The sequence below is a fragment of the Pleuronectes platessa genome, chromosome 14, assembly GCF_947347685.1.
Source record: "Pleuronectes platessa chromosome 14, fPlePla1.1, whole genome shotgun sequence".
NCBI classification, from domain to species: Eukaryota; Metazoa; Chordata; class Actinopteri; order Pleuronectiformes; family Pleuronectidae; genus Pleuronectes; species Pleuronectes platessa.
In genome coordinates this window covers 10214667-10333269 of record NC_070639.1, presented here as the reverse complement: position 1 = coordinate 10333269, position 118603 = coordinate 10214667, and the positions used below count along the sequence as shown (strand labels likewise).

General features: G+C 42.4%; 3 protein-coding genes across 4 annotated transcripts; 2 read left to right on the top strand and 1 right to left on the bottom strand.

Annotated features, from left to right (window-relative positions):
• Window positions 1-5319: 5319 nt before the first annotated feature.
• Window positions 5320-82118, bottom strand: LOC128456106 (NALCN channel auxiliary factor 1). The gene is made up of 3 exons (XM_053440160.1): window positions 81384-82118; window positions 9433-9604; window positions 5320-6268 (listed from the first exon to the last, which is right to left on the bottom strand). The coding sequence occupies exons 1-3, from the start codon at window positions 82116-82118 to the stop codon at window positions 5967-5969; spliced, it is 1209 nt and encodes a 402-aa protein (XP_053296135.1). The 3' UTR covers window positions 5320-5966.
• Window positions 82119-98524: 16406 nt separating this feature from the next.
• Window positions 98525-102457, top strand: abhd13 (abhydrolase domain containing 13). Its single transcript, XM_053439401.1, has 2 exons — window positions 98525-98713; window positions 99958-102457. The coding sequence occupies exon 2, from the start codon at window positions 99992-99994 to the stop codon at window positions 101045-101047; it is 1056 nt and encodes a 351-aa protein (XP_053295376.1). The 5' UTR covers window positions 98525-98713; window positions 99958-99991; the 3' UTR covers window positions 101048-102457.
• A 1855-nt stretch (window positions 102458-104312) lies between these two features.
• On the top strand, window positions 104313-107701 carry tnfsf13b (TNF superfamily member 13b). Of its 2 annotated transcripts, none has more exons than XM_053439402.1 (6): window positions 104313-104957; window positions 105038-105164; window positions 105720-105776; window positions 106494-106618; window positions 106891-107041; window positions 107252-107701. In XM_053439402.1, exons 1-6 carry the CDS (start codon window positions 104736-104738, stop codon window positions 107362-107364), a joined length of 795 nt encoding a protein of 264 aa, XP_053295377.1. In that variant the 5' UTR covers window positions 104313-104735; the 3' UTR covers window positions 107365-107701. The 2 variants fall into 2 exon arrangements, with proteins under 2 accessions (XP_053295377.1, XP_053295378.1); XM_053439403.1 differs by having other exon boundaries at window positions 104317-104957; window positions 105059-105164.
• Window positions 107702-118603: the final 10902 nt, after the last annotated feature.

Below are 118603 nucleotides of genomic sequence, written 5' to 3'. Positions count from 1 at the left end.
TGTAAACTATGTACTGTCAGATTAAGATTAAGATTAATTTACATTTATTTATCCCAAACACATGCAGAGACATGCACAGGCACACCCATGCAAGTAGGGCAATTTAATCTCTGCTTTTAACCCATCTGGTGAAGGACACACAGAGCAGTGAGCAGATGTTGGGGGAGTAAGGTGCCTTGCTCAGGGGCACTAGACAGGGTAGGGAGAATCCTCTTTGATTTTTGGACAGATCAATCCATGTTTGTCCATCAGAGCTCAGCTTTCCTGATTCCTTTGTATTTGTTGTTGTAAAAGGCTAAAGTAGCCTACATTGTTATACAAAAAAATACTATTAAACTACTATAAATATCATATTTACAAAACAGAACATCTCAACAAATCGAATATTGAATCTATGATCACATGATCAGTTTCAGTATTTTGTTTTAAAAATGAACCGTAGTCGTATAACCGGATTTATCTTAGCTTGCGTTTGGAGACTTAAGTTTAAATGAGGTTGTTTAAACTTTATTAATACCATTGCTGATTATGACATCATTGTCATCATCCACCAGCTTCATTAGGGATCGTCTGAGCTGCTGACAGAAACGGCTCCTCTGATGAGAATGTGATTACACTTCATGTCATCATTAGGGTTTGGAAAGTGGAAAAAGCCTCCTCAGACATTTATTTGTTTTAACCACTGCTTTGAGACATCCTCTGTCTTTTAGAATTCCAGTTCCACGGAGCCACTTCTGAGAGGAACATATTTTCACTCTTGTTTTCAACAGGGTTTTTGCATCTGGTGAATCCTCAAATCAAATATTGTCACATTACGCAAGAAGACGCCAGAAGAACAGATTATATGTCTGTATTTATTTTCATCAGAACACAATTTTAATCATTGTAGCTGTAGTTTTCATACTTTTCGAAAAGATCATGACTCGAGAGACTGTTTTATAAATCATTTCATCAAAGTTTGTTTGTAAAAAAATTAAAGAAGTTACTTGAACTAAAGCATCTATAATATTACAATATACTGGTAGTATAATAGTAATCATAAAATTCATAATCGCAATGATACTTCTATATGCCTTTAAACCTTTTTCATTTCTATAATCATAAATCTTCCGCGTTCACACACACAGAACCACCACCTTCCACAATAAGAATTGCGAAGCTGAGGACAAGTCTATTGGTTAATTCTCATCACATTCTCTTTTAACATCAATGATTTTTAGACACTCAAAAAAAAAGAAAAGGAAAAAAAAGAATTAGAGAAGAAGAGGAAAGTAACAGCATGACGTCAACTCAAAGTACACAAGAAAACCTGGGACGGAAAAAGACGTACATTTTTCAGCATACTAGGGAACGTATTTACAACCAAAAACGGAATGGGCTTCTGCATAGATCCACAGGATAGAGAACGGAACTATCATGAAAACAGAGAGGCTGAGAAGGAGTGGAGTGGGGGGGATATTCGTGAACATACAATTCGGTGGCGGGTAAAAAGGGGGTGGGGGCAAGAGGCATACATAGTCTATATGTGCAGGGGGTGAAACACAAAACGTTTTTGTCGGTCGGTGAGTTATGGAATAAGACAGGCCATACCCTATGACTGCTACGGACCATTAACGGGGATCTAGACTGAATCTAGCGTAAAGGAGCTTCTGCAAATTTCTCTGTATTATGCAGATAAAAAAAAAATCAACAAACCAAATAAATAAAAGTAGTCACAGCAAGAGTAACAGTTGCGTGCATTACCAACAAAAGTCAAGTAGAGATTTACATTAGTCGAAATCTCTTTGTATTATTGTTTGGAAGAAACCTTGCACACAAAGATGTCGGTCCTTGGTGCAAACCTAGTCTGGAGGGGGGGGGGCATGAGGGACGACACACATGCATGGCACTCGCACCCATGCAGCTGCAGAGAGGATGCACCGCTGCATGTAAAGCAGACATGGCCTCTGCATGACTTTGAATGCAGGTGACCTGTATGAATGCATGTCCAGCAGTGGGCGTGTGATGGTGGTTAGACCGCGGCCCGACCGCCGACATGACAGGCAGAATGAAATCACACCTATGTCTTTGAGAAATCCCTAATGTGCAACGTGGTGAGAGTTGCATGGCACGTTCCCTGCGACACTGACAGACCCTGTTGTCATCCTCACGCCCGTCAACATGCAGCGTGTCATATCAGATAGGAGCCATTTCTCTTTTACTCAGTACAAGGTTTGCTTTGGCACCAGTTTCGCATGATAGCTCACTTCATTCACTCTTTGCACTGGCTGTGACATCTTTCAGGCTGGGTAAACAAATTCGACAATTTTAGGGGAAAATAAAAAAAATGTAGTCAAGTGTGTTTTGGGTTTCGGGGCGGTGACACAGTTATTACATATTGTTCAGTACGATGGTTTCAGACTACACTTCCTGCAGCTTCAGGGCTGCGGTGAATAATGGGTCGACTCGTGTAGCAGATCCCTGGGGGGGGGGGGGGGGGGGGGGTCGGGTCTAAAGACAGTGGAGGTTTGCCACACCTGTCCTGCAGGCACCAAGGTCACTGCAACACTAATGAGCTTTCCTGGGAACACGCGGCAATTGGCCGCAGTCACGGTGCACACATCTCTGCACGCACGGAAAGTACAGTACAGAAACTTTCACTCACAGGTCATTCAGAGCTCAGCTTTCCTGATTCCCTTTGTGTCTGACAGTCATTGTGTGGTAGGTCTTCAGCAGCAGTAGCAATATATAAAAAAGAATACAAATATCTCCATCTACCGGTGGCCAATGACATAGCAGCATTTTTCACTGTCACCGAATGCGGTCATCCAAGATGGACATGGGCGTGCGGTGCTGAATGACAATGAGCGGTGAATGCAAGCAGGTGTTGGAGAGTGGGGCGGGGTCTCAACGGCCTATAGGTGTCAGGGAAAAGCCAAGTTAAACTATCTATACAGAAATGAATTTTTTAAATCCCGGAGAAGCTGCGTAGCAAAAAATTCTTGACATCAGATATTGGATTGGACATCTCGGTTTAGTTTAACATCTGCTCTGATTCAAAAACCTGTTCGTCAAAAGAGAGACACACAAAAGAAAACAAAAAAAAAAAGTCAGCCCTTAAGGTCACACCATTTCTTTCTGTTCACAAGCTGGTCAACGTCTGGAAAGCTAAAAACACAAGGATCAGCTGACAACTGATGATTATCAGGTTTTGTCATTAGTGCTGAGACAAGGACCCGCTCCTGTCCCCTGTACGTGTTTCTGTTCATGCTCTCCAGTATAACAGCCAATGGAATGACTCCGAACTGTCAATAAAACAGAATTGCGTGCCGTGTGTTTAGCCTTTTGTCGGCTAACAATCTGGAGCGTGTCTGACTATGTGGATGATAATGTACTGTTTATCTTGATAAGCCCTTTTTACTTCATGAGAAATTACTTGGATGTGTTGGAGGAGAAAGGTACCAGACAGTGGGCATGCTACAGGAGCTGATTCGGGATCAGGTGCAGTGCTTTGTATGGGGAGTGGGGCTGAGGACAATCGTCAGAAAGAGGCCTTGCAGACAGCCAACACATGCAGGTCATGAGAAGAGGTTAGACATTTTTAATTTAAAAGAAACAAACAGGGACATGTTGTCTCCATGTTGGTGAGATGTCAACCGTCACTCTATATGTTTTCTATGACCAAGGTGAGGGATTTAAAATGTCATATCTATTGGTGGGTTAGGTTTTTCTTCGTTATGCTACTGCAGGTAGGAGGCTACCTTTCTTAAGGACATGTTGACATATTGTTTTTGTCATAGCTGCAGTGGAATTGCAGTTCACCAATTATGAAAGTACTTTAAAGGTAACATCCAGTCAGCAGGTTTCTTGACAACAAAAAGGCCTGAGATTGATCTTTTAGTTCAGTGGTAAAGAAAAGATTATGTTTCGGTTTTCAAGAAATGGTGATAGGATTTAGTCCTTTATTACAAATGTTGCTGTCATAGTGATCTTTTTAATCTGCAGCCGGAAAAGAGCCAAAGCTCTTGAGGTCAAGAGGATAGAGGACATTTTTCACAGCCGTATCTTTTATTATGACTGGATAGTACCTTTAAATTTTACTAAAGTATCAATGACTGAATCAACTGTGACAAATATATTGATCCAGTGCGGAAATTCCAATGTCAGTTAACTTGTTGCTGAAAAGTGACCAGAGTCTGAATGAGGTTTTGGTTAAATGAATGAAATAACATCTTTGGTTAAGACAAGTTTAAGACTGTTTCATGGTTTGTTTTGTGAGATAGAAAATCATCCCATATGTGCTTTTTCATTACAGTCATGTGAATGAGGTGGACAACTCATGCTGTATCATGCTTTGGCATCCAAGCGGCATGCACCTGTCTCAATGCTCCAGATGGAAGTCAACATTATTTGAAATGTTTTAAAGGTTTTCTTTGAATTTATGATCATAAAGCCCTGATATACTGTTCGCCTGAAGCTGAAAGGATCAGAGATTTAGCTGTTAACTACCTCCGCCAAGAAGCCTATGTTTTTGCCCTGGTCCATTTTAGTTTTTGTGTGTTAGTGAGAAGGATTGTGCAAAAGCTACCTAAGATATTTCCCACATAACTTGTAGTGGGAGGAGGGGACAGGGGCCAAGGAAGAACCCATTTGATTTGGGCAAGGATCGGAACAAAAAGCCAGAATTTCCAGGAAATAATTCATGGAATTTGGTGAAAAAATTAATCTGGCTTATTTAGGGAACTGATGTCAATGTACAATTGGGGACTGTTGGGCCTTGGCGGATGATTGAGCTTCGGTTCTATTGTTATAACATTTAACTCTGTAGTCTAAGGGGGCATTTATAATAATTTACTGGGTGTAAAATCTAAAATTGCGTGCACCCAAAATGTCCCTTATTGCAAATATTTGGTGTACTCAACCTTACTTTATCTTCCAAATAGGTTATGCTATCCTGGGGTTTCTATAAATTGTCAGAGATCATTTAGGTCCACACAGTTAGTTTTCCTTTGATATTGAGATTCCTGTTGATGTCATAGATATGTCGGTTTCCTGCAGTGTTTCAAGGTTGAGCCAGGTGTATGCATTTTATTGATGCCAATTACAGCAATGGTTTGATTCCGATGTCAATGGGTGAATATTATCTCACAAAACAAACTGAGCGGGAAACCATAAACCTGTGTTAAACACATCAGAGCTTTCACCATGGACACCAGAACCACATTCAAAACCCAGCTCAGATACGAATGGGATTGTGGCCTACAAACCAGCACAGCACCTGGAGAGGAGGGATGGGGGGGGGACGGGGGGGGACGGGGGGGCTCCATAAAGACCTCATCGCTGCACCAGTCTGTTAGGTAGATGTTTAGGGTAGTTGTCAGCAACACACACTCATTCTCGCTCTCATCCACGCACATACATACATGTGTAAAGACATGCATACAGGCTCACACCCGCCCACACATACTCGCAGTCTTTAAGCACAAACCCTTTCTCTCTCACACACACACACACACACACACACAGTTGCAGCTAATGATTTTTTTTTTTTGTACACATTATTATTCAGAGAACACATTTTCTTCCTGTATGAGAGACTCGGAAACAAAACAGAAAGGATGAACATTAGAAAGAGAATATGATTGTGTTATTCCATAGTCAGCCAGTGCAACAGAAACCAAGAATTGGAACACAGTGTAAAAAAGCGTAGTAAGAGAAACTCAGCCGTGAGGAAGCCGACCTTCCCTCTCAACAAAGGCTGTGGCATTGTCCCCTTTCCCTAGCAAAGGGACTGGTTGACTCCCTTTGTTTGTCTGTTTGTTTACTTATTTATTCGTTTTGATTGATTTGTGTGTGTCTTTCGTCTCAAAGCGCTGCAGAGCGTCCACAGGCACACAGCTCCCGTGGCTGTACTTTTCCACATCCTCCGGTTGCCATGGTGAGGGAATCCCCAGCCCCGACAACCTCACCTCCTCCTGGCAGCTCCATCACTCCTCATTGGCAGGGCTCTCCTCCAGAGGCGTGATGGCAGGGAGGCCCAGTCCTGTTGCATTGTGGGATGCCGTGAGGCTGGCAACAGTGTGTAGGAGTACAAGGACCAGCAGGCAGAGTTTGAGCCGGCTGTTACACAGTCTGCAGGCTGCTGAGGAGCTGAGGGAGGTGCGGTGCTGGCATGGCGGGTGAGTTCTTTTCAGGGTCCCCCGGGTTCGGTTGTCCACTTTCAAGTCCCACCGCACATCGCAGCACTCTGCATCTGGGTCCACACCTGACGGATAGTCCTCCAACAGCCCTGCAGTTGTTTTTTTTTGGGTGGGGGTTGATGGAGATAGAAACAATTAGCTCACAGCTCACATGTTGTCATTTTTCTATTGCCTGTATTTGCTTCCTGTCACAAAGACGTAATGCTTCTCATCTGGCCGCCCCAACAAGATCACTGGAGACCAAAACATGTAAAGCACAATATAAACAGAATTCAGTGAGGATGTATTAATCCCAGATTGAAATGACAAAAGAGGTGAATGTGCTAATTCAACCTCTATCATTTGTTTCACACAGCTGCTTTTGCACATCTGATGCATGTAAGTCTTGTTTCACAATCCATTAATATTGAGATAGAGAAGTATGTTCAATACTAGTTAGCTTTTCGCTAGTTGAAATATTATTTTCTAGCTAGCTAACTATGGCTAGATCAACAAAATAAAACCCAGAATACAACAGTATATACTAAATAGACTGATAGATGTGCATTTGAAAGTATTCCTTTGCTTTTGATTTTCATTATGTAGAGTGTTAATATTGCTGGTCACAATCATTCCAGATTTATGGCTGCAATGGTCATAAAGATGCTGCATGAGGATGAGGATGAGGAAGATGTTGAAAAGATGATGAGATAACGAGATGTTGTTAAACCCCCGATGCTGAGAACCTAGACATTGTTCCACAGGACAACCCAGTCTTGGAATCCAGCTCTCCTAAATGAAGAAGGCTCCTTGATGACATAGAAAACTCATCTGATGAGTCGTATGAAGAGGAAACTCAGACCCAGTCCAATAGATTGAGTAAAAAAGGGTCTTACTGGAACAAGCATCCATCCACTTAGGGAAGAACAGGAAGCCACTCTGAAGTAATGAATGACTGAATTTAACACTAGTGCTACATCCTGTACCACCTCACTTCTCTATTCTGTTGCAGTGTCCAGGCAGAATCACTGTAATTAACTGTGTATTGTACAACCAGGCCTTTATCTGCACTACAGGAGTGTTTTTAATGCACAGAGCCTACCAGAGATGTTATTTTCTGTTTGAAGAACAAATGGAAACAAAAAGTACATTGTAAAGACCCATTCAAAATGCAACCAAAGCATTAAGTGGCAAAATGTAGTGTATTTGCTCTCTTGAGTGAGATCACAAACAGCAGACTGACACTTTCCACTGTCATCATAATAACTTGGTCATGGACTGTGTGCAAAAGACGTTAGTGCCCACTCTGACTTACAAGAGGGATTGTGTAATTAATGCAGCTTTCTGAAAAAAACCTGCATCTCGAATTCCCGTATTAGCATCATGAATGGCAAAATATTCACATGCATAAATACATCCCATCTTATTCGCTAACTGTGCATATTTGATCAGTCCTGCTGAGTGCAACAGTATCTTCACACAGCAAACTCTTTTTTTTTAATTGATCATCATGATTATAAATGTTAAGGTTTAAGATGGTCCGTGTTTTTCTTATAATCAAAAAACCTGATGGAAAGCCCAAAACCAATGAAAGAATCCTGCTGACGTTTTAAATACAGTTTCCAGATGTTAATATATTTTATTCCTCTTCCATTTATGTCCGATTGTCCTGAAACACACATCACAGAGTGGCACCATCGCTGTGTGTCATTGTCCGTCATTACAATGGACAAGGGCACTGTTGTTTCTTTTAAGTCAGTCTCTGCTACATGGTCATAGAGACCCTATAACTGCTGCACCAAATGTGTATTGATCCACAGCTGAAAATAGTCCCCGGTTATCTTCTCCTGTTTGAGTAACATTATTCAAGCGTAACTGAAAGGAGAGCTTTTTCTCCGAATTTATATTTACAACTGTAATAATATATAAACTAATTATAATAATAATTACAGTATATTTCCATCAAAGATTCCTCTGTATTGTACAAGGCAGGTTGGGGGAAGTCTGAATGTAGGATTTTCATGAATACATGTCAATTTCATGTGATTAAGTAACAAACTAGGGACTTTCACTTATTCAATGTGACAAACAGGAGATGAAAAATCGAAAAGAAGATTGTGTTTTTTGGTGCAACAGAGGTGAGAGAAAAAGTTGTGCCTCTATTTATAGCACATCCAAACGAAGAGGAGCTTCTTCATTTAATAAAGAAGACCAATAAAGTCAGTAGTACTGCATGATGACACTGAATCCATTAACTCATGCATGTCAGCGTTTAACTTGTAACCTGCATGTTAATATGTGCACTGACAAGCACTTTGTTGGTTTTGGTTTTTTAATGTAACTTGTCAATTGAACTGAAATATTTGATATCATCACTCTCGTTCTTCCATTTTATTAACAGTCAGTGAACTTAAGAAAGCAACCTTAACATTGTAATTTTACTTTCACATCTCATTCTGTTATTATAGTGACCATGGTACTCTACTCGACCACTAGAGGGCAGCATCGGCATGTTATGTGAAATATGAGCTTGTTGTGTTAATCACATTCTGGGAATAAAAAACAACAACACATTAGATCATATATTCTGTGGGACTCACCTCTTGTGTGTGTGTGTGTGTGTGTGTGTGGAGACGAATGTGTGGTTGTACCAATGCAAAACTCTTTTGTGACTCAGTGTGTGTCCCACTTGTTGTAAGCACTAACACTGTATTGTCATAAACTACACTGGCCCACTGAGAGCTATAAACTGTTCACTACAGACTTCCTGTCACCGTCTCCCACCGTGCAGCTCACTCCTGAGTAATTGGCAACAATTAGCCCAGTTGTCCTGGTGTGTTACCCTGTTAGGCTGCTAAATAAACAGAACATCCTGTAACTGTAAAGTAACAAGTGTTTGCACTCTGGTCGAGCTGCAGTTATGTGTCCCACTGAAGGGTCATTGAGCGAGACCCTGTGCTCCCTAGCTACATGCTCACTAGGAGTAAAGGAAGTCACTCCGGCAAAGGGCCCGATCACTAGTACACAGGGTGGGTCAGAGGTGGTGCAGAGGTGAGCAGCGCTTGTTACTTGTAGCTCTAAATCCCAGGATTTAGGGAAGTAATTCTCTTTTATCCCTCAAATAGTCAACAAAGCACTTCAGCTCTGCTCCTCAGTGCCCAGTGGTTGAGAGCTAAAGTTGCACAGAGCAGCTGCGTGACCTGCACACATGCAAAAACAGTAAAACACGATACAGAATGAAGGAGAAAGGCAGATATGCAGGGTATTCTTGTACCTGTGCATATAAAACTGGGGCTGCCTCCATGAATGAGATCATCATTGTCGGGCAGGACGAAGGGGCACCGCTGCTGCACCTCCAGGCAGTACTGACCACAGGGGATTCGCTTGCTGCAGTGCATCTGGGTGGTCTGGAAGTACTGAGAACACAGCCAGGGCTTGTACACCATCTACGGTGGGAGACAAGAGGGGTGAGTGCAGAAGAGAGAGACAGGAGGAGGAGGGGGAGGAGGGTACAGAGAGAGAATATTGATGAGTAAGAGGGGGTTGTTTCGGACGACACACACACACACACACACATATGCACACTCTCCAATGCACGTGCATCATCCGTGACCTCAACAGTTATTGATCCGCAGGACTGAGCAGAGAACCCGGTCATCACGACATGTACTGTTAAATATAGGTTGCGGAGTATTCGCCCTTTGTCAAGTGTTAGTCCCAACCTCCTACTCTGAACAACTGGGTATTATGGGATCGGTGGAATGCATGACCATCAACAAAAACCAGTATGAGTAAGACTTAAAGCACCAGAGGACCTGCAACTTGTTTCCTTCACAAAGAATCGTATAGACCAAAAAATTTTTCAACATTGATACAATGGATGGACTCCCTTCAGAAAACAGTTACTGATAATGTATAGTACTCATATTTCCTGTAGCTGTTTAGACTGTTTGCACCAGTTCTGTTTGTAAACAAGAGTAAAATGGTCGAAGAAAACATCATCAGTTATGGTCTAGAGCATCAGACAACAGTTGTCTCCATGGTGATGGCAGTCGGGGATGCCGGGGGACTTTTTATCAATACTTTTCAAATGTATGCGATTGAGTTGCATACAGAGACTTTTACTGGCTTAATGTGACAAACAGGAAAAGAACAAATGAAAAGAAGATTGTGTTTCTGTGCCAGAGAGGTGAGAGAAAATGTTATCTCTCTATTTATAGCACATCCAAAGGAAAAGAGGAGTCATCTTCATCTAATGAAGAAGACCAATAAAATCAGAAGTGCTGCATGATGACACTGAATCCATTAACTCGTGCATGTCAGCATTTAACTTGTAACACGCATGTTAAGTACACACACATGCACTGAATGGCCAATGTGTTGACGTATGGGAAACTGTTACACTACGAATCTAAAACACAACAGGATGATCTATCACCAGCGAACTCTTTACAAAATCAGCTGATTAAGTAATTAGTGTTGCACTCCTTTCTGTAAACAGCAGAAAAACCTTGTAAAATTATTTTCACTTCACCAACTTAATAAAACAAACGGGTAAATAAATCAACCAGTGTGCGCAGTCATTTGTTGATTTGTTTCTCACCCATTTTCTCAACTCTGCAAGTGCACAAGTGGGGACAAATGATTTACTTAGCACCTTATTTCCCCGCTCCCATGTGAGGAGGCGCTCGCCTCATTGTGTGGTATTATCACCTGCAGCAATTAGCTGCCATTTCCTGTGAACCACTCCAGTGACTGTGTGGCAAGCTAGCACCTGCTGTGATCGCATGCCTGGAAACAGTGCGGCACCCCCCACCATCACATCACTCCCCCACGTATAACATGTTGGTAAATAGGCTGCTTGTGTGTGTGTGTTTGCCAGAAAGAAAGATCAAAATAAATACAAATAAGATCACTGAACAGATAAAAAACAAATATAAGCGCACGATATAACATTTATTGAAATATGCCAGAAATATACAAATCCAAAAAGACTACGGATCCACATTATAAATACAAAGCTTAATTATAGGGGTTAAATGTTGCAATCCAGCATGATTTAGGAAAAACTGTGAACAAGAAAAGAGGCGGCGAAATGAATAAATACAACTCTCAAGTTTAACATAGCAGAGCAAATAATAACAATAATAATTGTAATGTTCATGTTATGCATATCTTGTAATATTTTTACAAAAGTAAACTTTTAATAATTTTCATATTTTCACTCTTTTGTTATTTAGTTTTCTTATTATTTTTTTTTGCCCTTGACTCTACTCTGTGACATGGCATCAGTATATGTTTCATATACGCAACCATGTGATTAAAATAAGTACAAAAAATGTATGCAGATAATATAGAATTTGAATTATATAGAATTTGGTGCAAATAACATTAAAACATTGAACCATTGTCATGAACAGTAACTGTTGTCACAAACTCAAATAGCCTTTGTGATTATAATGGTCTGCGTAACAGCAGCATCATAAATGTAATGTATTGTTGTTTCCAGATATAGATTCAAAGTAATATGTTAATTTCCATACGCATGACTGAACATGTGCACATACTGAGGCTGTGCACACATTCATAATGTACAGTAAGTTGCTGCACTGAATAATTAGATTCACAGCCGAAGATAAGGTTGTTTCCTGATGCCAAAACACACACACACACACACACACACACACACACACACACACACACACACACACACACACACACACACACACATTGCCCTTCTTTCTAATCTGTTATCACTATGTAAATGTCAGAGATAATGTGGTCATGTGACCCTCCTGTCACATCCTCCTGGGTGTGTGCATATGATTGTCCAGGTATGTGACGCTCCAGTTTCATGACGTGCTCCTCCCTGTGTTTACTCGACTGCTCGTCATGAAGCTGCACTTGGGGATAAAGACAAACTGAGTTAAAAGCAGTTTTTTCTTTCATTTGCCAAAATATCAACACATGACAACAATATTATTCCACATCAGTGTCGAGGGGCGTCAATGCTGGCATTCATCAGATGTTTCTCATGCTCAGAGAGTCCCTGAGGAAGTTAAGCTCTAACGAGTCATTTGCTAAAAGGCTCAAGTCAAACAGGTCCCTTAAATTCAATCAAGCAGAACCAGTCCCCTTAATATGCCTATTTTTCACGTCAAAATTATTCCCTCGGAAATCTATGAAATGTCAAATTCTGCAATATCTTTAAAAATAATCCTGGATCCGTCTACTGATGTGGATCCACACCAGCATTTGCTGCTGTGTCTCAATTTGGGAGCATTATCCTTCTGAAGACGCAATTGTACCAACTACATCAAAGTGGCTTGACTAGGCTGTCCCAATGGGACAAATGTGTCCCTCAACCGAAGCGAACTGAGGCAAAAACTTCTGAAGGCGTAAACAGAAGAATGTATTTTTAAATGTAACAGCTAATGGAACGAAGAACATTTCAGTGCGTAGCTTCGTATCTAAGCTAAAGCTGTGAGGGCGGGACAAGCTGGTGATGCCAAAGGAAGACCAGGCGTCTCATCTGGGTTCGGCCGACGTGGCTGTTGGAGAATGCAGGTGACATCGGCTGCATAGGACTAGGTCCTCCAAAGGATGCGGCTGCTGAATTGAGACACAGCTGAAGACAGGGGTGAAAACATCGACTCCTCAGCAGGGGTAAAAACCAAAAGCAGAATAATCAATAACATCACAACTGAAGAGATTATCTTTTAACGCCATCTACAACAAATACTCAGATTTGACTTGAGCCTAGAAGAAAAGTGACCGCCCTTTCCCAATCTGTTTACACAAACTAAGACATAAGTTATAGGTGAACCCAGGACCGTGGAACTACAACAAAAAAGGTCACCGTACAACATCTGTCTGAAGCGCAACAGATGTGGAGAAAAGGACACAGCTCCTCTCGGCCCTTTGCCTCACATTTGTGTCCTTTAGCTCTCAGCAGCAGTTAGTGAAGCCCACCGCTGCTGCAGCACGGATCTCCACTGCCTCAGCCATCAGTCTACTGTAGAACCATGACTAGTAATTCATCACCCGGCTGTCAAATCTCAGAGAAGGAGAACAAGGCAGCGAGTCAGAGAGAATGGGAGAGGAGTGTCATGATGGAGATAGTGAGATGCACTCTTTCTTCCATTTATATAACTTTCTCCTATCTGGTGCGTTCTTTCAACAGCTCGGGGAGAGAGTAAAATACTGGCCTCTCCTCAATCACTGACTCAGAGTGTTAGAGGTCGGCCAGCCGGCTCTCAAATGTCTCTTCTCCTTCTTTCTGTCACCGTTCAATTCATTTAACATCTCTTATTTGCTTCTGCTGCTTTTCTGTACCTCCTGTCACAGGGTTATCTCACACATTGAGGCTTGGACATGGAGGGTCCCAATAGAGGCCTCATGGTTTTGTAGGCTCATTCCGCTCTGTCAGCAAAGTAGAAGACCCATGGAAAACAAATGTAAATGAGGTTTTGACTTTGAATGAACAGCAGCACAGGAATGCATCAGACAACAAACAAATGTTTCACAAACATATTTCAATATAAACCTCCCCCAACCAATGAAATGGCTTTCGTTTTACAATTCCTAATATTCTGTGTTTAGCTTTTGCTTGTATAATGGCTCATAATCATAGGATTAGCAGATTCCTGATTACTCCTGCCCACATGTTGAAGTGTCCTTGAGAAAGAAAACTGAATCCCGAATTGCTTTGTGTGTTTGAACATGGGGAACATTTTGCATTTGGAAAAAATAATGAATGCATATAAATGTAAATGCATGCAAATGAGTGGATATAATATAAAAAAGACTGTCCTCATTAAAAAAAAGAACAAATGCAAATAGTTCGCTGTTCATTCGGTTTCTTACGTGGCCACGATCCCCATTTCCCAAAGCAAATGCTTCAGCTCAGTTGAAAATTGCAAAGCAACAATTTATATAAGGTCAACGTGAAGAGGAGAACGGATATGAACGGGTGGGGGGGCGATGGAAATTTGGGCAAAAACACTGGATGACAAGAATAGTATTTTCAGACCGTGTACTAAAGACATTAAGGGTCTTGAAGACACTGAAGCTTCAAACTAACCTGAAAATCAATCTGTCGGCTCTCAGGTGTCACACAGTGTTCATGCATATTGTCATAGCAAACATCAGAGGTGACCTCAGAGAGCACATACAGTCACTGAGACCCATGAGTCACTCGATCCAGATCCGGAACAGATGGCAGTCCCCTACACATGCCTGATTAGTTCAATCAAAATTGATGAATCATTATCTGAGAAACAATGACAATGTAAAAAAAATTGGTTCCTCCCAACACATACCACATCTTTTCACCAAGCGTGGTGGTACTCCATCCAGTAGTTTGTGTGTTAGGCTGCTAACTGACACACAAAGTAACAAACAAACAAACTTCACCTCATTGCTTATCAGTCGTGAAAGTTCCCTATTTGCTGCCAACACTTGAGTGGTCAAAGCAAGATGAAGCATTTTTAACTTCTTTCGATATTCAGCCAATACATTCTACCCTAAAGACCCTTCTTAATATATCCACTCAGTATTTTGTCTTCCTCGCCTTCTGGTGATGCACACACTTGAGACCCGGCTGTCCCCTGGATTGGATTATTTCATTACAATTAGGCTATTAAGGTTGTAATTGATGAACAGCCTTACTCTGCCCTGTGGTATTGGTCTTAAGTAGCCCCGGATGGCCCTTCCTTGTCAGTGAGTCGTCTTTAACGCTTAATCTGGACTTGTGGTTGTGGTTAGACTGTTGACAGAAACCCTCCAACTCGCTGCAACTCCTACCTCCTTAAATACGTTCAGGTAGAGCTGCACACATAAATACATACACAGTTTCATGAGCCACCTTGTCAATTAGCTCACACAGATATTCAAGGCTCTGCTGCATTCAGGCCATCCTCTTTTCTGCTCCGCTTATTTTAACGATCTCCGGCTTAAAACAGCAGACCAGGAAAAGTGTACAGCACAATAGCCCGGTATTAACCTACTTTCAAGTTGTGTCAGACCGGGGCAATGGGATTAAAATAACACAAGGCAACAATGACATCTGAGTGAATTCTAATTAAGACTCATCGTGTTTTTTAAGGAAAACACTCAGATTTTTCTTTCTACATGTATTCTGAACTCTTTATGATCCAAGCTTTTGCTTCATGTACAAACGGGCTGATGTGTGTGGAGCTGTAAGAAGTGTTTTACAATCAACATGCAAGAAAAGAGAAATGCAAAATGCACCAGTTTTCTTAAAAGCATGTAATAATAATTACAAGTGGTTATGATTTCGTATATTGGGAAGTTTCCCTGGCTACACAACCATTTTCATGCACAAATGCTGACTAAAGCATTTCTATTCTATAGAAAAAATGTGCCCTTTGCACTCTATACTGTCCGCTGGAGAAAAATGTAATTAACTCTACATTGTCCACAAAAGCCCAGATTATCATTCTGCCTGCTCTCCACAGTCCATTCAAGCAGTGACACTTAGGCACTCTGGGATGTGAGGGGTCAAATAGAGGGTCTGCTTTACCAGGAGCCGGTATGTAAACTTCCCCTTAATCTGCAGCAGCAGCAGCAGCAGCAATGCCCCATGGGAGTTCCACTACAAGGGGTTAATGCAAAGCAAAGGTTACACCTAAACATAATCAGAAAAACGACAAACACATTCCCCTATGCAAACAAACAAGCATGCGCAGCCAAACACGTCGGTGAGTCAATGAGTATGATCAAGCGTGACCTCAAACAGAAAAGAAAAAAACAAACCCTGCAAAGAACGTGAACCTGTAATCAATGCTGTTTCATTGCAGATAACTGTCATATTAACTTAAGCCAATAACATTTAATTGGCCTTGATGGGTAAGCATGTATGTGCCGTTGTGTGAGCTGTGCTGTGAATTAATGCATGTGAGTACATTCAGCATAGCCAGGGAGCCGCACCTGGCAAGCATGCAAAACGGTGTCGGCTGCAGCTATAGAGAAAATGTAACATAACTAATGATCTAAACAGCAGCGCAGACGTGAAATAAACAGGCAGGTTGAGCCAAGACGGTTATGAGAGGAGCCAATGAGAACATAACAGCAAACAAAAGGACGAGCAGACCGAAGCCGCAGCACAATACATTGATTGGAAGTGAAGTGAAGCAGAAGGCACTCATGCAAACTCCCTGAGAGCCACCTATTCAATTACATTAATGTTACATTTGAATGACTGTGTAGACACATAAGACCTGGTGTATTCACAATGAGCCACCTGCTGTTTGTGGTCAATTCATGACAAACGCACACACACAGACACACGTTTGAACCCCGTCATCCAAGTGCCGTCTGAAATCTTTTAATACAAGTTGCTGATTTAGCAAAACAAATACAGAGCTTGTGTTTTTACCACACGCCCAAGGACAGATGAGTGTAAATATGTCACAGTGAGGTAATTAAAAGGTGAACATAAACATCCAAACAAATAGGGAGTGCAATAGAGCGGGACACGTGTTGAAAACAAGTTGATCTGTGACCACGGAGGGAACAAAGTGCACCAGACCATTTGCCGGGGGCCATCATTTGGTGTCACGCGATTCTCAGTTACAAGGGGGGAAATAATACAACACGCACTATGAGCACTGAATCGCAGAATAGCTGCGGCACGGGATGAAAAATGTATGAATGAATCATACGGTCATGGCAGTGGGTGAATTAATAATGAACAAATGAATTTCATCCATGCTGGCGGTGCTAACTCCCTCAAAGAGTGTGTCAGGTGGTGCTTTGTGCCGGCTTCTACGAGACGAACAGTTTCAGGTCGTCCTGTTCAAATCGTTTATAGGAACGGGCCGCAGACGTGAAAGGAAACCTCATCATACAGTACAATGAACAAGACAAAGAGGCTGTGCAGCCACACAACTGTTCTGGGAAGCACTTGGACACATCACTTTGAGCCTGAATGGCAACATTGGTGTGGTACACAGCTGTACGTAAAGATTGTTGACATGAGAGCTTCCAAAAAGTGAAGCCTCCTCCATGTTAATGGGTAGGACATGGTCCAATCTAAAAAGTCAAGCACATTATTTCTTAGAGGTGGTTTCTGCCATTTACGGTAGTGCTTATCACGCTGTTGTTCACATTTCCTGATAAGTTTGGATGTAAAAGTTATTTGATGCTATAAAGATGGGGTGAAACGTCTTGATTGACAGCTGAGATTGACTATTGATCGATAGAGAGCGTGTAATTGGGCCTTGATACTGCAGCTCTATCCCATGATCACTACTGCACAGACTCCGAATGCACAAAATTCCACCATTTGCATCCAGGATATTATAACTTAATTACTAAATAGTGGAGGAAGGGGAGTCGTACCACACATCCTTATAAAAAGTCTTGTTGTGGTATTATATTGATGTCCACCATCTTAGATTAAAGTATCCTCTGGGCCCCATGAATTTCTGAACAAACGATGAGCTATCCAGTGGTTTAATGATATTTGGAGATATTTCAGTCTGGACAAAACAAGACACAGACCAGCATTGCCATAAATGGGGCCAAACTGCTAGTGCGGCTTAAATATGAAAGGAAACGCACATTGCTACACGACTGAATGGTCCACGGCCCTCAACTGTTCTACACACCAGTTCTGTACTCCAGACAGACGGCTCTGCTTTCAGACTGAGAAGAGAGGACAAAAATGAATATCTCTATAGGAGAACACAGAGAGATGGAGGCAGTGGTGGAGCGAGGTGCGACAGTGAGGGATTACGGACGTGAGGATTGAGATGGATGAAGAAGGGATGGGACATTTCGTACATGGAGCACATCCACACACACAAAACATTTGCCCCATAACTCACTTTGTTGATTAATCAAGGTTATCTGGATGTAATTCATCGGCCCTGTCACGCTGACACTTACACTGGTAATTAATTTGGCAAAGATAATTATCAGCAAGATGAGCCTACTGAGCGAGCGTGATGAATCAACACCGACTGCTGCCAAGCCGCTGTTAGCTCCACCAGGCCGTGGTTGTGTGCATGTGCGTGTACCTGCAGCTCGGTTATCAACTCGGTTCCCCCGGCCCTGGCAATGCAAGCCTGTTCAATAATGCAAGCAATCCCTGCAACAGACAACTATCCCCCTATAAACAGCAAAATCCCATTCTCTTTACACCGCTGCTATCTGTCCTGCTGCTAGCCATGCCAACCCCCCTGATCCCCCCCCCTCACCCATCGCTGCCCCCCCCCCCCCCCCCACCTTGGCTCCCTCTGCAGTGTGTACTGCAGCGGTTGGGTGAAAAATGGCCTGGAAGTCGGGGCCGGAGCAGGGTTGCCAGCAGGGACGTAACAGATACACACGCTCACCTTCAGACAGGCACTGTGCTTGTTCTCTTTCTAGCCTCCCTGTGCTATCACTCTGGCTTGCTCTCTTTCTGTCACTCTCCCAGTTAAATGCACACAGGCATGCAGAGCGAGAGGCATGCAGAGCGAGAGTGATTGAGAGGAAAAGTTAGAGACAGACAAGGAGGGGAGGCTGGTGTCAGCAGGTCTTTATAAACAGGATTTATAACTTATGGTTGACACTGACCAAATGAGGCCAACCATGCCCGAACTCTTAAAGGAGCTAGAATAGAACTCATGGCCTAAATTGCCCTTTAAGTTTTTAAGTTGAATACCTTTTTTACTTTTTATCAGTCAAATGCACGCAGCGTGTGTCTTTTTTGACAAATAGACAAATATACTATAGGAGGAGAGTTCTAAGGGAGTCACTGAAGTTTATCTCTTCATTTGTTTGGAGAAGGGGAGGGAATAGTGATCAAAGCTTTTTCCAAAGCAGCAGAGAGAATTATTTTATTTATAATAAGCTTATGCAAAGTTAGCGATGAAAAAAAGATGACCAAAATCTTTCTTTACATTTAATCAAAAACACAATTCTTCCTTAACCAAAGTGTGCCTGTTGCATGAATCAAGCCTTAACCAGGACACTGGTGCAGTTCATAAATGTGGTGCTTCAACACTTGAGACACCATTTTGTGAGTGCTGCGGTAAACATTGTACAAGAGGGAGAACACTGCCCACCCCATAGCTTCAGCATCAGCTGTGGAAAAGCCCTGAGTACACCACACAGTTTCATCGTCAGCTGATCAAGAGCAGAGCCCCCCCGCCTCGGATATAAGATTTCCAAATGTATTCACTTCAATTTACTCCGTTAATCTATGTTCAGTGAGACAGAAGCCGGTGTTAGATACATTTTGTTGTGTGTTTGAGATAATAAGAGATAATTTATTCTGATCCTGACTATGAGAATAAAAAACTGCCTGCTCTGTGATGAAGGGACTTGTGTAGTGTAGAAACAGTATATATATAAAAAAGGGTTCATTTAAAAGGCAAAGCTACATTCAGTGTTCCTCATCAAAACCCACTTTTACTGATGTTTTCTTCCTAAAATTGTTGATTGTGATATAGCTTGGGTTGGGATAAAGCATTTTAAAGGCTATTGTAGAACGTACGGCACTACAAACACACAAAATTGGTCATAATGAGATGAGAGATGCTTTATGCATTGAAGCTAATTTGTAGTTTTAAGGGGATAACAATGAGGTGCCGTCAACAAGGAGCCTGGAACATGAGATATTAATACAAACACACACATGCAGACACATGTACGCACAGTCTCCTGGCACCCAGCAGACAATCAGCACAGGCCACTGATTCATTATCAGATTAGGAGTCACCACAACTGAGGTGGTATTGATAATGGAGATCTTGTCCGGGCCGGTCAAGCCACAGTCTAGTGTGAACTACAGCTAGTAACACACACACACAAACACACACACAGTGCTGAGGCCAACTCCACATTAGGCTTGACTCTGAACCTTATCAAATCTGACACTAAAATACCAATTTATGAGGTAATTCTGTAGAAGCAAACGTAATCTGTTAAAACACTTCTGCTATTCTTTTATATATTTCTAAAGTTTGTAGTGTTCAGGGTTAGGGTTAGTTGACATTGTGTAGGGGGGTGCCCCTGGTAGTCTGTGGTGTCGTAGAGTGTATTAACCTGCGTTCACTATAAATATTAGACCAACGTAAAATCGGACACTGTCCAACTACCTTATTTCCTTAGTATTATCTACTAAATATGTTTCAATTTCCTGTGTAAGTAAAACTGAGGTTAAACTGTGCAAATGTGGAGATACATTAGAAACCTCATGTCCTCAGACTTGGTTGGAAGTGACAGGAATTATAAATTAAACGCTGTGTGAAAAGGGATGTCTCTCCCCCTTTCTCACTAGGCCCTGTCTACTTGCATTAAACATTTGGTCATTTGATTATTATTTGAATATTGACCATCTATTAGATTATGTAGATATTCCTATCTGAGTTGTGTGTTGTATTCTTTTATAGCAAATAGGTAATGACAGTTTATCTTGTAATGTTTGTGATGTTGCTCTGTTTGATCGGTGTTTTGCCAGCTATGTGGGGTCAGATCAGCAGGTCGATCAGGAAGAGGGACAACGGGTCTGCAGGATCAGGTCTCTGAGAAAGGAGGGAGTGGGCAGACTCAAGGTGACAGAGAATGGATGAAGTGGGCTGCGTTGGATAACATTTAGTCAGGACGTTGCATTTATCTGCTGTATTTTTGCAGAGAAATTGAATTGTGAGGTCAACAGTAGCCCAGAGTCCCAACTTGGTCTGGTGTTCATCATGTTGAGTGTGTTTTCTACTTGTCTTTCTGTTTAGATCACCCTATACTTACCAGCGCAGGTGGTAGGTTCCAGGCAGGTGGAGCTATAAAGGTAAATGTCAGTCAGTAGCCAAGGGGAGGGAGATGTGTTGGCAGCATGCTGTTAGTTTGGTTCCGGGTTTTCTTTCTCTAGTATGATTGAGTTTAGCTGGATTTTCCAGGGAACATTTTTTCTTTATGTTGTAGTGCCTTTGTGTTAATAAAATGAAATTAGTTTGCACCCATTCCGGCTTTTTTTTTTCAAGTTTTCAGTACCAAATAACAACCTCCACCCCTATCTGGGGTTTTGGTCGTACACTCTGACTCAATAAAAGCTAAAATGAGTAGCAAATCAAATGGTGAATTAGATAATTCTCAGATTAAATGTAATTATTACGTAAAGTTTTTTTATGAAATTGTGATTTAATCACTTAAGGTTATACAGTATTTTAATAACATATATTTGTTTCAGTTCAAGTTAACTTGTCGCTGATTCTGACACGGCTTTTAACAGCATGTCACTTGATTCAGTGTCAGTTAAAATGTGTGTCAATCAAGCGAACATCTTACCACCCATTAATGTGATGTATCCATGCATTTGACAGAGAAGATAATGAAAATGTCACGTCAGTGATGGTGCACATACAGATTTACTTATGAACATGCACAGCCCTTAGATGGTGATGGATCCTGAATGAGACAATGGAATCAATGAAACATCTCAGTAAAAGCTTCATCGTCTCAGTTGCAACCGCTACGGACAAACCTGTGAAGTGTAACCCACTGAACATATGTGCATTGTATAGTTTATCAGATCTAATGTGTTTCTTTTTTTATAGTTTTCAGGAAAGACATCTGAATGAAATATTATGGAAGTGCTTTTGGGGTGGGTTAATAACGTCACCTTAAAAGCAGCTTCTAATTAAAGGTGATATGATTGCAAAAATTGAATTTGATAGCTATCAATTCTTGCCATCATACAGGATCATAGAGTAGGCTGTGAAGCACAGAATGTACACTACTGTTACAGTTTTCAATAGGTGAGACTGAAACAGACACCGTTCATTAAATAGTCAAAAATTGTTATTGCCCATCATCCAGTAAAATATGTTTGTGTTTACATTCATTACTGAGTAATTCCAGGGGGATGAGAGGGGTGGATGCCCCCCCTCATCCCCCTGGAAAGAAAAAGCCCCTCTTAATAATCTGCCAATTCTGCCATCTTCTAAATGATAGAGAGTGCTACGTGTGGTGAATCTGCTGATAGACAATTTGTATGTCCAAGTGAGCATCCAAAAAATAATGCTGCTAACTAAATCATGGGATCTGCAATGTGACCATCAGCAGAACTGGGTGAATTCCTACCCGTGTTGATGTCCGGTGGCCATCCATAAAGATTTTACCATCTTCAGCAGCCATGCAAGATTTTGCATAAACTCTGTAGATACTGCTGTCTAAGGGCACATTTACACACAAAACTTCACACCCCCATGGCAGTAGCTCCTCTTTCAAATGCGCCCCCCCCCCCCCACCCCAGCCGGTAAAACTCGTGCCAACTGAGAGGATATGAGCCAGGCTTTGCTTCTTGATTAACGCGATGAATAGAGCAGTACATGAGCAAAACATGGAAAGGGAGTGAAATAGGTGCTGACATGTTAACAAGATTTCCTGACATTCTGAAAATATTTCTAGCAAATGAATGTGCTAGGAGAGTTTGTTTTAGACGGGAGAACAAGTCAAGATGGGACGATTTGAACCAGCTTTTTTTTTTTATCAGCTTTCCTTCCCTTCATGTTCTCTCTGATGTTGTCTCTTTATCAGAAAGTGGGCCAGGATTGGCAAGTGCTTGAAATGCAGGGGGGGGGGGGGGGGGGGGAATTGGAAAGCAATGGCAGAATCTGATGGGGTCACATCGTCTGGACCAAACCTGAGACGCAGTCGCTTTGCTGCTCCCAATTAGACTAAAAACTACAGGCAGAAAGTCTGAGTCTGGCTTAGTCGACAAGGCCATATTCCACCCCTACAGTATGTGCTTCTGTCAGAGAAAGAAAAGGAAGTGGGGGAGCAAATGCAAACATCAGAAGAGGAGGAAGGAGAGACTGAAGATAAATTGGTCAGCCCTCCCCCACCTCTCTCCCTCCCCCCGCCTCTCTCTCAGGACTGCTGTGCGAGACTGCAGATGGATTCTGATGTTCTCATTTATGTCTTAATGATTGGGTTAGTATGCAGCTTGTGCTCTGCAATGCTGCGCTTAGACAGAAAGCAAGATCACAGAGGCACACAAGCACACATGGGTGCTCACACACACACACACACACACACACACACACTGCTCGATGAAGGAATTAACACAGAGATCTAATGCATGCGGTGGCACAAGCAAATATGGCGTCCAAAAGACTGAGACCACTAGTGAAGATACTTATATTTGGCGTTCATTTAAAATTTTAATATTAATACAAATAATAAATAAATGTCCATGATATAAAGGATACCAAGCGTATGATTGGCTTTCTCAGTCTTCACCTGCCCCCATCAGTGTTTGGTGGGGTTGAGGTCAGGTCACTGTGAAGAGGAAAGGCCTCCAGAGTCAGGACTCTTTGGTCTTTTGAAGTCTTGCAAATCTTTGGGGTTTGTTAGGAACTAGAGATGCACTTATCAACTCGGAAATTATCCTAATCCACATGTATGTTTGACTCATCTTTCCGAAGGAATTGTTTTCTCCAATTGTGCGACCACCACCGGCAGGAACAATCCAAAAATCAAATGGCATTCACTGTGCCAGGATTTAGGCGACTCCACCTTGCCCAGAAGACGCACCCGACTGCGCTGAATGAGCGCTCGCTCGCAGCGTTTGTTGCAGGAATGTACGATATTCTCATTGCAAGGTGCTGCAGCCATGGGGATGAGCCTATTTCACCCACCCAGACCCATCTGCTGTTAATCAGTAATGTACATTTTTACAACCCCACCCACCTGACCTACTGATCAGCAAGGCTAGGGGTATAAGTGCAATCCGCGCATTACTATTGGTTACAGTATCCTGCTGCAGTATGATTCCCTCTACACAGAAATGCCAACCAGAGGGTGTATCAAGCTAGAGAATGGAGCAGAACTTCTCCTTGGCCAGGGTGATGTCCTACTCCAGAGTAAACAAAACACCCCAAGACTTGAATATTCCCAACACGATGCTTAGCTGTCGGTTTGATGCAATGAGGAATCATTCTCTCTCCTGCTCGGCTCCTTACATAGACCCGTCTGCTGCTAAACTCGGATTTATCAGTAAACAGCCCTGTGCTGTTATCTCATAGCCCACCCCATGCGTTTGGCCTTGTTTCCCCTCCTGAGAAGTGGATCAGAAACTGCTCCTCATCCTCTGAGACGACATCAACACAGTCCTCTGTTTGACAGTACCCTTGCTGATTGCAGTCTTGCATCCTTTATTTTGCAAATTCTGTATTCGTGGTGAAGTTGCTTTTTCTATCACTCAGGGAACTAGGCTTGACATATCGATCGTCTGATGGTGCGGTCACTTTTGGTCTGCCCGATCGTGCTTTAGAATAAACTGATTCAGTTTTCTGCAAAGCGTTTTAGACTTCCATGCACTGCCCCCTCAGAAACCTTTAGTCTGGCCGTGATTTGAGATAGAGAAAAACCCTCTTTGCTCAGAATAACAATTTGAATCCTGACACTTTCACTTAGTTCTGATGCCATTTATACCAACAATAACAGTGCTTCTTAGTGAGCAATGATCTGCTGGAAACTTGAGACACAGCCCTATTTAAACACCCTTTGGTGCAGGTTGAATTGCTTGAACAAGCCTCTGTTGGTGTGAATGCATTTATCAGGGCTACAACTCAAGGAAATCTGACATTTGGGCTTGAATTTGACTGCTGACCTAGAACTGCTGCAGAATATTAGATATATCTTGTTAATTTAACTTCACATTACTTCAAATGTAAAAATGGAATGTTTCTAAATCCTCAAATATTAACTTGGAACTAATCAAAAAGCTTACGTTTTTCGTTGTTTCTGGTTTTAAACCTTTGGACTCCACTTTCCAAACGTAATATTGTATTATATTTTGCCTGCTTCAAATACAGTTGATGGCGTCGGTTGTGAATCAGGTAATATGTTGCAGTACATTATTCTGTAATTTACCATAGCTGCAGAAAAACTACAAGCATGCTATACGATAGGCTTTACAGTGCCCTTGTTTGCTAAAGGCAAATGAGGTAAGAGAGAGGGAAGCAGGAACAGGGACGGAAGTTGTAGTGACATATCATATCATCATGGGTGGTTAATGCCAGGATGAGTATCCTTTCAGTAAACAACCGTATCATTTGAATATTTCATTGAGACCAATTACTCGCTCGTTTACTTATTAATCTGATTGCTGCTCCCGGAATAAGCTACAGCCCGGTCTCATGGAGATGAGGAAAAGTTGGTGCTAGCAGGGGACGGCGGAATCGAGCAGCTACCACACTGCTGCTATATAGGCCTACTGCAGGGAGATGTATCAGGTTTACACTGATTTATAATGATTGCTTGGAGAATATTATCTTGATTAAGTTAAGCATTCAAAATATGCACCCAAAGACGTACTGCGTATCTATGATGTATAAATGTGTCTACCTTGGTAAACACTTCTGCTCACAGCCGTTAAAAGCTAAACTTTCAAAATCACACAAATGAATTGATTGTAAGTGAAAACCCTCCTTCAGGCAGTGATTCTTCAATCACCACTAAGTAAGGGCAGCAAGTTCTTATATCAAACTAGTGTTTATACAAGGCTGTAGGAAAAGAGAGATTGCTTTGCAGACTCAATTTCTAGATCGTGGGAGGAAGTACCGACATGTCGTCCATTTTTATTTACAGTCTATTGGTGCAAGAGTCAACAAGCAAAGAGGTAACAAGCAGTTTGCAGGACATTATGTTATTTCCCAAAAATACTTGCAGATGAGTGCTGATTAATTGCTTTTGCTAGGTAATTAATCAATAAAAAAAAAAAAAAAAACTACATTGGATTTGAAACGTATATGTGATTAAATTCATTAGATGATTTTTGTGAATGAATACCATATGTTCCAACCAGGCGATGACGGGTCCATTAATCTAAGCCATATATCCCATTACAAGGGGCTGTGTCGGAACACAGTTGTGTACCTTTTCCCTGCTGGCTTATTACAACTCAAGGGCCCACTCAAACCACCTTGCCTGTCACCTCTTATCATCGATCTACGCTGCGGTACAAAGTGTAACAGAATACATTGAATACTCACATTAAGTGCTCCCGACAGAAAATACTAGAGATACCTGCTGAGGCTGGCAGAGACAGGTATGCTAACGTGTGTTCTTTCAACGCTTCCTTCCTCACATCCAATATTTATCCTAACAGGAACATGGCTGTAATTCCACTGGGAAAATGATGATGACAAAATGGACCGTCTAATATAGCGTCATTGGGTGGAGGAGAGCTCGCCTCGGGGCCCGGCTCAGCACTGCTTAGGGGAGTTGATATATGAGAGGATGAGAGGAGAGCAGGAGGGAGGAGAGCAGTTTAGTGGCAGCGGCAGTTTCCCATAATAGTAACACTGCAATACCTGAAACACAGATGATCACTATGCTGTGTGTTTAGCACAGATGCACAGGTGTCGCAGAGTTAAACACAAATGGGGTGGGTGGAGCGTGTGTGTGTGTGTCCCTGGGTCAGGCTCGTTATAATCCAGCGATTTTCCTCTCTGTTGCCTCCATTGTGAGGAGGAGTGAACACAGGAACTCTAGGTGCACCCTGCTCCACTTCCAAACCCGCTCTATGTAACAGAGGCCGATACCACACTTCAGCCTCATCATGTACTGTATATGTGTCCTCTTCAGCACTAATCACTGTCACCCACTCACAGAGGCCAAGCTTAATGAGGAACATGCTCACCAAATGTCTGCTGTGATTAAAGTACAATGCCCCTTTCTGTGCACAGCAATAATAGATAACCCATATCTCGCCTCAATAATGGTTAGCCTATATCTCCCTGCAGTTCTTGGTGTGCTCAGCTGGACGTTAGAGCTCAGGGCCTTTTCACAAATCTTTTCAGGAAGAGGGGTTGGCACCAAGCTGCTAAAGGATCCAAAGACCAGTGAGATGATAATTTCAGAAAGAATAGATCTGGTGATTTTCTATATATTGAGTATCACAAACAAATAGCATGAAAAGACCAGAACTAAACATCTGTTAGATTCTAATCTCATTCGCCTTTACTGAAACCAAAAAGGTCTTCATAAATACTGACATATCATCTTCACAAGAATGTGACGGACATAATGTGACAGTGACCTTGACCATTAACCCTCCCATCAGTTCATTGGCCCAAGTAAACATTTACAACATGCAAACCCTGTATGGTCTGTGTAGCAATGGTGGGAGATCATTTTGAATTCACCTTTTGGTATATATTGATAGATATATATCAATATCCCACAGTACAAAGACATGCAGCTTGAAGTTAGGTTAACTGGGGACTTAATTGATCGGAGGTGTAAACGATTGTTTGTCTCTGTGTGTTGGCCCTGCTTGACCTGTCCAGGGCGTATCAACCCCGCGGCCTACAAAGGATAAATGGATGTACAAAGGGACACAGACGTTTTGGAAGGACAGATGGAAAACAGAAGGAAAACCCTGCTGGTAAGAAACAGTACTTATTTGCCAATGAAGCGGTGTGAATTGCTGCTCCCGGAATAAGCTACAGCCCGGTCTCATGGAGATGAGGAAAAGTTGGTGCTAGCAGGGGACGGCGGAATCGAGCAGCTACCACACTGCTGCTATATAGGCCTACTGCAGGGAGATGTATCAGGTTTACACTGATTTATAATGATTGCTTGGAGAATATTATCTTGATTAAGTTAAGCATTCAAAATATGCACCCAAAGACGTACTGCGTATCTATGATGTATAAATGTGTCTACCTTGGTAAACACTTCTGCTCACAGCCGTTAAAAGCTAAACTTTCAAAATCACACAAATGAATTGATTGTAAGTGAAAACCCTCCTTCAGGCAGTGATTCTTCAATCACCACTAAGTAAGGGCAGCAAGTTCTTATATCAAACTAGTGTTTATACAAGGCTGTAGGAAAAGAGAGATTGCTTTGCAGACTCAATTTCTAGATCGTGGGAGGAAGTACCGACATGTCGTCCATTTTTATTTACAGTCTATTGGTGCAAGAGTCAACAAGCAAAGAGGTAACAAGCAGTTTGCAGGACATTATGTTATTTCCCAAAAATACTTGCAGATGAGTGCTGATTAATTGCTTTTGCTAGGTAATTAATCAATAAAAAAAAAAAAAAAAACTACATTGGATTTGAAACGTATATGTGATTAAATTCATTAGATGATTTTTGTGAATGAATACCATATGTTCCAACCAGGCGATGACGGGTCCATTAATCTAAGCCATATATCCCATTACAAGGGGCTGTGTCGGAACACAGTTGTGTACCTTTTCCCTGCTGGCTTATTACAACTCAAGGGCCCACTCAAACCACCTTGCCTGTCACCTCTTATCATCGATCTACGCTGCGGTACAAAGTGTAACAGAATACATTGAATACTCACATTAAGTGCTCCCGACAGAAAATACTAGAGATACCTGCTGAGGCTGGCAGAGACAGGTATGCTAACGTGTGTTCTTTCAACGCTTCCTTCCTCACATCCAATATTTATCCTAACAGGAACATGGCTGTAATTCCACTGGGAAAATGATGATGACAAAATGGACCGTCTAATATAGCGTCATTGGGTGGAGGAGAGCTCGCCTCGGGGCCCGGCTCAGCACTGCTTAGGGGAGTTGATATATGAGAGGATGAGAGGAGAGCAGGAGGGAGGAGAGCAGTTTAGTGGCAGCGGCAGTTTCCCATAATAGTAACACTGCAATACCTGAAACACAGATGATCACTATGCTGTGTGTTTAGCACAGATGCACAGGTGTCGCAGAGTTAAACACAAATGGGGTGGGTGGAGCGTGTGTGTGTGTGTCCCTGGGTCAGGCTCGTTATAATCCAGCGATTTTCCTCTCTGTTGCCTCCATTGTGAGGAGGAGTGAACACAGGAACTCTAGGTGCACCCTGCTCCACTTCCAAACCCGCTCTATGTAACAGAGGCCGATACCACACTTCAGCCTCATCATGTACTGTATATGTGTCCTCTTCAGCACTAATCACTGTCACCCACTCACAGAGGCCAAGCTTAATGAGGAACATGCTCACCAAATGTCTGCTGTGATTAAAGTACAATGCCCCTTTCTGTGCACAGCAATAATAGATAACCCATATCTCGCCTCAATAATGGTTAGCCTATATCTCCCTGCAGTTCTTGGTGTGCTCAGCTGGACGTTAGAGCTCAGGGCCTTTTCACAAATCTTTTCAGGAAGAGGGGTTGGCACCAAGCTGCTAAAGGATCCAAAGACCAGTGAGATGATAATTTCAGAAAGAATAGATCTGGTGATTTTCTATATATTGAGTATCACAAACAAATAGCATGAAAAGACCAGAACTAAACATCTGTTAGATTCTAATCTCATTCGCCTTTACTGAAACCAAAAAGGTCTTCATAAATACTGACATATCATCTTCACAAGAATGTGACGGACATAATGTGACAGTGACCTTGACCATTAACCCTCCCATCAGTTCATTGGCCCAAGTAAACATTTACAACATGCAAACCCTGTATGGTCTGTGTAGCAATGGTGGGAGATCATTTTGAATTCACCTTTTGGTATATATTGATAGATATATATCAATATCCCACAGTACAAAGACATGCAGCTTGAAGTTAGGTTAACTGGGGACTTAATTGATCGGAGGTGTAAACGATTGTTTGTCTCTGTGTGTTGGCCCTGCTTGACCTGTCCAGGGCGTATCAACCCCGCGGCCTACAAAGGATAAATGGATGTACAAAGGGACACAGACGTTTTGGAAGGACAGATGGAAAACAGAAGGAAAACCCTGCTGGTAAGAAACAGTACTTATTTGCCAATGAAGCTACAATTATAAAAGGGTCTGATTCCGTTGACCTCCGAGTGTTAAATTCAAGCTACAAACGTCTTTTATCTTTCTCTGACCTCTTTACTATTTCATCTTCTTGATGTTCTCCTCTGTTTCCTCTGCTTACTCACTCCCATAATCTGCAGCTCTACTCCACAAACACAGGCAGGCATAAATATGATAGATTCCTAGTGGCAGAGTGTTATGTGAGTGCAGGGACATGGTTTGCTGAGCCACGACAATGTGTTTTATGAAATTGAAAATTTGGAATATAGTTCTGCATAGTCACAATCCTCAGAGACTCTGTTCTATTCCATTATGTAAATGAGCCTGGGAGAGTTACTCCTGGGAATTTGTGAAGGCAGAGCAGACATTTACGAAAAAAAGAAAAAAAACATAACATATGTTGCATCCTCCACTGAACTGACTGCAGTGGTTGGAGCTGTCGCTGTCAGAGTAACCATGACAGTATGAATGAACGGTTACCAGCAGCATGCACGTGACAAAGCTGCACATGTTGTTCTTGGCACAAAGAGTATGCTGACCTTCTCCAGGTCATTCTCTGGAAGATGTAATGATCCCACCAGGCCTTGCCCTTGGTGAGCTTACTGACAACAGCCAATCACAGATAATATACTCGGGCCTTTAAACATCACTGCACTGTACACACTCTGAAGCCCACTCTGCTCTACCTCTCCTGGCGTCTATGCACACTTCTAGGATCTCACATTCCCAACATTTGCATTTAAATCGAAAACACGGTAAATAATTCCTTAATTCCCTGAGTGTCCACAGTCCCAGATGACCCCACTCCACAGTGTCCTCCCACACACATCTACAAGAACAGAACAATTTTTTTCCTGGATACCACTGCGTGCTCGACACCTCCTCTTCCTCCCCCACGTACTTTGCACAAAAGGGAGCACATGCATGAACACAAACAGACTGAACACACACACACACACACAAACAAAGCCATATCAGCACCAGAGGAGGATGAGGACTTTTGTTGTCATTAAGGGGACACACAATGACTCCTGCACTGCTGTCAGGCTTTTTCTTTCTTAGTGATGAATCTATTATGAGGCCAGTAGCTGTGAACTGAGGACACCCTGCATCTTACTATACATTGAGGAGTCTCTGTCGATCTCTCTTTCTGTCCGTCACTCCTTCGACTTTTGACTGCAGACTCGGTGGTTGTGATGCTGTGGCCCGGAGGGAGTGCAGTGTTGACCCACTCCAATTCATTTTAATTGCTGTTTCAATGGTAATCATTGTATTGAGACACAATGCATTGTTAATTAAATCAGTGACGTCACAGAATGTTGCTTTGTGAGACTATTTATGCAGCAACGTACTAAAAAACTGATCCAAATGAAGAAATGGCGGAAGAAAAAGAAGCTTCAGCCGCTCTCAGGCTTGCTTGTAGTCTTCGCCCTACGATTATATAATGTTTAAACTAAAAGGATGTTCAATTTGCTGGTAGAAATACCCTCATGATTTTTTGTGTTAACGAAATTAACAACGGGAACTGGTTCATTCATTTCCTCCACTCTAGTCCTTAATTCATAAAAAGTGAATACAATCGCTGAGTTTATCAGTTGCACCCGTTTACAAACCAATCCATGTCAAATATAGGTAGACGTAGGCCACCTGGGTGATGACGACAGGACGTACGCAGTGCGTAGAAAACTCCTAAATTGCAACAATTATGATCAAGATTCCTTTATTGTCCCACACTCATGGACACACAAGCACTACATGCAATGGGGAAATTGACCCTAAGCTTTTAACCCATCCGTGTGAACACAACACACACAGTATACACACGGAGCAGCGGAGCTATGGAAAGCGACCGGGGAACAGATGTTATGGGAGTAAGGTGGAGTAAGGTGGTCCATGCTCCAGACCAGGTATGTTTGCAAGTCCGTGGCCTTGAACCAGCGACCTTCCAGTCTGATGTCAGTCTTTTCTAACCAATAGTCCACCGCCGATCCAATATGAAACTTAAACTAACTAAATCATATGTAAACGATGTAACAAAGACATGGACCGTGGTCCAGACCATAGTCCTGACTTATGTTTGAAAACACAATGCTTTCATATGACACGTGACATGGTACTTCTATTGCTCACTTGGACGACAAAACACATTTGGGGTGTTAGAAAACACGTGCACCCACTGCCTCAGGTCCAGCGTGGCCTTAAATGTTCCAGTTCAAGCTGTTGCATAACATAACGAAAATGCCAGGATGCATATTGCCTAAGCAACCGCTGCTCCAACTTTGTGGCATCAGTGTCAGTTGTATGTGACTGCACTCACCCTCCAGCCCCCTCCCCACACTGTGTGCCTGCCGGGCAGCTCTGACCTGCAGTCACGCTGAGCAGCACGAACACCAGCAGGCTTGACTTTACTTATCATTTAACTACACAAATACACCACTTCTCATCCGCCGAATCATTGTGATTGTCACCACAGAAAACTACATGTGTCGTCTGCCAGCTGGTCTACCAGCTTATAACCATGTCTTAGAGAGTCTCTGTCATTTAAATAAGGTCCCCTGACTCCCCGCTCACCTAAATGTCATCAGCATGCAAATGTAGTAGCCACTAACCTCCCACAAGTGGCTTCTGCCTCTAAGCCTTGAAGGAAAAGGTCCCTGCCTTAATATGCTAAGTAAAGATGAGCGCCCCAGTGCTCTCCTGGCCTGTATCACTTATTAATAAAACAGTTAGGAGGTCCACACTCTGGGGGTTCTGATCAATGCTCAATCGCTTAATTTAGTTCTGTGTGTGTGTGTGTGTGTGTGTGTGTGTGTGTGTGTGTGTGTGTGCATGAATGCCTGTTCATTTGTTGACTCCTTATATGAACTTGATAGCGCTTGACCTACTATTAAGTAGGAGAGATGCAAACTGAGCAGGTATTTACATATTGTATGTTCTTTATACTATGCAAAGCCGTGTAAATCCTAGGATTTGTAATGTAATAATCTTCAAATATTTAACTATCACATATGCATTTAAGAATTTGGGACATGTACATAACATTTATTTATTTATTAAATATTTAATAGCAAGATTCTAGGGTTGTGTGTTTTACTCATACACGAACAAATTTCCTAAATATTTAAACAATTAATTATCAGCTCATTATAATCTATTCCTGGCAGAAATGATACAACAAACTTAACGGTTGAATAAGTAAATTATGAAAAATTTAAAGCAACAATTGATACTTTCTAATAATCTTGTTTTTACAGACCTCTAGTGGTACACTGCAGGATGTGTACGTACACTGTGACAATAAATCAGACCCCTGAGTGTTCCTGTGTTTGGCCAGAGGGGGCAGTGATGTCAAGTAACTCTAAATATTTAAAATTTTCGTCTCTGATCAAACTTTTCTGAGGGTGGAACTTACATGGCTGAACTTACGACCTCCGTATTTCTCAAGTTCTGTCTTTGGCTGTAGCCTCAATTCCAGTCATGGAACCATGTCATTACATGCTCTTGCTGGGTTTGCTCACTCTTTATACACTGTCACACTTTCTATAACACACACAGTGACTAAAAGTTCCTTTAAAAAAAAAAAGGAAATTTAGAAATATGGCACAATAAATTGTCACAAAAAAATTATATATATTGATATTCAAGATGACACGTTAATATTATCTTATATTGAATACATCATATTTCATCCCCCCCTCTTTTAAAAGGGTTTTATCAAGTAACCTCTCTAAGTATCAACCCACCATGATGTCAACCTTTAACTGCAATTTTGTCTAGCGCCATCTTGGTTTTTAGACACCAGAAGTAACCATATTTGGAGAGAGCCTGACTGAGAGTTTGATTACACTGAGTGCCAGCCTGCTCCTGAGGCCTGAACTCATTGGATGGTACTGGCTGTCAATCACATGGCATCCAAGCCCCATTGCAAATCAGTCTTTAGCTTCTCTTTTACTCCATATGGAAACATCACGTTAGGTCTTACCACTAAGAATTGAGACTGTACACAAACAACCAATGGAGTTCCCCCCTGCTGTGGTCAGCTATGGAAAGGGGAACAGCAATTCGAGGGGAACACAGTTGCAGGCACTTTTGCTTGGTTTCACTTTCTGAACCTTGAATCCATTTTCATACACAGTCTAAGTTGCTCTCCTGTTCTGTCTGTCTTTTCATTCTCTTGTATTACTATTCTTTGAAAACAAAGTCAAGGTTCAACTTTTTCTTACTTGAAAAGTAACTCCATTCACACCTGGACAAAAACAAAGCATAACACTTTGAAAAGTTGGACAAAAAGCATTATCAATGTATCTCTAAAAATATCCTTTATTGATGCTGTTTTAGTTGCGGACAGACAGTTAGAATAGTGGAAGCTGAACTTTCTGTCTCTTCGTCACAGAACCAGCCAAACAAGAATGTAGCTAACAAAGGAAGTGCCTCTGAAGGGATGTCAAAGCCACTCAAAAACAAATGAATACACACACTGTCACTGGTTGAGATTACGAACTTGGATAAGTGGTTTGGAAGTACGATGTGGAGAAGAGGACGTGGATGCAGCACGGTCAAGATAAATAAACCAATAAGTGTTTTAAGCTGACAAAGGACCAAACAGCTGCAGTACAAGGAATAACTCAGGTGAAATCTGCCGATTCATTTTCTCAGTGTGAGCTGCCTCTGGAGCTGTTGTTGCTTTTGTTAGCTACAGTAGCAGGTTATCACTCCCTCAGCACACATCAACAAACCAACATCACAGGCCAGCGTGATACGAGCGAGCTCCATCGCTTCCAGCTCCTCAAGGTGAGCAAATGTGGGTTTTGTGTGCAAACTAGTTTTGTTTCTCTTTTTACACGTTTTTCGTGAGTTGATCATTTCGTGGTTAAAAAATATAGTTATGACATTATTTAGCTTTTACCTGCTCCTGTGTTGTAGCAGGAATATATTTATAAGTTTATACCTGAATAGTTAATTAGTTCTGGCCAGTTATTTAATCAGGTGTTGTTTTGTGTCTTTGTTGACAATGTGTCATTGTTCAACACAGCAACACAGACTATAACTGCAGCATGGTTTTGTATTTACAATTGTTGGTAAAACATTTGCTAACTTCTCCAGCCCCTGAGGTCAAAGATCCTGAGATTACATTCAGATCTTGTTAGGTAACAATGTCCTTTTTGACATATTTTTGCTTCCTGAAAGAAGATGTTTCCCACTTCATTGAGGATTTTAGATCATTTTCCACATGTCAGACTTTTAAAAGGGTACATACATGTATAGAAAAGAAAAAAATCACATTCAAACCATTTTTTGGAGGTTGCATTTGAAGAGCAAAGGCATCACAGCGGTGCAACAAGGCTATACCCCATCTCGAAGTATCCTTCAAATACGTTAGAACAATGCATCCTTCCATCCCCGAGCAATAAAGGCTCCAATGGTTGATCCTTCTGAGGCCAACCTAACGACGCTAACACTTTTAAAGATATCCGGATTCAGCTCAACCAAACAACAAACGGTACACATAACAAACCAACCTAAAATACAGCATTAACACATTCTTGTCGTGTCCAACGACAGCTCTGTTGCTAGGCGACAACAGTAAAGGAGGGACAAGCTGCTGACGCAAATCACGGAAATCCTCCGTAGACCAGACCATCTCTTTTAGTTCGGCTTTCCCAGTCAACACGTCCTTCAAAACCTGAAGGAGGTAGCCCACTTCATTCTGAGTACAAGTCTATATCCACCTTAATGCCACGCAGCAAGCAGGTATCAGGTGTAATATTTACCGAACAGAGACGTCCTGCTCTTTGGATGCTAATCCTGTCCAGTCTCATAACAAGTGGAAAGATTGTCATGGTACCATTTCCTGGTGAGAGGAGGAGACAGCGCTCCAGTGGCCGCTGGCTGCCTCTTGGCGTCCAATCAGAGGAAAGTGGACTTTAACTGAGGCCTGAGCTAATTTGACCAGTTTCAGGTGTTTTGAGTTGAATAGGGACGTTTTTGAACCATGAATCATCAGTTTAAATCTTACTGAAGTTGGTAATTATCAGATTTTTCCTCTAGTGCCATCAACAGTTCAACAGTTTTCACTTTTGCTGACACCACTTGAATAGATTGCCTTGAAATTTGGTGCAGATATCCACCGTGTCAGGTGACTCCAACTTTTTCTATCATCACCCTGATGTTGATATTTATGGTTTGATGTCTCAACAATGGAATTCGCTTCACATAGTCCCCTCCCCCGAAGGATGAAATGCAAACAGTTTTGGGGGATTTTGTGATCCTTTTACGTGTAATGCATTCATCAGGTCAAAACTCCCGTCCTTATGTGCTCATTGCATTGGTTTGTTTGGTTTTTCAGAAAAACTACTCGCATTCCCATCAGCCTCAGCTTTGCTTCCTATTTGATTTGATGTTAGAATTTAGCTCAGAGTTCTCACAGTGGAAGCCGCCTCGCTCGGTATTGACGGCAAGCTTTGCATTCAGTTTTGTTTGGAGGGTAGAGTGATATCATCATTAACTGATGGCGGGAGAAATCCGTAAAATGCTCACATAAACAGGGTAATTAAATCAATCTTTTTAACATTGTCTGCATCACTGTTTGGGTGCGTGTTTGCATGTGGGCCAGTGCCTGTTTTGATGGCTGCGTCATCTTGCTGTGCTCCAAAGCTGAGAGTCAGTGAGGATAATAAGTCTGATGCTCGGTAAAGTGAAAGAGAAATAGAGAGGGAGAGAAAGAGAGAGAGAGATGGGGGATTTAGCTCTCACAGAACGTACAATGGAGCAAGCAATGAGACAAGAATGTCAATATACCCTGTGAGCGAAGCCTGAAATATGAAAACATGCTGCCAAGTAGAGACACAGTGGGACAGTCTCCGCCTTGAGGTGGTCCGTGTGTGTGTGTGTGTGTGTGATGCAGTCACGCAGCAGTGTATCCACTCTGTGTGTAAGTGCACAGCTACCAGCACCGACGGCACTTCCCTGACACACAGATCAAGTGCACATGCACAAGACGGAGTGACATCAAACGCCGTCCCGCTTCTTCGCAAGGTCAACTCACAATTTCCCTGCCACCACAAACGAAATAGATTCCGACTGTGAGACGGCAGTCGCTGAAAACAACAACAGTTTATATTGATAAACACACATACGCCAAAACACGCATGCAGGAGCGCCTGTGTGATGACTGAGTGAGGGAGACAGATGGTGACTCATACCCCACTTTAGATTGCCAACACTACATTTCCCATGAGGCCACTCGTAACGCCTGCTGTCAAAGGCAATGTTCTTCCTGTTTTTCTGTGATTGGAGTGCGGCCTCGTGGGAGAAGGTCAGATGTCAACGCAGGAGAGGGTGACCACAAGCAATACATCACAGAGAAAGACCTGGAATGGCATCAGTTAGCTACGGCTAATGTTGTCCGCGAGTTATTTTCAAAAATGATTTTCTTTTTCAGCTGCACCTCCTGCTGCTTCTAATATTTCTTAGATTTCCCAGCAGGATTTTTAATTACCTCCACAGCACATCAAGTGAAATTAGCTTCATACCAGATACGATTTTCTGATAATATATTTTCGGAGCAGCATTAACATCTATAAATAATGTATCAGTTTTATGGATTTAAAAGTTTACATTATTTTTTTAGACATTGGTTTTCTGTGAGTGATGCTGCTCGTCCAGACTAAGTAAAGCCGGCCTCCCTCTGAGGCGGCTGTCAGCAGAGACAGTATTATCTCTTCATTACAGAATGAAGTCTATACAAAGTATTTTAATTCAAGCTGTAATAAATGATTTTGATTTAATAAAATGTTAATAATTGTTAAAATAATTGGACAGAGATCAAGGTGACGACTTCATATTTTTATCGTAACAGTCAAATATATGTGATTTACAATACAACCCTGGTCAGGATTTCTGTGAGGGTGATTGGCCAAGTAAGTTAAGGTCGACCTGATTTACAAAAGACATAAGAATAAAGCTTTCTTTCATATTTGTCTTTATATTGTTAGTTCAAAAAAAAAGGAAAGGGGCCTGAAACTAAAGTTAGGACACCCTGCATGGTCAGTAGCCTTCTTAAGCTGCTTTCAGACATGCACTGAATTCCATATAATGGAGGTGCAAGAGTGAAGGAAATTGTATGAGTGAGATTCTCTGCAGTTTCTGAGGACTCACCGCCTGCTATGAACGTGTGTGTGCAGAAAACCTCCTGCTGCGTTGCGCATGTGTGAAAGGAAAACTGCGGAAACACTCTGTCGCCAATACTCCGGCTTTAGTAACACCCCCATTGGCCTTTTTGCCAATTGCTTCTTGCAAAAGGCTTTCAGATTTGTGAGATTCTTGGTCTGTCTTGAGTGCACTGCACGTTTGAGGTCTATCCATTGATGACGCTTAGTTGTCGGCCCCGTGAGAGGAATGTAAAAGCCTTCAGCTTGTGCCTCTTCGGGGAAATCCACTGGGAGAGTTGAGATCATGCCTTTTCTGTAGAAACTGTCCTCTTTACATCTATAGCTTTTTTACAGTGTGACCTGTTGGTATTGAATTGAACCCACTCTTAGCTCCACCAGTGAAACTGCCTCTAGATGCCACACAGGCCAAAAGCATGATCAATCCACCCCCACTCCTAACAGTTCGAGAGATGTTCTATCCATTTCCTCCAAACAGACCTTCGATTGTTGCAGTCAAAACATTCGATTTACTTTTTTTTCCAAGGGACATTTCCACAACGTATTTCCTACAATGCATCTGGCTTGTTTATATGCTCCTTTTCAAGTGAATTTTGTGATGAGGATGCAGAAAAGCATTTCCTCTAATGACACTTCCATGAAGGTCATTTTAGCGCAGGTGTCACTGCAAAGTCGAACAGTGCCCCTACACTCTCACTCACTTGAGTCAGGGGTTCTGATTTGCCTGTCTACCAAAGTTCTCCTGGTCTTCCATACCTCAGGTTGACCTCCATTTCTTCATCACATTACGAACTGAGGAAAGGAATGCCTGAATACGTCTTGCTATCTTTACCTCCTCCTGCTTTGAGGGCATTCATTATTTAAATGTTCTGGAAGCTGGGCCGCTGTTTCAAGGAGCCCATGGCTACTGAATTTGTATTTGAGCAAACACAGATACTATGGGTCTCTGTTTTATTCTTGACAAAGGGCCGTTTGTTGGCCAATGTTAAAATATTGAGAATGAATTACTCCTTTTAAATAATTTATATTTTTTAACTGCCGGAGTCACAGTGGCATGTTGGCTGGGGAGGAGTTGAAGAGCTGGAGGCAGAAAGAAAGGTATTTTAGCCACCTTGTAATGCCCTTGGGCTCTTTTACATTTCCTTTGAAAAGGGAACTAGGATGGATGCAACAGAAGCTTGTGGAAAGTGTGTGTGTGCGTGTACGTGCGTCAGTGTGTGTGGGACAGATAGACAGATCCTCATCTACAAGCTGACAGCTGCTGGTCAGACGCCACGAGCACTGAGGAAGACATCAGTCCTCCTCCATAAGGAGAAGTGAGTTAGCTAAGGCTCAAAAAATCATTCCTGCAATAACACGGTTGGGAGCTGAGCTACACGACCACAACTCATGCAAATTCACATGTGCGTGCCCTTCACACTCGCTGGAGGAAGAGCCACACAAGCGAAGATATTTGTAACTCCTCTACAAGTTAGTCCACGGCACTGTATTCGACCTCATATTTTCATGTTCGGCCCGTTACCAAGCGATTAAGCCAAAACGTCCAATGGGAGAGCAAACAGGAAGCAGTCGTACATCACCTGGCATTGAAAGAGCGGTTTACATGACAACCACAGACCTAGTTCCAACAGCAGCACTTGTTAGGAAGTATGAGCATTGAAAAGTGTAAGCATGTTTGTTGAGTACGAAAATAAAATATGGTGCAGGGTGCAACTTTTAAAAGGAATTAATATGAATATAAGTTGTTGTTTTTTAAAGTTTCAATTTGATCCTTGAGACTAAGAAACTGCAGCGTTCATCTTGCTTGTTTTATCAACACATCCCAGCATATACACGTCTTTCAAACAGTCTCCCACATATTGTAAACAGAATATGGTGTTTACATGTGTGCAAAGTTAAACACAGAGCATTTGAGTATGCAGCAGGTGTTTATAAATACTCAACGAAAAGGATTATGGAAAACAGAGGTTGTCCAAATCCTAAAAACAAACAACTATATTACATTGACCACGTCCGCCCTGGAAAGCATCCGACGTCACAACACGTTCAAGTCAGCAAAGCTCCATTAAATGTAAAGTCACACATCGGCAACAAGCAGGGAAGACGAACCTCGCTTGCCAATTTAAATGTGGATGTTCACAATGCAGGTTTCAAAATAGTCAAATAATGGAGGAATTAAGTGCACAACACATTTGTAAGGCCCAAAACACACACACACACACACACACACACACACACACACACACACACACACACACACACACACAAACACACACACACACACACAAACACACACAATCTGTGCTCAACTGAAACACTGAATGTAAACATAATGTTAGTTTATGAGTTTATGCCAAAGGGTACGTTTTAATATGGCAACTCTAAAAAATCTGCATCCCTGCACAAGACAAAAGATAATGTTTTTAACTAAAGACACTGTATAACTTCATAGATGTTGAAAAACAGACTCAGCTCCCAGGATGTCCTCTTCAGAGTCAGTAACAGAACTATTATGTTGAAAGAGTCGAACAGTAAAGTAAAATCAATAAGATGCATTTGTTATTATTCATTTAAAATATAAGAGTAATAATGCATTTTTCTATTGTATACATTTGTTTGTTTTTGTGTGTTGTTGTTTTTGCAGAGGGATTATGCAATAGACCAAAATAAACTGAAAAGGCCTGTAATATTAAATAATCCAGATTTACACCCATATGCTTTTTCTTCATTCTCACTGAAAAAACGTTTCTTCTGTACTTAGTTTAATTGCGTCCATGTGCCCATAGCTCACTAACAAACAATAAATGAGCAAGTAATCAATCAATCAGCTCATTAGGATTATCTGGTGATATCATGGTTCCTGTGATACAGAGACACACACAGACTCAGGAAGTTAACCAGCGCTCTTCCTCAGATCAGTCTTGATTCTTGCTCTGCAGCTCCATTTATTATCCGTTAATAAACTGAACTGTAACCAATGCACTGTGCCATTATTTCCTCCCCCTGGATGTGTGTGTGTGACCTCAGAGTGACAGAGATGGGGAGAGCAAAGAGGAAAAGAGACGCACGTTTCTAGGGCTGCAGATGTGGAGATAGGTTATTAATTCACATACTTGGAAAGTCGCAAATATGTTAATGCTGAAGATATTAGTATGATGTTCACTGAAAATGTATACGTTTTCTCCCAAATTATCAGATTCCACATGTTATGACAACAGCATGATTAAACTTTGTGATAGTGGTTTGCTTTAGTCTGAAAAGGTTCTCAGTGATTTCAGACATGTTTACATTATACTAAAATCATGATCTTTTCCTAAACAAAGTGGTTCAGTTCCCCAGACGTAACCTCAGGCAGCACTCTGGTCTCTGGTGTGATAGGTGTGCGCTTTGTAAACCTGCAGTCCAACCTAACCACCTCCTGATACCTGTGTTCATGAACAGAATGCCTCATTCATTCATTCACTGAAAGAGAAAAAGCTGAATCTGAATGTAATCCAGCCGGTGGTTAGACTGCACACCAAACACTGATCTGCTACATCATCCAAACGGCAAACAGACATAACATAAAATTCACTCATGGTCATTCACCACTATGCTGATCGAGAGGTGGTTGAAGTGTTTGAGTCCAATAAACCCTGTTGGGAGTGTCAGGGGTAAACAGAGTTGCAGCCAAATCCAATACAATTGAAGCAACTGCTGACCACTTCTTAAATGTGAAATACAACAGAAAAAAACACTCCATACTGCTGTCTGTAAACCCTGAGAATTAAATTTGACTCGAAACGGCTTCATTTAGACCATTTATTTAGGCTACATCTACTCTGGTATCCTTCACTGAAACCGCATTTGAACGTGGATCACAGTTTTTTTTTTAAGTTTGAAGAAGTGGTCACCATTTACTTTATGTTGGATTGGATTTGGCTGCATAGCTGTTTACGCCTAAATCTCCAAAAGGGTTTTGTGAACTCAAACACATCGCCGACTCTTCCATCGGCATAGTGGTGCCTTTTTGGGTGAATTATCCCTTTAATAGTACTTTAATAGTCAAATATATTTCACAGGAGTCAGTAGAAACCAAACACATGTCTAATCATAGAATGAATAGCGGAGTTACATTCACCAGGTGAACAGAAACAAGTCTCCACTTACCTCTGCCAAGGCCCAACAGTCCTCTTTAATTCAATCAAGCCTCACACTCATTGATGTCAGTTCCCTAAATGTGCCTAATATTTTTTAACGAGATCCACAAATTGGGAAATTGGTAAAAATGTCAATGAGGCAAATTAAAGAGAGTATTTATACGTCCTTAACTGTACACTTTTACCCTTCATCCATTCACACGAACACATTCATACAGAGAATTTACACACAGCAGTTTCTCTATCACTCATACTACGTGCCCAAGGCACCATGGAATGTAGCAAGGAGGAGCCTTGGAGCGAACCACCAACCTTTCTGTTTAGTGGATGATGATCTGCTCTATTTCCTGAGCCACAGCCTAACCCAAAGTTGTATAGCTTCCTATTGGCCCATGCCCCATCCTTCCACTATGTTTTGTAGAAACCATTTGAGTTTTTGCTTAATCCAACGGACAAACCAACAAAAAAAAGAGGGTTGGACACACAACCTCCTTGATGGATGTAATAAATACTAGTGTGCCTCATTTTCTGCTGTATAGGTAAAAACAGGTAAGCAAACAAAATGTCCATGTCAGCTTAATGTCAGTGTCATGTACACAGGTAGCCTTTAGGCTGAAAGGCCACAGTCTTAACAAGTGTATCTTTGCTAGATCAACCTGGTTATTCAGTCACTACAGTTTTCATTTCCTGTCCTCTCACTCATACACGACTGTAAAAAGCTTCCCAGAGTGACTGAGGTAGACAGAACTAATGACTCTCAGTGGGACTGACAGTATGGGCAGCACTGTCAGATTAACACACTTTCATTTTAATGAGTATTTATGTCACATAAATAGAACTTGAAAGCTCACAATACTCTACGATATTCAGAGTTTCAATTTTGAACTTTTCACTTCAACATCAACTGCTTGATTGAATTACTTCCCGAAAATTATTACTTTGTTTAGTGGACACACACAGACACACACACACACACACACACACTCAGCAAATAAACTACACACAGACAGATGTATGCATTCACTGAAGAGCACACAGGTGCTCTAACTTGTAACTGATTGAATCTTCAGCAGCCTAAGCCTGCTGAGCAGAGCCTAGAGATCATCCATGGCGTGTGTTTACTGGTCTCCCAGGACCATTAAATCAGCCCAGAGTGGATCAGGAAGTCATTGCCATAGCGACGGGAGGAAAGAAGGCACATGATTTACAGCGGGCCCACCAAACGCTGTAAATGCTTTAAACACACCCGACAAGCACAACCACCTTTGTCTTACACATACACACACACACAAACACACAGTCATCCCTCTTTTAACCCCTTGCCCATTTAATCTTTGGGTTGAGGGTGTAAAGCTGGGTTCTGTTCTTCTTGTCAGAGCCGGCCACAGTCCAGTGGCTGAGGAGAGCCAGTCTAACAAGGGGGCAGACCCTATTTCATCTTACCGGCGAATTTCACTGAAGGGATTTCACGATCTGTTACTTGAGCTGAATTCTACCTTTGTCATTAACATTCAAGTAGCATAGTTGTTTCTGAAATCATATAAATTAATGAAATAAATTTCTACTCAACAGTCAATCTCCTACTCTAGCTGGAGCTCTAATTACCTCTACCTAGGAGGTTATGTTTTAACCCCAGTACGATTGTTGGTGGGTCGGTCAGATGGTTACTTGGTTGGTCCATTAGTTTGGTGATTGTTTGCTTGGTTGGTTGGTCAACTTATAGACTGGTTGGCCAGTTGGTTGGTGAATCTGTTCACCTGTTGGTCCATTAGCTTTTCAGTTGGTTGAATAATTGATTGGTTGGTTGGTTGGTCGATTTGATTGCTATTCGTTTGGACAGTTGGTTGGTTGGTTGATTTGATTGCTAGTCGTCTGGTCAGTTGGTTGGTATGTTTTCCGGTGGGATTACGTAAAAACTCCTGAACAAATTTCGAAAGGAGGTGACGTTGGCCAACAAAGACACAGATAGAGATGGCATGGATTTGTATAAAGGGGTCATCCTGGGAATTTTTGATTACTTTAACATTGTACAGTAAGTTCGAGCCCTTTCTTTTACATTTTTTTTAAGTGATCTTGATGATATAAATCACCCTTATCTATGAGTGTGTGTAATCTGGTCTGGTTTTGATTGGATTTAAGGAGGTTGTTGGACCTTGGTGGAGGTACGTGCTCTACTGAGTGCCATTCTAGTTTTATTCCTTAATAGATCCAACCAACATGATGTTATCCTTTCTTAAGACGGCACCCACCCACCGAGCAGCATATGAAAATTGTGATGCATATCCTGGGTTCAGCCTTTTAACTTCATACTTAAATTTTCATGAACTCTTTTTAGGGTCGTCATTTTGTCATCGATAGCCGTTCAACATATTTACAATCTGTAATTACTTGTCAGTGATTTTCAGTGTAAGTGTTGCAGTCCGCCATTCCTGTGCTGCATTCAAATTGCCCCAATGCATGAGGGATTCATGTATCCAGCAGTAGTGTTTGTAAATTCATCTCACAGCAAACAGCTTTACTGTTTGCTGTTCACTCTCTTACAGTCTTAGAGGCACTGTATAAAGTTAATGCTTTTTATTAAGATCCACTTGCAGAAAACACTGAATTTGTCACAGTGACAAGTGCTGACTGATATTTTATTAAAATATGTCTCCAAAACAAGAATGGCTGATTAGTTTTAAATATTTCATGTTGGAATGGAACGAGGGGGAGCCGTCTCAGTTAGCTCTGAGACGAGGAGCTGCAGGTGACAGGCTGCACACCTTCTAATTTGACTGACTTCCTTATTAAAACAGCATGAGCTTGTTTGGCTGCATTGCAAACTGCACCAGGGGCTCTTCTGTTGTTCTATTTCTGACAAAGTAGCTGCTCAGCTATAGATCGCTGCAGCGTTAAACATGACAGGAACCCAGGTGTCGCCATATCCTGGACCGAAAACTAAAGGATTGTCTTTTTTTCAATATTCAAAGAGTCAATGTAAATGAAAGGCACAACGTAGAACCAAAACGTTTTAGGTAATGAAAAAAAAAAATGATTATGGATTTTTGCCCTCTTGGCATGTAGGGTGGTCCTGAGAGCTCAACTACTACCATGAATGTTTTTGCCATTTGCACATGTTGTGTCTATTTGGATGTTTTCTAGAATTGCTGAGCGTTGAGCGCTCAGGTCCACCATCCAGATGTCTGAATTTCAGAATCATTGCCATGACAGGACTATTATCAGCCTTCATTTGCCCTGAAGGCAGCCCTGACTGGAGCACTTATGAATGAAAGCCTGCAGTGTTTACCAAGAGAGAGAGAGGTAGCAGGACTGAGGGAGGAAGGCGGGAGGGCTCTCGAGCACCGAATCTATAGGACAGGAGGAGGAGATTTAAGTTGGAGGTGAGAAATAACTGGTGCAATGCAGGTAAGTGAAGAAGAGCTTTAGCAGGGGGGGCAGAGGGGAGCGAGGCGTCATGCCTCCGCAGTGCTTTGCTGTGGGAGAACATCAATCCAGAGCCCACTTAGCTGCCATCGCTGCCGTCAGACTCCAACGGGACGGCGTGTTCACAGAACAGGGACGACATGAGGCAGCCCTGCAGCGCCGCACACCAACAACACCATACAACAGCATTATTAACTCCTATTATCGGCGCCCTGTGTGTTTTGCAGTAAACACAATTATCTGGCATTCAGTCCCTTAATCATGCTCCAGTTGTATGCAAGTGGTATTAAATCAACTCCGCTGTGACAAGGGTACAAACGGGTAAAACATCGAGAGACATGTGGGGGTTAGTACAACAGTATCGTCCATCTCTCTGTAATGATTCTCCTCTGCGGGTTTCGCCTGGACACTGTGCACGAGGTGGGGTACACCCTGGACAGATTGGCAGCGTATGGCAGAGCTCCGAATAACCTAACTCCAATCTGCAAGGACTGTGGGAGGAAACTGGAAAACTGACTCTGGGACAACATGCAAACACAGAAGGACCCTGGCAGAACTGGGATTTCTTGTTGTGAGGTGACAGTGCTAACCACTACCCCACTGTGTCAGCCCCGTCAGACACCATTTTAAATCACCCTACAAATTGGCTTTATTATTGCAGTCATTGGGTTCATTCTGTGTTTTTAACTGTAATGAACCTCTAAACCCTGCCCTCCTCCTGTGACCCAGCGGCAGCGCTTATAATAGCTTTACAACTCACACGCCGTCTGTTTCACCGAGGCTGTAACGCTGACACGAGCGAGTCCAACCCAGCCGTCCGAATGCAGAGCGTCTAAAACAGGATCCGTCCATCATCTGCATAACTCGCACAATCTGTTTAACAATGGCTCAGCATCCGTTTATATCTGTGTAGCTCGTGTTTTTCCTTGCCCCCTTCCCTCTGTGTTGTTTGGTTTACCTCCCATTAGAGTGTTGACAGACAGTGGATGCTGCATGCTGTGGAGATGCAGAGAGCGTGGGAGTTGATGGCCAGGATTATGCCACACAGCGCAGTAGAGGCCTGCTTTATCACATTTCACTATTATGGGGAATCCATCTCAACGAATCGGGTTTGAATGGGTTGCGTTAGTTTAATTCAAATTTATGGTGGTTTAAACCACTTAGCTCATGTATTTATGATGTTCGAATTTCATTTGTATTTCCCATCAACTTAATGCTGTGTTGCCTCCAGTGGAAAACAGATTATGGTTTAAATAAGTGTATTCTAATGGTTTTGTTTGTTTTGTGATGCAGGCTTTAATTCTATGTTTCATTCAAAGACTTTTCATTTCGATATTCCCAAACCTGCAGTATGTTTATGCGAAAATCATACAGTTTATGTACTAATGCCTTACTCAGCTCAGGCTCATACACCCACAGTTTATCTCTCCGTCTCTTTATCTCCCACACTGCGGATTAACTAAAGCATTTTTCTTAACCTATCTGTCCTCTCTCCTTTGCCTCCTGTCTCTTTCTCCTTTCATTTTCTCTTCTCTGCCAGCTAAATCAATTATTTTCTGTTTGTATCCGATTCTCTTAAACAGCACTCAGAAAATATATAGCATCAAGCTGCTGATGGATCATATGCTTCTTTATCAAAAGGACGCTCCAGCAGAAATAGATGACCTTCCGTGATGTAGACCTACGTTGCACTCTGACAAAGAATAAAACCCTTTTCAGACATGAAATCTCTTGCATTGCTGCTTTGATGCATCTGTTAAAAAGCCGATTGCTTAAATTTATTTTCCGGGGAGAGTTCAACCTGTTGTTATCGTGTAGTTGTGTTTGAATAGTGCGTTGTGTTTAAATTTGACGCATTATCAGACACCATTGAGATCGGCCCGATGCAACTATGACAGGCTCATCACAGATAGAGCTGGAGGGGCCATGCAATATTTCCCACTTTGTGAGTGAGGAGTAGAAGCATGTGGAGAACAGTGGTGAGATATAGAGTATTGATAACAAAGAGGAAAATATAACTTTATTTCAAACTTATGCTGCAGAACTTGGCCCGAGCACTATGGAACACTTCATATAGATTTACTCACTGCAGTATGTTGAAGCCTAAATAAACAACAGAAAACCCAATCTGTTCCCACTGGCTTATGTCTCACTGTGTGTATCGTAGTGTGTGAAAGATTTGTAATGTCTTTTTGATGCATGTTTTTACTCTTTATTGCCTCAATTCAGCATGTATTAGTATTTCCTGGTGTTATTTAATCATGTAAAGCGCTACATCAAAGTGCTACATCAAAGTGCTACATCAAATTTTCCTTGTTTGAATGACTGTTTATTTGCAGAGCTTAACTGTGCATAAACCACGAAACATGTACAACAACAAAGTCTGTGAAGGAGACGGTAAACATGGATTTAATATGTCTTAAAAATGGCTTAATGTGTTTTATGAAAGATGGATAACTTTAATTTAACATATTTCTTAGCCCTTATGGATACATGCAAAAGCAACCAAACGTAGTGAAGCCGGAATAGAGCCGCCATTATTGTTGCTGCTGATTTCCCAAATACGCCTTCACTGGAAGGCATTTATAAATATCTCTGTTTTAGTGACTTAAAACACTGTTTGTCCGGGATGAGAGGCCCAGAGGAGAAAATATGCACATGAGTGTGGACAGGATGTGATTTAAAAAAAAACTTAGTTTACAAGAAAATGTTCAAGGAAACTTTAATTAGACTATTGCCAACTCTGCTCACTGGTCCAACTGACCCTGACCCCCTCGTACATTTTCTTAATATTTTGTGCCACTAATCCAAAAGCATCCAAGCTGAGTTCAAATATGACACAAGGTTCGGCTGTGAGCATCATAAAGCGTGACATGGTGCAATATTGTACATTAAGAACCTTAATGAATGGAGGATTAAAAAAGTTAAGACTGACTGATAATTAGTGTTGTTTTTCGAAATTTAATAAAAACATTTTTTATTGTCTGATCTGACAGTCTATAAAAGTGTTTTATGGTCTGTTTGTTCATAATAGATAAATGGCATTTTTATTGTGGTCTTAAAAAAGAGGAGCGAGACTTATTTATATTATATTAAACCTTCACTGTATCAAATTTACTTTGTGTTGAAAGTGCTACAGGAGCCCTTTCTCTGCAGGTCTGATCCGGTAAGATTACCATTATGAGTCTTGGGGAAAAGCAATGTAAAATTGACAGTAAAATTGAGGTAGTGGAGAGAGGCTGAGGGATTGTATGAAAGGGCCGTTAAATTATAAAAAGCTTTCCCTTCTTCTTCCTTCACCAGCACTGTCAGGGGATAGCTCATCTAACAAATGCCATCTTCTCCTCAGGCCCAGAACCCAGGCTGTTTTTCTTCTCCTAACTGGATTATCAGTAATCAATAGTGATTATGGGGTGGAGCTGCCCTGGCCTATAACCGGGTTTGTGTGCCAGGAGTGAGGAGTCAGTAATCACTATTCAGGAGAGGGCAGAAGATGGCCAGAGTCTTTCCTCAGCCAAATAACACTACAGGTTATCACAGTCCACACAAAATGGAGGCACAGTGCTATGAAGAGACACTGAAAGTGTTTCCTTATGGCAGGGCCGGATGCAGGAGCAGGACAAGGGGGGCACTGGCCCAAACTGAAATCTGATCGGCCCCTGAGGTGCCCCGTCCTGTATTTGTTCTTTAACAACCTAGGAGCTATTTTCAAAATATCTCCAATGATTTGTCGCTGTGAATCAAAGCTATAGAGCACAGAGTAAACAAGGAATTACTTAAATGTGCAACCTACTGAATCAGGAATTTTGCATGAATATATAATGGGCCCGACTGTTTAAAAAGTGGCCCCTTGATGGCCCCTGATTACAGAACAATACTAGATCTGCAACTGCTTTAAGGACCTTTACTGTATTTCCTGTCAAATACTGGCACACATGCACATACTGTAGATCACATGCTGTATCGGAGCACAGGATGGATCTAAAAAAGTATAAACGTGAGTTCTCACCCTCGGGGTTCCTTCATGCCACCAAAACAGATTAGCAGTACTGAATCATAGCGGGTTAGAACCAGGAGTGGGAGTGTAGGAGTGAAATCTGCTAAAAACAGCAGCAACAACACCCTGATGTGAGGGTGAAAGCTATTGTTGAATGCTAATTTTCCAATCAGAAACAAATTCTGCTCAGTGAAACATTGCAGGTAAAGAGACTGCCAACTCTCCAGCCTTGATCTGAGTGCTAATTTACTTCAAATATGGAAAACGGGGCTCACACAGCCGTTCACAAGGTTGAAGGTGCTGCCTTGGATACTGTTACAGTGGTGGCAGGGATGCATAATGCCCTCAAAGTTCTCATAGGAACAGTGCCATGTATTTTCTCTAGAGCTGCACTTCATAGAGTCACATCGAATGCATGTAAATGTATGTGTGAGGCTGGATGACACACTCACTAATGCAAACATAAAAGCTACGTAAAGTTATAATTTCATATTTAAATACTGTAATCTGGATTGCAATTCACAGAAGAACGGGTAATTTCTTCAACTGTAGAAACACTTTGAATCGTTGACCCACATCTTCTCAAGGGCTTTCAGTTGAGACCAGGATTTGATCTGCTATTCTTCAATGTTTCAATTCCTAATATTCTTGAAGCTAAACAATTCTTTGCATTTTAGATTTATCTTATTTTATTTGACTTTTATCTTCATATGTTAAGCCTGTTCAGTACGTTGGTCAACTGTGATTGTTTTAAACCAGATATATTAAATAACTTTGACTTAATGTTTAACCACAAATTAGTAAAATACAGACATTTTTATTTTACACAGAATTTACTTAAATATGAATTTCAAAAGTTATACATTTCTTGGTCTTTACCTTTCTTTCAGGCTTTTTCAAGTATTAATGAAATATAAGTTTGAATCACGCACATGTCCAGAGCAGGGAACAAACAAACATGCCATGTATTAATGTATATCATATAATGATCTCTACTGGGTGGAAAGATGAGATGGAAAAAGTTCAAGTCATTTTATATGACAGTACACGTTAGAAAATATTCAATAACTCTTTCTTTTCTCACTTTGCTGAGTGAGAAAAATAACATATACACAATTCTGGCTTTGAAATTGGAGCAGGATTGCAATTTATTTCTTATTTTATTCTGGATTGTTTGTCATTTCAGTTCTTGCTATGCTATGACATCAAATTACTTTTTGATGGTGGGAGAATGTTCCCCTTTGTCTATCTCCCTGTGTTACAGCATGTTGTCTGTGGAAAAATAATGCAAAGTGAAGCAGAAGATTAAAGAAATGAGCAGCAGTGATGTGACCGTCACAGCTCAAAAAACAAATGAACTGAGAATCCTGTCAAAAGACATTTAACAAGCTGTTTGTGATGTTAGCTGCAAGAAAGATCTAAATATTTATTTTCTGTCAGTGTGAAAGAAAGAAAGACAGACCGATAAAGAGGTCTTATCAACGTTCATAAATGTTTTCTGGTTAGATCTACAACAATCCTTGCATTGGCACATGACTCCTAACATTATGATATCTGTCATTACAAAACACACACACACACAAACGCACACACGCTTGGGTTTATCTCATACATTTGTAATTAACATGCAGACCCCAGTCGTGGCTCTCTTTGTGTTCCCCCCTTGTCTTGCAGGGAGAAGACAAGTGTTGGAGAATTAAGTTTTCTATTCCACTCTGTGTTGATAAGCTCAAGAAAGGATCAATCCCAGCTGGTGAGCATCTTTCTGTGCTCCGCTCATCTCTATGGAAAACTTTGTTCACGCGACACACGCCGCTGCACGGAGGGCCGCCCTCGACACAAGACAGCTTTTCATGTGCGGCCCTGCACGAACACAATCTGCAGACCGCAACAGTTCATGAGGGCTTGTCAGGGTTTACAGGGTCGTTATGCCACTACACACACACCCTCTCTCTCTTGTGACATCTATGACTCACCACGCACACATCGGCTTCTTTTTAGGAACGGTGTGACACCTCACAACATGCTTGTTAAAAACTTCCCCAACACCTTAGCCTGAAATAGTCATCAGATGTATTAATCTGTCACCTTTTCCTCCCTCTCGCTCTCTCGTTCTCTCACACACACGTTTCCACCGTCTCCCTTCCCGGAGTTGTCTTCCCCCACGAGGCAACTGGCATTTCTGAGGCTTCTCTCTGAGGAGGCCGAGCACCTCCCACTGAGTTCCTCGATCCTGCCCTTCTTTCCTTCATTATTCTTCTACCTCATGTCCTCGCTGTCTCCCTCCTCGAAGACTCTGAGACATAATTCTGTAGAAACAGTGAAACCTTTTGCAATCAGAGTTGAATATATGTTACCTCACCCTCGCTTTGCTGTGCACCACTGTAGGACAGCAGCTGCTGCATGGATCATTAGCAATCCAAAACAGGAAAGTGTTTAAGTAAAGCGTGACTGGGCTTTACATTGCGTGCCGCTCACTTGCTCAAAACAGGATAACGGTTCACTAGACCATTGGTTGAATTAAAATGCACCTGTATATTCCTGCATGTAACATAATCCTCCAATGTGAAAATACAATAAATGGGTACAATTATAATACGTAATACTAAGTAAATATTGTGTCTGTTTTGTTGTGACTAGGGTTGCAAAATTTCGGGAATATGAAAGTTGGAAACTTTCCATGGGAATTAACGGGAATATATTGGAATATACGGGAATATAAGGGAATTAACCGGAATTAACGGGAATAAACTGGAAATGTTGTGGGTAATTTATACTAACTGTATTTACCTTGTCATATAAAGACATAGATATAAACATTTTGTTTTTTCATAGGCTGATTTGAGCCCTGAGGAAACTTTGGGCACTTGACTATATGCTTCTGCATCTTAGTGTCTTAGTTCTTAGTTATTTGCAAATGTACACAGCCTTTCCTTCTACACTGGCTGGGGTGAAATGTCTCCACACATGAGATGGCGCACGTGGCATTGTTCTGTAGAATAAGATGAGAAAAAAGTTTGTAAAAAAACACTAATGCAATGCCAGAGATATAAATAGCTAGCCAAACAATTGGAATCGTCTGTAAAAATATTTTACAATTGATGGATAAATGAATAGAAATAGGCTAGATGAACAGATGAACAATCCTCAATCAGCATGCTAATATATTTCCCCCAGTAATATCATTGAAATTTACCTGACTAGTCCTGCACACTACAACAGCCCTCAATAGCCCTGCTGTAGTGTGCAGGATGCTGGGAATTATCTGTGCATGTGATGGACGAATGCACAGTGGAGGGTAGAAATTCAACGTGCAGCGTGTGCTGCATTCAATAAATCTTTAAAATAGAGTTTTGAATGATGCTTTTCATTGTCAGCGTTTAATTTGCATAGTTTTTTCTCTTCAAAATTCCCAAAATTCCGGAGCTTAACTTCCCATGGAAAGTTTCTGGAAATATACTTGTTTTCTCTTTTCCTAATGACAAAACTTCTGAGCTGTCAGAGGGTTCATGAGTTCATGCTGCCCTCATAAAGAAGAACGCAGAGCAGACTTCAACCTGCACCTTGAAAAAGGTCAAATTAAAGTTACTTTAAAGTTTTCAAAGGTCTAAATGTTCTTCCATTGTTGACTTGTGTTTTTGTGATCACCTTCTCTGAGGCAAAGCGGCACCGGAGGTTGCAGCAGAGAGAGACCTTGGCTCTGATACGTGATGTGGGGGAGCAAAATCATGGACACACTTTATTGTGAAGCCTTTCTTATTAACAGTCTGAGATTGTTTCTGCCGAGTCACACACGGAGGAAACTGTCAGGTAATGTGAAAAGGTGAAGCATGCAAGGTGTTCTTGGAGCACTGGAATACACTGGCAACGGAACCTTGACCTCAAAGTCAGGAACATCTGATTGTGGAATTCACCTATTTACTACAATGACTATTAAAAAAGGACATATTTAATAGTCAGCTTTATGGAGTCAATTCATTATTATGTAACAGTTTTCTAAGACAATAGCTAATTTGGGGTTTTGATTTGGGCTTTGGGCTTTTCCCCCACATATTTTGTCTATTCAATACTAGATATATGTAAATTAGGGAGGTCTCGTTACCTAGAATGCGATGTGATGATGATAATGTTTTGGAATAATTAACAATATATTAAGCCTGTATGTATATGAATATCTGTATGTATATGTAGCCTACATGTATATGTATATCTATGTGTGTTATTAGTTACACAACATTATGTACAGTTGGTCTATGAATCAAACTAAAGATACACAACAATGAGCACATTTGCCATGAAATCTGAATTTAACAATGTAGATCTAATATTTCGTTAACATAAACCGATAACAATACTAATATCAAAACAATATTTCATCTGCAAACACTAAATCTCAATCGAAAAGCAATCTCTTTTTCCAAAAAGTTTAAATCTGTCTACCTGCAAAAGGAGAGCAGGTATCATTCGTTCATTTCTATACAAACTAACATTAAAGGGGTCTCTGTTCATTCGTCCTTAACTGACTCTAACAATCTCCTGCATGCCTCCTCACTGGTTAACAGGCGACCACATCACATTTCACAGTCTATTGAAGTTTACACCACATACTGTTTGCCACAAAGATATAAAACCAGCATGAAGCTGTTGTGCTTCACAAGACTCTGTCTCCTTTTTGGCTGCTCTGGTCCCTGCTACTGTATTTGTTGTAGGCCGGTACAGTAAGTGATGACTCCGCCGGCCACAGTGACACCCATGAGCCTGGAGGTACGGCCGACTCGCCGGGAACGTAGCACAGTTTCTAATTAACTAATGAATTATTAACCACCTCTTCATTCTCCTTCTGTTCTGTCTGCTTCCTCCTACACTTTCCTCTCTGTTTCTTATTATCCTCTTTACCCCCATTTGTCACGAGTGTTTCATGTTCTCATGCGCTGCATAGATGAAGCCTCACCTCTGTAAAATGGGCTTCGGCTGCAATTTGCACATGTGAATTCCCAACTCTCATTTGCTGAGATATTGATTTGACACCAGTGCCATTATGAAAATGGAGGAAATCTTTACATTTAAAAATGGGGGGGCAGGAGAAGTAATGGAGAGAGAGCAATTAAATTCAATAAAAAAAAACTCTCTGTCCTTGAAAAAACTATGCGATCTCCTTCTTTGCAATCCAACGTTAGATTCACGTGCACATGTGTAAATGTGCGTGAGTGGATGTGTTTGGACGTGCAAAAGCAATTTCCATAAGAAAGAAACAAAAAGGAAAGAAAACTAAAATATGCAATAAGGTTGAAGAGTCACAATCCAGTCGCATATATACAGCACACAAAGGAGGCAGACAAACACACACACAAACACACACACACTAAAGGACAGCCACTAGGTCCATGTGCCGCTGTGATATTGGCAGCCTGGCTCAGTGCCTATCAATAAAGGCTCTGGAACAGGCCAGGGGGGCCAGGGCCACATGCTGTTCTCCCAGGTGCCTGATCTATATTAAGGTGGGTTTCCAGACCAGCTGAGCCAGCAGGGAGCGCACAGCGAGGGGAGATGGGGCGGCCCGAACAGTAGTCAGCTACCTCCTGCCATGGCTCTCACAAAGGAAAGCACTTATTAGCCACACAGACGCGTAAGAGCCATCAGGTTAACACATTTAGCCAGAAAAGGTATTTTCTCGTGACCACAAAGGAAGGTAGTCACCACAAGAGAAGTGCACGAAATCACAGCTTTTTACTTTCATTTCTTGATGGTTTGTTTCAGGGTGAAGATAATTTGCTAAATAGTTTGCACAGTTTTGTTATCAAATTAATTATTTCAGCACATTCAGTTTCCATTTTGGTAACGGAATTGTTTCAGTTATTCGAGGACGGCAGATACTGATGAAAATGTTTTCATGCCATTCCATTAGCATCATCCAGCGTGATGCAGATCACTGATCAGCTCCTGTTGCTAAATATGTTTACACAGAGAGTTTCCCTCTGTGGTTAATGGCTGTTATCTATGTTCACAGCTTACTCTAAAATATCACCTTCATTTCTCAGGTGGTGTGAAAGTCTCTTCAGCATCCTCCTCCATCTTTAGTCCTCAGAAAACCTCTGTGTCTGTGCGTTCCCTCCACGTCTCGCTGCGTCGGTGTGTGATGCTGAGCTCCACAGGGAAGACCAGGGAACGGCTAATACTCTCTGCTACCTCTCAGGGCGCAGAGTTTTTATATCAGGTGACAACACTCCTGCTTCTCTTTCCACAAACACCGAGAGAAAGCAGCGCCTCCATTTGAAACCGACTTATTATGAGAGACGGGCTTAGTCCTAACACATTTAATGCTTCTGCAGAGACAACAGCCAGGAGCATGACAGTTATCTGTCCGTCGGTCCTGTTCCCATGAGCATGATATCTCAGGAAACACTTCAGCACAAACTTCCACTTTGAATCAAGGGGGAACCGATTAGATATAGCTGGTTAAAGGTCAAGGTCACTAGACCTCGCTATCAAAACCTATTTTTGTGTAAATCTAAACTAAAGAGCAATTTATGACAAATATTTACTAGGATAAACATCTACTGGGATATAGTTATGAAGTTGTTCTATTTAATATCTGAAAGGTCAAAGGTCAATGACACTGACATAATTTTCTGCAAAAACACATTTCTGCTAGCATCAGGAGGAACAGGAGGGGAGATGGTGTGTGGAGCAGCTCTGTTTTAGAATCCGTAGCTTCTCTGCAGCAACATCCATATTTGAACCATTGTCTGCTGTCATGGATGCAGCTTTGTGTCTTATTACTTTTACTTGTCAAACATTTGAGCACAAACAAGAAATATGACTCTGTTTCTCTCAGTAAACTTGTAAACACACAAGAGACACAAAGAAGAACAACAAACACAAAGCTCAACAAGTCAAATTAACTGTATTTGTAAATCCTTCAACCCCTTCAAAGTCTTCACTAACTGTACTACGTGGTTCTTGACAGTCATGGATTTAAACTGCATCTGAACCATTCAACTGCAAGGCTCCTTTTTCAATCAGCTGCTTGGGTTGACCATATTTTCAATTTCCCAAACCAGGACCCCGAGGTGAACAACACATTCATGCATGTTCAGATGTATTTACACGCGCCACAGACACTTTCATCAAGACGAGAACATCCACCAACTGCTCCTTTCAGCAGCATGGATGCACCATGTACTTTTTGAAGAATGGAGCAAGCCTACTGGAGCTCTTTAGAGAACACTAACCGTCTATTCGGCATGACAGCTAACGTTAGTATTCTGGCTGGTTCTGTAAGAAGAGCTTTCTGCGATGGAAACACACAAACATTCATGCAACAAGAAATAAATCTCTGAAAGTCCATTTGCATTTAGAAATTGTTTGTTGATGCAGTCAGCTTAGAGCCAAGAGTCTTCAAATAGGCCTAAACACTTCAATTTCCTTTATTCATATATTATTCATAGTTTCTGTTTTTATCAATCTGTATATCTGTTTTTTTAATGATGAATTTTAAAACGGTGTCTAAAGATCAAGTGATCTGAATTAAACAGTGGATTAAAGCCAAATGTAATAAAAGGTCATCAGGAATTAGAAAGAGGCTTATTTTAAGACCAATTCAATATAAAATGAAAAATTGCGTAGTGACAGTTCCACACGATTCAGAAACATAATGTTCAGGTACTACACAGTGACATATTGGCCTTTTCGTCTTTACAGCGTCGTCTTTTCAAAGGATGATCGGCCAGTAGCAAGGCAGTTTCATTGAAATATTCAGAACAGGCTCTGTCACCTAATATAAACTCTGTGTCCTGAAAGGCAGCGGCAAGAGCGAGCATTGTGTTGGTGCCAAGTTGTTTTCATCATCACACACAGATGCAACGGGCTGCAGAAGAAACACAAAAAGGTTTTCTCAGGATACAGATGAGGGTGAAGACGTAAGAGAGGATGAAGCCTTTCAGGACAGGAAGGGGAAACAGTGTGATGGTGCTGTGGCCGGTTTGGTAGTGATTGATTCAGCCCACGGACCATTAACATGGCTAATGTAATTCAGTGGTTCTTTTTAAAATTGTATCTCGTTGATAGCGGCCTCACCTTGTGCTCTTCACTCTGTGCCGCTGCATCAGAGTCGGGTTTGGTAAAACTGCTGAAATAAATCGAACGTGTTCAACTGCTGCTGCTTCACATTGAAAGCACCTGCTGAACCAGGCAGGAAACACAATGTGGTGGTCGATTAGATTAGCACTGACTGTGATTGTTCATTAAAAATGCACCAACAGAACAAGACATGGCCATTTCCTCCATTTCTTCTATCAGTCATTCATTTGAAAGTTTAAATCAACTGCATATATTATATATGTTTGTATGTCCCGTTACTTGTATTGTGCTCTTGATTTATCAACTTTTTTAATGTATATCATTGCTCACTCTAGGATATTTCTGCCACCATTAGGTAGTATTTCATTTTATGTCCATGGATATTAATTACAACAAGGATATGAAGACTTATTTTAAGTCAGTTTTTATCAGAACCCGAGCATTATATATTTTTGGGAGCCAATGGTGATACATGAAACATTTCGAATACCAATACATCGCCATTGCCAAGGGCAATGATCCCTTTTGACAGAGACATGTATTTCAGATTTGATATTTGACAAATACAGAAACTAAAATAATATTTTTTTATATAAAATGTTAAAATAATTAAACATCTTTTCTGCATTGACATTATATTTAATGGTATATATGTGCAAACATATATGCCACCACTGACATATCCCAGAAAAGCTCTTATCAGCTGGTTTGGTCAGAATCTAGTTTTATTTGTTCATAAGAAAATTAGGCATTTTAAGTCACATAATTTAATATCGGTAGTTGCTGTTGACTTCTGGATTTCTTGTTACATTTTATTTCGAATTACAGAGGAGGTTCTATTATTTTGTCCAAATATTAAGTGAGGTCAAACTAAGTGTTTAACACCACTCACTGTAGCACATTGAAGCCTAAAAACAAACTGCAGCAAGTTCAATCAACTCCTCTCCAACTGGATGTAGGATTAAAGGACTGTTATACGGTGCTATTTTTAGGTTGGTGTTCCTTATAAATTGGCAGCTGAGTGTATGTTCCACATAAAATGGGGTATTAAAATTATAAAAGAGTGAAACCGATCTTTGTGGCCAATTTAGACGAGATTATTCAACCTTCAGCCATTAGGTGCTTTATTATCACTGTAACTGTCTGTGGCTCTTATTCCTGAGAGAGATTATGAAGAAGCTGAAGAGTCTTAAGATTTCAAATCGGTGACTAGAGCTGAAACTAAAGGGAGATTTGGTAATTTGCTAACCAGAAATATCCAGTAAGGTCCACCGAGAATCTCTCGTAGTTCTCCCCCACCCCCCACCGCCCACCCCCTCACCCGACCAGAGACACCTGGAGAGGACAAAATCCACCTTTCATCACCAGAGGTTGATAACGTCGGGCTTCAGAGAGGCCACACTGACACTGGACAAAACATAAACAGGTGTGCATCTGACACTGACTCCCTCGCTCTCACTGTGATTGTGAGTGGGAAGAAAACACACACACACACGCACACCCACACACACACACACACACACACACCTAGATGGGCCAACCTCTGACAGCTAAGGGGGAAAACGTACAGTCACTGCAGGTGTGACATGCACAGCTGCTCCAATATCATCTATCCATCATCACATAAAATCTCTGCATACACTGCAACAGTGTGACCTTTAATCTAATAATAAAGGTTGCATTATTAATTATTATGGTTGTGAAGTATTCTCAGGACCAGGTTTACGCATGTGAACATTTTATTTATGCTACACACAAAGACTTCATAAATTGAGCCTCCAATATGTCCACACAGACAGGCTATTGTTGAACACAGAGAATGGCTGAATTTATTATTGACCATGTGACTTGGCCATAAAATATCAACATGCATTATTATATCAACAGCTTTACAAATGTCACTGACTGATATATTATCAGTCGGCTTGACCTCTACTGTCATACGAGGCAGAAGCATGTCATGAATCACAAGAATAAAGTTCCTGTAACCGTTTCGTCAACGATGTGTTCAAACCCTGTTTGTTGTCTGGTATCTCCCGCATGTAAGTATATTGTGTGAAAGTTTTCTAGTGATGTTTTGATACCTTTTTACCTTCCTGATAGTAATTCCAAACTTTGCGTATCAGCCGATACCGAGAAACGATACTGGTGCATTTTGAAAATGTACGTATTATATATTTCATTTTAACAGCTGTATGCTACAAACTATCGTGCAATTGTTCTTCAAGCGCATTATGAGATTTCCTGTGTTTTAATTGGCAACACTTATGCCCCCCCTCAAAACTAGGTCTTACATAAAGTACATGTTGCTGTTTTACTTGTGGGACTTTCCAGTTTAGATTATTGCCTTTTTCCTGATGTTTCGCTTGCTCTGGCTAATGCTACATGACTGGAAAATACTTATTCCTGGCCGCTCCACAAACAGTGTTTGCCAGTGGCATTGAAGCGTAACTGCTGTTTTGGAATGGCCAAGAAGACGTGATTTCCAGGAAAATAAAATTGCAGTTTTATTTGGGTGAAACTTAAATACTTTAATGACATGGTTTCGGATCAGTCCATATATTTACTACTCGCTGATGCCCAATCCAATATTAGAGTCAATTCCGGTGCAGGTGCCTCTAAGGAATATGTGAATAATTTTTTCTTTGCACGAATACTAAGAACATGCGTCACATTCTTGTATTAATACAGTGGTGGAGGAACAACAATAAATTCCTTTATTCCTTGGAAGTATAGGGCTGGGCACTCATAGCCTCAAAAAAATGTTTCCAAATAGTCCCTGACTAAACCTGCTGGGACTCGTCACTTTCGTTCGCTCTCTCCACTCTCTGAGTCTCTTCCCTCATCTAAATACAAACATACACATCCGCACAGGAGAGTTTGAGAAGGTTTATGTATGTTTTTATGTCCTGTTGCTTGTATTGTATTTCTTGATTTATCATGTTTTTCGTCTGCTGTGAGAGGGGCATGAGAAGAGTGAAGCAAAAATCAAAGAGAATCTCATGCTGCTTAAAACCTTCACATGACAATTTATACTCGATGGTTGCAATACAGGCATTTTCAAACATCACACGTGGAACAACCCACGATACATCGAGTATATTCGATATATCGCCCGCCCCTCCTTGGAAGGACAGATTTGTTAAAGGTCCTGACAGACCATTTAAATTTTGACCTCATTTTTCCACATTAGATATTTTGACGAAGCTGATATCAAACATACTGAAAGTGAGCGTTCAGCCGAATGCCCTTGTATTGCAGGATTAAGTGTTCCATCCCGGATGCATTGACCTTTATTAATTAAGAAAAAGTTTTGCGCGATCCATTTATAGCACCACTCTGACTGCATCAGTCTAAAGATGGCTGGTTAAAATTTAAAAAGGCAGAGAGAGAGAAAGGACACGTTTAATAAAGTCTGTGCAGACTTGAAGTATTATGGCTTCAGAAACAAATCCATTGTCTTGCTTAATCTAACAATTTCTGTGAACAGCAAGCAGGAGTGGAAGTAATGAGGTTACTCTCATTACTTCAACAAAGTCTTTGTGTTTAGTGAGTGCCAGTACTTGCTTTTGAAGTTGCTTTCAAGATGAGTAATTTCACTCTCTTAACTTAAGTATTTTTACTTCACTATGTTCAAAGTCGATGTGGTCGCCGAGTGAAAACAAGTCACATAATGAAGTTATAATTAACCTTGTGAGGATGCAACGAATAAAAAGAGCCATGTCAGCAGCTGCGGCAGAGAGGAAGCTGCTGATTTAATGCACCACGCAGGGCCTGCAAACACTAAATACTGATGGATCCTTCAGCTGGGACCTCGGGACACTTCAGCTGTCAGTGAGGAGTGCGCCACCTGTCTGCTGTTTTTGAAAATCCCCTGTTGTGACTGCTCAACTCACTCAGTTACGCATGGAGGAGCACAGTGAGACCGGTGAAGCATCTGTGTGCAGCATTTCCTTTTTTGAGAAGGGGGAGTTTTGAGATTCAGTATCTTGCCCAAAGACACTTCATCATGCAGGATGGGGAAGACCGGGTTCGAACCACCAACCTTCTTATTAAAAGACGACCTTATTGTCAGAAAAAACTAATTGAGATATTTCTCCAACGTGTGTCTCACTCTCTGCATGGGATCCTCACTACGACACTTTCAGGCCCATCATTGATTCCTATCATCCCTAAAATCTGACACATACACACACAAACACACACAAACAAACACATACACATCTACCTAAAGTGTCATGCCAAAAATATATATCCACGTGGCCCATTGTTTGTTAGTAAAATTAAAATGTGAGATCAGGAGTGTGAAGAGACTGGACCACACAGATTTGCAGTGTGGGTAAATAAATAATTCAAATGTATGAAGAGCATCACAAAAATAAGAGAAGCAAATATTATGTAAAGAATACTACCTGATTCAATAAACAATAAAACAGTGACATTAATTCATGTTGGGTAGATCGATCCCTTAAGTATTAATACACACGGAAAAATTATCTGTTAGACTTTTCTTCCTTTGGAATCTTTGCAACTCAATAAAAAAAACTTTCTTCTGCATAAAGATGCATGTGATTGAGTAATTTCTAGAAAATGGTAAGAGAAGAAGTCTCCCGATTGGTAAATTGGTGGCAAGCGGTCATTAAAATATATTAAGAAGTTAATAATGCATTTAGCTCATAAATCATGACACATTTTTCTCCTTTTACATGACAGGACATTAGCTGCTTTAAAGAATAAAAGTGTGGGTATCACTGATGCTGGTCCTGATGATGAGATCAAAACTGAAACATGCAGAATCATCCACCCATCGTACGGTTGATGAATATATAACATGTAAGATGTCCTGTATGTAATGTATTTATATAATTGTTTTCTGTTGCGTACTCAAATTTTCTACGTTCAGTTATTACAAATGCTGGAAACTGGGCTGGGCGTTCCAGTGAAACAGAGGCTGAAGTGGTGAAATGCTGCTCTAACAAGAGCACCACTTAGCAGGTGAGCACAGTAATAAACCACCAGTTGCCATCAGGCTAACGCTGCATGACTAAGACCCCTGCTCAGCCCTGTGTTATTAACATCCCTCCTGAGTGATCCAATCACGAGCAGAATGCAGGTGTGAAAGCACCCAAGATGCAGCGAGGATTACTCCGAGTACAATCAGTGGCCTGGGAGGCATGTGGCCTGATTCCCGAAGTAGTATGAACCCTCCTTAGCCACAGCGGAGCGCCGCCCGATCCGCTGGTGTCCTCTAACCCGCGACACAATAATGAACCCAAAGTATTTTTACTCTCTTCAGTGTTTCACATTCATTGATTTATTTGTGGCCGCAGCCGAGAGAATTAACATTGACCGCCGCATATTGATCCTCTATTTTACTATTTTACTATTTTGGATGAGTAAAATGTTATTTCATAGTAGAGCTGCACACAGCATTGATTTGCTCGGCCTCTCTCTCGCTCTCTCTCTCTCTCTCTCTCTCTCTCTCTCTCTCTCAAAACAACATAATTTGCTCCTCATGAACAGCAATGACGTACATGTTTATTTGCATTTAGAGTAGGGAAGTGAGATCACATCACGAGTGGTCACCGGAGACACATGTAGAGACGCATTTTAATGCCAGATGTCAACTGACGAACATTAAGTCCTCCGCTCGTGTTTGCCGCGATAGTTGGTGCTTTACCAGTGTTGCGTGTTGTTCAGTCACATACCGATGACATAACTTGCCCTCCGGCCCCAGCATCTGTTTGAATTATTACAGACGTAAAAACATATTGGGTTCATTTTGTGTATCGGAAGTCGTGCTCACATTTATCAAATAAAAACTAGAATGACTGCAATGCGGTTGTATGCTTCCGCCAACCACTGAAGTTTCTGTATACATATTTTTTTCATATAAAGGTCACTGTTACCTTTAATTTTGACAACTTGAACACAGTAACATGAGGTCATTGTGACTTTGACCTTTGACCTCCGGGGATCAAAATCTATTCAGAGTTCAAGTGAACGTTGGTACCAAATTCAACGACATTTCCTCAAGCTGATCTTAAGATATTACTTCCATTCCTTGTGAACAGGCCAAACCAAAACCTTATTCCTAAACTGAACCATGAACAACTCATGGCTAACTTTAACATTAACCTAAACACAATTCAAACATTGCAACTATCCTTAACCAGGAGCTCAGAAAACATGTTTTTTTTTTTAAAAGCCAAAATGTCCTTACTCTGTAAGATCTATGCTACAAGTACAAACACACTCATCAGCTCAAATAAATACACACCATCAGCAACACAAATGATGAGGTCTCAGCGCAAAGGCCAGATCCATTTCAGCACCAACACGGAGTCAAGCTCAGCTACTGACTAAACAGATGATTTGTGTCAACTTTGTACTTTGCAGTGGAACTCATGTTGTATCTAGGATGCTGCATAATGCAAATCAGAGACCCCATTTCTTCCTGAAAACACAAATGAACCACAGTCGCAGCCAAGTCCCTCTGCAGGTGCCAAATGTTCATTCCCTGAGCTTCAGTGTTTGTCTCAGCCCCTGACCCTCGAAATGCAGGCTAAGCCTTTTCTCTTTTTTTTCTCACTCCCTCTGTCTCTCTCTTTTTCCCTCTTGGTTGTTCCTGCTGCGGAAAATCTGCAGATCTGCGTCATCAAGGACACAAGAGACAAGTCTGATGGATCTGCTATCACTTCACTCTCTCCACTGTTTTTCTTCCTTTCACCTTTTTTGCTGCCTTGTTCTCTGAACCTTTCTTTCGGGAAAAAACACAAAATGTTTGTTTCAAATCAAAGCTACTTCCCATGAGGGAAACCGACTGTGCACATTAGCATGGTAATGATACATCCAGACCTGCCATGAATCAATCATCTAGTGCAGGGGTCTTCAATGTTTTTCAGGTCAAGGTCCCCCAAACTGATGGCGAGATGGAGCAGGGACCCCCTACTATATAAATTGCATAAAATATTGTTTATATTATTCTGGGCCTAGTGCCATGCATAAACATGGCTACCCTGTTATTGTGCATTCAATACTACCCTTGTGGGTAGTAGCATGCTAACATTAGAAAGGTGGCTCAGACACCTCGCAAATCCTCTCAGACTTATTTTTCAGTTACAGTAATGTTTTTTTTTACAGTGTACAGTCTATTTCTCGGTAAATTTTTTAAAACAAACAACTTTTAGGTACAAATACGACCATCTACGGAGTTTGGTCCGCCATCTTTTATTTTTGAGCTTCGCACTCTTTAGACTTGAGCATAAACGCGATCTGATTGGCTAGTGCCTGTGCTGTCGTATTTGCATGTAAGGGGCTGTGAACCGGTGCCAAGCTTGAGAGAGCTCCTGTGTGTAGCTGAATGTGTGCATTGCTGACTGAAACATAACGTCTTCTGCCTCAATTTATCCATTCGCTACAATATGTTGGATTCATGTCAATGTGTATCTGAAGACAATATATACAATTCTGGTTCTGAAGAAGTGAATTTTGTGGGGAAATTTTTTTTGAATAAAAATAAATATATATATAAAAAATTGTCTTATCAACCAAAAATTCGCGACCCCCCTACAGTACCCCCGCGGACCCCCTATGGGTCGCAGACCCCCTGTTGAAGACCACTGATCTAGTGTGACACTCTTACACAACATTAAGACCACACTGGACTTCCTTAAAGGTACAGTGTGTAGAATTGAGTGACATCTTGGGTGAAATTGCATGCTGCAGCTGAATACCCCTCACCTCACCCTCCCCTTCCAAACATGAAGGAGAAGCTGTGGTAACCTTCAGCTCCCATAAAAACTCAAAGCTCTGTTTGGTTTGTCCAGTGGCGGCCTCTGTAGAGAGGATCCGCTCCCTAGGAAAATATAGAGTATATATATAAAAAGGGCCCATTCTAGGATAAAGAAAACAACAATTCATACCACAGGATGTAATTCCTGGACACAACAGAGATGATTAGCTCTGTATTGGCATATTAGCATCATCCTCTTTAGCAGGAAACAGAACCTATGTGGGCAGCTTGCTTGTGTGTTAGCATGTTAGAGAAAGCGAGGAGGCCAAGTGTTATAGGCCGATTAGCTGGGATGTGAGAAATCAGAGAGAACCAGAGTTCAGACGCCCGTTTGCTCCTCCGACCCATTTCACTCCCTCGCTCTGGTTCTTCTTTACTTAATATTCTCGCTGCAAACAAATCAGAGTAACTCTGTGCAGAGCACTCGTGGCCCGGCTTATTCAAACAGCACCCAGAGGTGGGTCAGAGGATGGGGGGTAGAAATAGGATGCTGGGTGACGAGTGAGAAGAGGAAGGAAACAGCCCCACGGGCAGCATCTCGCTTTCACAATAGCAGCGGTAGACCTCGTATTTTACAGTAACTCATTTACTGTGGTTCAAACTGGTCAGCACCACATCCCTCACTCAAATCAAGCCCGTTTCCTGTTACTATAGAAACCCGTTTCTTCCCTCTTCCTAACTATTTCTCTTTCCACCTCCTCTTCTTCCTTACTCCAGCAGAAGCTACATCAAACAGTGCATCTATAACCAGAGCTGTGAAGTTATTTAATGAACGACTCAAAAAGCTTTTACCCCCTTTCTCTCACCAGCTCATATAGACACAGACATGGTGGGTACATTTTGCTGCAGTGGATGTGTCGTTGGTGTCTTCACAGTGACACTGGTGCTAAGTTACAGTGCTAATGAGAACTTTAATGTCACCCACACACAGACTCCTAGCAGACAGATTAGAGCTGTGATTACACTGAGCCCCAAGAACACACAGGAACACAATGATACACACATAGACACACACAGACACCACGTGTGTGCCCGAATCACATTCACACATGTCGAAAAGCAGACATAAATGGATTCAAGTTTTCACAAGCGAAGGCTTATAGAAGCATCATGCGCTCCACCTGCCATCTTCCTCTGCTGCTGCACTGTGCTATGGTTTATAGCACAGATAGGGTTTATATGGCTTCAAGAGCAAGAAGACACGCACACACAGAGAGAGAGAGAGAGAGAGAGAGAGAGAGAGAGAGAGAGAGAGAGAGAGAGAGAGAACTCCAGACAGGCAGTGGAAAAGCATAGGGACGCCCCAATTCCAACTGTTGGACCAGTTTTCGACACAGATTCACAAAATTAGTTGAACTGGTTTCAGATCGACGTCTCATATGCCGTCTGCTGTTTGTTCACTATTTATATGTCGCGTGTGAATTGACTTATCTCACTGTCGTGTTTTAGATGCGTCCTTTATTTTGTTGTTTGTTCAGTGCCGAGAACCACACTGGAGTATTTTGTTTTCAACTCAGCCAATATGGTTTCATTTGCGTTTGTTCTTTAGTTAGCAGCATCGCGCAATCTGTTTGACAAATTGACACGAAATTTGGTCAAAGGATGCGGTAGGGTCAGTCAAGAACCCAGTAAATGTTGTTGCTGATCTGGAGCCATCGCTTTCTTTAACATTGCGGTATAGGGAGTTTTTCTTGGTGAACAATATCAAGCATGTTTAGGGATCTGATATTCTATGGGTGTGTGAAATTTGGTGCAGCTGAAGTGGACCATTGGGCCAGGCTGTAGGTATATAAGCACAGTATATCGGAAAGATTGATAAATAAGCACATATATAACCTATAAAACCTATAACCTATTATTAACAGACTTAAAAAAAAAAAAAGGTCGGTTTAGTCTGAGGGGTTTGGTCAAAAGATGTAGAAGCATGTACTTATGTTGATTGGATCAAGCAGGAGCAGTGAACTGTTTGAGCTCGATAGGAATATTATGGCTGACTATAGTGTACAATCAGGTTTTAGAGCTAACAATCCCCCAAGAAATGTTAATAGTGGACAAAAAGAGTAAAGTTGTAGGATGAAAATATGAGCTAAAACTCAGCATAAAAGCTCCGTCAAGTGAAATAGAGCTGATGATTTGGGGGGGGGGGGGGGGGGGGGGGGAAGCTGGTACTGGAGTGGTGTTCAGAATCAGTAGATACCCTGAGGTTGTGTATCAGCATCGGTAATGGGGGAGAAAAGGTCAGATCAGAACAGAACAGAGACAAAAAGAGACGGAGAAGGAGGCTGAGTTGATGGTGGCGGACGGGGGACTCGTAGAACCAGAGGAGGAGATGAAAGAGAGAAAAAGAAGAGACAAAATGATTCAGTCCTGCCGTCCTCTGTACAGGATATGACCCTAATCTCCCCTATCAATCAATCCCAATCATTTCCTGGGCTGGAGTTGTGCTTCCAGCATCTGTGTGGTTCCGACTAAAAGCAGCGGGGGGGTCGTAAGGTCAAGCCACGAGACTTTCCTCCACCAGCCCTCTCTCTGTTTCTCCTCTCTCCTTCGACACGTGCGCACAGCTCGCCGTGTTTCAAATCCTCATCACTTTTATTCGGCTGTCGGTCTCAGACCCACCCCCTTCTCTTTTTGTCTTTCCTTTCCTTTCCGCCTCATTTCTCCTTTTCTATCTTGACGACTCAACCTCCCAATCTCTGCCCCGTACCAAACCTCATCCCCCGCTTTCAAATGGGAAATCAATAAGACAGTTTGTGAAAGTCATCCCTCGTTCTCTCACTCAATATTTTTCATTAACTGTCTCGCACAATCGCACATACATTCAAATAAAGTCACATATGTGCCGTTCCTCTCAAACTTTGAGAAATCTGTCTGACATCTTCTTTTTATTCCTCCCGTCCCGCTCAGAGACACTGCACTGCGGGAACCAAATGACACACAGGGGATTATACTGTGGGAATTATGCTCTCAAGTGCTCCAATGCAGACGACAGCTAACTGACACCAAGGACAAGAGGACACAGAGGAAACATGAAGGGCCCAGACATATATTCTCAGAATGAAAGTCTGAACAATCGCATTTGGTGACTGGCGAAAATACATTTGGAAGCTCCTGCCCTCGTTTTTGTTAGCATCTCATTTCACAGTGAAGGAGACAGGATGATTCTCAGAGAAAAGCTCAGGGAATCAAAGTAGGTGGGACAATTAACCAGATGCCATCTGAGTCTGTTTTTGAGAAACAAAGGAGGAGTTTATACCTTATACGTCATAAGCTTTTGAGCGTTGTAAAAGGAATGTTTTAACGCAGTGGATGAGAAAGACGAAAAAGAGCCGAGAGAAGTTCCAAGGCCACAAATTCTGTTCTCTACTTGCCACAAAGTTTTCCTCCGAATATTCTAAGATAAATGGAGGTGTTCATTTGACAGCTTGTGAAAACGTAAATGTTTAACAGTGTGTCAAAAAGTCAGTTAAGAATTAAAATGTGCCCATTTACACGGTGATCCACCCTGACCTTTCAATTTTTACTTTCAGTTCAATGCGGAAAAATCTTTTGAAGCTTTACATAAAAATATTACACTCTACTACATTAACTCTTTCGAACTGTGGTTAGTTTGTTTTAAAGACCGGCTGGGATTTCCCTCTGTTGTGCCACTGAATTTTTTTCTCTCCAAAGGGCACTGCTCTGTAGCAATGGCAGCTATATCGTAAGAGTGCTAAAAGGAGGATATGAAGGGGTACTGCTGTAAATCCTGCAATAAAGAGACAGGATGGGAGACGGCTTTATCCAGCTAACAGTCCACACAGGTGGATTAGGTCTAGAAGAAGCAAGATAGTGGGAGGAGGGGGGGAGGTGATGAATAGGGACAGGAACTGTGTGAGGGAGAAAGCAGCTGAAGGGACAGAGGGTTGGAAGGGGTTTGCAAGAAGGAAATGGGTTGAGGGGAAATTAGAGAAGAAAGGGTGCAGAAGGTAAGACAGCGAAGTGACAATATCAAAACACACAGCATACATACAGTATGTGTGTTGATACACGGGTATCGGCCTTGGCCTGCACAAATCCATATCGGTCGGTCTCTAGTAAACAACTGCTGGCTCACATCGTTGGTGCCTCTTAATTCAAATTGTTTGTACAATGGAGCCGACCCTGAGAAGCTTCTAAATAAGCAGCTTAAATTATTTTTGCATTTGTATGCTTCTATTTCTAGATTCACGACGATTAGACGGATTAAAGAGCATCAGTCTAGCTATCCTAGTCAAAGGGCTACTCCAAAAGATGTGAGTCATGGGTGCTTTTTATTTACTGCTATGTGCCTGTAATGGTTTGTTGAAGAGGATGTGCACAAATGGAAAAAGGTAAAGATGTTTGTCTGTTTCCAAGATGATTTCCTAAGTCATTTGTTTGTGTATACAGTGTAAAACACAGTGTTCAAATGCAGTATTTAGATTTTTATATATGAGCAGTATACCACTATAATAGATAAATGCTATATATTTTGTAGAGGTCAGTGAGAATAAGTGCTGCCAACATGGGTGTCGAGTGCCGAGTTTCACATGGGAGCAGGAGCACGGGGCATGAGTGTTGAGGTTCCACCTCTGTGCTGTTGAAAAGTCAATGAGAGATGAATAATTTACAGGGAATCAGTCAGCGGCTGTCGGTGCCACTGTAAAGCAAAACTGCAACAAAAGAGAGAAAAACAGGACAGGATTAATGGGTCATCCAAGCTGTGCAGGTTGTTTCCAAACATGTCAGAAAGGGAATGAAAGAAGGACGAAGGAGAACAGTGGTAGAGACAGAGTAAAAGGTGAAGAAAGAGCGGCACAGCTGACAGGAGGCAGGTGGAGGTTGGAACAAATGGACAAAGGAGTTTTAGACAAAGAGGGAAACCCGCTTCACCATCCATCCAACTTAGAACATGTGAACACACAAACATCAAGATGGGGAAAAAAAAACATTAGAAAGAGCCGATAGGACCCTCATCCAAAGGTCAAGCTCCCCTCCATCCGTCTCCTGTCTCACTTTGCTCCTTTTCCACGTTGTATCGGAACCCATCAATAACATATCTATCTCCCTCAATCTCTCTCTCTCTCTCTCTCTCTCTCTCTGCGCCCCCTTCCTGCTCCGTCCACAATTAAATCACTGTGTCAGACCGGAGGAGATGTGTGGGTGAGGATGCTGCTGCTTGCTTAGCTTCAGCCCACTCACCCAAAAAAATACATTTAGACCACCGAATGTGACATATTTACATACAGGCCCACATCACACACCAGAAAAAGCCTTGTCTGCGGTGAGGTGGTTGCTAGGTGCCACTGGAGTGATGATGTGAATAATCAGCCTCTTTGGCTTTATAATGAGATCTGTGAGGAGGACAACACAAACTCATTTGCATTGGTATAAATGTAGGCGGTCAGCGTAATATAGTCTAATTGCTATTTTGGTTTTTCAGCCCACCTGGAAAATGCTTTTTAGGCAAGGACACACAAAGCAGCGTTTTGAAAAGACAGACATTTTTTTTTCTTCTAAAGAGTCTGTATCACATGTGAGTGGTTGTTAACCTAAGTGCAGCCTCCCGTCATGCAGCCGTGGAAACAAACATGGCACAACACAATATTGTGTCTTCATTCCTTCCACCAAGGAGGACAGGTTTTCACCCCTGTCTGTTGGTGTGTTTGTTTGTTTGTGAGCACGATCACACAAAAGCTACATGATGGATTTCCACCAAACTCTGTGGTAGGATGTGGAATGGGTCAGGGAAAAAACCCCCACGATCTTAGCTTGGATCCGGATCATGGGATGTATCCAGGATTTTTTCGATTGAATTTAGGGTTGGACCATCGAGTGTCTATTTACCATAATAAAAACATTGTCACCTTTTTTACACTTGTACTATCTGCCTTATTGCCTGTGCTTATTTAATCTAAATGTCACCACTGGTCAGATACATATCAAAACATTGCAGCGATAGAGCTTAAAACAATTAGTTTTATTAGAATTTTAGATTAGTCCAAGGACAGAAAGGTAATTAGCCACTATTTTTTATTTGTCATTTTAATTAGGGAATTATTAGGACATTTCCTGAAACTAAACAAGTAATTAATCAAGGAAATACTTTGCTGATTAAAAATAAAATAAATTGCACTGCTTTGAATTTTTTTTCTTTTGATGGAAAAAATTACATATCAGCATAAAACCTAAAAGTTTATTTCTAAAAATTGCAAACTATTCCCTTTAATTAAAGCTCCTTTCACTCTTCAAATTAAATGTTAAGTCAATGAAAGTTGAAACAATAACCACACAGCATCCTACTATGCCGCCATGCCAACAGGCACTCATGCATGCACACATGCGTTTTCCCTCAGCACACACACGCACACACACACACACACACACACACACACACACACACACACACTCACTCACTCACACACTCAGCCCCTGACAGAAACACTAGTATGATTAAAATGGAAAGGATTAGGTCGTACCAGGTGCTCCAATGAATTGTATGAGCGAAACCCAGAGAAAATACAGTATGTCAAACACAAGCCTGCCATGCTGCACACACCAGAGTATTATTTCCTCTAATGTAACCATTCATTTGTCATTCTCTTCCCCTCCTCTGTTTACTTCCAACACCTAATCGCTGTCAGCCTCCCTGTGTGTGTGTGTGTGTGTGTGTGTGTGTGTGTGTGTGTGTGTGCTTGTGTGTGGTTTTGCTACGTCTCTGCTCAGGCCGTGCATGTGCAGTATGTGTGAGTTCTATAGACATGAGACTGTGCGTACATGTGTCTGTCTTCTCTCGCTTTTCTGCTCAGCTCCCTGTGAATCGGGACACGCTGTGAGCAACTGCTGCTGCTGATGATGACTCAGTAATGTGAGAATGTCACCAGAGTCTGGGAAATGTGACTGGTTTCTGTCTCCCTGCCAGTGATACTCGCACAGTAGCTTTCTCAGCACACATCACCACCGCTCCTGTCAGTTTCTCTCTGTTCTTATCTGTTCCTCTCTTGTCTCATGCCCCATTTCAAGTGTCTCGATTGCAGATAAAAACCCAGATTCAATTTAATACACTTTTGGTTACACTTAAATCCATCGCCACTCGCCAGATCTCACATCTGATTAGAGGTTTTTCCCAGGCGACATGAACGTCGGAGTCAGCCCCCCTCAGTCCATGCACCGGAGGCTGTCCAGCAGCATGACACAGGCACTCGCAGCATTATCATCTTAGACAACTATTACAGTAACTATAAACAAGCACTGTTGCTTAGAGTGTGACGGCTACTTTCACAAACCATTTAATTATGTATTTACAACCGAGAGGACAAAAGATGGATACGCACATGTAGCTTTATCGTATCTATAGCTACACAAACTGTTTAGTCCCGACTGTTGCAACCATAGACTCTGGATGGATGACATGACAGCTCCCCGAAAGTGGAGCCAAAGTGTCTCGATCGCCACCCGGTGGCTGATTGTATAGGTCATAAATCCCGCCCCCTGCTTATTAAAGCAAGCGTTGGAAGTCCTGAAAAAGCTAGAAAGAGCAAGTTACAGTTTGAAAGTATGTACCCGATACATCGCATCAACTCCCATCAGCCCTTTCATCAAAGCCACGTCCTATAAACAAATGAACGAGCACTAATCCCTGCTAGAAGCTGACTTTTCTGTGACTCGCTTGCTGACTTCTGACTGTCATCTTCGGCTTGTATAGACTCTGGTCATGTGCAGTGAGAACACAGGCAGGGTGGGAGGAAAGTGGGAGGAAGTTGAGAAGCATCCATCATATAGTCTGTGGTCGCTCTAGCTGGTTTTACGTTTTAGGTTCGATTTTGACCACCCCAGGAAGGGGGGGGGTTGGAAATACCCCCTATACAAACCAACCACTCCTGTATGAAAGCAGAAAGTGGTTGGAGATTTAAGGAAATAGGCTTGTCTCAGATAAATCCCTTTTCGTTTCATGAAAAAAAAAGAAGGGATGAGAGCCAGTGGGTGCAGCCGGGGGAGGTGAAAAAAGAAGCTGCACTCAACTCGAACCACATGGCATCATCAGCGTTGAATACAGAAAGATACATGTACATTTATCAGAACCAGATTGAATCAAACTTTATTTATCGACCCAATCTATGCATCATTCATAATGGAGATGCTTTTACCTACCGGAGAGATTGTACATGACGTGATGTGCCCCTCTGCTCCATATGAACATCCCCATTAAACAGCTTACTGACATCACGCTAAAAATATCGGAGCAGTGTCTAAATAGCACGTTGCACTTTGTCCTCTATAAATGGCTGCCAAAGAGCTGCGTCAATGAAGTTGTGATTAAACGGATTCCATTTTTATCAATGACTCATCCCACTGAAAAGCCAGTTTCTCTTCCTTTCAAATAAACAATACCGTTTTCAGATCAATGTCATGCTTACAGAGAGAGCTGGATCAACATGTGCATTTCAAAACAAAGGAGAGCTTCAGACAAGAAAACAGAGCTGGGCGGTCATGAAAGCACCAGGATATGTCAAATGGTTTGGGTTTGGAAATCAAGTGTATTATTCTATTTTCATCCTTAAAGGCCCCAAATTTTACAACTTTCTGGGATTTAATTTGAGGTATTGGTTCCCCTAGGATGATCGCTGGTTTAAAGTAAAAAAAAACGTCTGCAAAGTGTATTTCCATGTCCCCTCTTCTGCCTCTCTCTGGAGCTGCAGACAGAACAGGCTGTGTTCACCTGCCTCTTGAGCCCCTCCACTGATTGGCTGACTGTACTTTGACCAGGCCTATCATCTGTCTCATTCTGGCACATTCACTCCGGTAAACACAGCTGAAAGTCACGGTTTTATGTTTGCACAAAATTACAGTCTGTTATAACAGGATGTTTCTGAACGTTAAGTTACACCGTCCTCACATTTTAGCATCATACGGAGAGGAAGTGCAAAACGAGACGTTTCAATAACATATTTCTTAGAATGGACTGAGTGAAAAAATCCGAATTGACTCATTTCATACTTTGAGGGTACCCTACATATGGGCCCTTCAACACTGGAGTGGCAGATATCAGCTACCTCCTTGCAGAGTGCTGCTCTGGGTCCAGTAGCTCCCAACAAAGTTGTGTAACAGGTAGAAAAATCACCATCCGTCCATTATCTACACAGCTTCTTCTTTAAGGGTCACAAGAAGAAACAAACAACTCATCATGATCACATTCACGCCTATAGTCAATTTAGAGTCTCACTCAACCTAACCCCAATCTGCAAGTCTTCAATCTGGGAGGAGGCCGGTGTACCCAAACAAGGAGAGAGCATGATGACCTCTAACTATAGTGGGAAAGTCTACGACACCACCTTTGACCCCCTCACAGCTCAAATAACTGTCACGTCAGACACAGCACTACATCAAAAAAGATACTATAGAGACAAAAATAGCAAGTAAATAATTTCTTGTCAGTCTTGCTGCTTCTATAAAGTTCCAGAATGTATTAGCTTCTGATAGCCACAATAAGCTAGGCACGTTGTCGCTGAGAGAACACAATAGCAGCTGCAGGAGCACCGGTCCTGCGACAATTCACTGATACTTTTCTATAAGAACAGAACTCTACCACGAAAACGGGAGGACAAGGAGGCCATGCGGGTTTGATGTGAGTTACTGTGTACAGTATTTAGCATTTGTGTTTCATCACGGGTGACGGGTCGGGTCACAGGTCATATGTAAACGGGTCTGGGCGGATCTGGAATTTACTTGGAGGTTATAGCGGATAATGTGATGCGGGTGATATCGGGTCCTGTACAGGGCTTTGGAGGTGCTTGTTTGCAAAACATGGATCATAGCAGGACTTTACCTCCAAGACACAAGTGAGGAATCCGCTACACAGACAAATGGTAGTTATTCATTTTAAAGCTATGAAGATGCTGAACACTTTGACACTTAGAATGATCGTTATCTTCAACAAATAAATGTTCAACGATTGTATGTGCCCAGTTTTCAAATGCGCTTTATATGCAGTCATTTATCAACATAAACCGTTTCCGCTCTCTACAGCCACTTGTCTCTCGTCACAGAAAAAACTCAAACATAACACATCACCCACTCATCAAATCATTCATGTGAGCATAACAGTGAGAAAGAGGAGAGACAGAAAGCAAAGGGCCCTTTTGTAAAAGTGATAATTTGTTTATGTCATGATCTGATTGAATTTGGATGCTTAAACTTTTATCTCTGTGTGAATGGAGCTGGGCTGCAGAGATCAACGAATTACTGGATGCATGAAGCCTGTACGTGCACACAGGCACGAAACACAGTCGCGGAAGAGAACATAGAGTGGTCACAGAGATTTTTGGCAGACCCACCCAGTTCCCACACATCACAGAAACCGGACATCAATCATCCATGTATTAACTGTGTGAGGAGGATAAAGACTTTTGTCAGAGTGGGGGGCCTGCAGAGGAGAAGAGAGGGAAATTAATGGAGAGAAATAAATTGTTGTGGATGTGTTGATAGGAGCTGAGGCCCAGGGCATTGAAGGGAGGGAGCTGTACGGTCTCATTGTGCTGCCTGGATGGGGAATAGAGGACGACGAAGAGGCGTTTCCATGGGAGTGTGGCCGTGTTCTTCTCGAACAGATGCATTCCCTTATCTCCTGCCTGGGGAGAAACAAACACTGGCAGCTCATACGAAGGGGAGTTTCCCTGCATCCGTTTGAGCTGCACAGAGAAACAATAGAGCCCTAATTGAATTTGAGGAAGGGAGAGAGAAGTGCACGACTTGTAGCGCAGGTGCCAAGACGTATGTGTTGATAACAGAACAAAATGTAGACGATGAGCTTTGTCAAAGCCATATTTGACCATTAACAGTAGTTTGTTTCAACAAATGTGTACTGTAGCCCTGTATGCATTGGTATAAAAATTAAATTTGTCAACAGAAACATACTGTATGATGCCTTTTATACCTATGAACGTCAAGATCACCCAAACTTAGGCTACATCGACATACAATACGATTGTACGACTGTCTGATCTCCTCATTGTCCAACCAGCGCCATTGTGCCACAGTAGAATCTTTCCTCAAAATCCCCCACAGGGTTCATTATTATTTGTTGTAAAAATTTGGTTCATGATCATCATCGAATGATAAGGAACTAGATTGGTTCAGCACACACCTCTGCAAGGCCCGACAGAGTCTCCTTAAATTAAATCCAGCTGCACAAAATTTCCGACAATCATAGATATCACACTCCTAAATATCCAGAATGTTTCATCCAGATCCCTGGGAAATTGGTAATAATGTCAAAATTGCAATGTCAAAGAAAATGAAAAATATAATCCTTGATTCTCCCCTTTCTCCTGATGTCCCATCACTCCACGGAATTTTGTAGAAACTTATTCGGTAGTTATTGCATAATCCTGCTGACAATCAAACCAACGAACAGGGGCGAAAACATAACCTCCTTGGCGGAGATAAAAAGTTGCCGACTGAAGAACAGTGAGGAAAACAAGCAAAAGCTCCACCTTGTTGTGAGATTATTTTGTTTCCAAGATCAAGAATGAAGTTTCAATCTAAACTATTAGATGGATTACAAAACAAACAATCAGGTGTTATCACTCCGATGATCCTCACATTTTCCACATGGTACCATCATCAGGTCAAAATGTCAGTTTACTTTGGGTCAAATATAAAAACAAACTGATGCCTCAGCTGCTCTGTGTGTTTAGTGCTCACACATAAGCCCTAACAGATAAATGAAATGGGAGCTCAATTGAATAGTCTTGTAGAAATAGACAGTGATAGAGGGGAGGTGATTGAATACGCAGAGGGCCAGAGAGGCTGGGTGAAGGAGCAGACAGTGTGATCTGTGTGGACAGGCCTGTAATTGAAGGGAAGGAAAGGACCTTAAGCTAGATCAGTATCTATCACTCCAGCCGCGAAAGAGCGCTCAACACCCATATATTTCCAGAGAGGGGAAACGGGGAGAGAGAAAACAACAGGCCGCCAATGGGAAAAAGGTCCATTAGGATGATGAGGGAGGGGGCGGAGGCGATGCAGAGACAGATACTGGCCACATGTGTACACTGGATGTTGGCTCCTCAGAGCTCTGACACTGATGGGAGAAAGACAAAGAGGGAGAGGATGTGAAAGCGAGCGAGAAACAGTGACGGATAGAGGGAGAGGAGAGATCAACATGTTGAGACAGCCCTGGAGACACAGCCACCAGAGAAGCAGAGAATTATGGGAGTGCAAATTAAATTACACCGGAAGGGACAGTCAGGTCTGGACCTGCAGGAAACACTGCTCATGGGGCTGTGTGTATGTTGTGCGGGTGTGTGTGTCTGTGTGTGTGTGTTTGTGCATGCATCTGTCTATGTGTGGGTGTGTGTGTGTGTTTCATACAGGTGTAAAGAAAACAATAGCTCTTAAGAGTAAAGTAAAATAAGAATATAGGAGGTAAAAGGATGATTTTTTGCCAACACCTACACATTAAAAATTTAAATCATCAAATAAAATTGTTTTTTTATAACAAGGTGCGATATCCTTTGTCCTTAACCATAAGCAAGAGTAAGAAAAAAATACCATAAAAACCATTAACAGGAGCAAAAAACAGGAATAGAGAGCCACATGTGAGGCATCCCTCTCCCAGGACGGACAGAAGTGCAACAGATGCTGCATGTCGCTGAACACGTCAACAAAGTTGTGATATTTACAACAGTGATTAGAAGAAACCCTTTGAGTATAATGGAAAGGTGTTTCAAAATTATTTATACATAATAAATTGTCCGATAGAGATGAAGGGAGCAGCAATGACAATTGAAATGGAGGAGTTATTGCCAGTAATGGTAGAATATGTGAGCAGCCTTGTTTATCATAGTCCATTAATGCTTAATTATTAAAACAGTCATGTCCTTCCTCCATTATATATTTTGCTGATCCTGTGTAAGATGTGCATACTTCATTCTATGTTGTTATTCTTCCATCTCAAACAACGGGACCCTTTCTTTATTTTAGTGCCTTGATGTTTTTTTCATGGTCCTGTAATGAGTTTATCGGGAAATGCTCGGCAGCATCAGGCTAATTACTGTCACCAACTGTCTTCATCAATAGGCCTTTTTCACCGCAAACATTTTGACTTGCAGTAAGGAAACCATGGGTGTTACTGATAACTGCAGCCTAATCAACCATGTGTTGTTTACCCATATCCCCTGATACAACCCGCAGGACTCTCTCCTAAATAACTGCAGCAGGAAAGAAAAAAATCACTGTTGAAAAAACAAATTAACATTTATGATAACACTATAATATGATGTGGTTAAGGTCGGACACAATGACAACATGGAAAAGGAAAGATCATGGTTTGGGCTCATTGAGGTTAGAGGACCGTCCACATCCTGGCTGCCAGCTGACTTCTAACTAAATGCATCGGTTAAAACCTGAGAAAGTTAAGTATTGTCCTCTTTTTCAGTTTTTGGATGAACCTGCAAACTCCATGCATTGACCCAAACTGTGAAAGTTCCATATGATATCACAATCATATCATACATTTTGTTCAGTGGAAGGAATCAGGGAATATTGAACCGTGCATAAAGAAGGAAACTATATTTTGGTTGTCTTGGGATAATATAATCATATTATATTAGAGGCTTCTAATGGAAATAGTTATACTGGTGCAATAATGAACAAACGATTTAAGTCTTGCTGAAAAGGAACAGCCCAGTTATGAAGATGTATGTCTCCACAGTAATCCATGACAATGTGATCCAGCAAACACAATGCTGGGACCCTGAAAGTAAAGCAGCTACATTTTATTCACCCATTAAAAATGTCATTATGAACACCTCAGTTATTATAAGCGCCTATCAAAAGTAGAAGTGATGGCCCCTGCATTTAGCATTTAGCTGTATTGCCCATAGCATCTGCTTCACTTACACCAACCAAATATGAAAACACATGCATGGTGCTTGCATGGTTTGTGATGAATGTTTGTATATGTTCTATCTTAGCTTACTGATAATTGATAAACATCTGTGTCACACCATTCTCCGACAGTAAACAAAGCAGATTCCAGTTCCATGCACCAACCAAGTGAAAACGACTGTTTTGGCAACATCTGCTCATGGTGAACTGTAGAACTGTAGTTATCCTTCAACGTGTCTCACTGTATTTATAATGTCGCCTGGATGAGACATCACACCTCAAAGCAGTTTCACCTGTCCACCTCTAAATCTCACTTCTCTTATTTCCGTGTATTTCACCCGTTCTTTTCATATTATCATCTTTCTGTTCCTCCATCACCTTACACCTGCGACGGCACACACAGACACCATGTGATGCTACAGTTTACAGTTTGAAAAGAGCCCTGGGCAGTGGTTTAAAGAGCAGAGGCCTGAGATTAATGACATAAGTGGCATAAGAGGTAAGAGTGAATAAGTATAGTTTCAAGTTGTCTACTGTCTTTTTTTAATTGTCCAACCGAGTGGTTCTTCAAGGAGCAGTGGTTTGTGATGCATGCCTGGGGTGCTGTGCTCACGCAAAGGTCACACGAACACTGAACCAGATAAGCAATTCAGATCGCACTAAAGGGGCTAAAAGGCTGCTGTAACCCTGCTTGAGTCGTATTACACTCGCAAAGAGAAGGAGTACAAATGTACACGAGTGGAAGCAGCCATAAGAGGTGGGAAATGGATTAATGCACATACATACACACACTGTAAATATAAAAGCATGTAAACACTCTGGCAAACAAGCATAACAATAAGGTATGACTCACTATAAGCACACATAACACCAGCATATCATTCCAATGGGAAGGTTTATCCACACTATATCCTCCCAGTAACTCATATCACACTTATGGATTATCGGCACTCTGCCCAGCATCCTGACCATCTGCCCTTATACAACCTCATGACACGGTGCTGCAAAGATTGATAAGTTGAAGCAAAACCATCTATAAAGCCGAGCTATCGATGGAGGCACAGTATATCCAGCATGATAATGCATGTAGTGCATTTACAACCAGATACAGCACCAGCCAGGCAACTCATAAATCTCTGCATCCCTAGTATGAGGCGCACTCCCTCCTGTCAATAACAATGTTACATGCTTTCACTGCCACCGATTGTAAGACCTCCACGCTGTATATTTTACATCTCTGGTGTGCTCAGCCAAGGAAGAGCTCATAAAGACCCCCGGTTTAGCTAATCAGGTGGGGGACACACAGCAAACCCACAACACAACAAATGAAGCAAATTGAAGTTTAATTTAACTAGTGCATCCCCCCCTGTTTCCACAGGTAACACTGGGGAGCACGGCTCAATGCAGCCAAGTGGGCCTTGAAGCCTAAACCAACACAATACCAAGTGAGTCTATGTGTGTAGCTGATGTGGACCCAGGTATAATATGCCATTGACAAGCACCTGCACTGCCTGAGACATAAGCTCCGAGGCTGCCATGTTGTTGGAAAAACAAGCGAACTGCGGGGACAATACAAATCCTGGATTAGGTGCAGAAATTGCTTGCAGTATTACAGCATTGAAATGAGCAACCCTCTCTCGGCTTGTGGTGCAAACCTCACACTCCTGATGTCAAACGTCACCTCCACAGTCACAGGTCACAAAGTAGTCCATGTCAGGAAGGACTTAGAGAAGGGGAGAGAGCGGGAAAAGGAGGGAGAGCTGGAGGATTATGTGGTGACCTGTTCCCTCATGAGGTGCCGCTGACAGGCCAAGTGGTGCAGTGGAGAAACAGATAGTCTGAAAATAAAAAACTAAATACCAACATACTGATAGGTATGCCCACCGGTTTCCATGACGACCGTGAACCCACCCCCTTAAATGCACTGGCTGTGTGTGCGCGTGCGCGACCTGGCCTCGTTAAGGTCCTACCTTGCATTCCTCCATGCACGTCCTGACCGAGTACGCATCCGTCTCGTATTTTTGAACCAGCAGCTCAAACTCCTGGTACCTCTCCTCCGCCTCCAGGTCAAGAAGCTGATAAGCCCGGACGCACTCGCTGCATCCCAGCAGATCCACCCCCATGGCCATATCCAGGGTGCAATTCAAATCGACCGGACTCGTAAACCCGTAAAACAAATCCAAAAGTGAGTAGGAATTACAAAAAGAAAGGTACAAATCGCTCAGATTCACGTACGCCAGCTGCGTCCCCTCGCCCCCTCCACCGGAGAGGCCCAGGCACACGGTCTCCGCGTCCGTGAAAGTGAAGCAGTCTTTGGACAGGCTGTCGGGGTGACAGGCGTCCATTCGCCACAGAGATTTGGTAGAATTCCCTAGAAAAATAACATCTTGCTCTCTGGCGAGACGGAGGGGGTCGGGTGATGTTGGGACGTGGTGGCGGTGGGGGGAGTTCGGGTGCTCGCCCATCGTGTCCGTAATTGCGAGCCCCGCGTCCCACCGCTTGTCTCGGGTCCGCGTCAGTTTCGCCTCGGCGCAGAACCACAAGTGATCAGAGAGCAGGACCGTGATGAACAGCAGAGAGGCCAGCGACAGTCGCCATCTCTGGGCCCGCTCCGACTCGGCGAACGGCTTCTCGTTCTCTCGGGGTGCAAACCAGTATTTTAAGCCTTCATCATGCTGCCGACGCATCCAAGCACCCCTGGTCATATTTTAGAAAAGTGCTGCCCTGGCCGACTCCACCGCGGGGGCTGCTCTGCCACAATACTCATTGACTTGGGGGGGAGATGGAGTCCGGTTGGTTCTCCTCCTGTAGCGGTGGGGTGCCGTGCCTCCGCCGGTCCAGGGCGCTCCTCTATCGCGCCCGCAGCAATCGGTGCTATTCCGATCCAATTAGCGCGCCCGCACAGATTAAGCTTCGCGCTGCCGCATCCCGGTTCTCCATGGCTCTCCGGGGGGAAACGGCGTCCTCTTTGACCGCATGCCCCCCTCTCTCCCTACCGTCCCTCTCCGGGTTTGTGTCTCTCTCGTCGGGGGTGCAGGCAGGACCAGCTGTTGCGAGCCTCTCCGTGTGTAGAGCTACTGATGCTGCGCGTCCGCCGCCGCTCGCTTCGCAGATTCACTTGAAGGAAAGAGCGACGAGCCCCTTCGATGCACGCAGGCTGCTGTCTCTGTCCCGGACCTGGGCGGAAAGCCTGGAATCCTGTATCCCGGTGGCCATTGTCATCTTGGACCGCGGTTAAGTTGCCGCCATGTTCGTCTTGAAACACTTTTTTGGAGAGCTGGGTCTGTTTGCGTCATCTCCATCGTTGCGATAGCTCCATCGTTGCGCAGTGGCGGAGCAGCTTATTTCCTATATGCACACACTCAAACACACACACACACACATACACACACACACACACACACACACACAGACGAAGGGAGGGAGGGAGGGAGAGAGGGAGCACAGGCGGACACATAGGTGGTGAAGGATGTTTTGGCTATCCTCTCCTCTCCTCATGAGCAATAGTCTCCAAATCGTGTCTTGGCTTAGCAAGACGCACACTTTTGGCGACATCTTGTTTTTTGGTGCAGGATAGATGCGAGTGCACTCACGCTCAGTGTTTTCATGCTGTCATTAAGATTCATGGATGTGGCCCATTTGTGGGCTGTGTCAGGGGGAATTAAAAAGATGTGAATAAAGTCTTTGACAACACCGGTGACATGTGGTCATGGTTGAGCTTACACGGGCACAAGTGGAAAACAGCTGCACAATCATCAGGTTTTGTATGTTTAACAATATCATGTACCTGTTTCCTGCAAGTGGGTCTCACCTTATCAGCTGTGTTGTGTTTGGTCAGTGGTGCTGTCTAAAACAAACAGCTGACTTACAGTTTGGCCTACAATGTTCCTGTGTGTCTGACAGCGAGAGGCAGGGACAGATTACTGTTTGGGAGCGGAAAGTAAATTACAGCATTCGTCCTCGTCCACTAAAGCCACTTATCATTGTCAGCGTGCAAGGCTCGGGGTGCTATCGAAAAGACAAGGGAGAGTTGCTTAGTGCTAATTGGCTGTATATTGCAGGATAAGACAAGAGATGATTACCTGATTAATTTGTGCCTAAGGTTGGTTGGGAGGCAGCTTATCCTGCAAGTTGTTGTCGAGAGGGAAAAGTGCTCATCTAACACCAATCCAATTAGATTTGGTGCAGCCATCGACCCTCGGCCAAAAAAATAACAATGCTACATAGTGAATAATGCAGGTGATTGAATCCAAACGTTACATATTGTTGGACAACTTTCAGCAGTGGATTTCAGCACCAAGGAGAGCTCTTCACAATGGAAGGTTCCATTTAACTGATTTCTTTCTTCGTGAAAGCTGAGGTGTTTATTTCCTCCTGTTGTGTAGTTGATGGCACCACACTTACCGAGACCACTAGTTTTAAGTTGCCAACCAAAATCAAAAGGCTAACATATTACATTTGGAAAGCTACTTGTGTTAAACTGCCATTCGAGGAAAAAGTGAATAATGTGGGTCACATTATGTCAGGTTTCAGTGGAGGGAATAATAGTCTTGTCATTGACTGAATTTGCTGATTTAACCCAAAAATATCAGCAGGTGCCAACACAAAGAGATTCTGGTTTGCTTTTTGATTTGCTTTTTCACCCCTGATTATAAGGTAACTGTTCAAAATGCAGGGTCGAGAGTGTGATAGGAACACTTATTGGAATGGAAAGTGTGGATGGTGGAAGACACCGTTAGGGGTGCTTGAATGCTCACCATTCCTCACTCACCCGTCTCTCATATTACGTCACTCCAGGATGCTGTGATCATGCCCTGCGGCGAGAGACGTCCTACTTTGGCCGGGGATGTCTAGTTTGCTTTAACTGTAGTTGCCCGGTTTCATATTTAGTCTTTGACCCTGAATGCGGCGTATGCTGGTCCCTCACCCTGCTGTGTTAGTAGACATACGGATATAAGAACATGGCCAGGGGTCTCATAATACTATTTCCGAAAGTGCAATTTCCTTTTTTCGGGGCAGAACGCCTGACTTAGTTCAGCACCTGAGAGACAGCCAATCAGAAACATACGGAGTGTGTGTGTGGCTCAACAGAGAGTTGTCAGTTTGACACCATCTTTCCTACCTGCGTGTGTGTGCAGGAGTATGTGTTTGTGTGCATGTCATGTGTGTGTGTGAGACAAAAGAAGTGTGAGGGCAGCAGAGAGGGGGGAGTAAGAGGGAGAACGTCTGTGTGATGAATGCAGATTGCCGACCCTTAAATCTGGAGCTATCACAGTAGCAGTAAGGGCTGGCAGACATGACTCATCCACTGTCCATGCTGGAGCACGTGTGTGTGTGTTCTCTTAAATAATTATCCAAACATAGATTGTATTCTCTTTCAGTACTTGCATTTATATCAATTTTATATCAATGTTTTTTGTTAAAGATATAGTTTTTCATAAAGATATAATGTGTAACATTTCTTTATTAAAGGTTGAATGTGTCAAATTTAGTGACATCTAGTGGTTAAGTTACATGTTTCAGCTGAAAACCCCTCACCCTAGTTTGTCAAGTCAGGGCTACTGTATAAAACATGGCGGCCTCCATAGAGAGGACCTGCTCCCAATGTAAATATAAAGTATGTTAAGGTTTTGTGCATCTCTGCTATAAATCTCTATGTAATAATGTAATAACAATGGAAATTCTCACTGCTAGCCAGTTAGCTGTTTTGTCCTCCATTTGTTTCTATTGGTCACTCGTAATGGATCACATTGATTCTTTGCAGTTTGTTGCGTAACGCAAATACAACTTGAAGCGATTTATTGCACATGATTTGCACCTGACCAACTCCCATGATCCCACACTGCTTCATGACATTATCAAACTATGTTCTTTGTTGTTGTTCTGATTGCGAGACGCCTAGCGACCAAAGTTACATAGTGTACGTTAAACAATTTTCATAGATTTCAATTTAAGAATATATTATAAACAAATCAAAATCACTATAAAGGAAGATTCAGGACCACTTTTCCAGGATTGTCTTTGGTGCTTTTAATTCGGATTCTTTCCGATTCCACAAGTGATAACAATAAGCTTAAACTAATACTGGCTACACAATTTCTTTGAGTACTTTTTTGGGTTGTTATGTTCGTTTTGCAATCAGAAGGGAAGAGGACAGAGGTGTTTGCTGGACTGGACCATGTGACAATCACAGGAGAGTGGAGTGAGAGGTGAGAGACAGGTGACATCATCCAACTGTGTGCATGTTCATTCGCCAAATTGTGTCAAATCCACAACCTTCACACCTCCCACATTCTGTGTCAGCATGGAGATGAAACTCTTAATGCGATTCTGTCACTTTTTCTCTTTCATCCCCTGTTTGCCTTACTCCTGATTGGAAGATGTATGCTCTTCATTCACATCCTCCTCCTTTTCATTGTTCACTCTTTCCTCATTTCTAATGCCACATCTCTCTCCTCGCTTCTCTCCCACACAGCTGACCCCGTGCAACTCCTCTGATATTCATTTCCCTTAAGCTGTCGCTCACACTCAACCCTTCCTCAGTCCTCCTCTTCCTTCAGTTCTCTCTCTCTCTTGCCATCCCTGCTTTCATGCGCCTGACGTCAGAGAGGAAAAAGAGACAGCCCCTCTGATTGGTCAGAGGAGAACACACCCTTAGCCGAGGCTCGCTGCCCTGAGTGGATGTTACATTTTGACGAGAGAGGAATGATTCAAGTCCGACTCAAGAGCAAGCGTTTGCACCAGCAAAGCTATGTTTGATATGATGTGTAGGTGTGCATAATGTTGCCAGTGTTTGGACAAGTGTGTATTTTGTGTTGATTCAATAACTTGAGTGTAAGCTTTGAAATATACAGTGATTGTCATTTGTATTAATTAATTTTCTTTGTTTTGAGTTACCTAGAGTTCTACTTCCTGGTCTGGCAAAAGAACTGAGCTGAGGGCCGAGCCTGGTTTAATGTAGAGGCTCAAGCAAAGGACCAAACCGAGAGGTCTGACATCATGGGGGGGATTAGGGGTTCTTTGCCTTCAGATTTAGTTATGTAACTGTGATCTTGTCCTCATGGCTCATTTATTTAGGTCTGGTAATTGAGTTGACATCTTATTTTGTTAGCCTTATTCTGCGGATAGTTATGTTTTCACTGAAATGGGTTCAGTTAGTTTTGAGTAATCCTGCTTACAAATAAACAAATATACAAACAAAAAACAGAGGGGTGAAAACATAACTCCCTTGCCCAGATAAATAAGTCTACGACTCCTCCAATATGATGAGTTTGAATATTAGAAAAATATTAAATTATTGGTCTGTTTTGCTTTTGTCCGGTTTCATTACGGATCCATTTGTCTGCTCTACAACTGCACATGTAACCGACCACTGTAACTTGAACAGAAATAAATGTGTGTTGTTGTTGTCTGAGATTGATGACACAACCAAGTAAAAGTCCCCAGAGTCAGCTGATTGATTTTCAACCGAAGAGAAATGAACGGAAAGCAATGGCAGCCCGAAAGGCAAAAAGAGTAATAATTCAAAAAATCTAAAACACTGCTTTGCAAAATAGTCAGCAATTATTTCATGATTATTCAAGTAGCCATGCTTTGCCACAAATGGGATTTAGTGTTTAGAAATACTGGTCCAGATCTCTGGTCTCAATGTATGTGAGTGCGAGCAGTGATTGCTCAAACAAATGTTAATTTCCCAGAGTGTTCAACTGGTCATTGGAATTGAGGGGGATTAGAGAAATGATGGAGATACCATCACACCATTCAACCTCCCACCCCGCCCATCACCACTTCTGCTCCGCCTCAGGGTTTTACACTCCTGATCGATTGGCTCACCCCATTTCCATTCCAGGAATCCCTCAGCGGCTTATCAACACAGCTCACTTTCCCAAGGACACTGCCTATTCCCATATCTATGATCCTGGATTCCTGGCTCGTATTCCCTGTGTACAATCTGGATCTCTGTCTTCACTGAAGCCTGCAGCTTCAAAGCAAATGATCCATTGAGGGGATCCAGCTGTTACACTGGTAAGGCAACATACAGAATTAAAATACGCGATTGACAATACGTGTTTTTGTTGGATTTCAATTCAATAATGCCTTGGCCCTTGCATTGGCTCGTATGTACTGTCCTTTTCTCATAGCACAGTGTACAAACTGGATTAGAAAACTTCACAGTCACAACAGTTTGACGCATGAAAACATGATTAAATACAGTTTATTTGAGTTCATGTTTGTCTTCATGCTGTCTTACCCCGATGTTACATAACTGATGGCCCAGTGCTCTAACAGTCTCTGCACAATCTCTTGCATGGGGAAAAATTGCTCTCTCTGGGAAAAGACCAATCACACAGTGGTTTAAGTATTCTTACTCTAGGTCAAAGAGGAAAACAGTTTTAAAAGACTTTGTTTCCCGAAGCAGCTAATATAATTTTTTTGCAAATATTTTTTAATTTAAATATGATTAAAACTGTTAACCAAAACAAAAAGTGTTTATGGTAATTAAGAAGTGATTATCAGATAGATAAAAATCGATACATAGTGGTATTATTAAAAGGTGATTTAATTTGCTGCCAACAAAGCTGTTGATCTGCATCAAATCCATGGGCCTGCTTCCTCCAGATGGAAGGAGTGGGTCCCTGCGATCTCAGCTTCAGCCCCAGTGTAAACAGCAGAAGGCAAGATTTACAGACATTTTAGGACGGAGACTGAAGCTCCCTTAATCCGGCGGAGAACTGAGGCCCAATGAGTCACCAAGCCTCTCACATGTCAACACCAATCTCAGGTGGATGTACAGTACCTTGTTCTGACCCTTTTTCTCATCTCCACCTTGTAGTCCCCTATCACATTGAATTAACTTGACGTAAAAATAATGATTGTTCTCCTGCACATGCACAAAGCTGTGGCTATATCCCTTGATCTCCCTCATGTGATTTGAATTGTACAACAATTGCATATGCTGAATTTCACAGCGACAACACATGGACGACCTTGGATGAACCACGTATTAGTGAATAGCGTTGGTAAAGGCTACGTGTGTGAGCAAGGAAAATGAGCCTGGCGTCTCTAACTGCATTTGCCTCTCACTAATCTGTGCTGTCAGAGAAAAATACCTCCTGATGAAAGGGATGTGTCTGCCCCGAGATCCAACAGGAAAGAGGGGGGGGAGAAGAATTGCGTCGTGCAGCCTTTGAAGAACTGGGAGTGAAGTCAAATCCTGGCATACATGCAATCCGAGCTGCATCCAGTGCAGAGACCCAGTCACTTCTCACCCTGCAAGAGTGGTGTGTTCGCAAGAATCTGACTGCACCTGGGATAAGGCTAGAGGAAGGCCAGTGGTACCTCTGCTTCAATCCCCCCGTCTCTCCTTCCCTCTCCTCCTCCTCAGTGCTCCTCGGAGCGTTAGTATGCTGAGCCATAGGACATCACCAAGCAGCCGCTGCCACTGTGGTGTAGCACAGCTCACAGGGCTAATCTAGTTCCCAGCTCCCTCTCTTCAATTTACACCTTAATTTGTCATTTCTGTCATACTGTGTAACCGTCAGAACGATCTGATATGGAAATTGAACCTTCTATTCATATTCTATCAGACTTAATATGCGTTGTGAGTATTTTGTCGTCTTTTGAGTAATTGCAGCGTGTCTCTTTTTTATCTGCCAATCTGCCATGCATGTATTTAAAAAATTTAGGAGGATTTTTGGTCCATTTGCATGTGCTGTGTCGTCTGTTCTTTCTTAAATTGTCGGGCATTGAGCTTTCAGGGCCACCATACATCTGTCTGTACTCTGTCAGTTGGCTTCTCGATTAAATACAGACATTTCTCTACATCTACTCACTCAATTGAGTTGAAATACTTCAAAGACAAAAGCATGTTGTAGCAAATGTGAGCACGCTAACAAACTAATTAAATTGTTGGGAAGCATTATCGCCGTGAACTTTAGCACTTTTAGCCTGTTAGCATGGCAACATTTGAGTTTGGATCAAAGCACCGGGGATCAGATGCACCCCCCCACAGAGATGCTGTATGGCTGTTGAGTCTGCCCTCAACCCTCCCTGTATGCGTGTGGGCCTGGTTCTGTGGGGCACCGTGCCGTTCTCTACCTAAACCCTTTGTTACTCCTGCGTCACCTTCCTCTTCACATAGACCGGCCGACCTCAGATGACTTTGCAGACACACTCTGCAGTCGACCAGTCACGTGCAAATTCACTCCCCTTCTCCCTGTGGCGGCGTGCTCCACTTCTGATCACGGCACACATCTGGTGCATCTCCAGGAAATCTAAAAATCTATGTCTGGGTGAGACAATCAGAGGAGTGCCATTCATTAGCAGGTGTTCGCAAGTCGCCTTTTTGGATGCGCCGTTGTAAATTTGGTTAACCTGGGTCCATATCGAAGTGAGAAGATTGTGTCGCTATAAATTGTGTTACTCGCCAATTTGCATCTCTGCTAACCGATCCCTAAAAGCTGCTTTGATGTGAGGGAGGCAGCAAGTTGCAGACGTCCACACTCATGACCTCCTTCCATCCTAATGGGACATCCACTTTTCTCACTGGGATGCTGATTCCTTTCTCTCTAGCAGTCTCGATCTTCTCTGCAAGGCTCTGTAAATATCTGCCGCACACAGAGCAAAGTTAAGGAAAAGGTCAAAACTCAAAAGCAATGATTTCAACACTGGTCGTGTCGACTAACAAAGTACCTTCATTGTTCCACCTCAGCATATCATGATTTCATCGGCTGAGACCATGAGACAGCAGCAGCATCAACATGCCTTCAATTTTCAACCTGCATTCATTCAACACCTTTCTATCAAGCATGTAAACAGTTGCTGTAGCCATTAAACAGAACCCCTCAGCAATGATCCATGGAAGAACATCAATCCCTCTCGCTGTAGTCCTCGAGGCTCTGGAGCCGTGATGCATTGCACCACTGAGATACTCGATTTCAAGGAGGGAGACTATGGGAGGATAAATGACACGCCAAAACTATTGAGTTAAATCAATCAGCTCGAGAATATCGGCATCATCTGATTTTGCGGGCTCCCATCATGCAGTGGGGGTAATTTATGGGGTCACGGCAGGTCACGGCTGCATCTGCGGTGATACAGAGTAATCAAGCCGAGGTCCGGAGAGCCCAGGGCCCGGGCCACATAAATCAAGCGGCGTGAACCGCAGCTTTATTCTGCTGGATGGTGGGCTAACATCAAAGTGCACACTCCCAGACGCACAGTAGCACAAATAAACTGTAACTCATTTAACTAGGTATCTTGCACTGTCATCAGGATGCACACACTCACAGATACAGAACAGCCTGCTCTCTGCTAATTCCTCCCATTAACAGTGACATTTAAAGATATCTCCCCAGTGCACAGCCGCCAGTGTAAAGTACCTTTTCATTAAGCTCTTATTGTGTGGGCCTCAGGGGTGAGGTGGGAAGGTGCCTGTGTGTGTGTGTGTGTGTGTGTGTGTGTGTGTGTGTGTGTTTGTGTGTGTGCGCGTGAGAAAGGGAAACAGCTTGAAACAGACAACAACTAAGTAGCAAGTGTGGAGATAGAGAGGGGACGAGGAGGAAGGGAGGCGGTGATATATTGTCCAGATTCACAGGTTCAACCTCTTGTCTTTAAATCACATGGCTCCCTGAGCAATGGCTATTATGCTGACTTGCTACAGGGTCATATGACTGGAAAGGGAGTGATACAGGATGCCAAATACGTAAATCACTGCATGGATTTGTATGTGGGCCCATCCTCTCAATCATTCTCGTTCCCTTGACTCTTCTCCTATACTGTCTTCCCTCGCACAATTTCCCTTTTTCTGTCCCCTTTTTTCCCACGCAGCCCTCAATGCCGGGAGGACTGAGCGTGTTTGGGCAAATATGTCTGAAAATTGCATGCTGTGGTATAATTACTCCCTGACAACAGCTTCAAGATGTGAATTTCTGTGTCTTTGATTGACGGTAAAATTGTAGCATTGGTCAATCAGTCTAGTGCATTTGTTGAAAGGTCTCAAATGGACGGATAATAGTACCTGTGGTTCTTTGGAAGTAATGTTTGGTGTGAGTAATCTTATTAATCTTTGCAACACACAGCGGCAGGATTTGATATTGACCCCACTGACCAAACACTCCTACTTCCATAACATGACGCATGACTGTCAAGACAATGATTACATATTGGTAAATGACAGTGTTTCCACTTGATATAACCATATTCTATTGTGGTGCATGTGCATCAGCAATCTTATAGAGCTAGTGTTTGAGTCCACAAAACACTTTTGGAGTTTCTGCTATAATAAGCAATTCAGCCCAATCCAATCCTATTGAATGAACTGGTGACCACTTCTTCAAAAGTAAAAAGAAAACAGCACTGCCACTCAAAATCACGTTTCAGCCGTCGCCTTTATATACAGTCTAAGGACAGGACAGGTTGGGCCTAGCTGGTTAGCATGCACAACATCAGAACGGTTATTGCTCCACATTGTGTTGATGATATTAGTTAATTTTTCATGTTTTTACATTTGTAAACTTGGGTGTGAACATCTATATTATGAAAGCATGGCTGATCATCCTTACTTGTGATCTTTACATATCAGTTTATCAAAGGTCAACCCTTATTTTGAGAGAGGACTGATCTCTTTCTTAAACCGTCCCTTTTTGCACATTCACATACACATAATAAACCCACACCTGCATGCACAAACGCACACACTCTTATTAAATGAGAAATGAAAGATGGCCTTTCCATCCCCACGGGATAAAACAGTAACCTTTCATCTGGACCACAACCCTGTCTGTTTCTATTGGCGACCGGAGTCTACATGTCCTGGTGTATCAGCTCAGAAAGGAGTGATCTCCCAAAACAACTCAAACAATCTCTCATTACTGGTTTGACTGACCTTCACAAAGTGACTGAGCTTGCTCTAAATTGAGTGAATTTGCTCTTTAAGTGGATGACTTAACCAACTTAACCAACAAGACCATGTATGAATTAAAACTTCCTGCAGGTTACATTCCATGAGTTTACCCCACCTCTGCAAACCACTCGTCTTCCCTCAGACAATGTGGCTGCATTTTTCAAGGACAGCGACTTCTATCCCTCTGCATAGACGGAAGTCTCCACAGGCCAAATTGAACACATTGTAATTACAGCATGTCCTTGATATTGCACTCTTTCAAACAGGGCTCGCTGCTGACACTGTTACATGGTTGCGTCTCCTTCAAATAGAAAATGTCCTTCACAGAGATAAGACATATTTTGTTTTTTTCCTGCTGTATTGAGTTCGCACGGGGTAGCTGTTAAAATACGACTGTATTTAGGGTTAATAATAATTGTATCCATGACGATGATGAGGAGGAGAAGGTGGGGGGGTCTTGTTTTATTCAATTTCTTGAGTTAGATGAGAAATCAATACCATGCTCTTGTCTGTAGAAATAGCAGGTTATTAGCTTAGCATACAGACTGGAAGTAGGGTGAAAGAGCTACCTTAGCTCTTTTTGGCTGGTACAGTAGCTGAACCATACGCAAAGACCTCAAGTTCAAATCTGACGACAGTCTCAAGAGGCAAGTTTTTCAGTCAGCTATGTAGCGTTCCGGAGGAAAATAGAATAGCGACTGCATTTGAAGTCTGACTGTTTCACACAGGCGCGACCACACAGCCTCATTTTCCAAGACTCCAACTGTGACCAACAAATGTGTCCTGGCAGCGGCAAGCGAAAACATCTGATCCTTTAACTTCGCAACTTCAACTCAACTGAACAGCTAACAGTAGACATGTTGAAAAACCAAGGGGCATCTAAACTTTCTCATCATGTCCAACTGTAGCTCTGTGGCTAAGCGACAGTGCTATAGGGCCGGAACAAGTTGGTGACACAGATCACAGAAATCCTCCATCATTTTCCTCCTCCTTCCAGTAGTTATGCTAAGCTATGCCTATTGTCTCCTGTCTGAGCTTCATACTTGTCTCATACTCACATGTGTTCAGTTAATTAGAGAGAAAGCATTTTTTCTGAGTGGTGAGGTATTTCCTCAACCCTAACTCTGAAATTGTGAAATTCCAAACAAGGAATTTCAAAGACTAAAACTGGCCCTTTCCCTTGTTTGTGTGTGTGTCTGTGTGTGTGTGTTTGTGTGTGCGCAGGATAGATGAATTGCATTAATACGCCACTTGAAGACTGCTTGATTTAGCAGCTCTGGCAAGTGATGTTACCACTGTGGAGGCTGCTGGAGAGTCTGGAGAGCCAGAGAAAGCCTTCTCTGAAAGTCCTCGTTTCATCTTTATTTTTGGCACAATGGTCAAATGTGCTAAATATCCATCTTCACCATCAGAGGAGGTTGAGCAAAGACCAGGAGATTAATAATGGCTTAGATAACATCGTTCACTCTCGAAAGATGCTAAGAATATGACAGAGGCTTTCTAAGGAAACTGGCGATCAGCTCTCTCAGTGTCCAACTAACATGGTGAATACATATTAAACATGGTGAGGAGCGTAGACAGAGAGTCCATCATCTAATGGCAATGAGGAAACCATCTCATCAACTTTATTACTCTACTGAATGGCTCTATTCATAGCCTTGGTCTTCAAATCCTCAGGCCTACATAGACTCATGTGTGTGCAGAGACGTATACAGTATGTGCAGGTTAATTAGAGTGATTTATATCATCACAGCTTTGACAAAAGGTTTATTTGCAAGGGAAATGAGATAAATGTAACTTGTATTAAACGTCTGCCTGTTCACCACAGGGGGTCCACTAATTGTCTGAGACATGCAGCAATTTCCAACTCATGTATTCCTGGCACACACAGAGTTATAGGCCACACTTCTTGTTGTATGCAGGTGCCTCAGGAGCTCTAGAGTCTGTATCTGTGATTGTGAGCCACTTACTGTCCCCATGGTGCTGCTACGCTGCACCGCCACAATGATACTAATTATTGTTATTACGATTATTAGTGGTAGTTTTCATATTAGCAGTGAAATGTGGATTATTGAGGATTATTATCATATATGTTTTCCATGATTCATATGAAACTTTTTCGATTCTCTTTATAATGCGCTGTCTCACTCTCATTCTCTCTCTCCGCTCTTCCTCTCTGATTCAATTAATTCCAATTCACTTCAATTATATTTGCTTTATTAGTATTAGGCTTAAATTATTAAATACAAATCATTAATTATAAAAAAATATACATAATAGAATAGAAAAATGACAACTGTCCAACAATAACCAACTTCTTTTCTGTTTCCTCCTGTTTTTGTTTTTCTTTAGATTTCTTTTTGCGCTTTGCTATTGTCACCAAGTACTTGATCATGGAGGAAATGTGGTGAAGGAAGTACTGAAACATTTTACCTCAGGAAGTAAATACTTGAACTCTTGTAAACCTGAAAAACTTGAACTCAAAAAGCAAGAGTAAAACATTAATCTTTCCACTTAAGTATTAAAAGTAAAGGTAGTTGCTGAGAGTACCCTATTGCCTAATGCAACAAGGAAAAAACCATATTAATTATGGCTGAGTCTCGGCGGTGGCCTCCTCCTCCAAAATCCTTTTTGGTATGTCTTCTTTACCAGTGATGATTCTGCTGCTGCAGAAAGCGGGTTCTTATGTTACCTACCTAGATTGTATCAGTGGAATAATTCCATTTTGGTTATGATTACTTAAAAATATAGAAAACAATGTGAACATGTATGCTTTGTAGTAATGTAGTAGTGTAGAAAGCACATATATTAGTTGATATATGCTGTGCACTAAATGTGGAAATACATGAATGTTGTACTTAAGTCCAGTAACAAAGTAAATGTACTTTGTTACATCTCACCACTGAGGGTACGGTCTACACCTGCATGACATGATGGGTGCCCTGAGATGACTCGGCCTATTTCACTTACCTGATGAGACCACCACGGTGCAATGTACAGCCTCGTTACACCTCGTTGACTGACACTTGATCACAGCTTCACTCCCACTGTCGCTGTCTTCTACAGTTGCTGCACTCTGACTCAAAGCAACTCTCCGTCTCCAAGGTGACGACACATTTACATTGTAGCCATGGACACCACATCCCTCACCTTGTGCATGCCTTTCAGTGACTTGCAAACCAAAGAGGAGTCACTCATTATGATGTCAAGGAATGATGGGTGCCTTGTAGAGTTGCACACCGCGGCTCTGGTGTCCCAAGGAGGCCACTGGGTGCATGGCATGAGGTGAATGATAAGCATGTCCCTTGGCCTGATGATATGATATTCCCAGCCAGGTCATTGGAGTCACTGCCTGTCCTATTGCAGCTCTGGCTTTGTATTATTGAGCCCGGGCCCTCCAGCTGTTAAGAGTGCTATATTTCAAATAATAGAGTTGTGGGATAGGGGAGGGGAGCAACAGAGAGTGTGCCTGTATTAGAGGTTGTGTGTATGTGTGTTTGTGTGTGTGTGTGTGTGTGTGTGTGTGTGTGTGTGTGTGTGTGTGTGTGTGTGTGTGTGTGTGTGTGTGTGTGTGTGTGTGTGTGTGTGTAATAGATTTTGACTCAAATGTCAAAGGTAAGTGAGTCGTAGGTGAGAAAGAGTGAACTTGCCAGCTGTCAGTCTTACAAGCTGAAGCCGTCAGAATACAGCACTTCCATTAACCTACAGAGACAAGCGTGTGTGTGTGCGTGTGTGCGCGTGTGTGCATCCCCATGTCTCTGCCACCTATACTGCTCCACAGATACTGCACCATTCCTTTTTATAACAGTCTGCATAATACTAAGGTTCATAAACATGGATATTGTCTTAAAGTCTATATTCAAGTTGAAAAAATACACCTCTCCTTGTCTTGATGATTTAGTTCAAGGAAACAATTTTCCCCTTTTTAAAAATAATTTCTTGAAGTAGAAGTTTTACCAATGGATATTAAAAAAATTGAACATCTGCAAAATGTCAAAGCTTTTTCTTTTGCTTCTTGTTCTGACACAAGCAGCAGTGCTGCATCACCTCTCGGCTGATGCCTGTTGGCAGCTGTGATTGTGAACAAGCAGGGGCTCGGAAAGGTTTCCATCAACGTCAAATGTACACATACGGATAAATATCAGGTTGCAAGATTTCCTGGTTGATTGTTGGCAGGCCAACCACAGTAGAGCCTATAGATTATCCACCTCTTTGTTTGCCCACCTGCCGTATATGTGCAGTCACCATACAGTATACAATGTTAATGTCATTATGGGTCATAACCACATCCTCCAACCTCGAATGCATCCATGCTGCATGCTAAATGCTCAATATTGCAGTGTCAGGCTTTCTACCTCAGCAATGGCTAATACAGGAATACACATTGCTTTCATACATTTCAGACGTTTACTGACTTAGTCGGTTTCATCCAACAGATTCGATTGGCACTCTCCAGCCAAGAGTTCTGATGCTGACTTAGAAGCTGCGGAATCAAATCAACGAACCTCAAGGACGGAGCTGAATGGCCGACAGCTGTGCTAGTCTGCACATAATCTGTCTGTGTCCTCCAAGGTCACGCTGAGAGCAAGATGTTAAATGCAGAGATACCTATGACCACACATGACGGATGGGGAAAACATCAACATGTAATATTCAATGTGGAGAGTTTTGCTTCATTTTTTTCCATGGCCCTTGTTTATTTTCTGATTATTTTCATAGATTATTGGAGGTTAAATCAGTGCCACCTCTTATCAGTCAAGTCAAATTGATTAAATCTTTGTTTATTTTTGTTGAGCTCACAACTGTACCAGCAGATGTCAGGGGCTGCAGGTTGAGTTATTTTTACAGCCGAGCGCGAAGTGAGATGAGTGCTGTGCGCGGGCTGACACGCTTTCTGCTCTTACTGTTCTTTCATCGAGGGACATTTCTCTCGGCACCCTACCTGTCAGCAGCCGAGGTTGTTACAGCTGTAACATCTCCAATCTGACCCACTTCTGTAGGCTGTCAGATGGGTCGTGATCGTGGTGGCAGCTGATCCCGGGCTATGATTACAACAAGACTGCTTGATATACCACACGCCTACACACACACTCCACCATTACTGACATAACGCCTCAATTCAGATGTCATCGCTGCTCCCTTCATCTCTAAAAGACGTATTCTTATGTTTAAATACTTTAAACATTGACACACTTTTCCATCATGTTACAAATTGTTTCTTTTAATCAATGTTTAAAAATACTGTTATTTTGTTGATGCCTTCAGTTACAGGCAGCATCTATTGCACTTCAGTCCGTCTTGGGAGAAGGATCCCTCACATGTAGCTCTCTGTAAGGTTTCTACATTTTCCCTCCGTTAATTTGGGGAGTTTTTCCTCACTGTTGAGGGTTAAGATCACAGGATGTCGCACCTTGTTAAACCCTATGAGACAAATTGTGATTTCTGATTATGAGCTGTACAAAGACAATTGGATTGAAAAAACAACAACATCAAGAATACAATAATACTTTTTCTAATCAATATCAATATTGACTCTCTCCAGTTTTGCACTATTCCAGTTTGCACTACTCTCATCCTATCCACGATGTGCCTTATGACGTCATACTGTGTATTTTCTATGTCATACTGTGTACTATGTCTTAAGTACTTATTATGCTGGATAATATATGTTCTGTGTTTACACCATGGATCAGAGTAAACTGCATTTCAATCCCTTCTCCATGCAGTACATATGGCAGAATTGACAATAAAGTCGACTTTGACTTGAAAGTATAAACAATAAAAATAAATGTATGTGTGTGTATTTACTTTATGTCAGGCATGGTGATATATAATATGTATGGTCCCCTGCTTATTTGTGCCATATTGAGAAAAAGTACTGATCATTATTCAGGAAGCATCCCTCGACCAACTACTTTCATTTTTGTATTTCAAATTATCAGTCTGTGAGTTTTCTGTATTATCTTCTACTTCTGCCGATTAGCGGCATCTGGTGGACTAAAATCGAACAGCACACAGGTTATATGAACCAGAATACATCATAAATAATAATATAGATAAGAATATAAACATAATATATGTAAATTAAATATTATAATATTAATACGTTGTCAGCGGTGTTTGCTTCTCTCCATTTCATAATTTACCAAAAACAAACCGCTGCAGCACTAGGAACCTTCCTTGTGCTGAGCTCAACACGGACCTGATTACGGTTACACCAGTAATGCTGCTCACCTCTGTAGCATCTCCCTCATCTCGGGTTTTCACCAGTCAACTCTTCACTGTAGTTCCTTGAGCTGCTTCACAGCTGAGTGACAGTGACCGTATCTACGTGTCTCTGTGTCGTTGGATGAAAACTGTGCAAAATGCAGCCGAGGCCCTGAGAATGAGAGACGGGTGAGTTTGTGGCTCTGGTGGCTAGTTGTGTTAGCAGCAGCCGTCAGGAAGCCGATGCTAGCTTCCTCGTTAGCATCGCTGCTACTGAGCTAAACAGCTGGATCGGGTTTAAGAAGCTTCGCTGTGGTTTCGCAGTCGCGTCACATTCTCTGTTTTTCAGAGTCCCGACAAATAGATGTTCCTGAGCGATTGCTGACATCAGCCCTGAGCTAATGTTAGCCGGCTAGCGTCACAGCTCCTCTAGTCTCAGGTAGTGCTTGTCGCCAGCTGGGTGGGGTCATGCCAGGTTTTCAGATTTAGTAACAGTGATGATCTAATATTGATTCAGCGTCCAGCCACAGCAGCGCGCTCTCCCGCTCGGTGCTGTAATGTAGTAGCACCACTGCTGTGCATGCTAGCCACATCTGTTCTTACATCTGCCCACTTCTGGTTCACTAAAGGTGTGTTAGTGTGTGGGGGGGGGGGGGGGGGGTTACGTTTCCTCAACACTGTCAGCTCACTCTGGCTCTAGCTGGATGCACCAGTCTGATCCAGTTCACCAGGTGAAGGCCCAGCAGGGCACATCTGTCCAGGATCAGCAGTGTTTTCTATCTGTGTGTGTGACAAGCGATGGTTGGAGCTGCCTGTCACTGAACCTGTGCCAGTCACGCAGTCACAACGCATTTGTGTTGGTGCACGAACACCGGATATATGTAATGCTAAGTGCTGTTCAGCAGCTGCACTGACTGAACGACAGAATCAGTCCACATGGGTTCAATGTCCCATCTTCTTTTATTGGCTTGTGTGTTTAGGCTTTGTCCGCACTTTGGTGTAATTATTTTATTGTCTTTTTACTGTTCTTAAACCTATATTTATGTCTGCAGTGTTGAACAAGCATTCAACAAACCTGACAATATCCTTTGAGTAGATAAACATGAAAAGGTTGCTATTATGATAATCAATTGTTCATTTCTTACAATGTCGTATTTTTTAAGAGTACAGAATCTCGCATCTAATATTTTTGTTGTTCTTCCTGCATTTCATGGAATTTTATCCTGATTATATAAGCAATTAATTGGGCAATATTTTAAATGAAGTGTACAAAGAATAATGCACTTATCCAGAATAACTTAATCTATATGGTTATGCAGTAATGCCAAGATTCATGTAATTTTTTTTGGTCATATTTGTGTTTGGCAAAACATGTCTTTCTAGATTCCCTATTTAATTCCTGTGTGTACTCACTTGTTGGTCTCTGTTTGCAGTGTGTTTGTTGTGTGACTCAGCCCGTGTCTAGCCATGGAGAAGCCCTGGAGGCTGTGGGGGGCAGTGGAGCGTTGTACCCTCGCCCTGGTCTCCTGGTCCTGGGGTGCCTGTCGAGTCTCCCTGTTGGCCCTCATCCTCACCTTCCACCTGTACGGAGGATTTTTTCTTCTCGCTCTCATCCTGGCCTCAGTCACAGGCATCCTCTACAAATTTCAGGATGTGCTCCTCTACTTCCCTGACCAGCCCTCATCCTCTCGTCTCTATGTCCCCATGCCCACCGGAATCCCACATGAGAATGTCCACGTCCGCACCAAGGACGGTGTGAAGCTCAACCTCATCCTGCTTCGTTACACTGGAGGGGACACGCCCCCTGGAGTCAGCCCTGGTAATCAAAACAGCCCAACGTCCTCTGCTCCACCTACCATCCTTTATTTCCATGGCAATGCTGGCAATATTGGTCACAGGGTGCCAAATGCTCTGCTGATGCTGGTCAATCTGAAAGCCAATGTAGTGCTGGTGGACTATCGTGGCTATGGAAAGAGCGAGGGTGAGCCCAGTGAGGATGGGCTGTACCTGGATGCGGAGGCCACACTGGACTATGTCATGACTCGTCCTGATCTGGACAAGACAAAGGTGGTACTCTTTGGCCGCTCACTAGGAGGCGCTGTGGCCGTGCGCTTGGCATCAGCCAACCCTCACCGGGTAGCAGCTGTTATTGTTGAAAACACCTTCCTCAGTATTCCCCACATGGCAGCGACGCTCTTCTCCTTCATACCAATGCGCTTGCTGCCCCTGTGGTGCTATAGGAATCAGTTCCTGTCCTATCGACAGGTGGCGCTGTGCCGCATGCCCTCTCTGTTTGTGTCTGGCCTGTCAGACCAGCTCATCCCACCAGTTATGATGAAACAACTGTATGAGCTGTCTCCTGCACGGACTAAACGCCTGGCCATCTTTCCAGAGGGAACGCACAACGACACGTGGCAGTGTCAGGGCTACTTCGCTAGTCTGGAGCAATTCATGAAAGACCTGCTGAAGAGCCACGCCCACGAGGAGAGTAATCAGACCTCATCGAGCGTCACCATCATCTGAAAAACCATCTGTCGGAGAGGGACTGTCGACTTCTACCTAGGGGCTGGATGAAGTCACAAACTGGATTCGAGGGACTTAATGATTTTTGGAAAGAATGTACATTTTCTATGCTTTTTCTGGGTTTTTATTTAATCTTACTCTTTCTGTGATTTTACCTTTTGTGAAAATGTCTATTTTGACTATTTCAAGGTATTTTGAGCGGGTAACAAACCCTCAAGGGATCTTTTGTGTTGCCGCTATGAATGCATGTTTTTATGACATTTCATGAATGACTCCAGCACATACACCCACACGGCAAGACATGTCACAACCACAGAAGAATCAGCTGTAATGGGTCGGCAGAAATGAATAAAAATGTAACGGTTTAATGACCACATTTCAGAGAAAGTTGATTACTACTAGAAATGAACTCTTCTTCTAGTAGACAGTATCAGACACTGATAACATGTAGGCCTATACTGTATATATACAGTACACATATAAAATCTGTTCATATTTTGCACTTTTGGAACCTTTTTGTTAAGATTTTTGTGTTTAAGTGTTCGCAAACAACAGCAATACTTGGAGGCGCATAAGGATCTTTGGTTTTTTTTCTCTACCCTTTGGCGCTAGGAGTACTTGCAGCAGCTTGGCATGTCATGACAGTGTGGTGATTAATATTAATATATTTGATTGGAAATATTGTCAGATACCGCAGCTTAACAAGAGCTTGTGATATTGAGTAAATATTCAGTCAGGAATAAAAGCACTGACTGAGATGAAGTGCTCAGAAAGATTAGATGACAATGCTTCATACTTCCGCCTTTAAAAATATGTTCCTCGGATCTTGTTTCCTGTCGAACTGCTTCTGCTTCAGTGTGTTTGGAAGAAGCTACAAGAGATCCTCCTTGTTACTGTGTCCTTTTAAAACAACTGTCACACAATGAGTTTACCATCAAATGGCCTCCAGTTGCTTTGGAGAAACTTTGGATCTTGTAATGTGGAGCAATTGCTCCATGTGTGGTTTGTTATTAAAGAATGGGTTCAGATTTCTTTAAGTCTAATACAATCCAATAATGTATTTATTAACACCCAACGAGTTGTAGATTGAAACTGATACTGACTCTCCTAATGCCTCATTTAATGCAAAACATTATTCTAAGGTTCAGCAGAAGCTAAGATGAGTCTAACACAGATTTGGTCTTTTTTAGGGTAAAGTCTAATTAATAGAAAATCCTATCGGTGTTTCCATCATCCTGTTAAGTTGGATAATCTCCCTATCCAGGTCCAAACCTTCAGGTCGCAATCAAACAACAAAGGCAGAACCTCTGACTTTATTCAGAATCATCACTTTTTTTAATTAGGCATCAATAAGAGTTCAAATTGACCAAATATTTTAAAGTTTCTAATAAACTAATTTAATCAACTTCATTTCACACAGTAATTGCTTCTATGTTGCTCAACTAAGTCTAGCTAAATAGCACTAGCATACAGGGGGAAAAGACAAACTTATTTTTTTTCCAACTATTTATTATCTGTTCCACCATCGGACATCCACAATTAAAGCTAGGAACCAGAGCTTGGTTCTGGAAACAGATATCACACGTCACACCTTAACAACCGATTTCCTCCAGTGCAGATCAACACATTGTCACGAGAGGGAGATGGGCAGGTAACCGGGCTTGATCATGTACAAGCTGATGATGTACACATGCACAACTTGTGAAAATACCCTGACTTGGATAACTGACAAGCACAGACACATCAACATAGAAATACACAAATTCCATAAGGGAAACATTTGCAAATACATACTTTTATCTGTCTAACACAGATTTATGAGGCCTCATGTTAAGCTTAACCTGAATTTAAGATTTTTTATTTTAATTTGTCTTCATAAAAAGGGCTGTTGCTATTGTCCCCTTGTACATTTTCTGCTGTAGCAAGTGATTTCCAAACGGCCGTTAGAGACAGTCAGGATGGGCACAGTGACCGGTTGCCGAACTCAAAATAACATAAGCTTGTTTCAATCAGATGTTGTAATAATTTGTTAGCGATTATCATCTTTCCCCATTCTCAGTGTGGCGAAATGGCTTAACTCACTTGGAGGGCTTCTCATGAGTTGATCAACTTTTCTCAAATGTCTTCCAGGGGACGGAGCAGAGCCGGATGATTCAAACACTGTTATCTGCTCGCTGCACTGCAGTGGTATCAAAGCCATTCGAAAACACTCGACTGATCTCTCCAGCCATATTTGATGCTGTTTGTAAACAGTACGCTAAACAAAATCTCACATCACCCAAAGGCCAGATTGTGCCAGAGCGATACCAACTGAAAGGGACTGAAGGCTTCTATGAATGTAAATCGTGGTCTTAAATAACATAGTGTGCTTTATAACAAATCATTTATTGATCGTGTTTCCTCCCTCTTCCTCCCTCTTGACCAGACATTTTTGTATTATATTACAAATCCATATGCTGACTTGAATGCATTCAGTTCAAATGATTTGATCCCATCACATTTTGGGTAGGGAAAGCACATTGTGCAACCATGTGAATTGACACTCCTTTCGTTTCACAATTTTTGCTTTAGACACTTCTGCTGTTGCTTGACGTCTGTGCTATTTCTTCATTCAAGGAAATAAGCGGGGACTTCTCATTATTTTGTATTGTTTCAGTGGCTGCTATGAAGCAAATGGAATATAAGAGTCCTTGTTCTAGCCAAATGTCCAACACGTGAACAGAAATGGACGAACCCTGAATGTCACTTTTTTCTTTTAAGAAAATAATTTGCCAGCTACTGCAGGAATGCACTATGGGACGTGTTTGTTTTTGAATGTTCACGTTGTTTTGAACAGAGTGGATTGAATTCTGTTCAAAGTGTTGGTTTCCTTTTGAATGCTGGAAGGCGATAATGAAGAGTCGTGAACAGCGCTGACCTTCCTTGTGTACATTTGCGGTGACTTGCAGTAACTGTACACTGAAGAAAAACAATGACATCTGAATGACTCATCTTTCTCCATTTTGAGTTTGTGTTTCCTTTCTATCTCCAAACCAATGTCGACAACTTCTTTTGTAAACACACATTTTCACTTTCTATTTTCTGTACTGTAACATGCAATAAATTGATACATTGAAAGTTCATGTTTTGTGTGAATTTTGTTCCAGCTCTAAATTGATTAATGTCTTTTTTGGTTTGTGAGAGTAGCAGGTCGTTTGTTTTTCTGTTATGTTGCCATCCAGAGTTGAAGTTATTTGTTCTACTTCCTTCTTTCGCTATGTCGCTCATCTCATGTGCCGTGACCGTCCTTCCTGTGCCCACTCGATCGCACACCTCACCCGTCTTAATGTGCAGAAGCTGATACGTGTTTTATCATTTTGAAGCAGCCAGATGGAGAGAAAGACGGGAGCGATGTGTCAGGCAGGAAGCTGAGTGTGGTCAGCCGAGCGGAACAGTAGAGGGGAAGCTGTTTTTTTCTTTCTTAAATATAAACTGAATGTGCTCTGAGTAGTCCCCCTGACTAAAGTGGAACCGGCTACCGGAGGACAAAAAGCGAGAGTTGAGAGAGTCAGTCGAGCGGAATCGAGGCAGACACCGACATCCACCATTCCAACTGCCGATTCTGTGAGAGGAGGGGCCATCGCGGTTCAGGCATGAGATCAGTCATGCTGCCAGTGTGAAGTCTCCAGGGATTGTACGGGCCGCTGTGATGGCAGTTCTGACAGGTGTGAAGCCTGGGACTGGACACGAGACAGGTGAAGGGAGGCTGTCCTGGCCCATTTTCCTCCTGACACTCGCTGCTGTCACCTCGTCCTCTCTCTCAGCTTTGTCCCTGTACCAGCTGATAGCTCTCAGGGCCGAGGTGGAGGGACTCAGGGCCGAGGTCGGTCGCAGGCGAGAGGAGGGTCAAGAGGTCAATCCTGTAGGCCAGGTGAGAGGACGACACAACAACACACACACATCAGGGTTGTGGAGACGTGCGCGACGTTGTGTTGCTAGTGTGTTTGTAAGGACTATGTTGTGTGTCCGCAGAGTGAGAACATCAGCAGCACTAGAAGCGGCCAAGAGACGATACACCAGCAACCTGCTCACACCCTCATCAGGAGGAGGAGGCTGGTGGCCGCAGCAGAGACATCAGGTTAGACAGAGGAGTTTGCACCTGAGTCTCACAGTCTGCTGTTAAAGAGACGGATTTGAATGTTTTTGGAATACTTGTAAAAGACATAAAGTATATGACCAACCTCATTTCCTGTGTTTAAGGTCTTCAAACCTTAATGTCAGGATACTTCCCACTTCAATGTCGCATCGATGTTATTCATGCGGCTCAAAATCACACATTGGTCTCAGAGGACTTTTACAGTTTTGACACTCTAGATCTCTGGACCCATGAAAAGAGAAGGAAACGTTCCCCAGAACAACCGACTAACAACAGCCAAGTGTGAATGACTCATCAGCTCTGGTGATAGACATGTTGTCAGGAAGAAATTTTCATGTCCTTGTGGTTAGCTGATACCGTGCCAGTTCTCACCATCTGGTTGTGCAATATAACGATTCTCAGGGGTAAAAACTGAAAGTAAAAATACTGTAAGAAATACTGGAAGGAGCAGAAGAAAAATTAGACACAACAGTGGATAGACAATGTGAAGAAAACTGCAGAGTGGTTTTAACGTCTCTTACCTTTTTCTTGTCCCAGTTTCTCAGCCTTGTCTACAGCTTCTGGCAAACAACAGCAGGAAAACCTTCAGGAAAGGTAGAGTATGCCTGTCCTCACAACACACATTATCTCAAGGCACTTAACAGTGTGAGGTCGAGACCTTACAGTATTATAGAGAAGCAGTTCACACAACAAACACTTAGCGACTGTGAGAAGGAAAAAAAGCTTCTAGAACTAGATTACAGATTGTTACTATCCAACCAGAGATACAAGGTACCCAGGATTTAATAAGGTGAGACAGAAAAACTCCAGTCAATCCTAAGATTAAATAGGATCTCATGTACGTTAAAGGGCTGTGAATATCATTTTCCTTTGTTTTATAATGTTACATATTTATAGTGTTGTCTTTTATTTTAACTTTTTGTGATTTGGATGTCATATCAAATGTATTTTTGCTTCCTCATGTCTAGATTTTTGTTGTCTGCGATGTTGTAAATGGAGCTGCTATATGACAACAAACTTCAGGTTCTGATAATAAAGTACAATCGTCATCTTCATTAGTAGTAGTAGTAGAGGTAGTAGTAGTAGTAGACGTGGTAGTAGTTTTGTTAATAATAATAGTCAAGTAGTGTCAGATCTGGCTTCCTGCAATTAACACTAAATACCTATATTAGAGTCAAAATAATATTTCATCACAGAAAATGATATATTCACGTATGAATCAACCCCCGATCTACAACTAGCTCACTGAATGCTGGATCCGATCTTTAGCTTTAGGTGCATTGAAATGTTTTCTCGTTTGTTTTTGATCAGAATTTGACTTGGAGCCACACACAGGTATCCCGTGGCAGGCTGGACTGAGGAGGGGCTCGGCCCTGGAGACAGACGGGGACAGCATCTTGGTCAGAGAGGAGGGCTTCTTCTTCGTGTACAGTCAGGTACGGACTCTTTGTTGTCGTTGCGTAGTTTGTCCACATGGAGGCGCCGCTGCTCTGTCTGACATTCATAAGATTTGACAGTAGGGGTACATCTCCACATTGTGAATTAAAATAGTGTGTTTTCCATCGAAGCATACGGTTGGTTCACAGACCTGAAAGAGGAAGTGCAAGTGATGCAATAACTCCACCATTCAACGGACTGTTGACACATGTTAAAGTCCACACGGGTACCACATCCTATAGATTTAACCCAGTAAATGTGGATCCCACAGGTCTACTACATGGACAGCACCTTTGCAATGGGTCACGTGGTGATCCGGAGGAAGAGGAACGTGGTGGGAGATGAGCCTCAGTATGTGATCCTGTTCCGCTGCATCCAGACCATGAACCCTGTCTACCCTTACAACACCTGCTACACAGGGGGTGAGCCGGTGGTCACTTGTTTCACAGCTGGTGCAGGACAGCATGTTTTTCCTCTTGAGTCAACCTGTGTGTGTGTGTGTTTGTATGTGTGTGTGTGTGTGTGCCTATGGCTGCATACTGAATGTGCATCAGAAACTGGTTGATAGATGTCTGTGGAGGGGGAAGGGGAATGCCCTTTCTAGGTCTGATGGGCACATGTGCATCCCTCAGGTATTGTGAAGCTGGAGGTCGGTGACCACTTGGAGCTTCTGATCCCACGTTCCACAGCCAGCGTGTCCCTGGACGGAGACGCCACCTTCCTGGGTGCTGTCAAACTGGCCTGAATGGTGTCACCTCACCTTGGACCCGGGGGACTCTGCTGTCATTGGAAAAGAGGTTTCATACTGGGAAGTTTGACTTTGGATGTTTGAGGGAGGAAGACATCTCTGCACTGAATGAATGATGTTTCATACGATTTACACGTATATGTACCTTATGCTATAGCTCTATTGTGTTCTTTTTTTTACCGCACATCAGGACAATATATTCTCAAAATAAAACTGCCAGAATCAGTTAAATTTTTCTTGAAATATTCACAAACACATGATATGACTTGAAGGTTGTGTGTCACTTCATTCTTATACTGTTAAATTCATTGATAATAAACTTTCCGTCACTGTACCACTGAAATCGTGTTTTCTTCATATGCTTAGTTCTTTTAGCAGTTTCAATCTGAGTCTGGTTGTCATCCCAATGCCACAGCTCTGTTTTTGTCTACTTGCACATGTCTAAATTATATGACATTAAAGCGAGAGTCTGAAGCGATGACATCATCTGGAGCCTGGTTGGAAGTTGTTGTTCCAAAGGTGACCACTAGAGGGAAAAAAGGCAGCAAAGTGACAAATCAAACTAAGGCTGAGCAGGAAAAGACAGTTAATAAGAAGAAACACAACAGGACTGGGCAACAATTCAATTTAATGTTAAGATGATCTTTGGATTATCGTGATTTGAATATTGATTATCATACATGGTTTTGCATGACATGTCAAGACAATATAATGTGTATGGATAATGGATATCTATCAATACTGATGTCAACTATTTCACCTACGGGTGATATACAATGAGCGCTTCATTTACGCCACAGAGGTTTTGTGTGGTGGTCGATCCTCTGTTCAGATTCTCCATCACAACAAATTCTGAAAATAACTTTGAATCAAACTGTTCCATGTTTGTTGTTAAGAAGCTGTGTGACAAAGACTGACAAAGATAAAACATTTTGGTAAAGCAAATAGGAGACAAACAGATTGGATTAATATAAATATAAAAACTACAAATTTCAGACTTTAAAATGGCAGAAGTGATTTACATTGGGGGCAAAGATGCCTAATAGTGGTTTGTGGTACGACGCTCCAGGAAAATCTTATTCCAATTAAACATTTCAACAACATAACGGCATAATTGAAAATGAACCAGCTATTTGTTTTGTTTGACGACCCTGTCATCGTAAACCTATAAAAAAAATACCATATTTTTAATTTAACTCTCTTCTCACCACCTGCCATTCTCTCTCTCTCTCTCTCTCTCTCTCTCTCTCTCTCTCTCTCTCTCTCTCTCTCTCTCTCTCTCTCTCTCTCTCCTTCACTTAGACAGACAGACAGACCGGCCTTCTGTCTGCTGGGGCAAAGAGTTAGACAAAGCCCAGTGGGTGGTCACTTCTGCACCAGGCATATTGCCCTCGGAGTCATGGCTCCATTTGACAAGAAGGGAGACGAGGAGAAAAGAAGGGGGGGGGGGGGGGGGGGGATACATTCTGAAATAGAACTCTGGGAAAGAAAGATTTCAAATGGACTTTAATGGATAGAAGTAGCTCTTAGTGGAAGAGAGAGCGGAAGAGAAGAGAGAGGCTGTACGCAGCTAATACACATAAGGGGAGAAGGCCAGAGTCAGGGTGTTGCAGCCATAGAAGTCAGAAAAGCTCTTTGATGATCTGGTAAACAGAGCAGGCGGCTGTACAAACAGAAAATGAGAGAAAAAGGAGGAGGAGGAGCAGGAGGGCATAAGAGAAGAGGGAAGCAGAGCCCAGACCTCTCCTATAAATGCATCAGGCACGATGCCCCCCCCCCCCCCCCCCCCCCCCCCCCCCTCTGGGTCAGAAATGTCTTTGTGCGGTGCCATAGTGACGGCTGGTGTGTTGGCGGAAGCTGATGTCATTGGTGGGCTTGCCTCTCAAAAGAGAAACCAGCGTCTGACCGGAGAATCGTGAAATGAGACCTGCTGTGTACACATGCTGACACTGTGTGTAGTTCACACACTCACACACATGTTGCCATCGCACAGAGCCATATTAAGCACATACAAAACAGATGGATGGAGCAGGCTATTTATTGCATATACACTTTTTCAGCTTGTGACAAGAAAAATAAAGTTAAGATAGTTGATGTCACAAACTTTTATTACAGTGTAACAGCTATTTTATAGCAAATGCAATTTCATTTTTATTGTTGTTGCTGTTTTCAATAGCCTCAGTGTTTTAGGCAGAGTCTCTAATGCAACAAACAAAGTGTGAGCAGGATATAACCCTATGACGGATTCAAAGTCCTCCTCATGCTCATCCCATTGGAAAAGTTGGTTGTGTTGTGTGTATGTTTTTTTTGTGTGAGGTGAGCAGTACATTCATGGAATGATCAGTTCCCATCAGATCTGTGGTTTCCAGCCTTTTTCTTTTCCAGACAGATGGCCCACAACCTCACACGACCCCATATTAACATCATTCTCCCATGAAGGGATTTTCAAGTAGATGTTTTTATACTCTTGTCTTCATATTAACATGGACGATGGGTCTCCACTTCCTCCCACTATTACAAATGAGGTCAAAATGTCCCAGATATAAACGCTGCAATCTTGCACATTTATAACAGAGTCTGCAGCGGATTTGAGACGTGGTAGCAAGGTCCCATCTATACATATGACATGCTCAACCAATCAGTCAGCTCTCAATCATGAGGTTTCACCGCCATTTGTCAAATAACCACCTAAAATGACGGAAATAATTTACTTCACATGTACTTGGTCCATCAGACTATCCCTAAAGGAATAGTTCAACCTCGCTCTGATAGACCTTCATTGTAAGACTTTTTTTTTTCAAACTGCAGGCAATGCAGTTCAATCTCTATGGCTGCCAGGAGGGCATGCACTAACATGCTTTTGTCATATGTCGGATGTTGCACTTGCACCTTGGTGATTCAATCACGCCGTGTCTATCATCTCGTCACTCGAGAGGAGCAGTGTCGTGCATGAACAGCGTTCTTTGAACGCATTCATATTTTTTGTGAATGACGAACAACAAATCAGTTTACATTTTACGACGTTCATTCCACCCAGCGTGAACATTATTAACGTTTATTTTGTATATCATCATCGTCTCAGGTCATCATGTGAAATACCAGAATCTGGCGAGCCTGAAGAGCGATAACGTGAAGCAGCCGGGAAGTGAATCAATGATCAGAGCAGAGCTGCGGTTGGTTTGTACCCAGCTGGAGTTTCTGTTTCCTCATCCACTCTGACCTGCTCTCACTTTAACTAATAAAACACTCATCAGTTATCAGTTAACACTTGAATGATACCACAGGATCAGTATAAAGGCATTTGTTGTGTTTGTGTTTGTCTTCTTGTGTTCTTGTTTTCTTTTACGTTGAAAGAAGTGATCCCCAGTTACTTGTATTGGATTTGGCTGCAACACTGTTTACCACTGAAACTCCAAAATTGTTTTGGGAATTTAAACACTTCACCCACCCCTCCATCGCATTGTGGTGAGTAGGCGATGATTGGATTTTCCTTTTGGGTGAACTATCCCTTTAACATAGGGGGTTAGGGGGGTGGAATATACTGTAGCTAACCACCAGGTGGCATATCCATATGCTTTAGCTTCACCTTGGGGATCAGTCATGTCTTCCATCCTCTTAAACAGTCTACGCTCTTTATACAATAAAAGTGTCAATATTTGTGGTTTATCCAGGTTTATATTTGTTCTACACGAGAGGCAGATGCTGCGTATGTGTCAGCCTTTGATCCGTCAGTCTTTATTATTAGTCTGAATACACACTTTGATTAAATCACGATTTTAAATTAGTCGAGCGACTCCACTATCTTTCCACACAACCCGCAGCAGCTGCAGAAGTTCCTCTGGTTGAGGGAACGCCGCGCTCACTCCTTCGCTCTCTCATTTTTCAGGCTGCATCACTTGTCCCCATCTGCCCTTTGATTTCCTCCCTCCTCCCTCGTCCCCTGTTTGTGAGCTTGAGGACAGGTCTGACTGATGACAGGGTCTAAAGGTGAACCCTGAATCCTGATTATAAAACCCAGCATGCTCTGTCTGCCGCAAGCACACTCCGACCTGCGCCGCAGCATTTGTAGAACAGACATACATTTGCACATGCACAACCATACACACGCATGCACATACATGTACACTATACGACACTCACATCATCTCACTGGGCTGCAGTGTGCACCACAGTCATTCCATGTACATACTCAAAAATGTAGGGATTACTCTGATCTGCTGCAGTCAGCCCAAAGTAATCAGGCTGATCCAGAGCCCTCCAGCCGAACTGGCAGCAGCACTGCCTGGATTTCTCATTTAAGTGAGGATTTGGTTTATCAACAAACTGGATTGTGCCATCCATTACTCTAAACTCTAAACACCATGTTGTCTGCGCTTGCCATGCTGTAGATTTTTAATCGATTCAACTTTAGGAGACACAAATTGGTTTTGATCCGAAAAACGGGACCAACCCGGCAGAGCGGCTGGTTTATTTGTTTTTTTAACCACGTTAACACACACGTTTAGCTTCTTTTTTTTTATCCTTCCCTGACTTACATAGGATCTGTTGGAATATAACTCATCCATAATTCATGTACTTCTTCTGCGTCGGCATGGAATCCAACCAAGATTGAAATGGCGGTCGTGCAATCTGCATGTACGCAAGAAAAGAGCATATTATAAGGCTGAGTCTGATAAATCTTGCTTTTTGCTGGTCTTTTTTCTCAAGGACATCAGTCTATTATATAGAGTAGAGGGAAACATTAACACACACACACACACACACACACACACACACACACACACGCACACACACACACACACACCTTCTCTCTCCATCGCCAGCTCCCACTTTGTACTCTGCTTTATGTGTTTTTTTTTGGCAACGTCACAGAAGCAGCAATATTCATCTGGGCTTGTTCTTGTTCTACATTATTTACTTGTTTATTATGTACATTTGAATAAATTGCTGTTATTGTTTTAAGGGTAATCAAGAGCCTACTGCAGCCCCAGCTTCACTTAACCACAGCTTTGTTTTGAGCTTTTTATTTAATTTCGAGTAGTTTTTGCAATATTTAATTCAAAACCAAAATATGACCTTCATAGTGATGCTACAGAAAAAGTAAGATCATCACCATCAGTACACATCCTCTGGGAACCATCATTCTCTCTACAAAAATGCATCACCAATCCATCAAGTAGATGGAGTGAAAGTCAAGCTACAGAAAATATAGTCACAGTCTCAACCTCCTCACCTATTTTGGTGTTCAATAACGGTCAGTGCTTTATGATGTCCCATTGAAGCTGATCTTTGACCATTTGGATATGAAACGCCATCACTTCATTATTTTATCCTATTGTCTGAAAATGTGTCATAATCACCGCATTCATTCCTGTATTATGGCCTTCTGTGAGGTCAGTGACCTTGACCTTCCGCAACCAAATCAGCTCACAACTGAGCCCAAATGAACGGCTGTGCTGACTACCACCATCTTATCAGTCAAAGTGAACGTTTCCAACAAATCTGAAGAAAACCTTACAGGGCTCTAGGGGTATTGCATTCATGAGAGTGGGAAGGACGGACGCAACCAGTATCATCCCTCAAAACAAGGGAAAAAAAGACAAAGTTCCACATATACAGTTTGAAGGTTTATGTCTAATATCACCCATCTCCTGCTTTCTGTGACAAAGTGGGGGGAAGGAAGGAGTAGAAGGAGATGAGAGGGAAGTGGAGAGGAAGCATGGCGTTGGGAGGAGCGGGTCTTCTTGCTCCGCACATCTGCCGCATGCTGCTTTGTTTGTCCTCCTGTTTTCACTCTGGTCTCACTTTTTAGTTCATTGTGTGAGTGTTTGATTCTCCTCCCCCTAACACAAACTCACACCATGCACACACACACACACACACACACACACACACACACACACACACACACACACACACACACACACACACACACACACACACACACTCTGTTGCACTGGTGTTTTGTGTGTGTGTGTGTGTGTGTATAGAGTCCTGCGTCAATCATTCCCACCAGCTGCTTACGGGCTCCTGATAACCAGCAGTAATTAGAGATTTAAACTCCTGTCTCACTCTCTTTCTATTTCTTCCCCTCTCTCTCTCTCTCTCTCTCTCTCTCTCTCTCTCTCTCTCTCTCTCTCTCTCTCTCTCACTCTCTCTCTCATACACACACACAAACACACACACACACAGGCAGACACAGGCACACACTGGCATACTCACCGACAAACTCCTAAATCTCCCTCTACTTTCTCTCTCACTGACTCCTGCTCTCTCTCCCTTTTAACTACTCCCTCTTCATTCAGCCAAATTGGCACACCCCCCCCCCCCCCTCTCTCTTTCTCTCTCTCTCTCTCTCTGATGGGATGTCAGCGGTGGATTTTAGCCTATGGGTGTAGATGTAGTGTGAGCTGGGAGTTGATTCCTCCCTCGTGCACTCTGAAAGTCTTTCAAATCTTTGCAGCTGAGACCAGATCGTCTCTGGATGTTTTTCTCTCAGCCGGAGAGACAGAATCGAGGGGCCATGGGAAACGTTGCAGTGAGGTGAGGTGCCACTTGTCTCTTGTTTGTCTGTGGGTTTTGGTCACAGAAGGCCCGGTGGCACACCACTGGCAATTTGCTCTTGCTTTGATTTTGAACCCTTCATCCAGCATTAATTTGTCTCCAAAACTGAACCAAAGCGTCAAATGTCTTTCTTTGTTCCTGTTTCTTCAAATGTATATATTTCTATTCTTGCATTATCTTTGCTCACTGGCTGCAGGTTTCTTCGCCTTATTTTCCCTCTTTGTTAGCTGTTGTTTGCCCTGAGATGTTGCATGTGTGCTGGCTGGCAGCGCAGGAAAAGGGAAACAGGTTTGTTGGCTTGTTCCCACTGCACACGCACACAAACACGCAGCCCTCCAAAAAGCCTTTGGGATATGCTGGATGTCGGTTGGGAATGGTTCCAGTTTCAGAAGACCTTGGGCAGCTCTCAGCCACACGCTTCCAGTCGTTTTTTTGTGATGTGTACGGTGCCTGCGTGTGTCTCGGTGTTTAGACGGAGGAGGAGAGTTAGAGGAGAGGTAAAGGGAAAAGCAACGTGAAGCAGGGAATTACAGACACAGAGATGAGCCTAGGGGTGGGAGGAGAGAGAAAAGAGCAGAGAGGAGCACAGGCTTCACCGGCTGATGTGACTGTGAATGTAGCTGAGTAACACACAAGAACATAAAAGTCTGCTTTTGTTTCTAAGGAGCTCACAGATGGGCTCATTCAGATGGCTGAGAGGCTACTCACGCCCGGGTTTGTATGTGTGTGCGTGTGTGTGTGTGTGTGTGTCTGTGTGTGTGTGTGTGTGTGTGTGTGTGTGTGTGTGTGTTGTTGTTGGTGTTAAACCCTTGTGTTGACAGGATGCAGAGAGGTGACTGTTGAACATTGTGTAAAAAAAATCAATCATGGTTAACTGATGTACAAGAAGGACCATTAACCCCCCAAGCACATAAACAAATCTGTTTGCACACGGAATCTGTTTACACACTGAATCTCACATTCATATCAAAGGGCCTTTGCTTTCTTGTGGGTACAAAAAACAAGTCCTCATAATGTTAAAAATGCAACATGTTTTATAGGTTAGGTTAGGTTTAGGTTAAACGCTGGGAAAGTGAAAACATTTCACTTTCTCACCTACTTTTTATGGGCTGTTTGAGAGATAAGACTTGGTTTTAGGGTTAGAACTAGGTTTAAGTTAGGGTTAAGGTAAGGAATGGCATTAGGCATTTAGTTGTGATGGTTAAGAGGGGCTAGGGAATGTATAATGGCAATACGTGTCCATGTGTGTGTGGGTGTGTGTGTGTGTGCATGCGTGGGTGCGTGTGTGTGTGTGTGTGTTTGTGCTACACCCATCTGTCCTCTTGGATTGTGGGCCTTTGTGTCTGGCAGTGTGCATGGATGTATCACATTCTCTCTAAACTGAAAAGATCATCAGCAGTGCAGTTTTCCAGCAGTTTCATTTCAATCTCTTCTCTTTCGTCTTGAATACCCCCCCCCCCCCCCCAAATATGACTCCTCCTGCTACTGCTAGTCTTTAGATGAAGCTGGCAAGACACTAACATCTGAGATCTCGGTCTGTGTCAGGACATAGCCCAGTCCCCTGCGCTGTGGTCAGCTGTTGAGCCACATGCTCTCAGGAGCTAGTCACCAACCCTCCCTTATAATTATGGCTTGATTTATGAGCAACACCGGAAGATGACGAAGAGCAGCATGGGGAGAGGTGGGGGGGACTTTTTTCCTCCTCGAAAGATTTGTGATGGATCTGCTGCTGTCAGAACTCCGGAGGGGTTCAAGGAATATACACCCCCCCCACCCACTGTTTCACTCGTGTAATGCAGAGCACCGGCTGTGTTACAATGCGGAGGCTACGTGGCTTTGGCAGAATTGAAATGAGACCTTTGATACATGATTGAAGAGGGTGATACTTGTTGTTCGTGGAGGTGTGTAAGGACATGTTCTGACTTTAAAAGTCCTGGCTGCATAAAGCTCAGAAAGTTAAGACTAATAAAACACTGCCACCTTCATGTGAGCATATCTGTCTCCTCATCTCTACATTGTTGTATGTCCAACTGTTCACCTGTCAACCAGCTGATCTATTCTTAGGTGGAACCGACTGGTCCCCACATTTACTGGATTTCCTTTCCAGCCCCCCTGACAGACAACCCTAACCCTAACCCTAGCCCCCCCCCCCCCCCCCCCCCCCCCACACACACGTGTAGACAGACGGTGAGTAGATAGATGGATTTCATGCGCCTGACGTCAAAGAGCGGACAGCTGAGTGAGCAGACAGAAGTGGGGGTGTGGGGGATTAAGGGGGTTACCGTTCATCTGGGGAAGCCATAGATTTATCTCACTCTTAAATCTGATTAGTGCAAATTGTAATCCACCCCAATATGTGCTATTTATAACTGGTGGACTTGATCGCAGTCATTTAGTATGAAAATTTATTAAATAATAGGAGTGAGACTTTGAACAGGAATGTTGAGACTGGAACTGTCTCAAAATCATTTAATCAAAAAACAAAGTTATTCCTTTAAAACATTTTTTTCCATATTCTGCATAAAAAGAGTTTTCAGACTCACATTGCAGAACATGGAAAATAGATTAATTAAATGTATATAGCTGAAACAGCTTAAAGTGTTTACTGTGATTTAGGTTTGTTATGCTATTTAATGCAAGGTGTAGTAGTCTGACTTCTGTCGAACTCCACTCATAGATTTATTTTCATTAACATACTTTTTTCATCTTCAGACCCAAAAACTACTGACAAATGTAGTAATACTTTGAACAGATAAATGGAATTATCCTATTTGAATTTGTGTCAAATATTGCCTATTATAGTAAAATACTCATGTCCAACTCTGGAAGCTAGAGCCTTTTTTGATGGACTCAAATTGTTGAAAATATAATATAAGATGTAAAACGGTTAAACCAAACATGAATTATGAGTCTTTTTCATTTTCCTTTATATCTCAGGTGCATTAGATGAAGAATTATCCTGAAATGAGTATTATATCCCAGACTATTCTTGTGGTTGAGGCCTTGGGAGCAGGACAGTTGGTGAAGTCAAACAGGAGCAGCGATAATGACAGGTGGTAGGAAGCACTGCTGGCAGCAGCAGCAATAACAACATGTTATTTGGGAGTGGAAGCCAGAAGGCCAAGATTAAATCCAAACCTTTGGTCAGAGATTTTCCCCATCTGATGAAATAATATCATCAAAGGTTGACCAAGCCCCATAGGATAATCTCTATCGGAGGAATAGGAGGCTCATGGTTCCCACTTGACCTCAGCTTTCTAAAAGAAGGCTTCCTCGTACTCATACTGGCTTGCCGCCACTGGCATGTGACTGGCGGCCTTGTGGACTTTGTTTTGTTTCCAGGGCTATTATAGGACACTTTCTCTAGAAGAAAGAGGTGAGAAGGAAGAAGAGGTAGAAAATAATGAAGCAGCTGGTTCTCAACACTCTAGGATGTATCAGGGCAGGTGGATGCGATCTAGCCGCTTCACTGCTCCCATCACGATCAAGTCACAAGCCAACACAGACACACACACACACACACACACAGACACACACACACACACACACACACACACACACACACACACACACACACACACACACACACACACACACACACACACACACACACACACACACACACACAGACCCTCTTCCCCTTGCACACAAACACTAGTCCGTCACCCAGATTCTCTTGCTCGCAGCTGGACAATGCAACACATGGGTGCTGAGCATGAGCCCAGCTGCAGAGCCATGTTAGTGCTTCGAACAGGATTGGTTATCTATTCCCTTTAAAAAAAAACCCTGCTTTGATCCCTCTGAGAAGCCGTGGGGGGAATTTATGCTCAGATGAAAGACAACATCAGACTCTGATGTTTGTGTGCCTGACTTTAAACACGTCATCTCTCACATTCAACACTGATACAATTAGGTCAGCACTTAATGGGGCATGATGCTCCCCTCTGACATGATACACTCCAACATACCATCATGCTCACGTACTGTGGAACAAACTGTTGTCGCACAAAAGCCCAGTTTGTCCGTGGCAAGTATATCTCGAGAGTTGTTCAACTTTTCAGCTTCACACTTGGAAAGTGTTTTGTTAAGGCCCCAAGGACTTTTGGTATTAAATCTTGAGCGATTTGGACATGCAATACGTTTAACATTAATAAACTTTGTTCATACACAATCAGCAGAGGCAGCTCGACTCATCGACAAAAGTGACGTTGTCATTCGGGCCAAACAGCACATTTAGGACACAATGACTTATTCTCCAATTCACAGCTCTGCATACTGAATCGAGCTTTGGCAAAATTTGAATAAACAGGTGAACAGCTCCTTGTGCAGCAGCGGTGGCACAACTTCCATCCCTGGTTCTGTGGACTGTAGTCGGTCTTTACTCGCCGCGGCTCACTTGCTGCCGTTTACAGTTTCAGCAGGAAAGCAGCAACCAGCATCACCACAGGCCAAGCAAACAGCCCATTCCAAACAGGCAGGTTTAGAGGGGGCACTGCATGAAGTCGAGAAACAGAGGACATGCGTATGAAAAAGTGAGGCAATAAGCTGCTTTTGTGAGGCAAACAGTGGAGAAGATTGCGCACAGCATGGTCGGCTTGCTGGTGAAACATTGTGAAGGGTAAAAAGAAGGAGGAGGAAGGAGCAATAAAGGACAGTTTGATCGTCTTGAATT

Coding starts and splice junctions, on each gene's coding strand:
- tnfsf13b (XM_053439402.1), top strand. CDS start 104,736: ATGGCAGTTCTGACAGGTGTGAAGCCTGGGACTGGACACGAGACAGGT. Junction 105,165..105,719: donor GGCCGCAGCAGAGACATCAG/GTTAGACAGAGG, acceptor TTCTTGTCCCAG/TTTCTCAGCCTTGTCTACAG. Junction 107,042..107,251: donor CAACACCTGCTACACAGGGG/GTGAGCCGGTGG, acceptor TGCATCCCTCAG/GTATTGTGAAGCTGGAGGTC.
- LOC128456106 (XM_053440160.1), bottom strand. CDS start 82,118: ATGACCAGGGGTGCTTGGATGCGTCGGCAGCATGATGAAGGCTTAAAA. Junction 9,605..81,383: donor CGTGCATGGAGGAATGCAAG/GTAGGACCTTAA, acceptor CTCCCACCGTAG/ATGGTGTACAAGCCCTGGCT. Junction 6,269..9,432: donor CCCCAGTTTTATATGCACAG/GTACAAGAATAC, acceptor AAACAACTGCAG/GGCTGTTGGAGGACTATCCG.
- abhd13 (XM_053439401.1), top strand. CDS start 99,992: ATGGAGAAGCCCTGGAGGCTGTGGGGGGCAGTGGAGCGTTGTACCCTC.